This window comes from Heptranchias perlo, chromosome 11, assembly GCF_035084215.1.
Source record: "Heptranchias perlo isolate sHepPer1 chromosome 11, sHepPer1.hap1, whole genome shotgun sequence".
NCBI classification, from domain to species: Eukaryota; Metazoa; Chordata; class Chondrichthyes; order Hexanchiformes; family Hexanchidae; genus Heptranchias; species Heptranchias perlo.
In genome coordinates, this window is record NC_090335.1 from 69,076,667 (window position 1) to 69,220,845 (window position 144,179).

At 46.3% G+C, this 144,179-nt stretch overlaps 1 protein-coding gene across 1 annotated transcript; it reads left to right on the forward strand.

The window, feature by feature from the left end:
* Positions 1-35,640: 35,640 nt before the first annotated feature.
* Positions 35,641-88,992, forward strand: LOC137326861 (uncharacterized). Its single transcript, XM_067992243.1, is given in 10 exon segments — positions 35,641-36,034; positions 44,826-44,938; positions 45,732-45,951; positions 46,971-47,107; positions 47,109-47,274; positions 63,760-63,897; positions 76,746-76,826; positions 79,307-79,419; positions 87,306-87,501; positions 88,778-88,992. Coding segments are annotated over 10 exon segments (1,773 nt in total).
* The last annotated feature ends 55,187 nt before the right edge of the window (positions 88,993-144,179 follow it).

The following is a 144,179-nucleotide window of genomic DNA, read 5'->3' on the forward strand; positions in this document are numbered from 1 at the left end:
AGAGGTGTTCCATTGGGATGGAGAACACCGGAACCATGCTGGGACTAGAGTTCTAGTGAATCGAATAACTAGGGAGGTAGATAGGGCTTTAAACTAAATAAGGGGGGAAGGTCCCGGTGGAGAGAAATCTAGAATGCTAAAGAGAAAAGACAAGGAATCAGTGCAGGGAAGTGATTGGGGTAAGGATAACCAGATTGTGTCAGGAAGGGACAGAGCGTACAAACAAAAGACAACAAATACGGTCCGAGTAAGAAAAAATGGTAATGAAACAAATAGGGCCATAGGACAAAAAAATGTTAAGATGTCTAAAAATGTGAAAAAGACAAATCTAAAGGCACTGTATCTGAATGCATGAAGCATTCATAATAAGGTAGATGAATTAACAGTGCAAATAGATGTAAACAGATATGATATAATAGCAATTACAGAGACATGGCTGCAGGATGACCAAGGCTGGGAGCTGAATATCCAAGGATATTCGATATTTAGGAAGGACAGGCAAAAAGGAAAAGGAGGTGGGGTGGTGTTGTTAGTAAAGGATGAAATCAGAGCAATAGTGAGAAAGGATATTGGCTCAGAAAATCAAGATGTAGGATCAGTCAGGGTGGAGTTAAGAAGCACCAAGGGGTAGAAAGCACTGGCAGGAGTTGTCTATAGGCCTCCAAACAGTAGTGGTAATGTAGGGGATGGGATCAAACAGGAAATTAGAGATGCATATGACAAGGGTACTACAGTAATCATGGGTGACTTTAATCTGCGCATAGACTGGCCAAGCCAAATTAGCAACAATACTGTGGAGGATGAATTCATGGAGTTTGTACGAGATGGTTTTTTAGATCAGTATGTTGAGGAGCCAACCAGGAAACAGGCTATCCTAGATTGTGATTGTCCGATGAGAAGGGGTTAATTAATAATCTTCTTGTGCGGGGTCCTTTAGGGAAGAGTGACCATAACATGATAGAATTCTTCATTAAGATGGAAAGTGAAGTAGTCCAATCCAAAACTAGTATCCTAAATCTAAACAAAGGAAACTACGAAGGTATGAGGAGTGAGTTGGCGATGATAGATTGGGAAGCTTCATTAAAGACATGACGGTGGATAGACAATGGCTAACATTTAAGGAACGAATGCATGAATTGCAACAATTATACATTCCTTTCTGGCGCAAAAACACAAAAGGAAATGTAGCCCAACCAAGGCTAACAAAAGAAATTAAGGATAGTATTAGATCCAAAGAGGAGTCATATAAAGTTGCCAGAAAAAGTAGCAAGCCTGAGGATTGGGAGCAGTTTAGGATTCAGCAAAAAAGGACCAAGAGATTAATTAAGAAGGGAAAAATAGAGTATGAGAGTAAACTTGCAAGGAACATAAAAGTGGACTGCAAAAGCTTCTACAAGTATGTAAAAAGGAAAAGATTAGTGAAGACAAATGTAGGTCCCATACAGTCAGAAGCGGGAGAATTTATAATGGGGAACAGGGAAATGGCAGAGCAATTAAAAAAATACTTTGGTTCTGTCTTCATGGAAGAGGACACAAGTAACTTCCCAGAAATGCTAGGGAACCAAGGGACAAGTGAGAAGAAGGAATGAAAGGAAATTAGTATTAGTAAAAAAAATAGTGCTGGAGAAATTAATGGGACTGAAAGCCAATAAATCCCCAGGGCCTGATAATCTGAGTACTAAAAGAGGTAGCCATGGAAATAGTGGATGAATTAGTTGCCATCTTCCAAAATTCTATAGATTATGGAACAGTTCTTGCAGATTGGAGGGTGGAAAATGTAACCCCACTATTTAAAAAAGGAGGGAGAGAGAAAACAGGGAACTACAGACTGGTTAGTCTAACATCAGTAGATTTCTAGACACAAAAGGCATCAAGGGGTATGGGGAGAAAGCGGGAATATGGTATTGAGATAGAGGATCAGCCATGATCATAGTGAATGGCGGTGCAGGCTCGAAGGGCAGAATGGCCTACTCCTGCTCCTTGTTTCTATGTTTCCATATCCTTTGAGGGTGAATCCAATGCTATTGGATTTACGGTCAATGAGATTTCCCAATTTAATGGGATCTATCTGTAAGAAAGTAAGACTCACATTCCTGTAGCACCTTATCACATCTCTCATATGTGTCTTGAAGTTTTTTACATATGATGAATTACTTTGAAGTGCAGTAAACATTGTTTTGTATACAAACAGCAGTTATTCTGTGCACTGTAAGACTCCACAAGCAGCAATGAGACGAATGATACTTTACATTTTTTCAGTGATGTTGGTTGAGGGTGGAATGTTGATCAGGCCATCAGACAATCATAGAATCATAGAAAATTTACGGCACGGAGGAAGGCCATTCAGCCCATCGTATCCGTGCCGGACGAAAGTGAACCACCCAGCCTAATCCCACTTTCCAGCACTTGGTCCGTAGCCTTGTAGGCTATGGCACTTCAGGTGCACATCCAGGTACTTTCTAAATGAGTTGAGTGTTTCTGCATCTACCACCCTTTCAGGCAGTGAGTTCCAGACCCCTACCACCCTCAGGTTGAAAAATAATTTCCTCAGCTCCACTCTAATCTTTCTACCAATCACTTTAAATCTATGCCCCCTGGTTATTGACCTCCCTGCTAAGGGAAATAGGTTCTTCCCATCCACTGTATCTAGGCCCCTCATAATTTTGTACACTTCAATTAAATCACTCCTCAGCCTCCTCTGTTCCAAAGAGAACAACCCCAGCCTATCCAATCTTTCCTCAGAGCTAAAATTATCCAGTCCTGGCAATATCCTCGTAAATCTCCTCTGTACCCTCTCTAGTGCAAATGCATCCTTCCGGTAATATGGTGACCAGAACTGTGCACAGTACTCAAGCTGTGGCCGAACCAGTGTTTTATACAGTTCCAGCATAACTTCCCTGCTTTTATATTCTATGCCTTGGCTAATAAAGGAAAGTATTCCATATGCCTTCTTAAACTTGACCTCCTCTTGGGAAATAAGGAAGGGCAGGTGACAGAAGTGTTAGTGAGGGATCACTTTGGGACAAGTGATCATAATTCCATTAGTTTTAAGATAGCTATGGAGAAGGATAGGTCTGGCCCAAAAGTTAAAATTCTAAATTGGGGAAAGGCCAATTTTGATGGTATTAGACAGGAACTTTCAGAAGTTGATTGGGAGAGTCTGTTGGCAGGCAAAGGGACGTCTGGTAAGTGGGAGGCTTTCAAAAGTGTGTTAACCAGGGTTCAGGGTAAGCACATTCCTTATAAAGTGAAGGGCAAGGCTGGTAGAAGTAGGGAACCTTGGATGACTCGGGAGATTGAGGCCCTAGTCAAAAAGAAGAAGGAGGCATATGACATGCATAGGCAGCTGGGATCAAGTGGATCCCTTGAAGAGTATAGAGATTGCCGGAGTAGAGTTAAGAGAGAAATCAGGAGGGCAAAAAGGGGACATGAGATTGCTTTGGCAGATAAGGCAAAGGAGAATCCAAAGAGCTTCTACAAATACATAAAGGGCAAAAGAGTAACTAGGGAGAGAGTAGGGCCTCTTAAGGATCAACAAGGTCATCTATGTGCGGAACCACACGAGATGGGTGAGATCCTGAATGAATATTTCACATCGATATTTACGGTTGAGAAAGGCATGGATGTTAGGGAACTTGGGGAAATAAATAGTGATGTCTTGAGGAGTGTACATATTACAGAGAGGGAGGTGCTGGAAGTCTTAACGCGCATCAAGGTAGATAAATCTCCGGGACCTGAAGAAATGTATCCCAGGACGTTATGGGAGGTTAGGGAGGAAATTGCGGGTCCCCTAGCAGAGATATTTGAATCGTCGACAGCTACAGGTGAGGTGCCTGAAGATTGGAGGGTAGCAAATGTTGTGCCTTTGTTTAAGAAGGGCGGCAGGGAAAAGCCTGGAAACTACAGACCGGTGAGCCTGACATCTGTAGTGGGTAAGTTGTTAGAGGGTATTCTGAGAGACAGGATCTACAGGCATTTGGAGAGGCAGGGACTGATTAGGAACAGTCAGCATGGTTTTGTGAGAGGAAAATCATGTCTCACGAATTTGATTGAGTTTTTTGAAGGGGTAACCAAGAAGATAGATGAGGGCTGTGCAGTAGACGTGGTCTACATGGACTTTAGCAAAGCCTTTGACAAGGTACCGCATGGTAGGTTGTTACATAAGGTTAAATCTCACGGAATCCAAGGTGAGGTAGCCAATTGGATACAAAATTGGATTGACGACAGAAGACAGAGGGTGGTTGTAGAGGGTTGTTTTTCAGACTGGAGGCCTGTGACCAGCGGTGTGCCTCAGGGATCGGTGCTGGGTCCGCTGTTGTTTGTTATTTATATTAATGATTTGGATGAGAATTTAGGAGGCATGGTTAGTAAGTTTGCAGATGACACCAAGATTGGTGGCATTGTGGACAGTGAAGAAGGTTATCTAGGATTGCAACGGGATCTTGATAAATTGGGCCAGTGGGCCGATGAATGGCAGATGGAGTTTAATTTAGATAAATGTGAGGTGATGCATTTTAGTAGATCGAATCGGACCAGGACCTATTCCGTTAATGGTAGGGCGTTGGGGAGAGTTATAGAACAAAGAGATCTCGGAGTACAGGTTCATAGCTCCTTGAAAGTGGAGTCACAGGTGGATAGGGTGGTGAAGAAGGCATTCGGCATGCTTGGTTTCATTGGTCAGAACATTGAATACAGGAGTTGGGATGTCTTGTTGAAGTTGTACAAGACATTAGTAAGGCCACACTTGGAATACTGTGTACAGTTCTGGTCACCCTATTATAGAAAGGATATTATTAAACTAGAAAGAGTGCAGAAAAGATTTACTAGGATGCTACCGGGACTTGATGGTTTGATTTATAGGGAGAGGTTAGATAGACTGGGACTTTTTTCCCTGGAGAGTAGGAGGTTAAGGGGTGATCTTATAGAAGTCTATAAAATAATAAGGGGCAGAGATAAGGTAGATAGTCAAAATCTTTTCCCAAAGGTAGGGGAGTCTATAACGAGGGGACATAGATTTAAGGTGAGAGGGGAGAGATACAAAAGGGTCCAGAGGGGCAATTTTTTCACTCAAAGGGTGGTGAGCGTCTGGAACGAGCTGCCAGAGGCAGTAGTAGAGGCGGGTACAATTTTGTCTTTTTAAAAGCATTTGGACAGTTACATGGGTAAGATGGGTATAGAGGGATATGGGCCAAGTGCAGGCAATTGGGACTAGCTTAGTGGTATAAACTGGGCGACATGGACATGTTGGGCCGAAGGGCCTGTTTCCATGTTGTAAACTTCTGTGATTCTATGATTCTATAACCACCTTATCTCGGTGTCCTACCTTCAGGGATCTGTGGACATGCACTCCAAGGTCTCTCACTTCCTCTACACCTTTCAGTATCCTCCCATTTATTGTGTACTCCCTTGCCTTGTTTGCCCTCCCCAAATGCGTTACCTCACACTTCTCTGGATTGAATTCCATTTGCCAATTTTCTTCCCACCTGACCTGTCCATTGTATCTTCCTGCAGTCCACAGCTTTCCTCCTCACTCTCAAGCACACGGCCAATTTTTGTATCTTCGGCAAACTTCTTAATCATGCCCCCTACATTTAAGTCCAAATCATTAATGCATACCACAAAAAGCAAGGGACCTAATACTGAGCCCTGCGGAACCCCACTGCAAACAGCATTCCAGTCACAAAAACATTCGTCGACCTTTGCTTCCTGCCAGTGAGCCAATTTTGGATCCAACTTGCCACTCTCCCTTGGATCCCATGGGCTTGTACTTTTTTGACCAGTCTGCCATGTGGGACCTTGTCAAAAGCCTTGCTAAAATCTATCTATGCACTTTTCATACTCCTTTAGGCTCTGTGTAGCATTGTGTTCTCGGTGTCTGACATAAGCTTTCCTTTTCTGTCTTATCTTACCCTGTATGCTACTTGACATCCAGGGGGCTCTAGATTTGGCAGCCCCACCCTTTTTCTTTGTGGGAACATGTTTAATCTGCACCCCTTGAATCTTCCCCTTGAATGCCTCCCACTGCTCTGACATTGATTTACCTTCAAGTAGCTGTTTCCAGTCCACTTTTGCTCAATCACTTCTTAGCTTAGTAAAATTGGCCTTTTCTCTGTTGAGAATTTTAACAACTTCCTGTTCTTCTTCAAATAGTGTTGTGGGATTTTTATCGTCCACCAGAACCACTGGACCAGGCAGTTAAATGTATGGTCTGAAGGATGGCACCTCCAACAATACAGGCTTCCCTCAGTATTTCACTCGAGTGTGAGCCCAGATTATGTGCTCAATTTCTGGAGCGAGAAGTGAGGGCTCTATTAATGGTAGAGCGTGAATGGCTTGACTTACCTTTGCCAACATTGTGAGGTCATTAAAACTTATTCAGCACTGTGTGGCAGCTCTTAGATAGTGAAGGTTGCCCTGACTGCCTCTGCCACGTCACTGCTGACCATCTTACCACCCTCTTATGGGGCTTCATGCCCTCAATTTCTGGAGCAGTGCTCAAATCCACCTGCTTTTGACTCCAAGACTATCAAGTGAACCAAGCTGCGACTTATAGGGGTGCTACAAATGAAATCAACATCCTTGGGTTAGGAAACGGAAAATCAGTCAGTACTGATCTCTCTCCAGTGACCCCTGGTTGAATGTGTGCACACTGGGTGAGGACAGGATTGGGCTGTGTGATGATTTCCCCTTCTGTTGAATAGCCCAAAGCATGAAGAATGGTTGCACCACAGAGTGACACCCATTGACCACAGGTGGGTGGGATTGTCACCCCTATTCCAGAATGGGTCAGCGTTTTCAGGAGAGAAGGGAGAACGTTGGAATAAACAAAACAGGAATTAGAGGCCTGGATTCTCCTCCCATTGGTGGATTAGTGGTGGGGTGGTCCTAACACCTGCTGCTCACCCGCTGCTACTTCCTCCCAGAACCCTCATTAGCCATGTAGGGTGGTTTGTAGGATGGAAAATGCCTTTCATTGGCTTACCACCTCAGGAGAGAGGGAAATACAGTTCTTGTGCAGCCTTCTAGTTACAGAGGGACCCGGCATTTACAGCTCCAGGAGTTTTGGGCATGGCAGCAGCAACAAGGACACCAAGGTTTTCAGATGTATTTGTAGAGGTGCTGCAGGCAGGGCAAGGAGGAACTGTCTCATGGGCACTGAGGGCATGAAGCCCCATAAGAGGGTGGTACAGATGGTCAGCAGTGATGTGGCAGAGGCAGTCAGGGCAACCTCCACTACCCCAAGAGCTGCCACACAGTGCTGAAAAAGGTTTAATGACCTCACAATGTTGGCAAAGGTAAGTCAAGGCATTCATGCTCTCCCATTAATAGAGCCCTCACTTACCCCATGACCTCTTATACCAGTTCTCTCAGCAACTGGATGTCAGGGGTACTCTCCAGTGCAAATGGTAATCTGGTGTCCTGGCCAATACTTAGACTGCAATTAACAGCATTAAAAACGATTATCTGGTTCGTATCTCATTGCTGTTTGAGGGATCATGCTGTGCACAAATTGGTTACCACATTTCAAACATTGCAATAGTCACTTAGCTTCAAACATACGTCAATCACTGTAAAGCGCTTTTAATATGTGAAAAACAATAAATAGGTGCAACTTCTTTCTTCCTTCCTTCCTACCTTCCTTCCTACCATTCTTTTGTTTTTTCTTGTTTTCTTTGTCTCTTTCTTTCTTTCATTAGGCTCTCCCTTGCTGGAGATGGTCATTGCCTGCCACTTGTGTGCTGTGAATGTTACTTTCCACTTATCAGTCCAGGTCTTGCTGCATGTGGGCATGGAATGCTTCACCATTTTTCACCATTATGACAGGAAAATTCACCACAGTGTATATTCTGAAACCCAACCCATTCATTGCTAAAGACACCATACAGTTATTCCTCTCCGATCCTTTCTCCCTGCAAACATCATGTAAAGGATGTCAATATTTTTAAAAGTGATCTGTTTAGGACGGCAATGATTAAGATTCTGATGCTTGATGATAAACAACATCATTTTCTTTTGCAGAACCACTGAAGTTCCTTCGTATTAATTTGATAAAGGTGGAAAGTGAAACAATTTCCATTACCTGGGACACTAACGATGCATTCAAACAGCCTCGTTTCAATGTCACTATCTTCGCAGAGAGTGTTGCAGTGAATAAAACTCAAACTGAGCAAAAAGCAGCAGAATTTAGGAATCTCCAGCCTGACATTGTATTTCAGATTTTAATATCCACAACGACTTGTGGTCAGCAGCAGACAATTACAAGGAAGGTCAGAACAGGTATGTTTGATGAATAAAACTTTACTTGCTCTTTACATAGAATGTACAGCACAAAACAGGCCATTCAGTCTAACTGGTCTGTGCCAGTGTTCATGCTCCATATGAGCCTCCTCCCACCCCTCTTCATCTAACTCTATCAACATAAGCTTCTATTCCTTTCTCCCACTTGTAGTTTTCAAGCTTCCCCTGAAATGCATCTATGCTATTTGCCTCAACTACTCCTTGTGGTAGCAACTTCCACATTCTAACCACTCTCTGGGCAAAGAAGCTTCTCCTGAATTCCCTGTTAGATTTACCAGTGACTGTCTTATATTTATGACCCTTAATTTTGGTCTCCCCAACAAATGAGTATATCTCTATGTCGACCCTATCAAACGCTTTCACAATCATAAAGACCTCTGTCACATTGCCTCTCAGCATTCTCTTTTCCAGAGAAAAGAATCCCAGCCTGTTCACTCTTTCCTGACAGGTATAAGCTCCCAGTTCTGATATCATCCTTGTAAATCTTTTTGCACCTTCTCCAGTGCCTCTATATCCTCATCACAGCACATCCTCCCTAAACATGAGCTGTGAAAATGGAGGAGTCAACAGGTAGCAAGCTTTAGGAACAACACCTCATCATTTCTCTGAAGCACTCTGGTCGCTCTCTGGTCTGATCATTGACTTTAGACACCAGACTTGAGCAAAATCCTCCACTTCCTTCACAGCAAGTGTGGTGGGAACTTGAGATTGGATCTGTCGGTGTTCAAGGAGGGTAAAAGACGGGCTGGCATTTTAGATAGGAGGGGTCAATGTTTTGAATGGGAGGAGAACCTCTGTCAGAACACAGGGCTGGGAGGGGGAAGGTTGAGCCCTCCCTGTTGACCTGTTCTTACCCTCTTCGGAGCTGGTGGACCCGCTGTACTTCATGATCACACCTGTTTTAATTTCATACCTGCCCTCAGGTTTTCCATCTCTCTCAATTTTTTCCCATTTAACGCAGGCCTCTCACTTCCTTATTTATTTTCATGTCCTTTATCTGTTATTTCTTTACTGATTCTATTACTTGATTGAGATGATACGTCATTCCATTGGCACTTCCACCCTGGGGTCGATTTTAACCTACACGACTGGCGGAAACGGGGAGGGTGGGCAGTTAAAAACCAGCAGGTTATTTACCCGCCTGGAACTCGAACCTTTCCCACCGTCTCTGATACTAATCTGCAGGGTTCTAACAGGCAGTGCTGACATCCAGCCTTCAAATGGTGGCGTCTGTATTTCCCTCATATCAATATGTTTTTCATGCACGTTATGGACAAACACATGTCACATTGCTGGGCCTTCCCTCTGGGAAAGGGAGGGAGGACAGGAGCACATCGGAGCACTTTTCCAACCCATCCGTTCAGATACGCCGGTAAACTGGTGAGAAGGTGCCAGAAAGTCCGAGCCTCAGTAACCCCGATATGAACTCAGGGCATGATTGCGGCGTCTGGGAGGGGGATAGCTGCACGCTCGCATGACAGTCCCAGCTTGATTCCCGAGCCGTTTAACCTCCCGGGCCTCATCTGTGAGTTAAACATGGGACTCCGACCCCAACCCGGTGAAAATTATTAGGTGGCTCGTGGGTGGGACCAGGATCTCAGAGGGCAGGAGACTCACAACCGAGGGAGGGAGGGTGGTAGGGGAAGCTATGTGTCTTCTTGTGGGGCCCCTGCTCCACAGAGCGGTGGGAGGGGGCACGGTGAGAACAGAGCGGTTGTTTTAAATCCCTACCCACCGCCTACTCCTTGGGAGCGGGAGGTTAACACCGGGAGTAAAGTCTCTCCATCCATTTCAAACTGGAACCTCATCAAATTTACGATTCAGGTTTTACTCAAGAAGTAACATTTTTTTCACTTTCCAAAGTTGCCGCGGTGGTGGAAGTGTCGACAAGAATTACAAATGTGGAATTCACATCGGATTTTGAAGATAAAAACAGCCAGAAATACAAAGATTTTGTAAAGAATTTCACAGCTGAAGTAAGTCATTCTTGCCTGTGGAGGGAAAAGAGTCAGGGGACAGATTGGATAGAAAAAAATAGACCGTACCATGAGTATGTTTTTGCAAATAAGTTTACATGAAAAGCTACTTTTTCTCCTTGTGAGATTTCAAAGTACCGCGTACTCACTGTAGATGGCGAGTGTTTGAATACTGACCAACTGTGCTCACAGACCATCGTTCTCCTCTACCTGATGCCTTTTTAAATTTCTGTTTGGAAAACAATCAATATACAGTGATAGCAATGGTTAAATCATGGGCATTCTGGAAGATCTTAACTTTCCCACCATAACCTACCCACAGAGCACATTTTGTTCAGTTAAAACGAGAAAATGAAAGAAAGGAAAATAGACACGACTAGACATAATTATGTAAGGAAAATGAATGATTAGATATTACAGTACTTGGCTGGTAAATATCTATTCAAAAACCAATTCATCTTGATTTATACTTTTCTTAAAAAAAGAGATTCCCTCTCAGTTGCTGACTATTGTACAGTATCAACAATGCATTCGTTAACATGTATGCCATTCCTCTGTTCATTTGAAATGAACCATGGAAGTGCTGACTCATTTACTCAAGCTTTCTGCTGTAATCTCATTTCCTTGCCCTTCCCTCTAATGTATTAATACCTTTGTTATAATAGAAGAATTTCATTTGAAAGTATTTTGTATGTTACCAGTATCGAGCAGCATGATTTCAGCTGATGGGATTCATTCAACCCCCAACTACTAAAAGTTCTTACATGAATAATCACCTTGAGCATCGACATCTCAAATGGGGTCCAGCCGTCAAATGAGTACCATCATTGTTGGGGAGACCACTGGCGTCCTGTGTGATTAACTGACTCCTGTGCGCTGAAATCCTGAGCCTGGAGAAGAAAAATATTTCCGTTTATATTGCACGTTATCACAACTTTCAAATACTTCACACACAATAAATTACGGTAACTCTTATTTTATGGCCAAACGCACTTTGCACAGAGTGAGATCAAGCAACAGACTTAATCCAGAGAAGCAGCATTGAGACGAATAACTATTAATCTGATTTTATTTGTTTGGCTACGAGAGGCAAGATTAGTGCCATTTGATCCCAGCTGGCTATTAAGAGAGCTGGCCCCCTCCTCACCCCCCCACCCCCGATATCCACAGATGGCCTTTGATTAAGGTTAGATGCGGGTAACCTTGCCTTATTGAAATGTGTAATATGAAGAGCATTTTAGCAGTGCTCATGTCCTGTGGGGAAAAAAATTAAACAAATCTCAGAAGAGGATTTCTGTTTCTTTCGTTTAAGCTGGAAAAAGGACTTACAGCAGATGTCCGGGATTTAATCAGGCGTGGGAAAGTGAGAATCATTGTCACATCTATTGAACAAGGTAGCCTGATTGTAAAGTTTGGTGTGGCGACATCAACAAACGTGAATGTCACTGTATCTGATATCAAAGAATCGCTTACGGAATCTTTAAACAACACGCAACAGTTCGCTGTAGACCTTCAAAACACAACCATTTCAGGTAAGGAATTCCACAACAAGCATTTCAACCACTGGCCTCAGAGGACTTGGTGAAATTCTAGAAGAATTGAGAAAGGCCAAAGATTATCCTGCAGGTGCCACTAAAGATTAAAAAGAACAGAAGGGAGACAAGGCTGAATCATGAAGTGGATAAGTGATTCCAAACTTGGGTTTTAAAAGCCTGAAGAGTTTAGGAAGAAAGGAAGACAGGGGAATGGAAGGAGTTCCACAGTTTTGGGAGCCTGGCAAAGAATGATCCAGAGTAGGTGATGATGGGATGAGGCTTGATTCCAATGGTTGGATTCACAGGGAGGCGGAAGAGCATGCAGGGCCTGACTAATGCTAGTTTGGTGGCTAACGTTGACAAGGTTAAGTTGAAAAAAAATGTTGATTCTGTGAGGCCTGGATTGATATTATCAGCAAGCAAAACATTTTGACTAGATCATACTGAGCGGTTACAGGATAACTTCAGAAACATAGAAAGTACGAGCAGGTGTAGACCATTCGGCCCATCGAGCCTGCTCTGCCATTCAATATGATCATTGCTGATGCTCTATCTCAATACCATATTCCCGCTCTCTCCCCATACCCCTTGATTCCTTTTGTGTCGAGAAATCTATCTCCTTTTTAAATACATTCAGTGACTTGGCCTCCATAGCCTTCTGTGGTAGAGAATTCCACATGTTCACCACCCTGAGTGAAGAAATTTCTCCTCATCTCAGTCCTAAATGTCCTGCCCCGTATCCTGATACTGTGAACCTCCATTCATGACCCCCCCCCCATCCTCCCTGCATCCAGTCTTTCTAGCCCTGGTTGAACTTTATATGTTTCAATGAGATCCCCTCTCATTCTTCTAAACTCGAGTGAAGACAGGCTGAGTCGACCCAATCTCTCCTCATATGACAGTCCTGCCATCCCAGGAGTCAGTCTGGTGAACCTTCGCTGCACTCCCTCTATGCTAAATATATCCTTTCTTAGGTAAGAATGAGCCTTAGATTGTGGTCTAGGCTCAGGAGCCCAGTGAAAAACATTAAAAAGTGTAAAATCTTAATTACTTTGTGCTTTAATTTTTGTGAGCAGACAGTGTTGTGCATGAGAAACTGATTAATTTGCAGTGTCTATAGATGCCACCTGCAGGAAAAATAACCTGATGGAATTAAATCACCTCGTAAAGTGACCTCATAAACAGAGCAGGAGGGTTTTTTCCGTTTTGCTGTGTTCTAAATCCCAACACTTATTTCCTTTTGGATTCTTGCAACTGGAAGAGAGTGCGGGCCATTTTTCTTTATGGCTGGTTCAAAACCCAAACCCAGAGGTAACAGAATAGTGTTCTGACTCACTGCACTATCCAACTCCTGTCACATGGGCCATCTGTCCATGCTGTTCACGGATCATTCTGTATTAATAATTTCCAACCATTGGGAGATGACATTTCCCTTGGAGTAATGTAAGAAAAGAGGAGTCTTCAAATACTTCTAAACTGGTAAAATTCAAATGAATCAATTTTCTAACCCCGATCTGCGCTCATCATTACAGACAGAGACAGCTGCCAACCAGGGCTGAATGACTGTTCAGGTAATGGAACGTGTATAAGATTAAATGCAACTTACACCTGTCAGTGTAATGCTGGGTTCACAGACACAAGCCCCAACACACCTGGAAGAACATGTGAAGGTAGGACATTGTCTGAGGTTAACACGGCTTTAGGCCATTGGGTTAAAGTAACTTTTGCTCCAACTGATTGTTTTTATCTAATTCTTGTTTCAGACGTTGACGAGTGTCAGACTGGGAACAACACATGCTCTGATTTTGCTGCCTGCACAAACACCCCAGGGAATTACTCATGTGGATGTTTCCAAGGAATTTTAGATACCAATCCGGCAAACCCAGGAACACAGTGCAGAGGTAAAGATCTGAAGTGTTGAAATGAGGAGTGTTGGGACAGTAAGGAAGATTAAAAGTGTACAGGTTTGAAATGATTCTTGGTGATATTAATACTAAAGTGCTTAATGTGTTTGTCTGACATTCCTCTCCCCAATATTTTAACAGAGGCATTGCCCATTTGATATAAATGGATTAACGACTTGGTTAAACTAACAGAGGAATGTCACAGAATCATTGGCCCCAATATTTACCGGGATGTGGGGAGGGAGTGGGGGCGTGTGTCAGCGGCCAGGAAACCCGGAAATACCGGGAAGGTGGAGGTTCTGTAGAATTTAATGGCGCAGAATTAAACGGCAGAACCTCATTAGTATTTTTTTGCTCAATTTTCCACCTGGCAGTCAGCCAAATTGATGGGCAGGCCGGCTACCGGGCGGGATAACCTCCTGTAGAAGGGAGAAGCTGTGGAGCAATGGCGACGGTCCCCGGCAATCGACTTGGGGGTCAAGTTTGAGCAGACTCAGTGTGCTAGCGAGGGGGAAAGATAGAGATCTTGGGGGAGAGATGGAGTTCACGGTGGAGAGATCACAGGGGAGAGATGGATATCGCGCGGGGGGGGGGGGGGGGCGGAATGAGAGAGATCGCGGTGGGGAGAGATACAGATCGCAGGGGGTAGAGATAGAAATCACGGAGGAGAGATCACAGAGGGAGTGAATACCCAGGGGAGGGTCGGCAGATTGCGGGGTGGGACTGAAGTTCGCGGGATGAGAGATTGCGATAGAAGATGTGCTTGGACAGCTCGGGGTAAGCACTCCTGCTCCTCCTGGCCCTCAAAATCTGAGGAATGGAGTCTCGTTTAAATATGATAATTACAGACCCGCCTCTCCAGAGTCCGCACACGGACCTGCCTCAGTAAAACTGGTAAGAGGTGTGTTCTCGACGGTTTGGAGTCGGGTATCACATTTTTAACAATATAAACTCCCCACCGGACCTCACCCACCCATTAGATTGGGGGGGTTGAAGGTTTTCGTAGGGTTCGGGGTCATTGGGGGGGTGTGGTGTCATCGGGGGGGGGGGGTGCCATCGAGGTGGGGAGTCTCAGTCTTCGGGGGTTCGGTGGTCAACGTGGACCTCGGTCATCGGGGGGTCACGGAGTGGGCTCAATAATCAGGGGTCATCGGGGAGGCACAGTCATCAGAGCTCAACGGGGGTGCTCATATTTGGGGGTCTTCAAGGGTTGGGTTTTTTTTATTCGTTCATGTGATGTCGGCAAGGCCAGCATTTATTACCCATCACTAATTGCCCCTGAGAAGGTGGTGGTGAGCCGCCTCCTTGAACCGCTGCAGTCCGTGTGGTGAAGGTTCTCCCACAGTGCTGTTAGGTAGGGAGTTCCAGGATTTTGACCCAGCGACGATGAAAGAACGGAGATATATTTCCAAGTCGTGATGGTGTGTGACTTGGAGGGGAACGTGCAAGTGGTGTTGTTCCCATGTGCCTGCTGCCCTTGTCCTTCTTGATGGTAGAGGTCGCAGGTTTGGGAGGTGCTGTCGTAGAAGCCTTGGCGAGTTGCTGCAGTGCATCCTGTGGATGGTACACACTGCAGCCACTGTGAGCCGGTGGTGAAGGGAGTGAATGTTTCGGGTGGTGGATGGGGTGCCAATCAAGCGGGCTGCTTTGTCCTGGATGGTGTCGAGCTTCTTGAGTGTTGTTGGAGCTGCACTTGACGATCTGGATTCTTTCCCCTCAGTCTGGTTCAGTAAAAACTGAAGTCGAATACATTTTAAAGTTCATCACAACTTTAATAGCAGGTCTTAGTCTGTAGCTTCAATTCAGATTCCTGAGAGAATCCGAACGATTCTAACAGAATAAGGAGACAAAGACAAAGACAAAAACTCATACCTTTATACAGATCGATAGGGGTTGGAACATCATTAACACAAGAGTCAACACCAATCATAAGCCGGGCACAGGTTGCCATGCGAGGTTACATTATTGCCGGCCAATCATAGATCGTCCATGTGCTGACCATGTTGCTGTTAGACATCAAAGGGGATACTTCCTCACCTTCCAACTTGGAATGTTCTTCCCTGTTCCTTCTGTTCCTTATCTCCCAACCTGGAATGTCTTTCAACTTTGGCTAAGCTCGTTACCTATATTGATCTGCCATAAACATGGAGACATTCAGACCAGTCCTTGAATCACATCAAAGACTCTACATTGATAAGACAATGCAAACCTGCTGACTACGCAAACATATGGCCCAGCAGGAGGCCAGGCCACCTGTACCAATCTCAGTCACTAACTAATTAACCCTTTCTAACCATTTTTCATTCTGCTTCTTTGCCACGTAGGCATTTTAATATTTTACCAAAAACTGACCACGTAGGGATTCTCACACTCATCCAGGCAAGTGGAGAGTATTCCATCACACTCCTGACTTGTGCCTTGCAGATGGTGGAAAGGCTTTGGTGAATCAGGAAGTGAGTCACTCGCCGCAGAATACCAACCTCTGACCTGCTCTTGCAGCCACAGTATTTATGTGGCTGGTCCAGTTAAGTTTCTGGTCAATGGTGACCCCCAGGATGTTGATGGTTGGGGGATTCGGCAATGGTAATGCCGTTGAGTGTCAAGGGGAGGTGGTTAGACTCTCTCTTGTTGGAGATGGTCATTGCCTGGCAATTGTCTGGCGCGAATGTTACTTGCCACTTATGAGCCCAAGCCTGGATGTTGTCCAGGTCTTACTGCATGCGGGCTCGGACTGCTTCATTATTTGAGGGGTTGCGAATGGAACTGAACACTGTGCAGTCATCAGCGAACATCCCCATTTCTGACCTTATGATGGAGGGAAGGTCATTGATGAAGCAGCTGAAGATGGTTGGGCCTAGGACACTGCCTTGAGGAACTCCTGCAGCAATGTCCTGGGGCTGAGATGATTGGCCTCAAACAACCACTACCATCTTCCTTTGTGCTGGGTATGACTCCAGCCATTGGAAAGTTTTCCCCCTGGTTCCCATTGACTTCAATTTTACGAGGGCTCCTCGGTGCCACACTCGGTCAAATGCTGCCTTGATGTTAAGGGCAGTCACTCTCACCTCACCTCTGGAATTCAGCTCTTTTGTCCATGTTTGGACCAAGGCTGTAATGAGGTTTGGAGCCGAGGGTCCTGGCAGAACCCAAACTGAGCATCGGTGAGCAGGTTATTGGTGAGTAAGTGCCGCTTGATAGCACTGTCGACGACACCTTCCATCACTTTGCTGATGATTGAGAGTAGACTGATGGCTGGATTGGATTTGTCCTGCTTTTTGTGGACAGGACATACCTGGGCAATTTTCCACATTGTTGGGTGGATGCCAGTGTTGTTGCTGCACTGGAACAGTTTGGCTAGAGTCGCAGCTAGTTCTGGAGCACAAGTCTTCAGCACTACAGCTGGGATGTTGTCGGGGCCCATAGCCTTTGTTGTATCCAGTGTACTCGGCTCTTTCTTGACATCACGTGGAGATAATCGAATTGGCTGAAGACTGGCTTCTGTGATGATGGGGATATCTGGAGGAGACCGAGATGGATCATCTACCCGGCACTTCTGGCTGAAGATGTTTGCAAACGCTTCAGCCTTGTCTTTTGCACTCACGTGCTGGACTCTGCCATCATTGGGGATGGAGATGTTTACAAAGCTTCCTCCTCCCGTTGGTGGTTTAACTGTCCACCACCATTCACGACCGGATGTGGCAGGACTGCAGAGCTTTGATCTGATCCGTGGTTATGGAATCGCTTAGCTCTGTCTATAGCATGTTGCTTCCGCTGTTTAGCATGCATGTCGTCCTGTGTTGTAGCTTCACCAGGTTGGCACCTCATTTTTAGATATGCCTGGTGCTGCTCCTGGCATGCTTTGCTACACTCCCCATTGAATCAGGGTTGATCCCCTGGCTTGTTGGTAATGGTAGAGTGAGGAATATGCCGGGCCATGAGGTTACAGATTGTGCTGGAATACAATTCTGCTGCTGCTGATGGCCACAGCGCCTCATGGATGCCCAGTTTTGAGCTGCTAGATCTGTTCTGAATCTATCCCATTTAGCACGGTGGCAGTGCCACACAAGACGTTGGATGGTGTCCTCTGTGCGAAGACGTGACTTCACCTCCACGAGGACTGTGCGGTGGTCACTCCTACCAATACTGTCATGGACAGATGCATCTGCGACAGGTAGATTGGTGAGGACGAGGTCAAGTAGGTTTTTCCCTCATGTTGGTTTGCTCACCACCTGCCGCAGGCCCAGTCTGGCAGCTATGTTCTTCAGGACTCGGCCAGCTCGGTCAGTAGTGGTGCTACCGAGCCACTCTTGGTGATGGACATTGAAGTCCCCCACCCAGAGTACATTCTGTGCCCTTGCTACCCTCAGTGCTTCCTCCAAGTGGTGCTCAACATGGAGGAGGACTGATTCATCAGCTGAGGGAGGGCAGTGGATGGTAATCAGCAGGAGGTTTCCTTGCCCATGTCTGACCTGATGCCATTAGATTTCATGGGGTCCAGAGTCAATGTTGAGGACTCCCAGGGCCACTCCCTCCTGACTGTATATCACTGTGCCATCACCTCTGGTGGTTCTGTCCTGCCGGTGGGACAGGACATACCCAGGGATGGTGATGGAAGAGTCTGGGACGTTGGCTGAAAGGTATGATTCTGTGAGTATGGCTATGTCAGGTTGTTGCTTGACTAGTCTGTGGGACGGCTCTCCCAATTTTGGCACAAGTCCCCAGATGTTAGTGAGGAGGACTTTGCAGCGTCGACTGGGCTTGGTTTGCCTTTGTCGTATCCAGTGCGTAGTGGTCCGATGCCGGGCGGTCCGTCCGGTTTTATTCTATTGTGACTTTTCATAGCGAGATTTTGAAACTGAGTGGCTTGCTAGGCCATTAGAGAGGGCAGTTTAGAATCAACTACATTGCTATGGGTCTGGAGTCACATATAGGCCAGACCGGGTGAGGACGGCAGGTTTCCTTCCCTAACTGGGGGTTATCAGGGGTGGATGGGTGTCAAGCATCGGGGGGGGGGGGGTTTCAGTCATTGGCGGGGGGGGCGTCAGTCATTGGGCGTCATCCGGGGGAGATGGACGCAGTCATCCGGTGATGGGGGGGGCTCAGTCATCGGGGGGGTGGGGGCTGGAAGTCATCTGGGGGGTGGGGGGGTCAGTCATCCGGAGGTCGGGGTTGGCGATTAACCTGAGAGTCGGAGATTGTCAGGGCGGTTCGGAGATCGTGGCAGGGTCGGAGATCGTGAGTTGGGTCAATCGCGTTTGTAGCGTTGCTGCAGGTAAGCTTGTTGTGCCTGGGGGAAGCACTCCTGCCCCTCAGGGCCCACAAGCTATACTGTCAAGGCACTTACCTGCAGTTTCGGGTCTTCTTGCCTCGTCTCACATGTAGTGAAGTAGAAGGTCTGGAAATCACGGCACCCACGGATTAAAAACAAAAAATCTGTTCAAATGGAGGCCTGCAGCCTCCTTGAAAGCTTTTACTGAGCGACCCACCTCCTAAGAGCGGGTTGGTCGCCCACACATCGTCCGCCTCCGTTAAAACCATAAGTGGGCGGATTGGAAGTGGGTTGGGGGTGGGTTTTAGACTTTTAACATTTTTACTACCCCCCTGCCCACAACCCACCTGTTTTTCCAAGTTAAAATCACGCCCGTGCACTTTCCAAAGGAGTCACAATATAGTGATCTGGAGCGAGAACCCTGGCTGATTTTTCTCTCTCTTGTTCAGGGGTGCTCTCCCAACTGAGATCAGATAACAACACGGACCAAGGATAGAAGACTGGGATCTTTAGCCCAAAATGCTTAGTAATGTACCAGGCGGTGCTTTTATCCATTGGGCCATAAGAAAGATTCAAGGGTCTCATTTGAATGACTTGTTTGTATTCCATTGACTCATCAAAGGAATTCAGGTTCAATATTGACTGAAATGTTCCATTTTTAACTTACAGACCCTAATACGTGTTTCGTAAATCTGACAAATATCTGTGCTTTGTCCGACTGCTTGACGATGACAGTCAGTGAATGCAACAGTAAGTACTTTACCTTCACTGATCTTTATCTGTGATGCAATCCAGGCTCTTTCCTACATCCATTCTAGTTGTCTCTGGCAAGTTTCCTGTGGCTACTTTAAATGCTTTAATTATTTTTATACTTTTACAAAATCATTATCACAATAACACTGGTGTAACACTTTGAATGTAACTTATTTCCCCTTCATTAACTCGAGCTCTTTATAAAGCCCAACTTGTCCATGACTTGAATATTCTTCTCATATCTGGAGAAGTTCTCCGAGCAACTCCTTGGATTCTGGGAACAAGGACTAGCTTGTAATCTGATCGGCCGTCCTTCTCTCACCACTAGCCTTTCTCTACATGACAGACTTTTCCTTTCTTTGTATCGTTGTTCCTCTGAACTTCCCACTCCTGTACCTCCCAATTTCCAAATATATTTCCTTCAGGCTGTTTCCTGTTTCCTTCCATTGACCTCAAACGTGCAGAACTCCTTCCCTTAAATTTCCCTTGTCGTCCGACCCGGCCACTCCAACTCGGGGACCCCAAGGCACTTTTAGAGCTGAAGAAATGCTGTTGGTTAGTTTGCTATTTTCTCCTAATGGAGCAATATGTAGACATTTCAAAGGTAATTGCTTCATTGTGGGCCTGATTACCTTTCTTTTTGGAGTCTAGGGGGTCTTTCCTGAGACCTCACCAGTACTATGCCAGCTCTCAACAGACATGAATATCACTGCGGCCTTTTAGGATGCAGTGAATGGAATTTCCTTGAGAAGCCCAGAAACTCCCCCAGATATGCCTCCATGATGAGGGGCGATGGGTGGAAGATCTAGTCCACAATCCCATCATTACTGGGTTCTGTCCCAAGTTAATGGCCCTCCGTAGGTGGTAATCATCCTGCCCACCCTCCCAGAATGCAGGCATCTCAGGGCTTTTAACTTTAGTGAGAACGATATTGTAAAGTGACATTGTATCTAATTATATATCACAGTATATAAATGCGATATATAATTAGACACAACATCACTTTCCAATAGAGGATGGGGTTCTGTCCGAGATCTGCCACCCGACTCCCCTCGTCAACTTTCTCCATCATAAATTCCTCTGCCCACATTTATTATGGGTATTGCCTATGTAAACTCTTCGCTCTGATTGCACAATCGGTCACATGTCCCTCAAAATGCCTTCTGAACTTTTATTTTCAGTATCCAGTTTCTTTCCTCCATAACTAACATTTCTTATGTTTTAAAAATAAGCCTTTTTACAAAGCAAAAATAAATCAAATATTATATATTTCACAGTAATATGATTGAATGCATCCATTGAATTATCTTTTGTGTCTTTTAATGCCTGCATTAAGGTTTTCACTTGAAGGCCTCAGGCTTTCCCGCAAAGACTGGGCTTGCAGTTGATATTTTTGGCCAGGCCTGTGACTCAGTTGGCTGAATGTGGAATATGCAGTCTGAGCATGTGCAGTGTAACTAATTACCCAGGATGTATCAGTACCATTCAGTCAGCTGTACTGATAAAATATTTTTCTTAAGATTCTTCAACTTTCTACTCAGTAGCTTTTCTTTGCAGAATTTTGGAAACCAAGCGCACAAATTTCAAAAGCTTAACTGAGATAAAATTTATATCGATTGTTATTTTTAAAAGAGATTGTGTCAATGTTTCACCCTGTCCCCATTCCAAAACACTGATGATAAATTACCAGTGCACTAATTACACACCTGTTGCAGCTTTTGTTTTGTGTCCTAAGAAATTGAGAAAAAGACAGTTAGATTCTTTCCTCATTCTAATTTGAATTCTTCGAAAGCGGTTGAACTTTGAAAGGAAACAAAGCCTCTATAAAGGAAATAGATAGGAAGGGAGGGTAGAAGGTGGAAGGAAACAGGGGCAAAGAGAGGGTTGAGAGAGGATTGTGTGAGGTCTGTGGGATTTGAGAGGTTGAGAGAGAAAGATGCAAATGTGCAAGCAGGTTGAGAGAAGGGGAGTTGTGAGTCATAACAAGGGTGAGTAGAGAGGAAGGGAAATTTTTGAGAGTGATAGATTATGAAACGTAGGCGTTGAGTGTGAGATGGGATTGAAAGAGAGAGGAGAGTGAGAGAAGGGGTATGTAAAGAGAAGGGTGATGTGATGACATGTTTACATAAACAATTTTCATTATAAACATGGAATCAGGAGTTTATAATGGAGATAAACAAGCCAGAATTTATGACTTTAAAATGGCAAGTGAATTAAAGAGAAGTACAAGGAGAGGGAAAAGAAGAGATTTTGTGACTTAAAAATGGGGACTGACTTACGTCTGCACGCCATGGTCTAATTATTCCCCCTGCCGTCTAATTCAGTTTCAGCTGAAGACTGCTCTTGGTGTTGACTCTCCTTGTGCAATGTCACAGGAGATCGACTCGTAATGGTGAGTAATGATTAGTTGATTATTGTTTCCACAGGCAAAAAAGCATTCAGAATGAAGGCAAGATTGAGATCCAGAGAATTCAGCAATGAGTTAAAAAATCCCAGCAGTGAAGCCTACAGGAACTTATCAGTCGAAATTACAAATGCAGTAAGTGAAATAACTTTTGAGTTTGTTCATGTTCTTAAAAGAAAAATCCCCATCACAATTGAAGTCGTAGATTCAGTGGGGGGTAATTTTGACTTTGGGGGGTAATGTAAAATGGGCAATAGTGGACTAGCCGCCCGTTATACATCTCTCCCCATTTTCTTTCCCAAGATACAAAATTGTAGCTTTTAAGAAAGACTTGCATTTATTATGTAGCGCCTTTCACAACCTCAGGATGTATCAAAGTACTTTACAGCCCATGAAATACTTTTGAAGCATAGTCACTGTCGTAATGTAGGAAATGCAGCAGCCAATTTGCGCACAACAAAGTCTCACAAAGAGCAATGTTGTAATCACCAGATAATTTCTGCTAAAATTATGTTTAACAGGTGTTGCAAAACTCAGAATCATAAAGAGGAAAGCACGGGGTTTCGGGCATGAGAACTAAAAAATGAGCTTCCTTAAAGATAGTTTATTGGTGACCCTCTGTCAGAACCGGAAATCAAAAGGGAGTGTGCTCCTTTGTAGGATTGATCCAAATAGGAGGAAAGGGGAGAACAGGAGGTTGGGGTCACAAGACAATAATGTTACCGACTTGTACAAAGTGCCAGCTCAAGGGTTTAAAAGCCGATGGACAGATTAAGGAAGAAGAAAAAGTAACAGCAAACTGGAGAATTGTAATTTATTTCATGGGTGTTGCTGGTGAGCTGATTCGTCCTGAGAAACTAGTGACAGTAGATTATGAACTGGCGGATGTGTTCTGAAGCTTTTATATTAATATTGTAATAGATACACAGTTATTAACTGCAGAGAAACAAAAGTATTGGAATAGTCAGCTGGTGTTCAATTTTCACCCTGTGTTGTGTTGCACAACAGATTTAAAATGGAACTCACTAATAAATACTTAATTTAAGAATTTATTTTTCAGCCATGTGAATGGATTGTGCAAAGGTTAACAATCACAAACAGTTCCTCGTCAAGGATCAAATGGGCCCCAAGCTCAAATTCTTGGTCTGAACCTGATTGGAGTAGAAACTAGGTGGAGTGGAGGAGGTTGTTCTCGTGGGGGGAAGGGTGGAGAAGGGAGGGGGAGGGGTGGATTTCACTTTTGAACAACGTTGATGTGACAAAATTGCGATTTGTGCCTTTATTCCATTTAATTTATGTAATAATGCTGAAGATGATGACTGCTCCTTCATTTAAATGGAAGACAGGAAACACTCTGGGTGTGATTTTGATGTGTGTGTGGTGGACCCGGGTGTGTGCTGCGCCTGCCTGAAGGGGTCGGCTTGAGGCCTGTGCCATTTACATTGATTTGGCAAGTTGCTGGCATAAAATGCGCTTCCCATAGGCTGCTCGCTGATCTGGGGACGGGAAATCTGGTGGGGCAGCTGATTTTGTAGGGCCGGCAGCCGAACCTTAAAGGGGAAGGGTGGAAGTGTCAGGCGTGAAAGATAGCACCAGTTTTGAGCAGCAGGAAAATGTTTGCAGCATCGACAACAGCGAAGGTGTTAATTGTGGAAGCCCTAAATCAACAAAACCCACAAGGGAGTGGCATAAAAACGTCAGCCAAACTTCTGTCCATCTTTCCATGACTGCAGCTGAGGATCCCTTTTAATATATGCTCAGAATGGCTGCCTTCCTACTTCTACTGCCCTTGCTTGTTGAGCAGAAGCAGGAACTGGCAGTAATCTGGTGGGCAGGGACAAAAATGGCTTTGGGGATCATAACTACATCATCTGACCGTGATTAACGTACATTCATGAGGCTCCCTCCTGCTTCTAGTCGGACTTCCAGCCGCCTAGTTTGGGGTTTGACAGAAAATTGGAATGGGCGGGAACCAAGCAGTGAGTTAATGCTTCAACCACTCGTGCTACTTTGGTCCCGTCATTGCCCCATTTTGAAGCGCAAATGGGAGGGTAAAGACATGAAAATCACCACCACTGTTCTGTAAACCAAGCAAGCTTGATTGATCAGGAAATCTGTTATGTTAAAGGAGCTTTGTTTTTGGTATAAATTGTGTTGTAGATTGTAAGAACTTCAGAAGGTGCTGGTGACACAGATGAAATGTGATTAATTACTTATTGGCATTCCATTTCATCATCTAACAAACTGTACCTTTGATCACAAGTGATTGACAGCATTGTCTTCAAAGGTCACAAGACGACAAATGTCAGGGTTCTTCTTCAGTAGTCTTTAGTTCCGGTGTAAAGCAATAAACTTCTATGGGTCTTCGTAACTCACACCATCCACGTGTAACATCTCATCCCAAGATCTACAAAAGAGAAACCTGTCTGTTTCTTGCTAGAAGTCTGGAAGAAGCCACTAACTGAAAAAGGGTGTATTAATCCCTTCATGGACTGGTTCTAATTCTCTCACTAATATTGGCTCAAATGGTATCTCTTGAACTTACTGCTTCTGTATATTATTTTAAATCACAACAAGTGATTTTATACTATATCCTGTGGTCTGGTAGCAGGATATGTAAATGGCTTCTAAGATGGTGTTCTCCAGTAAGCAACTTACTGTGATTGAGTCAATTGTTAAATCTGGGCTATGCCAATCTAATCACAACAGAGAACTATGATGGAGGTTTCAGTTCTTGAGATACTTGTACGCTTTGTGAACATGAGAATGGTGCTCGAATTGTAACAGTTGGGTGGGCCCAGCATTGCCAGTCTGAACATACTCAACATCACTAATGAGATGGGTGAGTGGATGAGTGGAGGTAGAAGACATTCTTAATGATGGTGACTGATGCCTTCATTATTATTGGAATAAAAATAATTGTGTTTATTCTTTTCAGGTTGTACAAACTGTACAAAGTAAACTGAACGATAACAGTTTTAATATCACCATCATTGGTTTTCAAAATGGAAGTGTGGTGGTAAATTTCCTGGCTTTCCTGAGCAACGACTCAAATGTCACCACTGCCACCCTGCAAAGTGCTATTGGTGATGCAATCGAAGCAGTTGATAAGGAAAGCTCTGTCACCGCAACAGGTAGGCATTCTTCGAAGCAAAGAACTTGCATTTATATGGTGTCTTTCACAACCTTAGGATATCCCAAGGCGCTGGACAGCCAATGAAATAATTTTGGTGTAGTCACTATTGTAATGTAGGGAATCGCGGCAGCGATTTTGCGCACATTTTATTTAAAGATCTCACAAACAGCATTGGGTTAATAACCAGATCATCTGTTTTAGTGATGTTGATTGAGGAATAAATATTGGCCAGGACGCTGGGGAGAACTCCCCTGCTCTTCTTCAAAATACATAGAAATACATAGAATTTACAGCACAGTAAGAGGCCACTCGGCCCACCGGGTCCAAGCCTCCTCCCACCCTTCTTCATCTAACCCCATCAACGTAGCCTTCTATTCCTTTCTCCCTCATGAACTTATCTAGCTTCCCCTTAAATGCATCTATGCTAGTTGCTCCTGATTGTCCTATTGGATTTATTAGTTACTGTCTTATATTTATTTCCCCAGTTCTGGTCTCCCCCGCAAGTGGAAACATCTTCTCTCCGTCCACCTTATCAAATTTGTGCCGTTTAATGTTGTTTGGTTCCCAGCTTCAGGGACTGAAAAGTAACAGTGCTGGATATGGAGCTCCATGTGCTCTCATTCCAGGATCAGTTTTTTTTTTGACGACATTCCGTCCAAAGAATTGCTTGATCTCTGCGCTAGAATGGGTAGGCCCGAGTCTCACTCAATATTGGGCCTCGCGTCTCATTTGCATCAGACCAGCGAGCTGCAGACGCCTGCTGGGCATCCCCAGGCAGCTCGCCGGCAAAAATCATTTGAATTTAGGGCCGCTGTCGACAATGCAGGTAGGTTTTGCAAGAGAGGGCTGATCGAGAGGGAGGATAGCGTCCGGGAGAGTGGGTCTAAGCAAAGATCAGGAGGGGGCTCAAAGCAGCAATCGGGAAGGGAGGCGAGTGGTGGCTGGCAGTTGCCCGTGGTATTAATGTGGAGCCTGGAGCAGCACTCACGGCTCCTTATTCAGGTAAGTATTTTTGAAAAACATACCTTTCTGGTGGCGGCCTGCAGCGGTTCCTTTAAGGACAGCTGGTTAGGCTGCACCTGGGCCTGGATTACCTGAACGAGCCAGCCTGGCACTGGCTGTGTTAAAGGCAAATCAATTTGATAAAGGAGGCATCAAACAGATGTTAGGCCCCTTATTGCTTATACAAAGAACCTAACCCGTTTCAGGGGTGGGCCTTGGATGCCTCATTTGATGCCTATACCAATATGGTGGGCAGTGCACTGCTGGCTAAAAATGAGTGTGGGTATACTGCCCACCATGTTGGACACTTTGGCACACATTTTACTGGCATCATCGAATTTCTAGGCCAACTGAGGGTTGCTGATCCATTTCTCTGAATTTTGGCATTTTCATACAGTAATAGAATGAATGGGCGCCATAGTTTATTTTTATCACTTCATTTAACTGTCTGGTGCTAACTGTGCCTTTCGTTATTTTGCCATTATGTACCTCAAGGTAGCAATGCATCAGTGGGTTGTGGCCAGGGTTTACTGGCGTGTGATTATCAGCCCGGTGATTTTCCTGTCCATTAAAATAACTGGGGGGGCATCACAGGCAGATGAGTGAACCCACAGAAAACACAATAATGTGGGAATTAATTCAATTGGAAAAGTAATGGACATTGGCATTCATTCATTACTATTCTGCCAACTTTCGTCTGGTACTCACTCATTCCCAAAGCATTTGTTGCCCTCGTGCCATACTCTATTTTCCTGAAACCATCTAATGTCTGCCCTCTTGCCTCATGACTTTAATACACTAATATCCTTTGCACTCGTTTTCACCACAGCTGAACTTTTCTTTAGTCGAATGGCAAGTGATAACCTGCAGTGCTGCCACTATTTGATGTAAGGAATCTTACAACACCAGGTTATAGTCCAACTATTTTATTTTAAAATCACAAGCTTTCGGAGATTATCTCTAATCTCCGAAAGCTTGTGATTTTAAAATAAAATTGTTGGACTATAACCTGGTGTTGTAAGATTCCTTACATTTGTCCACCCCAGTCCATCATCGGCATCTCCACATCATGGCTACTATTTGATGCAGTAAGTGGACACACATAGTGACTGGGTTATGGGTAGACTTTGAAATAAAAACTTCTGAGCAATTACACAAATGTGCTTGTTAAAATTTTACGTCTTTCATTTTCACTGCAGGTTCCACCACTTCCACTGTGACTCCTACCACCATTTCCTCAACCAGTGCGATTCCTACCACCATTTCCTCAACCAGTGCGATTCCTACCACCATTTCCTCAACCAGTGCGATTCCTACCACCATTTCCTCAACCAGTGCGATTCCTACCACCATTTCCTCAACCAGTGCGATTCCTACCACCATTTCCTCAACCAGTGCGATTCCTACCACCATTTCCTCAACCAGTGCGATTCCTACCACCATTTCCTCAACCAGTGTGACTCCTACCACCATTTCCTCAACCAGTGCGATTCCTACCACCATTTCCTCAACCAGTGCGATTCCTACCACCATTTCCTCAACCAGTGCGTTTCCTACCAACATTTCCTCAACCAGTGCGATTCCTACCACCATTTCCTCAACCAGTGCGATTCCTACCACCATTTCCTCAACCAGTGCGATTCCTACCACCATTTCCTCAACCAGTGCGATTCCTACCACCATTTCCTCAACCAGTGCGATTCCTACCACCATTTCCTCAACCAGTGCGATTCCTACCACCATTTCCTCAACCAGTGCGTTTCCTACCAACATTTCCTCAACCAGTGCGATTCCTACCACCATTTCCTCAACCAGTACGACTCCTACCACCATTTCCTCAACCTGTCCGACTCCTACCACCATTTCCTCAACCAGTACGATTCCTACCACCATTTCCTCAACCAGTGCGATTCCTACCAACATTTCCCCAACCAGTGCGATTCCTACCACCATTTCGTCAACCAGTGCGTTTCCTACCACCATTTCCTCAACCAGTGCGACTCCTACCACCATTTCCTCAACCAGTGCGATTCCTACCACCATTTCCTCAACCAGTACGACTCCTACCAACATTTCCTCAACCAGTACGACTCCTACCAACATTTCCTCAACCAGTGTGACTCCTACCACCATTTCCTCAACCAGTGCGACTCCTACCACCATTTCCTCAACCAGTGCGATTCCTACCACCATTTCCTCAACCAGTACGACTCCTACCAACATTTCCTCAACCAGTACGACTCCTACCACCATTTCCTCAACCAGTGCGATTCCTACCACCATTTCCTCAACCAGTACGACTCCTACCAACATTTCCTCAACCAGTGCGACTCCTACCACCATTTCCTCAACCAGTACGACTCCTACCACCATTTCCTCAACCAGTGCGACTCCTACCGCCATTTCCTCAACCAGTACACTAAGCACCACGAATGCTTCTGCCACAATCACCACCACAACTATTACAACAACAATCACTACACCTAGCAAAACTCCTATCACACTTACCACCACTACCCCAACCACACTGCCTCCCTCCACTACACCTAATACAACAACACCTACCAGCATCCCAACCACGATACCTACCAACACCAATCCTACCACCGCTACAACTCGTGGTGCATCCTGTGGTAAGTTGAATATTACGTGCTATAACAAAGCCAGTATATAATCACTCTCCATGAATTACAGAAGAGACTTTCTATGTTAAAGAAGTTTATTCATTTGCTAACATTCTTGTTACTATGGATCATAGGACACCTGTAACTCAATTGTAGGTCATTGTTATATGGGAGGAGTTCAGATGAATCTATGAAAATAAAATGTGATTTTATTTTCCATCTTCCTACATTTCTTTATTTCTTTTGTTTTTTCTTTCTTTTTCTCTTTTTTACAATCACTTGGCGCTCTCTTGCTGGAGATGGTCATCAATGACTATGTACCGACATAGGTAGGACTAAGAAAAAGGTTCTACTGAGAGAGTATTGAGCAGCTAGGGACTAAATTAAAAAGCAGAACCACAAAGGTGGTAATCCCTGGATTATTACCTGAGCCACGAGCAAATTGGCACAGGGTCAATAGGATCAGGGAGATGAATGCGTGGCTCAAAGATTGGTGTGGGAGAAGTGGGTTTTGATTCGTGGGGCACCGGCACCAGTACTGGGGAAAGAGAGAGCTGTTCCATTGGGACGGAGAACACCTGAACCATGCTGGGACTAGAGTTCTAGTGAATCGAATAACTAGGGAGGTAGATAGGGCTTTAAACTAAATAAGGGGGGAAGGTCCCGCTGGAGAGAAATCCAGAATGCTGAAGAGAAAAGACAAGGAATCAGTGCAAGGAAGTGATTGGGGTAAGGATAACCAGATTGTGTCAGGAAGGGACAGAGCGTACAAATAAAAGAGTGCACAAACAAATAGGGTCCAGGTAAGAAAAAAAATGGTAATAAGACAAACAGGGCCATAGTACAAAAAAATGTTAAGATGTCTAAAAATGTTAACAAGACCAATCTAAAGGCTCTGTATCTGAATGCATGAAGCATTCGGAATAAGGTAGATGAATTAACAGTGCAAATAGATGTAAACGGATATGATATAATAGCAATTACAGAGACATGGCTGCAGGGTGACCAAGGTTGGGAGCTGAATATCCAAGGGTATTCGATATTTAGGAAGGACAGGCAAAAAGGAAAAGGAGGTGGGGTGGTGTTGTTAGTAAAGGATGAAATCAGAGCAATAGTGAGAAAGGATATTGGCTCAGAAAATCAAGATATGGAATCAGTCTGTGTTGAGTTAAGAATCACCAAGGGGCAGAAAACACTGGTGGGAGCTGTCTATAGGCCTCCAAACAGTAGTGGTAATGTAGGGGATGGGATCAAACCGGAAATTAGAAATGCATGTAACAAGGGTACTACAGTAATCATGGGTGACTTTAATCTGCATATAGACTGGCCAAACCAAATTAGCAATAATACTATGGAGGATGAATTCCTGGAAATGTGTACGAGATGGTTTTTTAGACCAGTACGTTGAGCCAACTAGGAAACAGGCTATCCTGGATTGGGTATTGAACAACGAGTAGGGGTTAATTAATAATCTTGTTGTGCGGGGTCCTTTAGGGAAGAGTGACCATAACATGATAGAATTCTTCATTAAGATGGAAAGCGAAGTAATCCAATCCGAAACTAGGGTCCTAAATCTAAACAAAGGAAACTACGAAGGTATGAGGAGTGAGTTGGCGATGATAGATTGGGAAGCTTCATTAAATGGCATGACAGTGGATAGACAATGGCTAACATTTAAGGAACGAATGCATGAATTTCAACAATTATACATTCCTTTCTGGCGCAAAAACACAAAAGGAAATGTGGCCCAACCATGGCTAACAAAAGAAATTAAGGATAGTATTAGATCCAAAGAGGAGTAGTATAAAGTTGCCAGAAAAAGTAGCAAGCCTGAGGATTGGGAGCAGTTTAGAATTCAGCAAAAAAAGGACCAAGAGATTGATTAAGAGGGGAAAAATAGAGTATGAGAGTAAACTTGCAAGGAACATAAAAGTGGATTGGAAAAGTTTTTACAAGTATGTAAAAAGAAAAAGATTAGTGAAGACAAATGTCGGTCCCTTAGTCAGAAACGGCAGAATTTATAATGGGGAACAGGGAAATGGCAGAGCAATTAAAAAAATACTTTGGTTCTGTCTTCACAGAAGAGGACACAAATAACTTCCCAGAAATGCTAGGGAATCAAGGGACGAGTGAGAAGGAGGAATTAAAGGAAGTTAGTATTAGTAAAAAAAAATAGTGCGGGAGAAATTAATGGGACTGAAAGCCGATAAATCCCCAGGACCTGATAATCTGCATCCCAGAGGACTAAAAGAGGTAGCCATGGAAATAATGGATGCATTAGTTGCTATCTTCCAAAATTCTATAGATTATGGAACAGTTCCTGCAGATTGGAGGGTGGCAAATGTAACCCCACTATTTAAAAAAGGAGGGAGAGAGAAAACAGGGAACTACAGACCGGTTAGCCTAACATCAGTCGTAGGGAAAATGCTAAAGTCTATTATAAAGGATTTGATAACAGGACAATTAGAAAATATCAACGGGATTAGACAAAGTCAACATGGATTTATGAAAGGGAAATTAAGTTTGACAAATGTACTGGAGTTTTTTGAGGATGTAACTGCTAGAATAGATAAGGGAGAACCAGTAGATGTGGTTTATTTGGATTTTCAGAAGGCCTTTGATAAAGTCCCACATAAGGGGTTAGTGTGTAAAATTAAAGAACATGGGATTGGTGGTAAGATACTGGCATGGATTGAAAATTGGTTAACAGACAGGAAACAGAGAGTAGGAATAAATGGATCTTTTTCGGGGTGGCAGGCAGTGACTAGTGGGGTACTGCAGGGATCAGTGCTTGGGCCCCAGCTATTCACAATATATATCAATGATTTGGATGAGGGAATCAAATGTAATATTTCCAAATTTGCTGACCTCACAATCCCACCTAGTTTTGTGTTTTGTGAGGAGGATGTAAAGAGGCTTCAAGGCAACTTAAACAAGTTGAGTGAGTGGGCAAATACATGGCAGATGCAGTATAATGTGGATAAATGTGAAGTTATCCACTTCGGAAAGAAAAACAGAAGGGCAGAGTATTATTTAAATGGTGATAGATTGGGAAATGTTGATGCACAAAGGGACCTGGGTGTCCTTGTACACCAGTCACTGAAAGCAAACATGCAGGTGCAGCAAGCAGTTAGGAAGGCAAATGGTATGTTGGCCTTCATTGCAAGAGGATTTGAGTATAAGAGCAAGGATGTCTTACTGCAGTTGTACAGGGCCTTGGTGAGACCACACCTGTAGTAGTGTGTGCAATTTTGGTCTCCTTACCAAAGAAAGGATATACTTGCCATAGAGCGAGCGCAGCGAAGGTCACCAGACTGATCCCTGGGATGGCAGGACTGTCGTATGAGGAGAGATTGGGTCGACTTGGCTTGTATGCACTCGAGTTTAGAAGAATGAGAGGGGATCTCATTGAAACATATAAAATTCTGACAGGGCTAGACAGACTGGATGCAGGGAGGATGTTTCCCCTGGCTGGGGAGTCCGGAACGAGGGGTCACAGTCTCAGGATACGGGGTAGGACATTTAGGACTGACATGAGGAGAAATTTCTTCACTCAGAGGGTAGTGAACCTGTGGAATTATCTACCTCAGAAGACTGTGGAGGTTAAGTCACTGAAGATATTTAAGAAGGAGCGAGATAGATTTCTAGACACAAAAGGCATCAAGGGGTATGGGAAGAGAGCGGGAATATGGTTTTGAGATAGAGGATCAGCCATTATCATATTGAATAGCGGAGCAGGCTCAAAGGGCCGAATGGCCTACTCCTGCTCCTAGTTTCTATGTTTCCATATCCTTTGAGGGTGAATCCAATGCTATTGGATTTACGGTCAATGAGATGTCCCAATTTAATGGGACCTATCAGTAAGAAAGTAAGACTCACATTCCTGTAGCACCTTATCACATCTCTCGTATGTGTCTTGAAGTTCTTTACATATGATGAATTACTTTGAAGTGCAGTAAACATTGTTTTGTAGACAAACAGCAGTTATTCTGTGCAGTGAGACGAATGATACTTTACATTTTTTCAATGATGTTGGTTGAGGGTGGAATGTTGATCAGACCATCAGACAATCATAGAATCATAGAAAATTTACAGCACAGGAGGAGGTCATTCAGCCCATCGTATCCACGCCGGAATGCTTCAACATTTTTCACCATTATGACAGGAAAATTCACCACAGTGTATATTCTGAAACCCAACCTATTTATTGCTAAAGACACCATACAGTTATTCCTCTCCAATCCTTTCTCCCAGCAAATATCATGTAAAAGATGTCAATATTTTTAAGAGATCTGTTTAGGACGGCAATGATTAAGATTCTGATGCTTGATAATAAACAACATCATTTTCTTTTGCAGAACCACTGAAGTTCCTTCGTATTAATTTGATAAAGGTGGAAAGTGAAGCAATTTCCATTACCTGGGATACTAACGATGCATTCAATCAGCCTAGTTTCAATGTCACAATCGTCGCAGAGAGTGTTGCAGTGAATAAAACTCAAACTGAGCAAAAAGCAGCAGAATTTAGGAATCTCCAGCCTGACGTTGTATTTCAGATTTTAATATCCACAACTACTTGTGGTCAGCAGCAGACAATTACAAGGAAGGTCAGAACAGGTATGTTTGATGAATAAAACTTTGCTTGCTCTTTACATAGAATGAACAGCACAAAACAGGCCATTCAGTCTAACTGGTCTGTGTCGGTGTTTATGCTCCACACGAGCCTCCTCCCACCCCTCTTCATCTAACTTTATGAACAATTCCTTCGATTTCTTTCTCCCTCATGTACTTTTCTAGCTTCCCCTTAAATGCATCTATGCTATTCGCCTCAACTACTCCTTGTGGTAGCGAGTTCCACAATATACCCACTCTCTGGGGAAAGAAGTTTCTCCTGAATTCCCTATTAGATTTATTGGTGACTATCTTAAATTTATGGTCCCTCGTTTTGGTCTGCCCCACAAGTGAAAACACCGTGGGCGCTAAATTGGGCCATGTAACGCCCACTGTTTCGGCGCTACGCGGTCTCTCGAACATCCAAGATGGCGACTTGGCTGCGCACGCATGTTTCCAGCGCGAGCTGCGCCGGATGCCATCTTGGTATAGGAGTTCATGCATGTGCAAATACCGAACACTGGAATCATGAAAAGTAGGGAGAAAATGCGTGCAATCAGTGTGCAATGCTGATTTAAAGTGAGTGACACTATTTTGGACCTTAATGCTCAACTCAACGCACAGTCTTAATCACTCAAACCTGAACGTATCTTAGAGTGCCTGGAGGACCCCCCCACAGCTCCCTATACTTACTGAGAGCTCCTAGATTACATTTGAGAGTGGTTCGGCAGGTACTGCCTTATGGTTCAGAAAGTTGCAAGCATGGTTGAATAACATTCCTGGCAACCATGGGTAGTCTGCTAGGGCTCCCGCTGGGCATCGAGCACGACTGGGAGCATGCAGAAAGGCCACGCACAGCAGGTTAAGCTGTGAGGAGAGGGAGGATGAGGAGGCGCAGGCACTGAGCAGGAGGCCGTATCCAATGAGGGCCTTCAGGGACCAATTCTCTTACCTCAACATGACAGAGGAGGATTGCATCCGATGCCCGAGGTTCAGCGAGGAAGCCATGACTGAGATCTGTCAACTGGTCGGCCACAACTGCAGGGCAAAGACAGCATTGCCTGTGGCTGTGAAGGTCACCGTACGAGATGAGGAATAGTTTTATCACCTTCCCTCTTGACAGAAAAGCAGAACGAGTGAGCATGGGGTTTCGCTCAAATTGCTGGCTTCCCCATGATGCAGGATGCCATTGGCTGCACGCACATTGTTCTGCGTGCCCCGCATATCAACTTGGCCGTCTTCCTCTCCCTGAACATGCAGCTGGTGTGCGACCCCATGCATCGAATCATGGAGGTCGATGCCTGCTACGCTGGGAGCAGTCACGACGCCTTTGTCATGCGGCAGTCCAGTGTGCCAGCTATCTTTCACCCGCCTTGGCAAGTCAAAGGCTGAGCAACAAGGGCTATCGCCACACGCCGTGGCTCTTGACTCCGGTCAGGACCCCAGGCACACGTGCACAACAGGCCTATAATGAGAGCCATGCTGCCACACGCAACATGGTGGAGCACACCATAGGCTTTCTCAAACAACGCTTCGAGTGCCTGGACCAGTCTGGAGGAGCCCTGCAGTGCTCTGCTGAGCGTGTGGACAGATTGTGCATGCTGCACAACCTCGCCATCATGAGGGACCAGCCTTTGCCGCCAATGATCGGAGAAGATCCTGAGCCGGAGGAGGAGGAGTAGCAAAAGGCTGAAGAGGAAGAGGGGGAGGAGTGGAAGAAGAAGTGGAGGAAGATGCAAGGGTGCAACAGGGACCACACGCTTTGTCTGCAAGGGCTCTGTGTGCTCGCCTGATCTGTGCCGCTATCAATAATGTCAGCTACAACCCCCAACTCCCCAACAGTCCTACATTCCTCACTTTCTGCTCCGAAAAGACAATCAAATCACCCTCCACCTGATTGCACATTGGTTTCCCCCTCCGCTCATCGCACAAATAAAAAGCACCACCAAATGCAAATTCCAAGTCACATTTATCAATGAGTAAATGAAATTACGAAAACAGAACAGAACTATTCACCCTTGTGCATTCCCTTAGTGCCTGTTGTTCGTGTGCCTTTACCTATCCTAGTGGTCCTACAAGGTGCTTCCTCAGTGGCTGGAGCATGGGTGGTGGGAGGCTGCTGGCCTTCAATGGAGGAGTGTGCAGACAGTCTTGGACGACGACCTCGAGCAGCTCTGGGCCAGGAGGGCCCGGCTTCATACTGCACCATCTCAGCATGGGCTACAGCAGTCTGGCCTGGCTGGTCGATAGGCAACAACAAGGGCACGAGTATCAGAGTTTGGAGCATGAATGCTGTTGTCCTGAGAGAGGACAGCAGGTCCGACTGCCATGGCGCCACTGCCACTCTCCTGGGGCGGCGTCTCAGCAATCCTGGTGGTCAGCTGGAGAACAGATTACTGGAGTGCCGTGGCGCCCTGGAAGCCCCGTTCCACAGTGGTCCCCAGAGACATGATTGCAGCAGTCTGAGCTTCCATTGCAGCAGTCTGAGCAGCAACCGTAGCTTGCAGACCTTTGATGACATCGGTTTGTGCTGCAATGGAAGGTGTGATATCGGTCATTAGATGCTGCATCATAGTGGTTTCCACAGGTGGGCTGATGAAGGTGACCACCTATTCCATGTTGGAAAGGATGGGCTCCAAGCTCCGCGCAAAGCCCTTGCTAAGTTGGAGCTGGACTCCTCCTTGCCCCTTCTCGTTGTGCGCAGGCTTACTGGCAGGCTTTCCAGTGCCCCAAGCATTTGGTTGTGTACGCCCATCGCCGTCTTCTGTCGCCTGGCCCATCGAAGTCCTCATCTGACTCCTCTGCAGCAGAACCAGTGAGCGACCTGGCCCTCCGGCAAGCTGGCACCTGCAGTAGCCAGTCCCCCCGCCCCGGCTCCTGTGCACTAGTGCCCAGTGTCTCACCACGTGCAGATCCCTCCTGTAACCTAGCCTCTAAACGACACGCAGTGTCAGTCTCTGAGCTGGTGGAAGCGAGTGTCAGATCGAGTGACGTTGTGGCTTCAGTGTCTCCCTCCTCCTCCTCCTCAGACGGTACCGCCATGTGTTCTTGGGTATCTGCAATGACATAGGGAAACAGGTTGAGTTGTGGCAGAGGACAGTGTGTCGGTGAGTATCCTGCAAGTTGGGCTCAATTTTCAAAGTAAAAAACGGGTGGGTTGGGGGCGGGGGAGCATTAAAAATTGCCACAATTTCAGACCTGCTTCCAACCCGCCAATTTCACGGGAGTGGGATGAGGGGTGGGAGGCCAGGAGGCGGGACGGGCCTTAAAACCTTTCATTTTTAGCTAATTCCCCATTTCAACTCCGGGGGCCCGGGATTCCCGGGCCTTCTGTTTTATGCCTCGTGAAAGGAGGCGAGAAGGCCCGAGACTGCAGGTAAGTGCCTAGAAAGGCACAGCTTGTGGGCCCGAAGGAGCAGGAGTGCTTCCCCCAGGCCCAACAAGCTGACCTGCACCGACTACCCCCGCACCCCAATCGCGGAGCACCGATCCCAATCATCCCATTCCGATCCCGATCCTCCGACCCCGGCCCCCAACTCCGATCGCAATTCTCCGACGTCCCACTCTCCCCCACCCCCACCCCCCCCTGTTAAAAATAGCGGCCCCCTGTGATTACCCCGCCCCGTGACTGATCCCCGATCCCATCCCCCATGACTCGTGACCCCTGTGCCCACCTATGCCACCCATGCCCACCTATGCTGACAAGCGATCCTTGCCCACCCATGCCTCTTGCCCACCCATTGCCATGTGCCAACCTGTGCCCACCCATGTGCCCCCCCCCCCCCCACCCCATCCATGCAAACAAAGACTTACCTGAAGACGTCCTCTCCCTGGCTGGTCTTTTGTCCGACTGAGACTAGCCTGTCAATGAGCCAGTCAGTCGGATGGAAAACCAAAAAAAAAATAAGAGGTCCTTACGTCAAAAGCGTAAGGACGTCTGGGAAACCCATATTGACCCGCCCGCCCCCTTCGCGGCTCCATTTCAAAGTTGAGCCTGATGTGTGACTCGTGCCTGTCGGGATCGAATAGCTGCCAGTGTTTGTGACCTGTGAGTGGTTGGGTTTGTGTGGCCAGTAAGTGTGGTACTATGTATGGGTGAGATGCAGCATGCCAAGTGCGGCATTGCGTTTGGATGGGCAGTGTTTGTTGGTGGGAGGGTGATGGTGGGTATAATGCAGTTGGTAGGATGTGCCACTTAGCATTCACTCACCTTGTCCACTCGTGTCAAATCATTGAACTTCTTTCGGCACTCAAGAGTAAAGAGTCCCAGCCTGTTCATTCTTTCCTGACAGGGAAAAGCTCTCAGTTCTGGTATCATCCTTGCAAATCTTTTTTCACCTTCTCCAGTACCTCTATATCCTCATCACAGCACATCCTCCCTCAACATGAGCTGTGAAAATGGAGGAGTCAACAGGTAGCAAGCTTTAGGAACAACACCTCATCATTTCTCTGAAGCACTCTGGTCGCTCTCTGGTCTGATCATTGACTTTAGACACCAGACTTTAGCAAAATCTGTCACTTCTTTCACAGCGAGGATGGTGGGAACTTGAGAGTGGATCTGTTGGTGCTCAAGGATTGGACAAGATGGGCTGGCATTTTAGAGAGGAGGGGTCAGTGTTTTGAATGGGAGGAGAACCTCTGTCAGAACACAGGGCTGGGAGGGGGAAGGTTGAGCCCTCCCTGTTGACCTGTTCTTACCCTCTTCGGAGCTGGTGGACCCGCTGTACTTCATGATCACACCTGTTTTAATTTCAAACCTGGTCCTCAGGTTTTCCATCTCTCTCAATTTTTTTCCCATTAACGCAGGCCTCTCACTTCCTTATTTATTTGCACGTCATTTATCTGTTACTTCTTTAATGATTCCATTACTTGGCACTTCCTCCCTGGGGTCGATTTTAACCTGCATGACTGGCGGAAACAGGGAGGGTGGGCAATTAAAAACCAGCAGGTTAATTACCCGCCCGGAATTCGAACCTTTCCCACCGTCTCTGATATATTAACCTGCAGGGTTCTAACGGGCAGTGCTGACATCCAGCCTTCTAATGCAAGAGGCTGTATTTCCCTCATATCAATATGTTTTGCATGCACGTTATGGGCAAACACATGTCACATTGCTGGGCCTGCCCTCGGGAAAGGGAGGGAGGACAGGAGCACATCGGAGCACTTTTCCAACCCATCGGCTCAGATACGCCGGTAAACTGAAGCAGTCCGAGCCCGCATGCAGCAAGACCTGGACAACATCCAGGCTTGGGTTCATAAGAACATAAGAACATAAGAAATAGGAGCAGCAGTAGGCCAATCGGCCCATCGAACCTGCGCCGCCATTCAATAAGATCATGGCTGATCTGATCCCAACCACAAATCTAAAGAACACAAGAAGTAGGAGCAGGACCCGGCCACTCAGCCCCTGGGCCCTCTCCGCCACCCACAGGGCATTGACCGATCCGAGCTCAGCTTCATGTCCAATTTCCTGCCCGCTCCCCATAACCCCTAATTCCCTTTCCTTTTAGGAAACTGTCTATTTCTGTTTTAAATTTATCTAATGATGTAGCTTCCACAGCTTCCTGGGGCAGCAAATTCCACAGATCTACCACCCTCTGAGTGAAGAAGTTTCTCCTCATCTCAGTTTTGAAGGAGCAGCCCCTTATTCTAAGGTTATGCCCCCTAGTTCTAGTTTCACCCGTCTTTGGGAACATCCTTACTGCATCCACCCGATCAAGCCCCTTCACAATCTTATATGTTTCAATAAGATCGCCTCTCATTCTTCTGAACTCCAATGAGTAGAGTCCCAATCTACTCAACCTCTCCTCATATGTCCACCCCGTCATCCCCGGGATTAACCGAGTGAACCTTCTTTGTACTGCCTCGAGAGCAAGTATGTCTTTTCTTAAGTGTGGACACCAAAACTGTATGCAGTATTCCAGGTGCAGTCTCACCAATACCTTATATAACTGCAGCAATACCTCCCTGTTTTTATATTCTATCCCCCTAGCAATAAAAGCCAACATTCCGTTGGCTTTCTTGATCACCTGCTGCACCTGCATACTAACTTTTTGATTTTCTTGCACTGGGACCCCCAGATCCCTTTGTACTGCAGTACTTTCCAGTTTCTCGCCATTAAGATAATAACTTGCGCTCTGATTTTTCCTGCCAAAGTGCATAACCTCACATTTTCCAATATTATATTGCATCTGCCAAATCTCTGCCCACTCACCCAGCCTGTCTATATCCCCTTGCAGGTTTTTTATGCCCTCCTCACTCTCTACTTTCCCTCCCATCTTTGTATCATCTGCAAATTTTGATATGTTGCACTTGGTCCCCTCCTCCAAATCGTTAATATAGATTGTAAAGAGTTGGGGACCCAGCACCGACCCCTGTGGAACACCACTGGTTACTGGTTGCCAGTCCGAGAATGAACCATTTATCCCAACTCTCTGCCTCCTGTTCGATAACCAATCCTCCACCCATGCCAGAATATTACCCCCAATCCCGTGATTTTTTATCTTAAGCAATAATCTTTTATGTGGCACCTTGTCGAATGCCTTCTGGAAGTCTAAATACACTATGTCCACTGGTTCCCCTTTATCCACCCTGTACGTTATATCCTCAAAGAACTCAAGCAAATTTGTCAGACATGACTTCCCCTTCATAAAGCAATGCTGACTTTGTCCTATTAAATTATGCTTATCTAAATGTTCCGTTACTGTCTCCTTAATAATAGACTCCAAAATTTTACCCACCACTGATGTTAGGCTAACTGGCCTATAATTTCCAGCCTTCTGCCTACTACCCTTTTTAAACAACGGTGTTACATTAGCAGTTTTCCAATCTGCCGGGACCTCTCCTGAGTCCAGGGAATTTTGGAAAACTGTCACCAAAGCATCCACAATCCCTACTGCCACTTCCCTCAAGACCCTAGGATGGAAGCCATCAGGTCCAGGGGATTTATCCGCTTTGAGTCCCATTATTTTACTGAGTACCATCTCCTGAGTGATTTTAATCGTATTTAGCTCCTCCCCCCGTAGAGCGCCCTGTTTGTCCAGTGTTGGGATATTCTTAGTGTCCTCTACCGTAAAGACTGAAACAAAATATTTGTTCAGCATTTTTGCCATCTCCATGTTTCCCACCATTAATTTCCCGGTCTCATCCTCTAAGGGACCTACGTTTGCCTTAGCCACCCTTTTTCTTTTTATATAACTATAGAAACTCTTGCTATCTGATTTTATATTTTTTGCTAATTTCTTTTCATAATCTAACTTCCCTTTCTTAATCAATCCTTTAGTTACTTTTTGCTGTCTTTTGAAGAATTCCCAATCTTCTATCCTCCCACTAAGTTTGGCTACCTTATATGTCCTTGTTTTTAGTCGGATACTATCCTTGATTTCTTTACTTAGCCATGGATGGCTGTCATTTCTTTTACACCCTTTTTTCCTCAGTGGAATATATTTATTTTGAAAGTTGTAAAATAAATCCTTAAATGAACACCACTGCTGATGTACCGTCTTACCCTTTAATCTATTTTCCCAGTCCACTTTAATCAATTCCGCTCTCATACCATCATAGTCTCCTTTATTCAAGCTCAGTACGCTTGTTTGAGAACCAACCTTCTCACCCTCTAATTGGATATGGAATTCAACCATGTTGTGGTCACTCATTCCAAGGGGATCCTTAACTAGGACATTATTAATTAATCCTGACTCATCACACAGGACCAGGTCCAAGGTTGCCTGTCCCCTTGTAGGATCAGTTACATACTGCTCAAGAAATCCATCCCTGATGCACTCAATGAACTCTTCCTCAAGGCTGCTCTGCCCAATTTGATTTGTCCAGTTAATATGATAGTTAAAATCCCCCATAATTATAGCTGCTCCCTTATGACATGCCCCGACTATTTCCTGATTAATACTTCTTCCAGCAGAGTTGCAACTATTAGGAGGCCTATATACTACGCCCACTAATGTTTTTTTCCCCTTATTATTCTTTATCTCTACCCAAACTGTTTCATTATCTTGATGCTCTGTCCCAATATCATTTATCTGTATTACAGTGATTCCTTCCCTTATTAACATAGCCACCCCACCTCCCCTTCCTTCCTGCCTGTCCTTCCTGATTGTTAAATACCCTGGCATATTTAATTCCCAGTCATTGTCACCCTGCAGCCATGTTTCTGTAATGGCCACAAGATCATACCCATACGTAGTTATTTGTGCCGTTAACTCGTCCATTTTGTTACGAATGCTACGTGCATTCAGATAAAGAACTTTCAAATACAATTTGTGACACTTAGTTCCTGCTTTTTCCTTTTTTAACACTTTACCTATTACTCCATACCTTCTGTCCCTTCCTGATACGCTTTCCTCTGTCTCCCTGCTCAGGTTCCCAACCCCCTGCCACTTTAGTTTAAACCCTCCCCAACAGCACTAGCAAACACTCCTCCTAGGACAGCGGTCCCGGCCCTGCCCAGGTGCAGACCGTCCGGTTTGTACTGGTCCCACCTCCCCCAGAACCGTTTCCAGTGTCCCAGGAATTTGAATCCCTCCCCCTTGCACCATTCCTCTAGCCACGTATTCATTTGAAATATCCTCCTATTTCTACTCTGACTAGCACGTGGCACTGGCAGCAATCCTGAGATTACTACCTTTGAGGTCCTATTTTTTAATTTACCTCCTAACTCCCGATATTCTGCTTTTAGGACCTCATCCCCTTTTTTACCTATATCGTTGGTGCCTATGTGCACCACGACAGCTGGCTGTTCGCCCTCCCCCTCCAAAATGTTCTGTAGCCTCTCCGAGACGTCCTTGATCCTTGCACCAGGGAGGCAACACACCATCCTGGAGTCTCGGTTGCGGCCGCAGAAACGCCTGTCTATTCCCCTAACAATTGAGTCCCCTATCACTATAGCTCTTCCACTCTTTTTCCTCCCAGCCTGTGCAGCAGAGCCACCCGTGGTGCCAGGAAGTTGGCTGCTGCTGCCTTCCCCTGATAAGTCATCCCCCCCAACAGCATCCAAAGTGGCATATCTGTTTGAGAGGGGGATGGCCACAGGGGACCCCTGCACTACCTGCCTGCACCTCTTACTCTTCCTGGTGGTCACCCATTCACTTCCTGCCTGTATACCCTTTACCTGCGGTGTGACCAACTCGCTAAACGTGCTATCCACGAGTTTCTCTGCATCGCGGATGCTCCACAGTGAATCCACCCGCAGCTCCAGCTCCGAGATACGATCGGTCAGTAGCTGCAGGTGGACACACTTCCTGCACATATGGACGGCAGGGACACTGGTAGTGTCCATGACTTCCCACATCTTGCAGGAGGGGCATATCACGGGTGCGAGGTCTGCTGCCATGACTTGCCTTAGCTTAGTTACCCCTTTTAAATTACGTTGAAATTAGAAAATGTTAACTATTACAAAATGTTAACTATACTAGGGACCTAGGTTCACTAAAAAAAAACACGACCTGCTATGAAACCTGCAGATCTTCCCTTTCTTATTACTTTACTTACAGTAAAACGGTAGAAGTACTCACCTGAAGCTACTCACCAATCAGCTGCCTCCCCTGTGCCGCGTCACTTTCTGACTGGTGACGTCACCTTGAACTGCCGCTGGTCTCAGAGTCTCGCTCTCAGAGTAAGCTCTGGTCTCGCTCTTTGCCGCCGCTCACCGACTGAACTCTCGCTCTCTCCGCGCTGTTTATATCCCCGCTCTGGTCTCGCTCTCTCCCGCCGCTCACCGACTGAACTCCCGCTCTCTCCGCTCTGTTTATGTCCCCGCTCTGGTCTCGCTCTTTGCCGCCGCTCACCGACTGAACTCTCGCTCTCTCCGCGCTGTTTATATCCCCGCTCTGGTCTCACTCTCTCCCGCCGCTCACTGACTGTATGTGGCAAGTAACATTCGTGCCAGACAAGTGCCAGGCAATGACCATCTCCAACAAGAGAGAGTCTAACCACCTCCCCTTGACATTCAACGGCATTACCATCGCCGAATCCCCCACCATCAACATCCTGGGGGTCACCATTGACCAGAAACTTAACTGGACCAGCCATATAAATACTGTGGCTACAAGAGCAGGTCAGAGGCTGGGTATTCTGTGGCGAGTGACTCACCTCCTGACTCCCCAAAGCCTTTCCACCATCTACAAGGCACAATTCAGGAGTGTGATGGAATACTCTCCACTTGCCTGGATGAGTGCAGCTCCAACAACACTCAAGAAGCTCGACACCATCCAGGACAAAGCAGCCCGCTTGATTGGCATCCCATCCAGCACCCTAAACATTCACTCCCTTCACCACCGGTGCACAGTGGCTGCAGTGTGTACCATCCACAGGATGCACTGCAGCAACTCGCTAAGGCTTCTTCGACAGCACCTCCCAAACCCGCGACCTCTACCACCTAGAAGGACAAGAGCAGCAGGTACATGGGAACAACACCACCTGCACGTTCCCCTCCAAGTCACACACCATCCCGACTTGGAAATATATCGCCGTTCCTTCATCGTCGCTGGGTCAAAATCCTGGAACTCCCTTCCTAACAGAATTGTTGGAGAACCTTCACCACACCGGACTGCAGCGGTTCAAGAAAGTGGCTCACCACCACCTTCTCAAGGGCAATGAGGGATAGGCAATAAATGCCGGCCTCGCCAGCGACGCCCACATCCCATGAACGAATAAAAAAAAAGCGCCAGAAAGTCCGAGCCGTAGGAACCCCAATAAGAACTCGGGAGAGGGTTAGCGGCATCTGGAAGGGGGAGGGGGATCGCTGCACGCTCGCATGACAGTCCCAGAGTGAGTCCCGGCCGTTTAACCTCCCGGGCCTCATCTGCATGTTAAACATGGGACTCCCGTCCCAACCCAGTGGAAATCACAAGGTGGCTGGCGGGTGGGATCGGGATCTCAGGTGACAGGTGGCCACCGCCCAGGACCCGAGTTCACGGTCCCCTGCGTTAAGGTAGGTGGGAGGGCATCATGGTCAGGGGAGAATGGTGGAGCAGGGGAAGCCCTAGGTTTTCTTGTGGGGCTCCTGCTCCACATGACCCACAAAGAAAACCAAAAAATTAAAAGTGCTCACCTTTTCACTTCCCCACTTTTCCACCGCTTCCCAAAACCTGGCAGTTAAAATGGCGGTGGGAGGGGGCACGGTGAGAACAGAGCGGTAAGTACTTCACCGTTGTTTTAACTCCCCACACGCATTCTTCTCATTGGGAGCGGGAGGTTAATATCGGGACTAATGTCTCTATTTCCATTTCAAACTAGAACTGCGTCAAATTTACGATTCAGGTTTTACTCAAGAAGTAACATTTTTTTCTACTTTCCAAAGTTGCCGCGGTGGTGGAAGTGTCGACAAGAATTACAAATGTGGAATTTACATCGGATTTTGAAGATAAAAACAGCCAGAAATACAAAGACTTTGTAAAGAATTTCACAGCCGAAGTAAGTCACTCTTGCCTGTGGAGGGAAAAGAGTCAGGGGACAGATTGGATAGAAAAAAATAGACCATAGCATGTGTATATTTTTGCAAATAAGTTTACATGAAAAGCTACTTTTTCTACTTGTGAGATTTCAAAGTACCTTGTACTCACTGTAGATGGCGAGTGTTTGAATACTGACCAACTGTCCTCACAGACCATCGTTCTCCTCTACCTGATGCCTTTTTAAATTTCTGTTTGGTAAACAATCAATATACAGTGATAGCAATGGTTAAATCATGGGCATTCTGGAAGATCTTAACTTTCCCATCATAACCTACCCACAGAGCACATTTTGTTCAGTTACAATGAGAAATTGAAAGAAAGGAAAATAGACACAACTCGGCATAATTATACAAGGAAAATTAATAATTAGATATTACAGTACTTGGCTATGAATTACAGTAACTCTTATAGGCAAACACAGCAACAGCCACTTTGCGCATAGCAAGATTAAGCAACAGACTTAATCCAGGGAAGCAGCATTGAGACAGATAATGATTAATCTGATTTTATTTGTTTGGCTACGAGAGGCAAGACCAGTGCCATTTAATCCCAGCTGGCTATTAAGAGAGCTAACCCCCTCCTCACACCCCCCACCCCCGATATCCACAGATGGCCTTTGATCAAGGTTAGATGCGGGTAACCTTGCCTTATAGAAATGTGTAATATGAAGAGCATTTTAGCGATGCTCATGTTCTGTGGGGAAAAAAATTAAACAAATCTCAGAAGTGGATTTCTGTTTCTTTCCGTTTCAGTTGGAAAAAGGACTTACAGCAGATATTCGGGATTTAATCAGGCGTGGGAAAGTGAGAATCATTGTCACATCTATTGAACAAGGTAGCTTGATTGTAAAGTTTGCTGTGACGACATCAACAAACGTGAATGTCACTGTATCTGATATCAAAGAATCGCTTACGGAATCTTTAAACAACACGCAACAGTTTGCTGTAGACCTTCAAAACACAACCATTTCAGGTAAGGAATTCCACAACAAGCATTTCAACCACTGGCCTCAGAGGACTTGGTAAAATTCTAGAAGAATTGAGAAAGGCCAAAGATTATCCTGCAGGTGCCACTAAAGATTAAAAAGAACAGAAGGGAGACAAGGCTGAATCATGAAGTGGATAAGTGATTCCAAACTTGGGTTTTAAAAGCCTGAAGAGTTTAGGAAGAAAGGAAGACTGGGGAATGGAAGGAGTTCCACAGTTTTGGGAGCCTGGCAAAGAATGATCCAGAGTAGGTGATGATGGGATGAGGCTTGATTCGAACAGTTGAATTCACAGGGAGGAGGAAGAGCATGCAGGGCCTGACTAATGTTAGTTTGGTGGCTAACGTTGACAAGGTTAAGTTGAAAAAAAATGTTGATTCTGTGAGGCCTGGATTGATATTATCAGCAAGCAAAATGCTTTCAGCATTTACAGGCTTGTAGCTGGCTACTTCTGAATGAGCCTTAGATTGTGGTCTAGGCTCAGGAGCCCAGTGAAAAACATTAAAAAGTGTAAAATCTTAATTACTTTTTGCTTTAATTTTTGTGAGCAGACAGTGTTGTGTCCAAGAAACTGATTAATTTGCAGTGTCTCGATGCCACCTGCAGGATAAATAACCTGATGGAATTAAATCACCTCGTAAAGTGGCCTCATAAACAGAGCAGGAGGGTTTTTTCCGTTTTGCTGTGTTCTAAATCCCAACACTTATTTCCTTTTGGATTCTTGCAACTGGAAGAGAGTGCAGACCATTATTCTTTATGGCTGGTTCAAAACCCAAGCCCAGAGGTAACAGAATAGTGTTCTGACTCACTGCACTATCCAACTCCTGTCACATGGGCCATCTGCCCATACTGTTCACGGACCATTCTGTATTAATAATTTCCAACTTTTAGGTGATAACATTTACATTGGAATAAAGTAAGGAAAGAGGAGTCTTCAAATACTTCTAATCTAGTTAAATTCAAATTGAATCAATTTTCTAACTCCGATCTGCGCTTATCATTACAGACAGAGACAGCTGCCAACCAGGGCTGAATGACTGTTCAGGTAATGGAACGTGTATAAGATTGAATGCAACTTACACCTGTCAGTGTAACGCTGGGTTCACAGACACAAGCCCCAGTACACCTGGAAGAACATGTGAAGGTAGGACATTATCTAATTCTTGTTTCAGATGTTGACGAGTGTCAGACTGGGAACAACACATGCTCTGATTTTGCTGCCTGCACAAACACCCCAGGGAATTACTCATGTGGATGTTTTCAAGGAATTTTAGATACCAATCCGGCAAACCCAGGAACACAGTGCAGAGGTAAAGATCTGAAGTGTTTAAATGAGGAGTGTTGGTAAACTAAGGAATATTAAAAGTAAGGAGGTTCTGCAGAATTTAACGGCACAAGATTAAACGGCAGGACCTCATTAGAATTTCTTTACTCAATTTCCCATCTGTCAGTTGGCCAGATTGAGAGGCAGGCCGGCCACTGGGCGGGATAGCCTGCTGTAGATGGCAGCTGCCAGGGAGCAATGGCAATGGTCCCCGACAATCAAGAAGATCGGGGGTTGTGGGTGGTGTTGGGGGGACGACTCTTAGCGAGGGCAGAGAGATAGAGATCGCCGCGGGGGGGGGGAGAGATAGAGATCGCCACGGTGGGGGCGGAGAGATAGAGATCGTGGTGGGGGGAGAGATAGAGATCGTGGTGGGGGGAGAGATAGAGATCGTGGTGGGGGGAGAGATAGAGATCGTGGTGGGGGGAGAGATAGAGATCGTGGTGGGGGGAGAGATAGAGATCGTGGTGGGGGGAGAGATAGAGATCGTGGTGGGGGGAGAGATAGAGATCGTGGTGGGGGGAGAGATAGAGATCGTGGTGGGGGGAGAGATAGAGATCGTGGTGGGGGGAGAGATAGAGATCGTGGTGGGGGGAGAGATAGAGATCGTGGTGGGGGGAGAGATAGAGATCGTGGTGGGGGGAGAGATAGAGATCGTGGTGGGGGGAGAGATAGAGATCGTGGTGGGGGGAGAGATAGAGATCGTGGTGGGGGGAGAGATAGAGATCGTGGTGGGGGGAGAGATAGAGATCGTGGTGGGGGGAGAGATAGAGATCGTGGTGGGGGGAGAGATCGAGATCGCCGGGGCGGGGGAGAGATAGAGATCGCCGGGGGTGGGGGGAGAGAGGGGGATCGCCGTGGGTGGGGGGGAGAGAGGTGGATCGCCAGGGTGGGGAGGAGAGAGGTGGATCGCCGGGGTGGGTGGTGGTTGGGGGGAGAGATAGAGACCGCCACGGGAGGGAGAGATAGAGATCGTGGTGGGGGGAGAGAGGGGGATCGCCGGGGCGGGGGAGAGATAGAGATCGCCAGGGGCGGGGGGGGAGAGAGGGGGATTTCTGGTGGTGGGGGGGGGGGGGAGAGATAGAGATCGCCGGGGGGGGGGGGAAGAGAGGGGGATCGCTGGGGGGGAGGGGGATCTCTGGGGGGGGGTGGAGAGGGAGGGGGATCTCTGGGGGGGGGGGGGGGAGAGAGAGAGGGGGATCTCTGGGGGGGGGGGGGAGAGAGAGGGGGATCTCTGGGGGGGGGGGGAGAGAGAGGGGGATCTCCGGGGGGTGGGGGGAGAGAGAGGGGGATCTCCGGGGTGGGGGGGGGGGAGAGAGAGGGGGATCTCTGGGGGGGGGGGGAGAGAGAGGGGGATCTCCGGGGGGTGGGGGGAGAGAGAGGGGGATCTCCGGGGTGGGGGGGGGAGAGAGAGGGATCGCTGGGGGAGATCGCGCGGGTAGATGTAGATCGTAGTGGGGAGAGAGAAATCGCGGAGGAGAGATCACGGAGGGCCTGAATGTGATGGGGGGGGTCGTCAGATCACGGTCTCAAGGTCGTGGGAGGAGAGATTGCCGCAGAAGATGTGTTTGAGGGGCCTGGAGGAAGCATTCCTGACCCTCAGGGCCCACAAGCTATCCTATAAAGACACTTACCTGCAGTTTCAGGCCTTCTCGCCTCCTCTCATGTGGCGTGAAGTAGAAGTTCTGGGAATCCCAGCCCCCAGGGGTTAAAAGCAAAAAATCTGTTAAAATGGAGGCCCACAGCCTTCTTGAAAGCTTTTAGTGACCGAACCGCCTCTTGAGAGCGGATTGGTCGGCCACACATCGTCCTGCCTCCATTAAAACCATAAGTGGGCGGATTGGGGGCGGGTTTTAGATTTTTAAAACTTTTACTGCCTCCCCCCCCCACCCCGCCAACAACCCGCCCTTTTTTCCAAGTTAAAATCATGCCCGTGCACTTTCCGAAGAAGTCACTGTATATCCCAAGGCGCTGGACAGCCAATTAAATAAATCTGGTGCAATCACTATTGTAATGTAGGGAATCGCGGCAGCGACTTTGCGCACATTTTATTTAAAGGTCCCACAAACAGCATTGGGTTAATAACCAGATCATCTGTTTTAGTGATGTTGATTGAGGGATAAATATTGGCTAGGACACAGGGGAGAACTCCCCTGCTCTTCTTCGAAATACATAGAAAAACATAGAATTTACAGCACAGAAAGGTCACTCGGCCCACCAGGTCCAAGCCTTCTCTCGCCCTTCTTCATCTAACCCCATGAACATATCCTTCTATTCCTTTCTCCCTCATGTACCTATCTAGCTTCCCCTTAAATGCATCTGTGCTAGTTGCCTCAACTACTCCTTGTGGTACTAAGTTTCACATTCTAACCACTTTCTGGATAAAGGAGCCTCTCCTGAATTCCCTATTGGATTTATTAATGACCATCTTACATTTATGTCCCCAGCTCTGATCTCCCCCGCAAGTGGAAACACCTACTCTACATCTACCCTATCAAAAACTTTCATAATCTTAATGACCTCTATCAGGTCACCCCTCAGTCTTCTCTTTTCTAGAGAAAAGAGCCCCAGCCTGTTCAATCTTTCCAGATGGGTATAACCTCTCAGTTTTGGTGTCATCCCAGTAAATCTTTTTTGCACCTTCTCCAATGCCTCTATATCCTTTTTATAATATGGAGACTAGAACTGTTCTCAATAATCCAAGTACGGTCTAACCAAGGTTCTGCACAAGTTTAACATAATTCCCTGCTTTTCAATTCTATCCCTCTCGAAATGAACCCCAGTGTTTTGTTTGCTTTTTTTATGGCCTTATTAACCTGCGTCATTACTTTTAGTGATTTGTGTATCTGTACCCCCAGATCCCTCTGCTCCTCTACCCCATTTAAACTCTGATTTTCCAAGGAGTATGTGGCCTCTTTAAATTTCCTACCAAAATGTACTGCCTCACACTTATCAAAATGAAATTCATTTGCCAATTACATGTCCCTTCTGCAAGTTTATTAATCGCTTTCTGTATTTTGTCACAGTCCTCCACAGTATTAACTATATCCCCCAATTTGGTCCAGAAATTTTGAAATTGGACTTCCAATTCCTGAGTCTGAATCGTTAATGCAAATGGTGAACAACAGTGGTCCCAGCACCAATCCTTGTGGAACACCACTTCTCACCTTTTGTTAGTCTTTAACCCTTTCTCTCTGTTTTCTGTTTTGTAGCCAGCTTGCTATCCATTGTGCTACTTGACCCCTGACTCCAAATGCCCTGACATTAGTCATGAGTCTAATATGGTACTTTATCGAAGGCCTTTTGAAATATTTACTACATTTACTACATTACCCTTGTCTACACTTTCTGTTACATCTTCCAGGAATTCAGTGAGGTTGGTCAAACATGACCTTCCCTCTCGAAATTTGTGCTGACTATTCTTTATCAGATTTATGGTTTCTAGATATTTTCTATTACATCTCTGAGTAAGGATTCTAATATCTTTCTTACACCCAAGGGATTCCAATATCTTTCCTGCCAAGTGACCTTTTAGTCCACTAAAAGGGCAGACTGGGCCTCGGTTTAATGTCTCATGCGAAAGATGGCAGCTCCGACAGTGCAGCGCTCCCTCAGTACTGTACTGAAGTGTCAGCCTGGATTATGTGCTCAAGTGCTGGAATGGGGCTAGAACCCATAACCGTCTGACTCAGAGGCAAGAGTGCTACCACTGAACCACAGCAGTTTTATTCTATTTTTGCAATGTTGCTGTTTTATTTTTTTAACCACCCTAGAAATATTAAAAGAACATTAGCATGGAATGAATTGCCTTGATTTCATGAGTGGCTTTGGCTAAGACCTAAGTTAACTCCTGCATGAAGGAGGAGGTAGAGTTTGATCCGGCGAACTTCCTGCTCATTATTAGCGTGCGCTTTCTGTTTGCCATATTGGAGGCTTAGGAGGCCATTTAGCGACCGAGAAAAGGGCGCCAAACAGCCGAATTTCTAAGCTAATTTGTTATGGGACAGAGTCAATGTAGGCCAAAGGGGATGAGGGTGAGGGATGAGTTGGCCTTGGTGTAGGATTGGATATAGGCAGTTGTGTTTTAGGCAATTTAGAGTTTGTAGAGGTTGTAGGACAAGAAGTCAATAAGGAGGACAGACAAGTAATCTAGGAACAGAGGAACAGGAGTAGGCCATTCAGTCCCTCGAGCCTGTTTGGCCATTCAATCAGATCATGGCTGACCTGTACCTCAACTCCATTTACCTACTTTTGATCCATAATCCCGTGATACCATTACCCAACAAAAGTCTGTTGATCTCAGCCTTGAAAATTTCAACTGACCTAGCATCCATAACTAGAACATTGAAATATACCAATTTCTTGGTGGAAGTCTTGCCAAAAATAACCACACCTACCACCACAGCTCTTACCAGTTACTACCCCAGTGTGGCCATTTTTATATTTCACACACTGACTATCATGTGGTCTCTCTAAATTTGAGCCATTTGGTGTTATTTAGTTACCAGCTTCAGGGACTGAAAAGTAACAGTGCTGGATATGGAGCTCGATGTGCTCTCACACCAGGATCAGTTATTTTTGGCAACACTACGACCAAGAAATTCGTCGATTTCTGCGCTGGAATGGGTAGGCCCGAGGCTCACTCAATATTGGGCCTCGCGTCTCATTTGCATCAGACCAGCGAGCAGCAGACGCCTGCTGGACATCCTCAGGCAGCTCGCCGGCAAAGATCATTTGAATTGAGGGCCGCGGTTGACGATGCAGGTAGGTCTTGCAAGAGAAGGGTGATCAGGAGGGAGGGGAGCGTCCAGGTGAGGGGGTCAAAGCAAGGATCAGGAGGGGGCTCAAGGCAGCAATCGGGAAGGAAGGTGAGCGGTGCTGCCAGTTGCCCTTGGTTTTGATGTGGAGACGGGAGCAGCATTCACGGCTCCATATTCAGGTAAATATTTTTTTTAAACCGACCTTTCTGGTGACGGCCTGCTGCAGATCCTTTAAAGACTGCTGGTTAGGCCGCACCTAGACCTGGATTACCTGAATGTAGCCAGCCCGGCGCTGGCTGCGCACAAGTCAAATCAATTTGTTAATGGAGACATCAAACAGATGTTAGGCCCCTGACTTGCACAGGCAAAGGACCTAATACCCGTTTCAGGGGTGGGTCTCGGCCATCTCATTTGATGCCTAAACCATCATGGTGGGCATTGCATTTCTGGCTCAGAATGAGCCTGTGTGTGCCGCCCACCATATTGGACGCCTTGGCGCACGTTTTACTGGCATCATCGAATTTCTAGGCCATTTCTGGGTTGCTGATCCATTTCTCTGAATTTTGCAATTTTCTTACAATAATAGAATGAATGGGCGCCATAGTTTATTTTTATCACTTTATTTAATTGTCTGGTGCTAACTGTGCCTTTTGTTATTTTGCGACTATGTACCTCAAGTTGCACTGTATCAGTTGGTAGTGGCCAGGGTTTACTGTCGTGTGATTTTCCTGTCCATTAAAATAATTGGGAGGGATCACGGACAGAGAACCCATAGAAAACCCCATAATGTGGGATTTAATTCAATCGGAAAAGTAATGGACTTTGGCATTCATTCATTACTATTTCCTATTCTGCCAACTTACATCTGGTACTCATTCATTCCCAATGCATTTGATGCCCTGATAGGATACTATTTGATGCAGTAAGTGGGCACACGTAGTGACAGGGTTATGGGTAGACTTTGAAATAAAAACTTCTGAGCAATTTCAAAAATGTGCTTGTTTAAAATTGTTGTCTTTTATTTTCACTGCAGGTTCCACCACTTCCACTGTGACTCCTACCACCATTTCCTCAACCAGTACGATTCCTACCACCATTTCCTCAACCAGTACGACTCCTACCACCATTTCCTCAACCAGCACACCAACCATTCGTCCTGGCAGCACCACTCCCAGCACCACAACTCGTGGTGCATCCTGTGGTAAGTGGAATATTATGTGCTATAACAAAGCCAGTATATAATCACTCGACATGAATCACAGAGGAGACTTTATGTTGAAGAAGTTTATTCATTTGCTAACGTTCTTGTTAATATAGATCATAGGATACCTGTAACTCAATGGTACGTCAGTATTATAGGGGAGGAGTTCACGTGAATCCATGAGGATGAAGTGTGATTTTATTTTCCATCCGTTCCCTGAGACTTAATTAGTGCCTTAAATTCACTTATAGATAACTATTATCATTTGTCCCTTGGACCAGACAAGGATTTTTTCTTTAGCCTTAGTTTTGATACAGTTGTGATTGTGATTTGGAAATATCCTTCGAGGGTGAATCCAATGATATTGGATTTACGATCAATGAGATTTCCCAATTTAATGGGACCTATCAGTAAGAAAGTAAGACTCACATTCCTGTAGCACCTTATCACATCTCTCATATATGTCTTGAAGTTCTTTACGTGATGAATTACCTGTGAAGTGCAGTAAATGTTGTTTTGTAGACAAACAGTAATTATTCTGTGCACAGGAAGTCTCCACAAACAGCAATGAGACAAATGATAGTTTACATTTTTTTTGGTGATATTGATCAGGCCATCAGACAACTTCGTGTTCTTCTTAAAATAGTTTGGTGGGATCTTTAACGTCCACCAGAACCACTGGTCCAGGCAGTTTAATGTAGGGTCTGAAGGATGGCACCTCCAACAATACAGGCCTCCCTCAGTATTTCACTCGAGTGTGAGCCAACATTATGGGCTCAATTTCTGGAGTGGTGCTCGAATCCACCTGCTTTTGACTCCAAGACTATCAAGTGAACCAAGCTGCGACTTATAGGGGTGCTACAAATGAAATCAACATCCTTGGGTTAGGAAACGGAAAATCAGTCAGTACTGATCTCTCTCCAGTGACCCCTGGTTGAATGTGTGCACACTGGGTGAGGACAGGATTGGGCTGTGTGATGATTTCCCCTTCTGTTGAATAGCCCAAAGCATGATGAATGGCTGCACCACAGAGTGACACCCATTGACGACAGGTGGGTGGGATTGTAATCCCTATTCCAGAATGGATCAGCGTTTTCAGGAGAGAAGGGAGAACGTTGGAATAAACAAAACAGGAAGTACAGGCCTGGATTCTCCTCCCATTGGTGGATTAGTGGTGGGGTGGTCCTAACACCTGCTGCTGACCCGCTGCTACTTCCTCCCAGAACCCTCATTAGCCATGTAGGGTGGTTTGTAGGACAGAAAAATGCCTTTCATTGGCTTACCACCTCAGGGAGGGAAGGAAATACAGTTCTTGTGCAGCCTTCTAGTTACAGAGGGACCCGGCATTTACAGCCCCAGCAGTTTTGGGCATGGCAGCAGCAACAAGGACACCAAGGTTTTCAGATGTATTTGTGGAGGTGCTGCAGGCAGGGCAAGGAGGGACCGTCTCATGGGCACTGAGGGCATGAAGCCCCATAAGAGGGTGGTACAGATGGTCAGCAGTGACGTGGCAGAGGCAGTCAGGGCAGCCTCCACTACCCCAAGAGATGCCACACAGTGCTGAAAAAGGTTTAATGACCTCACAAAGTTGGCAAAGGTAAATGTAAGGAGTCTTACAACACCAGGTTATAGTCCAAGCGCTTTATTTGAAATCACAAGCTTTCGGAGCTTTCCTCCTTCATCAGGTGAGTGTAGGATTCCATAACGGTACAGCATATATAGTCAGAGAACAACGGCTGGTGATTACAGATAATCTTTCCAACTGCCCGTTATCACACCTCGGCAGAGATATAATCAAAGCAATCAAAGGAGTGGAATGGTGTTCAGACAGAGAAACGTTACATACAAGATTACTGAATACACAAACGGTCAGAACACAAAGACAGACAGAGAGAGAGAGAGAGACACACCCGAAAGGCAGAGAAAGAGAGAGAATGACCAGTTGTATTAAAAACAGATAACTTTTTTTCGCGGGTGGGGTTACATGTAGTGTGACACGAACCCAAGATCCCGGTTGAGGCCGTCCTCATGGATGCGGAACTTGGCTATCAATTTCTGCTCGACGATTTTGCGTTGTCGTGTGTCTCGAAGGCCGCCTTGGAGAACGCTTACCCGAAGATCGGAGGCTGAAGTCCTTGACTGCTGAAGTGTTCCCCGACTGGGAGGGAACCCTCCTGTCTGGCGATTGTTGCGCGGTGTCCGTTCATCCGTTGTCGCAGTGTCTGCATGGTCTCGCCAATGTACCATGCTCCGGGGCATCCTTTCCTGCAACGTATGAGGTAGACAACGTTGGCCGAGTCGCAGGAGTATGAACCATGTACCTGGTGGGTGGTGTCCTCTCGTGTGATGGTGGTATCTGTGTCGATGATCTTGCATGTCTTGCAGAGGTTGCTGTGGCAGGGTTGTGTGGTGTCGTGGACGCTGTTCTCCTGAAAGCTGGGTAATTTGCTGCGAACGATGGTCTGTTTGAGGTTGGGTGGCTGTTTGAAGGCGAGTACCGGAGGCGTCGGGACCAGTTGAACCAGGAACACTTCTCACCACAATGGATGTCTCGGCATTCTACACCAGTATCCCCCACGATGACGGCATCGCTGCAACAGCAACAACAGCCAATCTCCAGACGCCATCTTACAACTCATCCGCTTCATCCTGGATCACAATGTCTTCACCTTCGATAACCAGTTCTTTACCCAAACACATGGAACAGCCATGGGGACCAAATTTGCACCCCAATACGCCAACATTTTCATGCACAAGTTCGAGCAGGACTTCTTCACTGCACAGGACCTCTAACCAACGCTATACACCAGATACATCGACGACATTTTCTTCCTATGGACCCACGGCGAAGAATCACTGAAGAGACTACACGATAACATCAACAAGTTCCATCTCACCATCAAACTCAACATGGACTACTCCTCAGAATCGGTTTCATTCTTGGACACACGAATCTCCATCAAAGATGGGCACCTCAGCACCTCACTCTACCGCAAGCCCACGGACAACCTCACGATGCTCCACTTTTCCAGCTTCCACCCTAACCACGTCAAACAGGCCATCCCCTATGGACAGGCTCTGCGAATACACAGGATCTGCTCAGACGAGGAGGAACGTGATGGACACCTACAGACGCTGAAAAACGCCCTCGTAAGAACGGGATATGACGCTCAACTCATCGATCGACAGTTCCGACGGGCCACAGCGAAAAATCGCATAGACCTCCTCAGAAGACAAACACGGGACGCAACCAACAGAGTACCCTTCGTCGTCCAGTACTTCCCCGGAGCGGAGAAACTACGCCATGTTCTTCGCAGCCTTCAACATGTCATCGATGACAAAGAACACCTCGCTAAGGCCATCCCCACACCTCCACTACTCGCCTTCAAACAGCCACCTAACCTCAAACAGACCATCGTTTGCAGCAAATTACCCAGCTTTCAGGAGAACAGCGTCCACGACACCACACAACCCTGCCACAGCAACCTCTGCAAGACATGCCAGATCATCGACACAGATACCACCATCACACGAGAGGACACCACCCACCAGGTACATGGTTCATACTCCTGTGACTCGGCCAACGTTATCTACCTCATACGTTGCAGGAAAGGATCCCCCGGAGCATGGTACATTGGCGAGACCATGCAGGCACTGCGACAACGGATGAACGGACACTGCGCAACAATCGCCAGACAGAAGGGTTCCCTCCCAGTCGGGGAGCACTTCAGCAGTCAAGGACTTCAGCCTCTGATCTTCGGGTAAGCGTTCTCCAAGGCGGCCTTCGAGACACACGACAACGCAAAATCGTCGAGCAGAAATTGATAGCCAAGTTCCGCACCCATGAGGACGGCCTCAACCGGGATCGTGGGTTCATGTCACGCTACACGTAACCCCACCCGCGAAAAAAAGTTATCTGTTTTTAATACAACTGGTCATTCTCTCTCTTTCTCTGCCTTTCGGGTGTCTCTCTCTCTCTCTCTCGCTCTCTGTCTTTGTGTTCTGACCGTTTGTGTATTCAGTAATCTTGTATGTAATGTTTCTCTGTCTGAACACCATTCCACTCCTTTGATTGCTTTGATTATATCTCTGCCGAGGTGTGATAACGGGCAGTTGGAAAGATTATCTGTAATCACCAGGCATTGTTCTCTGACTATATATGGTGTAACTTTATGGAATCCTACACTCACCTGACGAAGGAGGAAAGCTCCGAAAGCTTGTGATTTCAAATAAAGCTGTTGGACTATAATCTGTGTTGTAAGACTCCTTACATTTGTCCACCCCAGTCCATCACCAGCATCTCCACATCTTGGCAAAGGTAAGTCAAGGCATTCATGCTCTCCCATTAATAGAGCCCTCACTTAACCCATGACCTCTCATACTAGTTCTCTCTCAGCACCTGGATGTCAGGGGTACTCTCTGGTTCAAAAGGCAATCTGGTGTCCTGGCCAATACTTATGCCGCAACTAACAGCATTAAAAAACAATTATCTGGTTGGTATCTCATTGCTGTTTGAGGGATCATGCTGTGCACAAATTGGTTACCACGTTTCAAACATTGCAATCGTCACTTGGCTTCAAACGTACTTCATTCACTGCAAAGTGCTTTTAACACGTGAAAAGCAATAAATAGATGCAATTTCTTTTCTTTCTTTCATTTTTTCTTACTTTCTTTGTCTCTTTGTCTCTTTCTTTCTTTCATTAGGCTCTCTCTTGCTCGAGATGGTCATTGCCTGCCACTTGTGTGCTGTGAATGTTACTTGCCACTTATTAGTCCAGGTCTTGCTGCATGTGGGCATGGAATGCTTCACCATTTTTCACCATTATGACAGGAAAATTCACCACAGTGAATATTCTGAAACCCAACCCATTCATTGCTAAAGACACCATACAGTTATTCCTCTCCAATCCTTTCTCCCTGCAAATGTCATGTAAAGGATGTGATTATTTTTAAGAGATCTGTTTAGGACGGCAATGATTAAGATTCTGATGTTTGATGATGAACAGCATCATTTTCTTTTGCAGAACCACTGAAGTTCCTTCGTATTAATTTGATAAAGGTGGAAAGTGAAACAATTTCCATTACCTGGGATACTAACGATGCATTCAAACAGCCTCGTTTCAATGTCACTATCTTCGCAGAGAGTGTTGCAGTGAATAAAACTCAAACTGAGCAAGAAGCAGCAGAATTTAGGAATCTCCAGCCTGACATTGTATTTCAGATTTTAATATCCACAACTACTTGTGGTCAGCAGCAGACAATTACAAGGAAGGTCAGAACAGGTATGTTTGATGGATAAAATTTTACTTGCTCTTTACATAGAATGTACAGCACAAAACAGGCCATTCAGTCTAACTGGTCTGTACCAGTGTTTATCCTCCACACGAGCCTCCTCCCACCCCTCTTCATCTAAGTCTATCAACATAAGCTTCTATTCCTTTCTCTCACTTGTACTTCTAACTTCCCATTAAATACATCTATGCTATTCGCCTCAACTACTCCTTGTGGTAGCGAATTCCACATTCTAACCACTCTCTGGGTAAAGAAGTTTCTCCTGAATTCCCCATTCGATTTACTAGTGACTGTCTAATATTTATGGCCCCTAGTTTTAGTCTCCCCAACAAGTGAGTACATCTCTATGTCGACCCTATCAAACTCTTTCATAATCATAAAGACCTCTATTACATTACGTCTCAGCATTCTCTTTTCTAGAGAAAAGAGCCCCAGCCTGTTCACTTTCCTGATAGGTATTAGCTCTCAGTTCTGGTATCATCCTTGTAAAACTTTGTTGCACCTTCTCCAGTACCTCTATATCCTCATCACAGCACATCCTCCCTAAACATGAGCTGTGAAAATGGAGGAGTCAACAGGTAGCAAGCTTTAGGAACAACACCTCATCATTTCTCTGAAGCACTCTGGTCGCTCTCTGGTCTGATCATTGACTTTAGACACCAGACTTTAGCAAAATCCTCCACTTCCTTCACAGCAAGGATGGAGGTAATTTGAGAGTGGATCTGTCGGTGCTCAAGGAGAGGAATAGACGGGCTGGCATTTCAGATAGGAGGGGTCAATGTTTTAAATGAGAGGAGATTTTCATCAGAACACAGGGCTGGGAGGGGGAAGGTTGAGCCCTCCCTGTTGACCTGTTCTTACCCTCTTCGGAGCTGGTGGACCCGCTGTACTTCATGATCACACCTGTTTTAATTTCATACCTGGTCCTCAGGTTTTCCATCTCTCTCAATTTTTTCCCATTTAACGCAGGCCTCTCACTTTCTTATTTATTTTCATGTCATTTATCTGTTATTTCTTTACTGATTCTATTACTCGACTGAGATGATACGTCATTCCATTGGCACTTCCACCCTGGGGTCGATTTTAACCTACACGGAAACGGGTAGGGTGGGCAGTTAAAAACCAGCAGCTTATTTACCCGCCTGGAACTCGAACCTTTCCCACCGTCTCTGATATTAACCTGCAGGGTTCTAACAGGCAGTGCTGACATCCAGCCTTCAAATCGTGGAGTCTGTATTTCCCTCATATCAATATGTTTTTCATGCACGTTATGGACAAACACATGTCACATTGCTGGGCCTGCCCTCTGGGAAAGGGAGGGAGGACAGGAGCACATCGGAGCACTTTTCCAACCCATCGGCTCAGATACGTCGGTAAACTGGTGGGAAGGTTCCAGAAAGTCCAAGCTGCAGTAACCCCGATATGAACTTGGCGAATGATTGCAGCGTCTGCGAGGGGGGTAGCGGCAGCTCGTGTTACAGTCCCAGCGTGAGTCCCGGGCCATTTAAACTCCCGGGCCTCATCTGTGTGTTAAACGTGGGACCCCCACCCCAAACCAGTGGAAATTACTTGGTGGCTGGTGGGTGGGACCGGGATCTCAGGGTGCAGGAGGCCACAGCCGAGGACCCGAGTTAACGGTGGGAGGGTTTAAGGGAGGGAGGGGGGTAGGGCAATCTATATGTCTTCTTGTGGGGCTCCTGCTCCACAGAGCGGTGGGAGGGGGCACGGTGAGAACAGAGCGGTAAGTACTTCACCGTTGTTTTAACTCCCCACACGCATTCTTCTCATTGGGAGCGGGAGGTTAATATCGGGACTAATGTCTCTATTTCCCTTTCAAACTGGAACTGCGTCAAATTTACGATTCAGGTTTTACTCAAGAAGTAACATTTTTTTCTACTTTCCAAAGTTGCCGCGGTGGTGGAAGTGTCGACAAGAATTACAAATGTGGAATTCACATCGGATTTTGAAGATAAAAACAGCCAGAAATACAAAGATTTTGTAAAGAATTTCACAGCCGAAGTAAGTCATTCTCGCGTGTGGAGGGAAAAGAGTCAGGGGACAGATTGGATAGAAAAAAATAGACCGTAGCATGTGTATGTTTTTGCAAATAAGGTTGCATGAAAAGCTACTTTTTCTCCTTGTGAGATTTCAAAGTACCTTGTACTCACTGTAGATGGCGAGTGTTTGAATACTGACCAACTGTCCTCACAGACCATCGTTCTCCTCTACCTGATGCCTTTTTAAATTTCTGTTTGGAAAACAATCAATATACAGTGATAGCAATGGTTAAATCATGGACATTCTGGAAGATCTTAACTTTCCCACCATAACCTACCCACAGAGCACATTTTGTTGAGTTAAAATGAGAAAATGAAAGGAAAGAAAATAGACACGACTGGACATAATTGTATAAGGAATGAGAATGATTAGATATTACAGTACTTGGCGAGTAAATATCTATTCAAAAAACAATGCATCTTTATACTTAAAAAAAAGTGATTCCCTCTCAGTTGCTGACTATTGTACAGTATCAACAATGCATTCGTTAACATGTATGCCATTCCTCTGTTCATTTAAAATGAACCATGGAAGTGCTGACTCATTTACTCAAGCTATCTGCTCTAATCTCATTTCCTTGCTCTTCCCTCCAATTAATTAATATCTTTGTTATAATAGAAGCATTTCATATGAAAGTATTTTGTATGTAAACAATTTGTACAGCATGATTTCAGCTGAGGGGATTCTTTCAACCCCTAACCACTAAAAGTTCTTACATGAATAATCACCTTGAGCACTGACATGTCAAATGGGGCTAGCTGTTAAATGGAATCCAGCTGACAAATGAGTATCATCATTGTTGGGTAGACCACTGGAGTCCTGTGTGATTAACTGACTCCTGTGTGCTGAAATCCTGAGCCTACGGAAGAAAAGTATTTCTGTTTATATTGCACATTATCACAACTCTCAAATACTTCACACACAATAAATTACAGTAACTCTTATTTTATAGGCAAACACAGCATCAGCCACTTTGCACAGAGTGAGATCCAGCAACAGACTTATAGAATCAAAGAATCATAGAAGTTACAACATGGAAACAGGCCCTTCGGCCCAACATGTCCATGTCGCCCAGTTTATACCACTAACCATTCCCAATTTCCTGCACTTGGCCCATATCCCTCTATACCCATCTTACCCATGTAACTGTCCAAATGCTTTTTAAAAGACAAAATTGTACCCGCCTCTACTACTGCCTCTGGCAGCTCGTTCCAGACACTCACCACCCTTTGAGTGAAAAAATTGCCCCTCTGGACCCTTTTGTATCTCTCCCCTCTCACCTTAAATCTATGCCCCCTCGTTATAGACTCCCCTACCTTTGGGAAAAGATTTTGACTATCTACCTTATCTATGCTGCTCATTATTTTATAGACTTTTATAAGATCACCCCTTAACCTCCTACTCTCCAGGGAAAAAAGTCCCAGACTTAATCCAGGGAAGCAACATTGAGCCGAATAACGATTAATCTGATTTTATTTGTTTGGCTAAGCGAGGCAAGACCAGTGCCATTTAATCCCAGCTGGCTATTAAGAGAGCTAGCCCCCTCCTCATCCCCCCCACCCCTGATATCCACAGATGGCCTTTGATTAAGGTTAGATGTGGGTAACCTTGCCTTATTGAAATGTGTAATATGAAGAGCATTTTAGCGATGCTCATGTTCTGTGGGGAAAAAAATTAAACAAATCTCAGAAGAGGATTTCTGTTTCTTTCGTTTAAGCTGGAAAAAGGACTTACAGCAGATGTCCGGGATTTAATCAGGCGTGGGAAAGTGAGAATCATTGTCACATCTATTGAACAAGGTAGCCTGATTGTAAACTTTGGTGTGGCGACATCAACAAACGTGAATGTCACTGTATCTGATATCAAAGAAACGCTTACGGAATCTTTAAAGAACACGCAACAGTTTGCTGTAGACCTTCAAAACACAACCATTTCAGGTAAGGAATTCCACAACAAGCATTTCAACCACTGGCCTCAGAGGACTTGGTGAAATTCTAGAAGAACTGGAAAAGGCCAAAGATTATCCTGCAGGTGCCACTAAAGATTAAAAAGAACAGAAGGGAGACAAGGCTGAATCATGAAGTGGATAAGTGATTCCAAACTTGGATTTTAAAAGCCTGAAGAGTTTAGGAAGAAAGGAAGACTGGGGATTGGAAGGAGTTCCACAGTTTTGGGAGCCTGGCAAAGAATGATCCAGAGTAGGTGATGATGGGATGAGGCTTGATTCTAATAGTTGGATTCACAGGGAGGAGGAAGAGCATGCAGGGCCTGACTAATGTTAGTTTGGTGGCTAATGTTGACAAGGTTAAGTTGGAAAAAAATGTTGATTCTCTGAGGTCTGGATTGATATTATCAGCAAGCAAAATTTTTTGACTGGATCATACTGAGCGGTTACAGGCTGGCAGCTGGCTACTTCTGAATGAGCCTTAGGTTGTGGTCTAGGCTCAGGAGCCCAGTGAAAAACATTAAAAAGTGTAAAATCTTAATTAATTTATACTTTAATTTTTGTGAGCAGACAGTGTTGTGTCCAAGAAACTGATTAATTTGCAGTGTCTATAGATGCCACCTGCAGGAAAAATAACCTGATGGAATTTTTTCCATTTTGCTGTGTTCTAAATCCCAACACTTATTTCCTTTTGGATTCTTGCAACTGGAAGAGAGTGCAGACCTTTATTCTTTATGGCTGGTTCAAAACCCAAGCCCAGAGGTAACAGAATAGTGTTCTGCCTCACTGCACTATCCAACTCCTGTCACATGGGCCATCTGCCCATGCTGTTCAGGGACCATTCCGAATTAATAATTTCCAACTATTAGGAGATGACATTTCTGTTGGAGTAAAGTGAGGAAAGAGGAATCTTCAAATACTTCTAAACTAGTTGAGTTCAAATTGAATCAATTTTCTAACCCCGATCTGCGCTCATCATTACAGACAGAGACAGCTGCCAACCAGGGCTGAATGACTGTTCAGGTAATGGAACGTGTATAAGATTAAATGCAACTTACACCTGTCAGTGTAATGCTGGGTTCACAGACACAAGCCCCAACACACCTGGAAGAACATGTGAAGGTAGGACATTGTCTGAGGTTAACACGGCTTTAGGTCATTGGGTTAAAGTAACTTTTGCTCCAACTGATTGTTTTTATCTAATTCTTGTTTCAGATGTTGACGAGTGTCAGACTGGGAACAACACATGCTCTGATTTTGCTGCCTGCACAAACACCCCAGGGAATTACTCATGTGGATGTTTCCAAGGAATTTTAGATACCAATCCGGCAAACCCAGGAACACAGTGCAGAGGTAAAGATCTGAACTGTTTAAACGAGGAGTGTTGGGACAGTAAGGAATATTAAAAGTGTACAGGCTTGAAATGATTCTTGGTGATATTAATACTAAAGTGCTTAATGTGTTTGTCTGACATTCCTCTCCCCACTATTTTAACAGAGGCATTGCCTATTTGAAATAAATGGATTAACGACTTGGTGAAACGAACAGAGGAATGTCACAGAATCATAGGCCCCGATATTTATGGGGAGGCAGGGAGGAAGCGGGGGCGTTTGTCAGCAGCCAGGGAACCCGGAAATACCGGGAAGGTGGTAGTTCTGCAGAATTTAATGGCACAGAATTTAATGGCAGAACCTCATTATAAATTATTTACTCAATTTCCCATCTGGCAGTCGGCCAGATGAAGAGGCAGGCCGGCTACTGGGCGGGATAGCCTGCAGTCGAAGGCAGAAGCTGGGGAGGAATGGCGACGGTCCCCGGCAATCGAGAAGATCGGGGTGGGGGTTAATTTCACAAACTGGATGGGGGGAGATCCAGAGAGAGAGATCTTTCGCGGGAGAGAGAGAGAGATGGCAAGAGGGGGAGAGAGAGATGGCAAGAGGGGGAGAGAGAGATGGCAAGAGGGGGAGAGAGAGATGGCAAGAGGGGGAGAGAGAGATGGCAAGAGGGGGAGAGAGAGATGGCAAGAGGGGGAGAGAGAGATGGCAAGAGGGGGAGAGAGAGATGGCAAGAGGGGGAGAGAGAGATGGCAAGAGGGGGAGAGAGAGATGGCAAGAGGGGGAGAGAGAGATGGCAAGAGGGGGAGAGAGAGATGGCAAGAGGGGGAGAGAGAGAGAGAGATGGCAAGAGGGGGAGAGAGAGAGAGATGGCAAGAGGGGGAGAGAGAGAGAGATGGCAAGAGGGGGAGAGAGAGAGAGATGGCAAGAGGGGGAGAGAGAGAGAGATGGCAAGAGGGGGAGAGAGAGAGAGATGGCAAGAGGGGAGAGAGAGAGAGAGATGGCAAGAGGGGGAGAGAGAGAGAGAGATGGCTAGAGGGGGAGAGAGAGAGAGATGGCAAGAGGGGGGGGAGAGAGAGAGAGATGGCAAGAGGGGGGGGAGAGAGAGAGAGAGATGGCAAGAGGGGGAGAGAGAGAGTGAGAGAGAGAGATGGCAAGAGGGGGGGAGAGAGAGTGAGAGAGAGAGATGGCAAGAGGGGGAGAGAGAGAGAGAGATGGCAAGAGGGGGAGAGAGAGAGATGGCAAGAGGGGGAGAGAGAGAGATGGCAAGAGGGGGAGAGAGAGAGATGGCAAGAGGGGGAGAGAGAGAGATGGCAAGAGGGGGAGAGAGAGAGATGGCAAGAGGGGGAGAGAGAGAGAGAGAAATGGCAAGAGGGGGAGAGAGAGAGAGATGGCAAGAGGGGGAGAGAGAGAGAGATGGCAAGAGGGGGAGAGAGAGAGAGATGGCAAGAGGGGGAGAGAGAGAGAGATGGCAAGAGGGGGAGAGAGAGAGAGATGGCAAGAGGGGAGAGAGAGAGAGAGATGGCAAGAGGGGGAGAGAGAGAGAGAGATGGCTAGAGGGGGAGAGAGAGAGAGAGAGCAAGAGGGGGAGAGAGAGAGAGAGATGGCAAGAGGGGGGGGAGAGAGAGAGAGAGATGGCAAGAGGGGGAGAGAGAGAGTGAGAGAGAGAGATGGCAAGAGGGGGGGAGAGAGTGAGAGAGAGAGATGGCAAGAGGGGGAGAGAGAGAGAGAGATGGCAAGAGGGGGAGAGAGAGAGATGGCAAGAGGGGGAGAGAGAGAGATGGCAAGAGGGGGAGAGAGAGAGATGGCAAGAGGGGGAGAGAGAGAGATGGCAAGAGGGGGAGAGAGAGAGATGGCAAGAGGGGGAGAGAGAGAGAGAGAAATGGCAAGAGGGGGAGAGAGAGAGAGAGAGATGGCAAGAGGGGGAGAGAGAGAGAGAGAGATGGCAAGAGGGGGAGAGAGAGAGAGAGAGATGGCAAGAGGGGGAGAGAGAGAGAGAGAGATGGCAAGAGGGGGAGAGAGAGAGAGAGATGGCAAGAGGGGGAGAGAGAGAGATGGCAAGAGGGGGAGAGAGAGAGAGAGAGATGGCAAGAGGGGGAGAGAGAGAGAGATGGCAAGAGGGGGAGAGAGAGAGAGAGATGGCAAGAGGGGGAGAGAGAGAGAGATGGCAAGAGGGGGAGAGAGAGAGATGGCAAGAGGGGGAGGGAGAGAGATGGCAAGAGGGGGAGAGAGAGAGAGAGATGGCAAGAGGGGGAGAGAGAGAGATGGCAAGAGGGGGAGAGAGAGAGATGGCAAGAGGGGGGGAGAGAGAGCTGGCAAGAGGGGGAGAGAGAGAGAGCTGGCAAGAGGGGGGGAGAGAGAGAGAGAGAGAGAGATGGCAAGAGGGGGAGAGAGAGAGAGAGATGGCAAGAGGGGGAGAGAGAGAGAGATGGCAAGAGGGGGAGTGAGAGAGAGAGATGGCAAGAGGGGGAGAGAGAGAGAGAGATGGCAAGAGGGGGAGAGAGAGAGAGAGATGGCAAGAGGGGGAGAGAGAGATGGCAAGAGGGAGAGAGAGAGAGAGATGGCAAGAGGGGGAGAGAGAGATGGCAAGAGGGGGAGAGAGAGAGATGGCAAGAGGGGGGGAGAGAGAGAGAGAGAGATGGCAAGAGGGAGAGAGAGAGAGAGAGAGATGGCAAGAGGGGGAGAGAGAGAGAGAGTGATGTCAAGAGGGGGAGAGAGAGAGAGAGATGGCAAGAGGGGGAGAGAGAGAGAGATGGCAAGAGGGGGAGAGAGAGAGAGAGAGAGATGGCAAGAGGGGGAGGGGGAGAGAGAGAGAGAGAGATGGCAAGAGGGGGAGAGAGAGAGAGAGAGATGGCAAGAGGGGGAGAGAGAGATGGCAAGAGGGGGAGAGAGAGAGATGGCAAGAGGGGGAGAGAGAGAGATGGCAAGAGGGGGAGAGAGAGAGAGAGAGCTGGCAAGAGTGGGAGAGAGAGAGCTGGCAAGAGGGGGAGAGAGAGAGCTGGCAAGAGGGGGAGAGAGAGAGCTGGCAAGAGGGGGAGAGAGAGAGCTGGCAAGAGGGGGAGAGAGAGAGATGGCAAGAGGGGGAGAGAAGAGATGGCAAGCGGGGGAGAGAGAGAGAGAGAGAGATGGCAAGAGGGGGAGAGAGAGAGAGATGGCAAGAGGGGGAGAGAGAGAGAGATGGCAAGAGGGGGAGAGAGAGAGAGATGGCAAGAGGGGGAGAGAGAGAGAGATGGCAAGAGGGGGAGAGAGAGAGATGGCAAGAGGGGGAGAGAGAGAGAGAGAGAGAGATGGCAAGAGGGGGAGAGAGAGAGAGAGAGATGGTAAGAGGGAGAGAGAGAGAGAGATAGAGATGGCAAGAGGGGGAGAGAGAGAGAGAGAGATGGCAAGAGGAGGAGAGAGAGAGAGATGGCAAGAGGGGGGAGAGAGAGAGAGATAGATGGCAAGAGGGGGAGAGAGAGAGAGAGAGAGAGAGATGGCAAGAGGGGGAGAGAGAGAGAGAGAGAGAGATGGCAAGAGGGGGAGAGAGAGAGAGAGAGAGAGATGGCAAGAGGGGGAGAGAGAGAGAGAGATGGCAAGAGGGGGAGAGAGAGAGATGGCAAGAGGGGGAGAGAGAGAGAGATGGCAAGAGGGGGAGAGAGAGAGAGAGATGGCAAGAGGGGGAGAGAGAGAGAGAGATGGCAAGAGGGGGAGAGAGAGAGAGAGATGGCAAGAGGGGGAGAGAGAGAGAGAGATGGCAAGAGGGAGAGAGAGAGATGGCAAGAGGGGGAGAGAGAGAGATGGCAAGAGGGGGAGAGAGAGAGATGGCAAGAGGGGGAGAGAGAGAGATGGCAAGAGGGGGAGAGAGAGAGATGGCAAGAGGGGGTGAGATAGAGAGAGAGATGGCAAGAGGGGGAGAGAGAGAGAGAGAGATGGCAAGAGGGAGAGAGAGAGAGAGAGAGATGGCAAGAGGGGGAGAGAGAGAGAGAGATGGCAAGAGGGGGAGAGAGAGAGATGGCAAGAGGGGGAGAGAGAGAGATGGCAAGAGGGGGAGAGAGAGAGAGAGAGAGAGATGGCAAGAGGGGGAGAGAGAGAGAGAGATGGCAAGAGGGGGAGAGAGAGAGAGAGATGGCAAGAGGGGGAGAGAGAGAGATGGCAAGAGGGGGAGAGAGAGAGATGGCAAGAGGGGGAGAGAGAGAGATGGCAAGAGGGGGAGAGAGAGAGAGAGATGGCAAGAGGGGGAGAGAGAGAGATGGCAAGAGGGGGAGAGAGAGAGATGGCAAGAGGGGGAGAGAGAGAGCTGGCAAGAGGGGGAGAGAGAGAGAGCTGGCAAGAGGGGGGGAGAGAGAGAGAGAGAGAGAGAGATGGCAAGAGGGGGAGAGAGAGAGAGATGGCAAGAGGGGGAGAGAGAGAGAGATGGCAAGAGGGGGAGAGAGAGAGAGAGATGGCAAGAGGGGGAGAGAGAGAGAGAGATGGCAAGAGGGGGAGAGAGAGAGAGAGATGGCAAGAGGGGGAGAGAGAGATGGCAAGAGGGAGAGAGAGAGAGATGGCAAGAGGGGGAGAGAGAGATGGCAAGAGGGGGAGAGAGAGAGATGGCAAGAGGGGGGGAGAGAGAGAGAGAGATGGCAAGAGGGAGAGAGAGAGAGAGAGAGATGGCAAGAGGGGGAGAGAGAGAGAGAGAGATGGCAAGAGGGGGAGAGAGAGAGAGAGATGGCAAGAGGGGGAGAGAGAGAGAGATGGCAAGAGGGGGAGAGAGAGAGAGAGAGAGAGAGAGATGGCAAGAGGGGGAGGGGGAGAGAGAGAGAGAGAGATGGCAAGAGGGGGAGAGAGAGAGAGAGAGATGGCAAGAGGTGGAGAGAGAGATGGCAAGAGGGGGAGAGAGAGAGATGGCAAGAGGGGGAGAGAGAGAGAGAGAGCTGGCAAGAGTGGGAGAGAGAGAGCTGGCAAGAGGGGGAGAGAGAGAGCTGGCAAGAGGGGGAGAGAGAGAGCTGGCAAGAGGGGGAGAGAGAGAGCTGGCAAGAGGGGGAGAGAGAGAGCTGGCAAGAGGGGGAGAGAGAGAGCTGGCAAGAGGGGGAGAGAGAGAGCTGGCAAGAGGGGGAGAGAGAGAGCTGGCAAGAGGGGGAGAGAGAGAGAGATGGCAAGAGGGGGAGAGAGAGAGAGATGGCAAGAGGGGGAGAGAGAGAGATGGCAAGAGGGGGAGAGAGAGAGAGAGAGAGAGATGGCAAGAGGGGGAGAGAGAGAGAGAGATGGTAAGAGGGAGAGAGAGAGAGAGATAGAGATGGCAAGAGGGGGAGAGAGAGAGAGAGAGATGGCAAGAGGGGGAGAGAGAGAGAGATGGCAAGAGGGGGGAGAGAGAGAGAGATAGATGGCAAGAGGGGGAGAGAGAGAGAGAGAGAGAGAGATGGCAAGAGGGGGAGAGAGAGAGAGAGAGAGAGATGGCAAGAGGGGGAGAGAGAGAGAGAGAGAGAGATGGCAAGAGGGGGAGAGAGAGAGAGAGATGGCAAGAGGGGGAGAGAGAGAGAGATGGCAAGAGGGGGAGAGAGAGAGAGATGGCAACAGGGGGAGAGAGAGAGAGATGGCAAGAGGGGGAGAGAGAGAGATGGCAAGAGGGGGAGAGAGAGAGAGAGAGATGGCAAGAGGGGGAGAGAGAGAGAGATGGCAAGAGGGGGAGAGAGAGAGAGAGAGAGAGAGAGAATGCAAGAGGGGGAGAGAGAGAGAGAGATGGCAAGAGGGGGAGACAGAGAGAGATGGCAAGAGGGGGAGAGAGAGAGAGATGGCAAGAGGGGGAGAGAGAGAGAGAGAGATGGCAAGAGGGGGAGAGAGAGAGAGAGAGAGATGGCAAGAGGGGGAGAGAGAGAGAGATGGCAAGAGGGGGAGAGAGAGAGAGATGGCAAGAGGGGGAGAGAGAGAGAGATGGCAAGAGGGGGAGAGAGAGAGAGATGGCAAGAGGGGGAGAGAGAGAGAGAGAGATGGCAAGAGGGGGAGAGAGAGAGAGAGAGATGGCAAGAGGGGGAGAGAGAGAGAGAGAGAGAGAGATTGCAAGAGGGGGAGAGAGAGAGATGGCAAGAGGGGGAGAGAGAGAGAGAGATGGCAAGAGGGGGAGAGAGAGAGAGAGATGGCAAGAGGGGGAGAGAGAGAGAGATGGCAAGAGGGGGAGTGAGAGAGAGATGGCAAGAGGTGGAGAGAGAGAGAGATGGCAAGAGGGGGAGAGAGAGAGAGATGGCAAGAGGGGCGGAGAGAGAGAGAGATGGCAAGAGGGGGAAAGAGAGAGAGAGATGGCAAGAGGGGGAGAGAGAGAGAGAGAGATGGCAAGAGGGGGAGAGAGAGAGAGAGAGATGGCAAGAGGGGGAGAGAGAGAGAGAGAGATGGCAAGAGGGGGAGAGAGAGAGAGAGAGAGAGAGATTGCAAGAGGGGGAGAGAGAGAGATGGCAAGAGGGGGAGAGAGAGAGAGAGATGGCAAGAGGGGGAGAGAGAGAGAGAGATGGCAAGAGGGGGAGAGAGAGAGAGATGGCAAGAGGGGGAGTGAGAGAGAGATGGCAAGAGGGGGAGAGAGAGAGAGATGGCAAGAGGGGGAGAGAGAGAGAGATGGCAAGAGGGGGAGAGAGAGAGAGATGGCAAGAGGGGGAGAGAGAGAGAGATGGCAAGAGGTGGAGAGAGAGAGAGATGGCAAGAGGGGGAGAGAGAGAGAGATGGCAAGAGGGGCGGAGAGAGAGAGAGATGGCAAGAGGGGGAAAGAGAGAGAGAGATGGCAAGAGGGGGAGAGAGAGAGAGAGAGATGGCAAGAGGGGGAGAGAGAGAGAGAGAGATGGCAAGAGGGGGAGAGAGAGAGAGAGAGATGGCAAGAGGGGGAGAGAGAGAGAGAGGGAGAGAGATGGCAAGAGGGGGAGAGAGAGAGAGAGAGATGGCAAGAGGGGGAGAGAGAGAGAGAGAGAGATGGCAAGAGGGAGAGAGAGAGAGAGATGGCAAGAGGGGGAGAGAGAGAGAGATGGCAAGAGGGGGAGAGAGAGAGAGATGGCAAGAGGGGGATAGAGAGAGAGATGGCAAGAGGGGGAGAGAGGGAGAGATGGCAAGAGGGGGAGAGAGATAGAGAGAGATGGCAAGAGGGGGATAGAGAGAGAGATGGCAAGAGGGGGAGAGAGGGAGAGATGGCAAGAGGGGGAGAGAGAGAGAGAGAGATGGCAAGAGGGAGAGAGAGAGAGAGAGAGAGAGAGAGAGATGGCAAGAGGGGGAGAGAGAGAGAGAGAGAGATGGCAAGAGGTGGAGAGAGAGAGAGATGGCAAGAGGGGGAGAGAGAGAGAGATGGCAAGAGGGGCGGAGAGAGAGAGAGATGGCAAGAGGGGGAGAGAGAGAGAGAGATGGCAAGAGGGGGAGAGAGAGAGAGAGAGATGGCAAGAGGGGGAGAGAGAGAGAGAGAGATGGCAAGAGGGGGAGAGAGAGAGAGAGGGAGAGAGATGGCAAGAGGGGGAGAGAGAGAGAGAGAGAGAGAGATGGCAAGAGGGGGAGAGAGAGAGAGAGAGATGGCAAGAGGGGGAGAGAGAGAGAGAGAGAGATGGCAAGAGGGAGAGAGAGAGAGAGATGGCAAGAGGGGGAGAGAGAGAGAGATGGCAAGAGGGGGAGAGAGAGAGAGATGGCAAGAGGGGGAGAGAGAGAGAGAGAGAGAGAGAATGCAAGAGGGGGAGAGAGAGAGAGAGATGGCAAGAGGGGGAGACAGAGAGAGATGGCAAGAGGGGGAGAGAGAGAGAGATGGCAAGAGGGGGAGAGAGAGAGAGAGAGATGGCAAGAGGGGGAGAGAGAGAGAGAGAGAGATGGCAAGAGGGGGAGAGAGAGAGAGATGGCAAGAGGGGGAGAGAGAGAGAGATGGCAAGAGGGGGAGAGAGAGAGAGATGGCAAGAGGGGGAGAGAGAGAGAGATGGCAAGAGGGGGAGAGAGAGAGAGAGAGATGGCAAGAGGGGGAGAGAGAGAGAGAGAGATGGCAAGAGGGGGAGAGAGAGAGAGAGAGAGAGAGATTGCAAGAGGGGGAGAGAGAGAGATGGCAAGAGGGGGAGAGAGAGAGAGAGATGGCAAGAGGGGGAGAGAGAGAGAGAGATGGCAAGAGGGGGAGAGAGAGAGAGATGGCAAGAGGGGGAGTGAGAGAGAGATGGCAAGAGGTGGAGAGAGAGAGAGATGGCAAGAGGGGGAGAGAGAGAGAGATGGCAAGAGGGGCGGAGAGAGAGAGAGATGGCAAGAGGGGGAAAGAGAGAGAGAGATGGCAAGAGGGGGAGAGAGAGAGAGAGAGATGGCAAGAGGGGGAGAGAGAGAGAGAGAGATGGCAAGAGGGGGAGAGAGAGAGAGAGAGATGGCAAGAGGGGGAGAGAGAGAGAGAGAGAGAGAGATTGCAAGAGGGGGAGAGAGAGAGATGGCAAGAGGGGGAGAGAGAGAGAGAGATGGCAAGAGGGGGAGAGAGAGAGAGAGATGGCAAGAGGGGGAGAGAGAGAGAGATGGCAAGAGGGGGAGTGAGAGAGAGATGGCAAGAGGGGGAGAGAGAGAGAGATGGCAAGAGGGGGGAGAGAGAGAGAGATGGCAAGAGGGGGAGAGAGAGAGAGATGGCAAGAGGGGGAGAGAGAGAGAGATGGCAAGAGGTGGGAGAGAGAGAGAGATGGCAAGAGGGGGAGAGAGAGAGAGATGGCAAGAGGGGCGGAGAGAGAGAGAGATGGCAAGAGGGGGAAAGAGAGAGAGAGATGGCAAGAGGGGGAGAGAGAGAGAGAGAGATGGCAAGAGGGGGAGAGAGAGAGAGAGAGATGGCAAGAGGGGGAGAGAGAGAGAGAGAGATGGCAAGAGGGGGAGAGAGAGAGAGAGGGAGAGAGATGGCAAGAGGGGGAGAGAGAGAGAGAGAGATGGCAAGAGGGGGAGAGAGAGAGAGAGAGAGATGGCAAGAGGGAGAGAGAGAGAGAGATGGCAAGAGGGGGAGAGAGAGAGAGAGATGGCAAGAGGGGGAGAGAGAGAGAGAGATGGCAAGAGGGGGATAGAGAGAGAGATGGCAAGAGGGGGAGAGAGGAGAGAGATGGCAAGAGGGGGAGAGAGAGAGAGAGAGATGGCAAGAGGGGGATAGAGAGAGAGATGGCAAGAGGGGGAGAGAGGGAGAGATGGCAAGAGGGGAGAGAGAGAGAGAGAGATGGCAAGAGGGAGAGAGAGAGAGAGAGAGAGAGAGAGAGATGGCAAGAGGGGGAGAGAGAGAGAGAGAGAGATGGCAAGAGGTGGAGAGAGAGAGAGATGGCAAGAGGGGGAGAGAGAGAGAGATGGCAAGAGGGGCGAGAGAGAGAGAGATGGCAAGAGGGGGAGAGAGAGAGAGAGATGGCAAGAGGGGGAGAGAGAGAGAGAGAGATGGCAAGAGGGGGAGAGAGAGAGAGAGAGATGGCAAGAGGGGGAGAGAGAGAGAGAGGGAGAGAGATGGCAAGAGGGGGAGAGAGAGAGAGAGAGAGAGAGATGGCAAGAGGGGGAGAGAGAGAGAGAGAGATGGCAAGAGGGGGAGAGAGAGAGAGAGAGAGATGGCAAGAGGGAGAGAGAGAGAGAGATGGCAAGAGGGGGAGAGAGAGAGAGATGGCAAGAGGGGGAGAGAGAGAGAGATGGCAAGAGGGGGATAGAGAGAGAGATGGCAAGAGGGGGAGAGAGAGAGAGATGGCAAGAGGGGGAGAGAGAGAGAGAGAGATGGCAAGAGGGAGAGAGAGAGAGAGAGAGATGGCAAGAGGGGAGAGAGAGAGAGAGAGAGATGGCAAGAGGGAGAGAGAGAGAGAGAGATGGCAAGAGGGGGAGAGAGAGAGATGGCAAGATGGCAAGAGGGGGAGAGAGAGCGATGGCAAGAGGGGGAGAGAGAGCGATGGCAAGAGGGGGAGAGAGAGCGATGGCAAGAGGGGGAGAGAGAGCGATGGCAAGAGGGGGAGAGAGAACGATGGCAAGAGGGGGAGAGAGAGCGATGGCAAGAGGGGGAGAGAGAGCGATGGCAAGAGGGGGAGAGAGAGCGATGGCAAGAGGGGGAGAGAGAGCGATGGCAAGAGGGGGAGAGAGAGCGATGGCAAGAGGGGGAGAGAGAGCGATGGCAAGAGGGGGAGAGAGAGAGATGGCAAGAGGGGGAGAGAGAGAGATGGCAAGAGATGGCAAGAGGGGAAGGGAGATCGCGGGAGGGGGAGATCGCGGGATGGGGAGGGAGGGGGAGATGCTGAATATCACGAGGGGAGGGGGGTCGTCAGATTGCGGGGGGCGGGATCTGAAGGTCGCAGGAGGCGAGATCGCAGCAGAAGATGTGCTTGAGTGGCCCGGAGGAAGCACTCCTTCTCCTCCTGGCCCACAAGCAGTGCTGGAAATGCATTTCCTTGATGGATTCGTCAACCCCCCACCTCGCTTCAGCTGTCGGATTTCCCGAGCTGTGGGAAACCCGGCCTGCAACGGTTAACTTTAAATGGCTGCCAAAATCTGAGGAACGGAGTCTCATTTAAATATTATAATTATGGATCCGCCTCTCCAGAGGCCGTCCACTACCCTGCTGCAGAAATCTGGGAAGAGGTGTTGGGTTTCACATTTTTATCAATTTAAATCCCCCCCTCCCCACCCCACCCCCTGAACTTCGGCCACCCGTCGTCCAGGAGTAAAACTCCCCCCATAGAATCGTACAGCACAGAGGGAGGCCATTCGGCCCATTGTGCCTGTGCTGACTCTCTGAAAGAGCTGTCTGATTAGTCCCACTGCCCTGCTCTTTTCCCAGAACCCTGCAAATTTTTCCTTTTCAAGTATATATTCCAATCCATTTTGAAAGTTACCATTGAATTTTCTTCCATCGCTCTCTCAGGCAGAGAATTCCAGATTATAACAATTCGAGCTGAGGCCGAACCGGTGATTTAGAAATGTTTAGCATATCTTCCTTGCTTTTGTACTCTATGCCTCTATTTATAAAGCCAAGGATCGTTTATACTTTTTTAACAGCCTTCTGAACTTCTCCTGCAAGCTTCAAATATTTGTGTATGTGAGCAGCCAGATCTATCAGTTCCTGCCACACCCTTTAAAATTGTACCATCTGTATCCTTTGGTTCCTGACCCACCACTGGAAACAATTTCTCCTTATTTACTCTATCAAAACCCCTCATAATTTTGGACACCTCTATTAAATTTCCCCTTAACCTTCTCTGCTCTAAGGAGAACAATCCCAGCATCTCTAGTCTCTCCACATAACTGAGGTCCTGCATCCCTGGTATCATTCGGGTAAATCTCTCCTGCACCCTCTCCAAGACCTCGTCATCATGGCCTAATATCACCAAATGTTCATTCCCAGCCTTACATCTCTTGGTGATTAATGGATGCCGACATGATAAAAAACTATTTGTTACACAATAGATTTAAAGGGACATCCTCATCCCAGAAATGTCTCGGGCAAGCATTTCTTGCAGCCTTTCACAAAAATGCAAAATGTGATGTGAATGTGGAATGCAATGATGCCACCTAACTTCAGCATCGCTTGTAAATTATATCAAGTGGATAATTGTACCTGTGGATGAAAGGCTTTAATTGTTTATTTTTCAAGTTTTCTCTGTTCTTCTTTCTTGATTTGTTCAGTCCACTTTGTACAGTCCCACAGGTGCTGGTAGCTGTCTGGTATCTCACCTAAGAGGCAATATTTCACATGAGCTTAGACAACAAAGGAGGAAACTTGCATGGCTCTGTAGCAGTGCAAACATGGGCTGCAAAATGAGGGCTACATAGTTGTCGCCGTGTCTCCATTGCCATGCCTGTTGCTCGCAAGCTGGGAGTGGAGCCTCACCAAATTACCCCACAAATGCCAATGGGCCATTTAATAGGAACAATATCACAGTCAAGCCGGCTCCTGTCTCACACATGGGACATGATTTTATTGGGGAGCCGGGAAAAGGGCGGTGGGTGGAGTGGATTTTCTGTCGGGAAGTATGGGTTTCCCGGTCAGCCTTACGATTTTGACGAAAGGAAGTGTTTTTTTTTCTACTTTTCCTGCCCGACAGGCCAGCCTGATTGACGGGCTGGTTCTCAGTTGGACTGGGGAGCAGCCAGGCAGAGGATGTGAACAGGTAAGTGTTCGATTGGGGGCGGGGGGTGGAACGAGGCATCGGGCGGGGGGGCGGAGTCGGGGGGCATCACGGGGGGGGCTCAGTCATCAGGAAGGTCGATGGTCATCCGTGGGGCTCAGTTATCGGGGGTCATAGGGGTGGTCGGGTGTCACCGGGGGGCGGGGGGGGCGCGGGCCACTGTCATTGGGGGAGGCTCAGCCATCGGGGAGAGGCTCAGCCATCGGGAGCTCTGTCACTATAGTGGTGGGGGGGGGGTGAGTCATCGGGGGGCTCATTCACTCGGGGGGGGGGGGTCAGTTATCGAGGGTCATCGGGGGGGGCTCAGTCGTCATGGAGGGGTTGGAGATCGTGTGGGGATTGTGAAAGTTTTTACTGACCAACCCTCCTCCTAAGAGCGGGTTGGTCGCCCGCGCAGCATCCCGCCTCCGTTAAAACCATAAATGGGTGGGTTGGGGGCAGGTTTTAGATTTTTAAAATTTTACTACCACCCTGCCCCCAACCCACCCTTTTTTCCAAGTTAAAATCCCGCCCGTGCACTTTCAGAAGGAGTCACTATATAGTGATCAGGAGCGAGAACCCTGGCTGATTTTCCTCTCTCTAGTTCAGGGGTGCTCTCCCAACTGAGATCAGATAACAACACGGACCAAGGGTAGAAGACTGGGATCTTTACCCCAAAATGCTTAGTAATGTACCAGGCAGTGCTTTTATCCATTGGGCCATAAGAAAGATTCAAGGGTCTCATTTGAATGACGTGTTTGTATTCTATTGACTCATCAAAGGAATTCAGGTTCAATATTGACTGAAATGTTCCATTTTTAACTTACAGACCCTAATACGTGTTTCGTAAATCAGACAAATATCTGTGCTTTGTCTGACTGCTTGACAATGACAGTCAGTGAATGCAACAGTAAGTACTTTACCTTCACTGATCTTTATCTGTGATGCAATCCAGGCTCTTTCCTACATCCATTCCAGTTGTCTTTGGCAAGTTTACTATGGCTACTTTAAATGCTTAAATTATATTTATATTATTACAGAATCATTATCACAACAACACTGGTGTAACACTTTGAATGTAACTTATTTCCCCTTCATTAACTCGAGCTCTTTATAAAGCCCAACTTGTCCATGACTTGAATATTCTTCTCATATCTGGAGAAGTTCTTCCAGCAACTCCTAGGATTCTGGGAACAAGGAATAGCTTGTAATCTGATCGGCCGTCCTTCTCTCACCACTAGCCTTTCTCTACATGACAGACTTTTCCTTTCTTTGTATCGTTGTTCCTCTGAACTTCCCACTCCTGTACCTCCCAATTTCCAAATATATTTCCTTCAGGCTGTTTCCTGTTTCCTTCCATTGACCTCAAACGTGCAGAACTCCTTCCCTTAAACTTCCCTTGTCGTCCTACCCGGCCACTCCAACCCTGGGACCCCAAGACACTTTTAGAGCTGAAGAAATGCGGTTGGTTAGTTTGCGATTTACTCCTAATGGAGCAATATGTAGACATTTCAAAGGTAATTGCTTCATTGTGGGCCTGATTACCTTTCTTTTCGGAGTCTAGGGGGTCTTTCCTGGGACCTCACCAGTACTCATGCCAGCTCTCAACAGACATGAATATCACTGAGGCCTTTTTAGGGTGCAGTCAATGGAATTTCCTGGAGAAGCCCAGAAACTCCCCCAGATATGCCTCCATGATGAGGGGCGATGGGTGGAAGATCTAGTCCACAATCCCATCATTACTGGGTTCTGTCCCAAGTTAATGGCTCTCCGTAGGTGGAAATCATCCTGCCCCCCCCCCCCACCCCCTCCCAGAGTGCAGGCATTTCAGGGCTCTTACCGCAGTGAAAACTATATTGTGAAAGTGACATTGTATCTAATTATATATCACCGTATACAAATGTGATATATAATTAGACACAACATGACTCTACAATAGAGGATGGGGTTCTGTCCTAGATCTGCCCCCCGGACTCCCCTCGTCAACTTTCTTCATCATAAATTCCTCTGCCCACATTTATTATGGGTATTGCCTATGTAAACTCTTCGCTCTGATTGCACAATCTGGTCACATTTCCCTCAAAATGCCTTCTGAACTTTTTTTAGTATACAGTTTCTTTCCTCCATAACCAACATTTCTTATGCAGAAAAATAAGGCTTTATACAAAGCAAAAATAAATCAAATATTATATATTTCACAGTAACATGATTGAATGCATCCATTGAATTATCTTTTGTGTCTTTTAATGCCTTCATTAAGGTTTCCACTTGAAGGCCTCAGGCTTTCCCGAAAGACTGGGCTTACAGTTGATATTTTTGGCCAGGCCTGTGACTCAGTTGGCTGAATGTGGAATATGCAGTCTGAGCATGTGCAGTGTAACTAATTACCCAGGATGTATCAGTACCATTCAGTCAGCTGTACTGATAAAATATTTTTCTTCAGATTCTTCAACTTTCTGCTCAGTAGCTTTTCTTTACAGAATTTTGACGAACAAGGGGACAAATTTCAAAAGCGGAATTGAGATAAAATTTATATTAAGTGTTTTTTTTGAAGAGATTGTGTCACTGGTTCTCCCTGGCTCCATTTCATAACACTGGTGATAAATTAGCAGAACTCAAATGGAATTACAGGGTCGGTGTGTTTGTGTGAGACGGTGAGAAAAATGACAGTGCACTAATTACACACCTGTTGTAGCTTTTGTTTGTGTTCTTTGAACTTCAGAAAAAAAGCAGTTAGATTCTTTCCTCATTCTAATTAGATTTTTTAGAAAGCGGTTAAATTTTGAAAGAAAACAAAGCCTTTTTAAGGAAAATAGACAGGAAGGGAGGGTGGAAGGGGGAAGGAAACGGGCATAGAGAGAAGAGAGAGTGTGTGAGGATGGGGAACTGAGGGAAAGGATTTGAGAGAGCAAGGAGATTAAAATGAACAAGCGAGTTGAGAGAGAAGGTTGAGGGAGGAAGAGAAGGTTGTGAGAGAGTGATACGTTGTGAAAGGTGGGAGTTAAGTGAGAGATGGTGTTGAAACAAAGAGAGGAGAGTGAGAGAAGGGGATTGAGAAGGAGTGTGTAGAGAGAAGGGTGATGTGATTACACTATGGCATGTTTACGTAATTACTTTTCATTATAAAGGTGGAATCAGGGATTTATAGTGAAAATAAAAAAGGTCATAATTTATTACTTTAAAATGGGGCCTGAATTAAAGAGGACAAGAGGAGGGAAAGGAATAGATTTTGCGATTTTAAAATGGGGACTTACTTACGTCTGCACGCCATTGTCAAGTTATCTCCCCACCCTCTAATTCCATTTCAGCTGAAGACTATACTTGGTGTTGACTCCCCATGTGTAATGGCACAGGAGATCGACTAATAACAGTGAATTATTGTTTCCACAGACAAAAAAGCATTCAGAATGAAGGCAAGATTGAGATCCAGAGAATTCAGCAATGAGTTAAAAAATCCCAGCAGTGAAGCCTACAGGAACTTATCAGCCAAAATTACAAATGCAGTAAGTGAAATTACTTTTGAGTTTGTTCCTGTTCTTAAAGAAAAATCCCCGTCACAATTGAAGTCATAGACTCAGTGGAGAGTAATTTTGACTTTGGGCGGTAGTGTAAAATGGGCAATAGTGAATCAGCCGCCCGTTCTCCATCTCTCCCCATTTTCATTCCTGTTGTCTTAAGGGGGTTAGGGATCCAGCCACTGGGGGCGGTTGTTTAAAGATATGTTTATATTTCATACAAATGGCCCCTAACTGGGCGGATAACTGTGCTCTTGACATTCCCACCAATTGGATTACTTTCACTCTGTTTCAAAAACTGAAGCAAACTATCAGTGTGATACTCAAATAGGCAGAAAAATGCTTCATGTAGTTTGTGATGGATAAATCTCACCAGCAGCTGCCTTGGACACTTTCCACCACATGTACACTTAGCCTGTGCTTGCTCCAAAATCACACAGCAAGGTCTCACAAACAGCATTGTGATAATGAACAGATAATTTCAAATAAATTACATTTAACAGATGTTGCAAAACTCAGAAGCATGGGGTTTCGGGCATGAAAAATAAAAAAATGAGTATCCGTGAAGATGCTTTATTGATGACCCTTCGTCAGAGCTGGAAATGAAAGGGGAGTGAACTCCGTTGTAGGATTGATCCAAATAAAGAGGAAAGGGGAGAACATCAGGTTGGGGTCACAAGACAATAATGTTACCTACTTGTACAAAGTGCCAGGTCAAGGGTTTAAAAGCCAATGGACAGATTAAGGAAGAAGAAAAAGTAACAGCAAACTGGAGAATTTTAATTTATTTAATGGGTGTTGCTGGTAAGCTTATTTGCACAGAGAAACTAGTGACAGTAGATTATGAACTGGCGGATGTGTTCTGAGGCTTTTGTAGTAATCTTGTAAAAGATATGCAGTAATTAACTGAAGGGAAACAAAAATAGTCAGCTGGTGGTCAATTTTCACCTTGCGATATGTTGCACGACAGGTGTAAAATGGAACTCACATAATAAATATTTAATCATTTTAAGTTACATAGTTTTTCACCCATGTAAATGGATTGCGTAAAGGATAAGGATCACAAACAGTTCGTAGACTAAGTTCAAATGGGCCGCAAGCTCAGATAATTGCTAATACAGATTGAATTAGAACCAGGTAGAGTGGAGGAGGTTGGCGAAGGGATGGGTGGGCGTCGGGGGGAGGATTTCACCTTTGTACAATGTTGCTGTGACAAAATTGCGATTTGTGCCTTTATTCCATTTTGTTTATGTAATAATGTTCAGGATGATGACTGCTCCTTCATTTAAATGGAAGACAGGAAACACTCTGGGTGTGATTTTGATGTGTGTGTGGTGGACCCGGGTGTGTGCTGCGCCTGCCTGAAGGGGTCGGCTTGAGGCCTGTGCCATTTACATTGATTTGGCAAGTTGCTGGCATAAAATGCGCTTCCCATAGGTTGCTCGCTGATCTGGGGACGGGAAATCTGGTGGGGCAGCTGATTTTGTAGGGCCGGCAGCAGCACCTTAAAGGGGAAGGGTGGAAGTGTCAGGCGTGAAAGATAGCACCAGTTTTGAGCAGCAGGCAAAATGTTTACAGCATCTACAACAGCGAGGGTGTTAATTGTGGAAGCCCTAAATCAACAAAACCCACAAGGGAGTGGCATAAAAACGTCAGCCAAACTTCTGTCCATCTTTCCCTGACTGCAGCTGAGGATCCCTTTAATATATGCTCAGAATGGCTGCCTTCCTACCTCTGCTGCCCTTGTTTGTTGAGCAGGAGCAGGAACTGGCAGTAATCTGGTGGGCAGGGACAAAAATGGCTTTGGGGATCATAACTACATCATCTGACCGTGATTAACGCACATTCATGAGGCTCCCTCCTGCTTCCAGTCGAACTTCCAGCCGCCTAGATTGAGGTCTGCCAGAAAATTGGAATGGGCGGGAACCAAGCAGTGAGTTAGAGCTTCAACCACTCGTGCTACTTTGGTCCCGTCATTGCCCCATTTTGAAGCGCAAATGGGAGGGTAAAGACATGAAAATCACCAAGCAACCAAGTAAACCAAGCAAGCTTGATTGATCAGGAAATCTGTTATGTTAAAGGAGCTTTGTTTCTGGTATAAATTGTATTGTAGATTGTAAGAATTTCAGAAGATGCTGGTGACACAGATAACGTGATTAATTCCAATTAACGATCTAACAAACTGTGCCTTTGGTCATGACTGATTGACAGCATTGTCTTCAAAGGTCACAAAACTATTTTAAACAATTTTACAACACCAAGTTATAGTCCAACAATTTTATTTTAAAATCCACAAGCTTTCGGAGGCTTCCTCCTTCCTCAGGTGAATGTGGAACTGAAATCCTCGAACCTATCGCATTTATAAATCACAGAACAATGCCTGGTGATTACAGAGTCTTTTCAACTGCCCGTTGCCAAGGCAACCAAAGTGTTCAGACAGATAGGTGTGACCGACAGGCCCACCGAATATACAAACGGCCAGAACTAAAAAAACAGATGATGTGGAGATGCCAATTAAAAAAACAGAGCGAGAGAGGTAGAAACATAGAAACATCCGGAAGGAAAAGACAGCAATTGACCCGTTATATTAAAAACAGATAACATTTGTTCGCTGGTGGGGTAACGTGTAGCGTGACATGAACCCAAGATCCCGGTTGAGGCCATCCTCATGGGTGTGGAACTTGGCTATCAATTTCTGCTCGACGATTTTGCGTTGTCGAGTGTCTCGAAGGCCGCCTTGGAGTACGCTTACCCGAAGGTCGGTGGCTGAATGTCCTTGACTGCTGAAGTGTTCCCCGACTGGGAGGGAACCCTCCTGTCTGGCGATTGTTGCGCGGTGTCCGTTCATCCGTTGTCGCAGCGTTTGCATGGTCTCGCCAATGTACCATGCTCTGGGGCATCCTTTCCTGCAACGTATGAGGTAGACAACGTTGGCCGAGTCACAGGAGTATGAACCATGCACCTGGTGGGTGGTGTCCTCTCGTGTGATGGTGGTATCTGTGTCGATGATCTGGCATGTCTTGCAGAGGTTACCGTGGCAGGGTTGTGTGGTGTCGTGGACGCTGTTCTCCTGAAAGCTGGGTAATTTGCTGCGAACGATGGTTTGTTTGAGGTTGGGTGACTGTTTAAAGGCGAGTAGTGGAGGTGTGGGGATGGCCATAGTGAGGTGTTCGTCATCATTGATGACATGTTGAAGGCTGCGGAGAACATGGCGTAGTTTCTCCGCTCCGGGGAAGTACTGGACGACGAAGGGTACTCTGTTGGTTGTGTCCCGTGTATCAGGCAACGGAACCCTGTGTGAGAACCTCTCTGGATACATTGAGGGCATCCTGAAACCCATCGTACAGGGAACCCCCAGCTTCTGTCGCGACACTACAGACTTCCTACAAAAACTCAGTACCCACGGACCAGTTGAACCAGGAACACTTCTCACCACGATGGACGTCTCGGCACTATACACCAGTATCCCCCACGATGACGGCATCGCTGCGACAGCATCAATACTCAACAGCAACAACAGCCAATCTCCAGACGCCATCCTACAACTCATCCGCTTCATCCTGGATCACAATGTCTTCACCTTCGATAACCAGTTCTTTACCCAAACACACGGAACAGCCATGGGGACCAAATTCGCACCCCAATACGCCAACATTTTCATGCACAAGTTTGAGCAGGACTTCTTCACTGCACAGGACCTCCAACCAACGCTATACACCAGATACATCGACGACATTTTCTTTCTATGGACCCACGGCGAAGAATCACTAAAGAGACTACACGATAACATTAACAAGTTCCATCCCACCATCAAGCTCACCATGGACTACTCCTCAGAATCAGTTTCTTTCTTGGACACACGAATCTCCGTCAAAGACAGGCACCTCAGCACCTCACTCTAACGCAAGCCCACGGACAACCTCACGATGCTCCACTTTTCCAGCTTCCACCCTAACCACGTCAAAGAGGCCATCCCCTATGGACAGGCCCTGCGAATACACAGGGTCTGCTCAGACGAGGAGGAACGCGATGGACACCTACAGACGCTGAAAGACGCCCTAGTAAGAACGGGATATGACGCTCGACTCATCGATTGACAGTTCCGACGGGCCACAGCGAAAAATCGCATAGACCTCCTCAGAAGACTAACACGGGACACAACCAACAGAGTACCCTTCGTCGTCCAGTACTTCCCCGGAGCGGAGAAACTACGCCATGTTCTCCGCAGCCTTCAACATGTCATCAATGACGACGAACACCTCGCTATGGCCATCCCCACACCTCCACTACTCGCCTTTAAACAGCCACCCAACCTCAAACAGACCATCGTTCACAGCAAATTACCCAGCTTTCAGGAGAACAGCGTCCACGACACCACACAACCCTGCCATGGTAACCTCTGCAAGACATGCCAGATCATCGACACAGATACCACCATCACACGAGAGGACACCACCCACCAGGTGCATGGTTCATACTCCTGTGACTCGGCCAACGTTGTCTACCTCATACGTTGCAGGAAAGGATGCCCCAGAGCATGGTACATTGGCGAGACCATGCAAACGCTGCAACAACGGATGAACGGACACCGCGCAACAATCACCAAACAGGAGGGTTCCCACCGACCTTCGGGTAAGCGTACTCCAAGGTGGCCTTCGAGACACTCGACAACGCAAAATCGTCGAGCAGAAATTGATAGCCAAGTTCCGCACCCATGAGGACGGCCTCAACCGGGATCTTGGGTTCATGTCACGCTACACGTTACCCCACCAGCGAACAAATGTTATCTGTTTTTAATATAACGGGTCAATTGCTGTCTTTTCCTTCCGGATGTTTCTATGTTTCTACCTCTCTCGCTCTTTTTTTAATTGGCATCTCCACATCATCTGTTTTTTTAGTTCTGGCCGTTTGTATATTCGGTGGGCCTGTCGGTAACACCTATCTGTCTGAACACTTTGGTTGCCTTGGCAACGGGCAGTTGAAAAGACTCTCTGTAATCACCAGGCATTGTTCTGTGATTTATAAATGCGATAGGTTCGAGGATTTCAGTTCCACATTCACCTGAGGAAGGAGGAAGCCTCCGAAAGCTTGTGGATTTTAAAATAAAATTGTTGGACTATAACTTGGTGTTGTAAAATTGTTTACAATTGTCAACCCCAGTCCATCACCGGCATCTCCATAACAAAACTATTTGTTTATTGCCAGAAGTCTGGAAGAAACAACTTACTGGAAAAGGGTGTATTAATCCCTACATGGACTGGTTCTAATTCTGACACGAATATTGCATCAAATGGTATCAAATGGTATCTCTTGAATTTACTGCTTCTGTATATTATTTTAAATCAGGACAAGTAATTTTACACTATATATGCAGGATATGTAAATGGATTCTGAGATGGTTTTCTGCAGTAAGCAACTTACTGTGATTGAGTCAATTGTTAAATCTGGGCTACGCCAATCTAATCACAGCAGAGAACTATGATTGAGGTTTCAGTTCTTGAGATACTTGTACGCTTTGTGAACATGAGAATGGTGCTAGAATTGTAACAGTTGGGTGGGCCCAGCATTGCCAGTCTGAACATACTCAACATCACTAACGACATGGGTGAGTGGATGAGTAGAGCTCGAAGATATTCTTAATAATGGTTGTAAACAATTTTACAACACCAAGTTATAGTCCAGCAATTTTATTTTAAATTCACAAGCTTTCGGAGATTTTCTCCTTCCTCAGGCAAATGTTTCAAGAGCTCCTTGAAGCCTACGCATTTATACATATAGAACAATACATGGTGTTTACAGACTGCCCCTGCAACTGCCCGTTGCCAAGGCAATCACCGTGTTCAGACAGAGAGGTGTCACCTGCAGAACCCCCGAATACACATTCAACAAAAAAACAAACAGGGAAAAAAAAACAGAGAAAAAAAAACAGAGAGAGGCAGAAACATCCGGAAGGCAGAGAGAGCCAGCAAATGACCCATTATATTAAAAACAGATAACATTTGTTCGCTGGTGGGGTAACGTGTAGCGTGACATGAACCCAAGATCCCGGTTGAGGCCGTCCTCATGGGTGCGGAACTTGGCTATCAATTTCTGCTCGACGATTTTGCGTTGTCGTGTGTCTCGAAGGCCGCCTTGGAGTACGCTTACCCGAAGGTCGGTGGATGAATGTCCATGACTGCTGAAGTGTTCCCCGACTGGGAGGGAACCCTCCTGTTTGGCGATTGTTGCGCGGTGTCCGTTCATCCGTTGTCGCAGCGTCTGCATGGTCTCGCCAATGTACCATGCTCTGGGGCATCCTTTCCTGCAACGTATGAGGTAGACAACGTTGGCCGAGTCACAGGAGTATGAACCATGCACCTGGTGGGTGGTGTCCTCTCGTGTGATGGTGGTATCTGTGTCGATGATCTGGCATGTCTTGCAGAGGTTACCGTGGCAGGGTTGTGTGGCGTCGTGGACGCTGTTCTCTTGAAAGCTAGGTAGTTTGCTGCGAACGATGGTCTGTTTGAGGTTGGGTGGCTGTTTAAAGGCGAGTAGTGGAGGTGTGGGGATGGCCATAGCGAGGTGTTTGTCCTCATTGATGACATGTTGAAGGCTGCGGAGAACATGGCGTAGTTTCTCCGCTCCGGGGAAGTACTGGACGACAAAGGGTACTCTGTTGGTTGCGTCCCGTGTTAGTCTCCTGAGGAGGTCTATGCGATTTTTTGCTGTGGCCCGTCGGAACTGTCGATCGATGAGTCGAGCGTCATATCCCGTTCTTACTAGGGCGTCTTTCAGCGTCTGTAGGTGTCCATCGCGTTCCTCCTCGTCTGAGCAGACCCTGTGTATTCGCAGGGCCTGTCCATAGGGGATGGCCTCTTTGACGTGGTTAGGGTGGAAGCTGGAAAAGTGGAGCATCTTAAACAGCCACCCAACCTCAAACAGACCATCGTTCGCAGCAAACTACCCAGCTTTCAAGAGAACAGCGTCCACGACGCCACACAACCCTGCCACGGTAACCTCTGCAAGACATGCCAGATCATCGACACAGATACCACCATCACACGAGAGGACACCACCCACCAGGTGCATGGTTCATACTCCTGTGACTCGGCCAACGTTGTCTACCTCATACGTTGCAGGAAAGGATGCCCCAGAGCATGGTACATTGGCGAGACCATGCAGACGCTGCGACAACGGATGAACGGACACCGCGCAACAATCGCCAAACAGGAGGGTTCCCTCCCAGTCGGGGAACACTTCAGCAGTCATGGACATTCATCCACCGACCTTCGGGTAAGCGTACTCCAAGGCGGCCTTCGAGACACACGACAACGCAAAATCGTCGAGCAGAAATTGATAGCCAAGTTCCGCACCCATGAGGACGGCCTCAACCGGGATCTTGGGTTCATGTCACGCTACACGTTACCCCACCAGCGAACAAATGTTATCTGTTTTTAATATAATGGGTCATTTGCTGGCTCTCTCTGCCTTCCGGATGTTTCTGCCTCTCTCTGTTTTTTTTTCTCTGTTTTTTTTTCCCTGTTTGTTTTTTTGTTGAATGTGTATTCGGGGGTTCTGCAGGTGACACCTCTCTGTCTGAACACAGTGATTGCCTTGGCAACGGGCAGTTGCAGGGGCAGTCTGTAAACACCATGTATTGTTCTATATGTATAAATGCGTAGGCTTCAAGGAGCTCTTGAAACATTTGCCTGAGGAAGGAGAAAATCTCCGAAAGCTTGTGAATTTAAAATAAAATTGCTGGACTATAACTTGGTGTTGTAAAATTGTTTACACCCCAGACCATCACCGGCATCTCCACATCTTAATAATGGTGACTGATGCCTTCATTGGTGTGATTGAAATAAAAATACAATTTTCGTATTTATTCTTTTCAGGTTTTACAAATTGTACAAAGTAAACTGAACGATAACAGTTTTAATATCACCATCATTGGTTTTCAAAAAGGAAGTGTGGTGGTAAATTTCCTGGCTTTCCTGAGCAGCAACTCAAATGTCACCACTGCCACCCTGCAAAGTGCTATTGGTGATGCAATCAAAGCAGTTGATAAGGAAAGCACTGTCACTGTAACAGGTAGGCATTCTTCGAAAGAACTTGCATTGTAATGTAGGGAAACGCGACAGCCAATTTGCACACAGCAAGGTCCAACAAACAGTATTGAGATAATGACCAGATCATCTGTTTTAGTGATGTTGATTGAGGGATAAATTTTGGCCAAGACTCTGGGGAGAACTCTCCTGCTCTTCTTCAAAATAGTGCCATGGGATCTTTTACATCCACCTGAGAGGGCGGACGTCTCATGCAGAAGACGGCAGCTCCGACAGGGCAGTGCTCACTCAGTACTGCACTGAAGTGTCAGCCTGGATTATGTGCTCAAGTCCTGGAGTTGGGCTTGAACCCACAACCTTCTGACTCAGAGGGAAGTGTGCTGCCACTGAACCACGGTATTTTTATTATATTTTTGAAATGGTGCTGTTTTATTTTTTTAACCGCCCAGAAATATTAAAAGAACATTAGCAAGGAATGAATTGCCTTGTTTTCGTTAGTGGCTTTTTGTTAAGACCTAAGTTAACTCTTGCATGAAGAAGGGGGTAGAGTATGATGGCTTTTTATTCACACAATGATGCCTTGATCTTTATACTGTGGTGGCTTGATCTCAGCCAGGACACTGGGAAGGTAGGAAAACCGAACAGAGGAAAGTCATCCCGGGCTGGCCTCACTCAACTTGTAGTGGTGATTGACAGAAGTTTGGAAAGAGCATTCTTGCCTGCAATGTTAAATAAAGGGAGACAGACTACACCAATGCATGTACAAGGAAACTAAAAAAAAATTAAGCTTCCCTTATCAGGCCTCTTCTGGCCCTCGATCCAACTCCCAGTAGATTTTTCCTCGTGGAGAAATGCACCACTGCTCGTCTGCTCCTCTCCTCAGGCCCCCGGTTATAACAGCAGATCCGACCCTGATGATGTCATCACAGCCCAATTAGCATATATAAAGAGGACCCTGCTGGCTTGGGGTAGGCGTCCTTGCCGCCTGCAATTTAAAATTGTAGATGGTCAGATCGGGGCGAGAAAGGAGTGGATAAGCCCCCCACTGCATATTAACTGTTCTCCCGCCTGCTTTCCACCAGGCCGGTGGGGGGCATTAAAATTGGGGCCAATCTGTAGGTAACATACTGCTGGCTGTGTGTTATCCTGTGGGTAACACACTGTGATCTTCTGTGGTCCAGACATCTTGTTGTTTTCCATTATTTTTGGTAATACCGTCCCTCCCCCCCAACACACATACTTTGAGGAGTGTTATTGAATCCCTACAGTTTTTAATGATTTCCCATCTTATCCTGTTCCAGGTACAACCCAGTCACCGGCTGTTCCCACGGTGCAGACCCAACCAGAAAACCCCGGATGGAGAGTGGCTGTAATAGTGTTGGGAGTTCTGATATGTTTGGCTCTGCTAATTATCCTGGCATTAATAGTGGGAATGCTCTATTCAAGGCAAAATTCTGGGACGTATTACGTACGTAGATCAGACATGCTCCAAAATTTCCGGCGTTCTGACGTATAGTTTGTTGTAGGAAACTTCACAATGGACATATTTATTTGCTGAGGGTTTATGCAGTTTTTAAAACCAATCTTTTGAAACATGAGAAATTCAGGTAAGAAAAATAATGCTGTAAAGAAATACAACATACATGTCAATGCAGAGAAGTTTAAGAATAGCGATATCTTATTCAATTTGGTATTTTTTTTAATAAATTGTTTGCTCTGGGAGACTGTATCAAGTAATATTCATGTAACCTGATTAATAAATAATAGGGGTGATTCCGTGATTGGGTGGTCACAGGGAGCATTGGTCAGGGAATTGTGGGCCCGCCACTTGTGATGTTTGACCCATTAAACATAGTGGAATAGCCATTAATATCCATTGGCTCATTCCAGTCCTCAAGAACTATGCCTGATTATTTAATTCTCCCATATTCCCGCAGTCCCCCACGCCCTCCCCCCCCCCCACTCCCCCGCCAATCTATCTCTTGAACAGCTAAGAATTCTTTCCGAATGGGATTTGTGATATTAAGGAACAAAGTTATATTTATAAACAGCGTTGAGAAAAGCGTGTATAGCCCAGTGTAACAAGGACTTTAAGTAGGTTTTAGATTTATCTATATGTTACAATTTTTAATATGTCTTGGCATGTTTGAAGGAAGATTTTAAACCTGATGTAAATGAAGCAGTAGATTATGGGAACTATATTTTAGGGAGGGGGCATTCTGTTACTTTGGACCTGTTATCTGTTATTTTTACTTTTGAAGCCATACAATTTAATCCATTCCATACGTTACTATTGTGAGGGACTGGGAGGTGCTGTCCATGAGGACATGGGATGCTGTGTGCTTGTGCTCATTACAGAAGGTACATTATAAGCATCGCATTTATGGCTTAACTGAGTATTTGCAACTGTCAGTCGTATAAATACTTCTAGGTAAAAGGAAACAGTCAGGGAATTTTCAACACTTGACTATGAATGGTGAGTTACAACAATATTTGCTGTACTTGCCATTATACATCAAACACTGTCCACAACTAACATTGTAATAAAGCAACTATTGGTCTTTATCTTTCACCTTTAACGTACAAAAATGTTCTAAGGCGCTTCACAAAAATGTAATAAAAAAATGGACACTGAGCCAAAGAAGGAGGGGTGACCAAATAACACATGAAGTTGATAATGACGTTCTGAAGATGCAGCGACTGGTCAAAATAGACACAAGGGTCTTCAAAATGTTTAAATTCAAGCATATTTCATGCATCTGTATGTATAGCTAAGGCTTAACAAACACTCCATATATTTTCCAATGCATGATGCCAGAAAACACTTTTTCCAAGTGAGGAATGCATCGATACGATTGTAACTTCGTTAACCATCTGCATCAATTTGTTCCAACATTATTTGATGATACTGCTATTCTTCATGACCAGCTGTAGAAAGAAGTTGATTTTGCAGGTGACTGTTTCTGGATTAGGTCAAGAAGATCTCCCACAAAGGAATTTGACATCCGTAAGGATTTAGGTCCAAGCTGAAAAAGAGGACTAGGAGCATGTCTCCTGCAAGAATTGGAGATGCCGGTGATGGACGGGGGTTGACAATTGTAAACAATTTTACAACACCAAGTTATAGTCCAACAAATTTATTTTAAATTTCACAAGCTTTCGGAGGCTTCCTCCTTCCTCAGGTGAATTCACCTGAGGAAGGAGGAAGCCTCCGAAAGCTTGTGAAATTTAAAATAAATTTGTTGGACTATAACTTGGTCTTGCAGGATTGTAAACAATTTTACAACAAGGTCAGTTTATGATTTCTACCTCAAGAATTCCAACTGAGACAGAGGCAAATTATTCTCAGACCCAGAGAGAACTCTTAGCCATTGTTTTACTTTAGGGAAGTTCAGACAGCAAATTACCGTGGAAACTAATTTCGAGTCACTTGAAGCCACTTTGTAAAACAGTCTATTTAGTGCACTGAAATGTTACATCTTCAAAATACAAAAATAAACTTATGGTGAAAGCTCATTTTAGATGCCATTGTATCCCAAATGAGTTATCTCAGACAATGGACTGCCATTTAACTAAAGGAAATTCCAACAGTTTGTGTAAAGTATGTATTTTGTTACGTCACCCACTGACCAAAATATCAACAGCCAAATGGCAAAGTAGAGAATGCAAATTGCAAAGACAGTCACAGAAGAAGTACACAAATCCAATACAGACTCTTACTCACTCTTCTCAGTTGGTCATTACAGCAAACGAAACACTGAACAGTCCACTAGCTTCAAGACTATTTGGCAGATGAATCAATATACTCCTCCTTGCCAGCAAGCCAGCTTCTGATACCAAGGTTAGTAAATGATGTACAAGAGAAGCTAGATCTCAGTAAAGCCAAACAGGTCCAGTTCTACAATAAAGGTACCAAAAAGATGCTTTAAGTTTAGAGAAAGGGATGTTGTCTGCATTCAGCCAACAGAAAAAGGGCCGCAATGTAAGATGGAAGGATTTTCTGGAGAAATTAGATACCTGCAGAAAATAGATCTTTTGAAGAGATACATGAAAGTCCAGCTGCGCACTCTGTAACAGAAGTAGAGCCACCCAGCCAGTCCACAGTGAACAAAGACAGTCACATTAACAGAGCACAACACAAGACTGTGGCAGATAGTCAACTGAACAATGAGACAGCACAATACAGCAGCTGGAACCTCTGTTACTCCCATCAACACCATGAATAACAAGCACTAAAACAACAAGAAGTGGTAGAATACTGTGAAAACCGTTTATCAACAATTTTATCTCTCAGTTAATTTGGACAAACTGTTAATGCCGGAACTATTTGGGGTGAGTTTCCGCGGGGTTCTCCCGATTGTCCTCCGCGACTTTGGCAGAAGAGCCACGGACATGCTGGAATTTGTTGTTGAGTGATTACTCATTCTGAAAAACTTTTTTTATTTGAGGAGGGAAATATATTGTAACTTGTATCCGCAGTCAAGTACAGGAAGTTCCCCGACTGTTCCTTCTGATCTGGGGGTGTTTATATGATTAACAGTTGCATGTAGTTAGTAAAATTAACATGTTTTAAGCTCTGGAGTCTTTTCGAGTTTAGCGATTTCAGCTTCCCACCGACTTTAAATTTGTGTAATGTAAATCAGGTGTGAAGGCCTGAAGTGACTCTGAAGTGCAGATTGAGAGTTCCTCCCTCCCACTTCTCCAGGGTGTCTCACTCCAACAAAATGTGTTGCTATAACCTTCCTGTTGTAATATAACTAGAATAAGAATCCCCTTTGCCAGTGTCTACAAGTTGGTAGTAACAAGTTTCAACGTACATATTACAACACTGGGATTAATATGAAGATATGTACTGTACTGATGTTCTTTACACTTGGTAAAAAGGTGCTGGGTATTTACTGTTTAATGGGCGTGGTGAAATGATTTTAATCTTCTGTTCTATAAATAAAATCATATTTCTCGTAAAGCTGTGTGAAATTTGTATTTCAGATTCAGTCTGCATGGATTATTATAATATACCAGTGGATGTTCCCTGGTGTTGTTCACAGTGAGACACAGTAACAACATCTTGCATTTATATAGCGAATTTAACGTAGTAAAACGTCCCAAGGTGCTTCAGAGGAGCGTTATCAGGCAAAATTTGACACACAATGAAATTTTGGGGAAAAAAAGAGAAAATGCTGATAATACTCAGGTCAGGCAGCATTTGTGGAGAGAGAATCAGAGTTGATGTTTCAGGTCGATGACCTTTCATCAGAACTGAAAGAAGTTTGAGATTTAACAGTTTTTAAGCAAGTTTCGAGCCCGGAAAAGGGGTGGGGGGAGGCGGAGGAAAGAACAAAAGGGAAGGTCGGTGAAACGGTGGAGGGCAGGCATGATTAAATGACAAGAGGAATGATGGTGCAAGGGAAATAAGGGTGGAAATTGTGGAGGTTCGGGCCACAATCTTCCAATCCCACTTAGATATTGGGACGGTGCCAGAGGACTGGAGGATTGCAAATATTACACCCCTGTTCAAAAAAGGGTAAAGGGATAAACCTGGCAATTGCAGGCCAGCCAGCCTAACATGGGTGGTGTGGAAACTTTTAGAGACAATAATCTGGGACAAGATTAATTGGCACTTGGAAAAGTATAGGCAATTAAATGAAAGCCTGGATTTGTTAAAGGAAAATTGTGCTTAACTGACTTGATTAAGTTCTTTGATGAAGTAATGGAAAGGGTTGATGAGGGTAGTTTTTTTTTATTCGTTCATGGGATGTGGACGTTGCTGGCGAGGCCGGCATTTATCGCCCATCCCTAATTACCCTTGAGAAGGTGGTGGTGAGCCACCTTCTTGAACCGCTGCAGTCCGTGTGGTGACAGTTCTCCCACAGTGCTGTTAGGAAGGGAGTTCCAGGATATTGACCCAGCGACGATGAAGGAATGGCGATATATTTCCAAGTTGGGATGATGTGTGACTTGGAGGGGAACGTGCAGGTGGTGTTGTTCCCATGTGCCTGCTGCTCTTGTCCTTCTAGGTGGTAGAGGTCGCGGGTTTGGGAGGTGCTGTCGAAGAAGCCTTGGCGAGTTGCTGCAGTGCATCCTGTGGATGGTGTACACTGCAGCCACAGTGCGCCGGTGGTGAAGGGAGTGAATGTTTAGGGTGGTGGATGGGGTGCCAATCAAGCGGGTTGCTTTGTCCTGGATGGTGTCGAGCTTCTTGAGTGTTGTTGGAGCTGCACTCATCCAAGCAAGTGGAGAGTATTCCATCACACTCTGACTTGTGTCTTGTAGATGATGGAAAGGCTTTGGGGAGTCTGGAGGTGAGTCACTCGCCACAGAATACCCAGCCTCTGACCTGCTCTCGTAGCCATAGTATTTATGTGGCTGGTCCAGTTTAGTTTCTGGTCAATGGTGACCCCCAGGATGTTGATGGTGGGGGATTCGACGATGGTAATGCTGTTGAATGTCATGGGGAGGTGGTTAGACTCTCTCTTGTTGGAGATGGTCATTGTCTGGCGCGAATGTTACTTGCCATTTATGAGCCCAAGCCTGGATGTTGTCCAGGTCTTGCTGCATGCGGGCTCGGACTGCTTCATTATCTGAGGGGTTGCGAATGGAACTGAACACTGTGCAATCATCAGCGAACATCCCCATTTCTGACCTTATGATGGAGGGAAGGTCATTGATGAAGCAGCCGAAGATGGTTGGGCCTAGGACACTGCCTTGAGGAACTCCTGCAGCAATGTCCTGGGGCTGAGATGATTGGCCTCCAACAACCACTACCATCTTCCTTTGTGCTCGGAATGATTCCAGCCACAGGAGAGTTTTCCCCCTGATTCTCATTGATTTCAATTTTACTAGGGCTCCTTGGTGCCACACTCGGTCAAATGCTGCCTTAAGTCAAGGGCAGTCACTCTCACCTCACCTCTGGAATTCAGCTCTTTTGTCCATGTTTGGACCAAGGCTGTAATGACAAAAATCTTGTCCTGCCTGCGCAGGGACCATTGGGTGCGGGGTAATAGCGGATCGTGCTGCTCCCACCCAAAAACAGGCCCTATCCAATTTTTCCCCCTGACTGTCCTGTGAAATCGTGACTGCTGTCTTATATACACATATTATCACCCTGGGTCTCTTGGCATAATTGTGCATGTTGGTTCACTAATGGTCCATGTTTTGGGACTATGGTATGGGACGGGAGGTATGGGTTGTGGGGTTAGCTGGGCAATTATGTGCAAAAGTTGTCTGTATTTTGTCTAGGAATATATTGTATTGGGTCACGACTCTCACGGTGCCTCGAACAGGTTGTGGTAGATTCCGATCTCTTTTCCCCCCCCCCCCCACCTGTATTAGCCTCTTCCTCCCAATCAGGGGCTGATGAGAGGTCTCGTTGTAGCAGCAATGGGTTGCTCTACCCATGCCCATCAGTCACTTTTCTTGATACTTTAAAGACTTCCCTGTTTTCTCTGTCTCTAATTAGCTTAAAACTGGTCCCAATAACACTCTTTTCAGCCAATTGAGGCCTAGATTAGATGAATGCTATCGCATGATCACAACGCTGGTGGCGTAATGCATCCCAGTGAGATAACTCATTCATTCCATTCAAAGGATTAATAGATCAGTGTGGCAAGAAAAGCAGGTACATTGCATCACATAACCACCTGAAAAAATCCAGGAAAACTAGTTACACAGAATGAGATCAATTAATCCTACATTGACTATAGAAAAATTAAACTTGAGTTCTAAAACTGAGAACCAACAGAGAGTTGAAAAGACTCTCTTCAACAGATTTAAAATACAATGGGGACTGGTGAGACGATGGACTATCAGTATGACCTTTCACCCCTCACTGTGATCTGATTGGCGATGAAACTGTTGATGTGTATAAAATGTTTACACGGGATATGACTGAGGATGAAAAGAAAATACGGAGAAGTTTGCCAACGCTCCAGAATAGAACTTCCGATTGGCAAGGTTCATGTCCAAGCATTTAATGCACCTGTGTTACACTCCTTTTACACTTTTTATTTAAATAGGTCAATGCCTGTGTGAGAATGGCTCACATGGGAATGTAGCAAGAGCATACTTAGTGCTTGGACATAAGTTCACCGATCAGAGGTTTTATCTTCTCATATATGAGATACATTTCCTTCAACAAATTGAGAGAGTAGGGAGCTGATTGATTGCGATGTTCCAGTGATCAAGAACCTTGCAGAAACTTGTGACTGTGTTGAATTGAAGGATTCACAGGGGTAAATGTTATGTTTTGGTGCTTTCAGCACTGAGCTTCATGCACCAGGACAACATATCAGGGACTCTGGTACATCGGTCAGCATGCCCAAAATGATTTCACCACTGATGATCCATCACTGTTTTATGTTAGAATTGCATTTGAAGTTAGAAACAGCCATGTGAGAGACTGCTGGGAAAACCAGATTCAACCTTTGAATAGCTGTAGAAATGGGGCTGATAATGCAGCCAAGCACTGTACCACTAGTGCCTGCACTACTTGTGCCCATGCACAAATGGGCTGGCCTCAATGGATAATGCGAAGGCCAAGTCATTTGGATAACATACTGGCAACTTTCATAATGCATCAAAAGCTCTAGGGCTGCATTATTGGGCACCAGTCAGGGAAGGACTGCTTCTTTCCAGTTTGGGGGGTGGGTGATGTAGAGGCAGTGGGCACAAGGCAGCGGGGAAAGATCAAGGGAGCATGGAGGACCATAGTGCTAGAGGGCTCCACAAGGAAAGCCTGGGCCTCTGCCAGTCCAGGCTTCCCCATAATTTCCCACATGCTGAGCCCAGCCCGCCCCCACCCCCCAAATTCCCCCACTCCCCGCGACTTATCTGATTGTGGCCTCCAGGCAGCCCAATCTTCGCCTGCTGGACAGATTTTGACCATTAAAATCGGTCGGGCCTCCCACCGAGATTCCCAGTCAGGAAGTTCAACGGCCGGCCCCCGGCTTTCTGCCCGGGAATGAAAATCCACATAATCATAACCATATTCTTTAGTAACCTTTCTTTCTTCCTGTGGACACATCAGAATTAGAGTTAAAAGTGGTAGAGAACGCACAACAACAATGAAGCAACATCTAAGGATCTCTCCACGTCAAGGAATTGAGATGTTATTAGTTCCTCAAACTGAAAACAAAAGCACCTTCATCAGTGAAGTAACTTCTAAAACAAACCCGAAAAATACAAGCTTATGACCCAATCAGAAGAACTGCATTGTTTCACTTTAACCACAAATGTGCACGTTACACGACATAACAAACTTTGCCTATTGAAAATTTAATGGTTGCGATTACAGAGATCAGGTGACAAATGTTAAGTACATCTCAAAGTGAACAATTAAAGTAACAGCACTAGATCTGAAGTGATACATTTTGGCAGGAAGAATGAGGAGAGGCAATATAAACTAAATGGTACAATTCTAAAGGGGGTGCAGGAACAGAGGGACCGAGGGGTATGTGTGCACAAATCTTTGAACATGGCAGGACAAATTGAGAAAGCAGTTAAAAAAGCATACGGGATCCTGGGCTTTATAAATAGAGGCATAGAGTACAAAAGCAAGGAAGTCATGATGAACCTTTATAAAACACTGGTTCGGCCACAACTGGAGTATTGTGTCCAATTCCGGGCACCGCACTTTAGGAAGGGTGTGAAGGCCTTAGAGAGGGTGCAGAAAAGATTTACTAGAATGGTTCCAGGGATGAGGGAATTCAGTTACATGGAGAAGCTGGGATTGTTCTCCTTAGAGCAGAGAAGGTTGAGAGGAGATTTGATAGAAGTGTTCAAAATCAAAACTGGTTCAGATAAAGTAAATAAAGAGAAACTGTTCCCATTGGTGGAAGGGTTGAGAACCAGAGGACACAGATTTAAGGTGATTGGCTAAAGAACCAAAGGCAACGTGAGGAAAAGCATTTTTACGCAGCGAGTAGTTATGATCTGGAATGCGCTGCCTGAAAGGGTGGTGGAAGCAGATTCAATCGTGGCTTTCAAAAAGGAATTGGACAAATATTTGAAGAGAAAAATTTGCAGGGCTACAGGGAAAGAGTGGGGTAATGGGACTAACTGGATTGCTCTTACAAAGAGCCAGCACAGGCTTGATGGGCCGAATGGCCTCCTTCTGTACTGTAACAATTCTATGATTCTATGTCTGGTTATCACTGATCATTGGTAGGATATTGATAATGTTTGCATACCATGGGAAGGCAAGGCATTGATAAGGCACAAGCGCTCCTCAATTGAGATCTTCTTCTCCAACGTCACTTTGAGACTGGAATTCGTTTCTCACCCCATTTGTTTCTTTTTCCACTTATGGTGAAGTGATGTAAAGGATGGGGCAGTGATTCATGACTATGTCATTCCATCAAAACAGCTCCGTACAAAAAAAAACAAGAACTGGTTTTCGCTCAGATAATCATAACAATGGTCTAGACTTTGCTGGAGCAGGGTGTGCCCAATTAGTTTGACTTTTTCCTCACTCTTCAGCTCAAAAAATGTTTGCCCTGTAAGTTGCTGGAAGTGCGAGCTGATAGCAGTGTGGTGAGGGCAACGGGGCATCCAGGACCTTGATGAACAATGGGACCAACACTCTATCTCCTTAAAGAAACAGAGGAACGTCAGAGAAGGATAAAGGCTGAATTAGAGTCAAATATAGTACAGAAAGAGAAATAAAGAGAGGGAAAGAAAGATTGGATTAAGAGAGCGGGAAAAAAGAGACAGAAAAGTAAGAAAAAAATTTAAAATGTTAAATTAAAAATTTTAAAAATCTCTAACAATAATTTACTACCGTAGGAATGAGCCTCCAGTTTAAATTGTTCCCTTTCTGGGCCGGAGAGGTAGATTGGCATTGCAGGAACATAAATTTCCTCATTTAAAATGGTACTTACATTGTTAAGTAGCAGCCCTAACTTTCTGCGACAACTTTAATTGACAATTAATGCACAAATGCAGCAATTTCATGAAACTCACGGGGAGGTTGAGGGTGAGCTGTTGTTTTTGTGAGGCTAACGGCGGAGCGGCGCAAATCTTCCAGCAACTTGTGGCGATTCGCAATTCACGGCGTATCTCTTCCTCGCCACAAGTTGCTGGACAATTTACACATTAACAACAGCGAGCGCCATTAAACTCGCTGTTAATTTTGGCAGCAAATCGGGACCATTAAAACGAGAAGGCTAGGTAGACAAATGCACCATCTGGGGTATTACATCACAGGAAAATCTGAGGTTTGATCCCTGTTCTGTGTTATGTTAACTAATCTCAGCTGAGGCAGCAGCAAGTGCACTACAATTGTCCTTAATGTTTGTAAGTTAGGATGGAGAACGATAAAACCACCCAGGCTGCCTGCACCTGACTGCTATCCATTGACTCCTGCTGAATATGCGCATCTGTGGATGTTAGAGATACCGACCTAAACTCACCCCACCCCAACCCCCCCCCCCCCCCCCCCACTCCACACCCCGCCCCCCCCAACCCCCGTCAGTGAAATAACCTGCGGAGGTTAATTGAATTGAAACTGAGTCAATCACAACATTTAAAGAGGGAATTAGATAAGCAGCTGAAGGAGAAAAGTATTAAAAGTTTGAGGACGAAGCAGGGAAATGGGTTCAGAGTTGAAAGTTCAAAACAATCTTAGCACTGGCACTAGTTCAATTGGCCAAATGGCTTCATCCTTTGCAGATATTTATAAGATTCTAAATTAATGGCAGCATTAGAATGCTCAGCCTTAATATTTCCTGACACAGGAACCATTTTTCAGCAACTTTATAAATATTTTTTTTAAATAAAAAATGTGTAGGTTACTATGGTGTGTTATGTGTAGTCTGATTGTTTGCAACCAAGTCCAAAATGGCTGTTTGACAATGTTAGAGATTGAACTACTGCAAGCAATTAAAAATTAACTTTTTTTTTTCAAATAGGAATGGGATATCAAGGGCCAAAACTGCTTGTGTTTGCTCATTTTAACAAGCAAGTAGACATGAGTAAAAGGTGGTGAGTTTAGATAGGTATCTCTAACACCCTAGTACACCTACATTGTTATTCTACTGTCATACTTGAGCACAAAATCTAGGCTGTCACTCTAGTGAGGTACTGAGGGAGTGCTGCACTGTCTGAGGCGCCGTCTTACGGATGAGACGTTAACCTGAGGCCCCGCCTGCCCTCTCAGGTGGATGTAAAAGATCCCATAGCACTATTCAAAGAAGAGAAAGAGAGTTCCCCTGGTGTCCTGGCCAATATTTATCTCTCAACCAACATCAAAAAACAGATCATCTGGTCATTACCTCGTTGCTGTTGGTGGAACTTGCTGTACGCAAAAAAGCAGAGAGGAATTTATTATATGGGTTTTGTTAGAGTAAATCGGGAGAAACTGTTTCCTCTAGCAAGAGGGTTGGTAACCAAAGGACACAGATTTAAGATAATTGGTAAAAGAACCAGGGAATGAGGAGAAATTTTTTTACACAGTGAGTTGTTATGATCTGGAATGCCACTGCCTGAAAGGATGGTGGAAGCAGATTCAATAATAACTTTCAAAGGGGAATTGGATAAATACTTGAAAAAGAAAAATCTGAAGGGCTATGGGGAAAGTGTAGGGAATTGGGACTAATTGGATTGCTCTTACAAAGAGCCGGCACAGGCATGATGGGCCGAATGACCTCCTTCTGTGCTGTATGCATCTATGATACTATATGAACGAGTTAAACATTTATACACTAATGTTGCATGGTGCAATTTCACCCCATTGGTTTGTCACCAGATGTAAAGTGAACATTGACTGCAGATAACAAGATCTGCTCCTTTTCCTACCCTTTATTCCTGTGGTTGAAACCACAGTTGTTATCCGGTTGCTCATAGCAATGGTGAGGGATTATCAGAGGTTACACAACATTTTTCTGTGTTTTACTTTGTATCCTCCTCACAGTTTACTTTCCCACCTACCTTTGTATTGTCAGCAAACTTGGATACATTACTCTCGGTCCCTTCTTCTAAGTCATTAATATAGATTGTAAATAGTTGATTAGCATTGTTAGCGTTGAACTCAGTTTTTTTGTAAAGACCTTTGGGAAATCCTGAGGTTGTGAAAGGCGCTATATAGATGAACATTCTTTCCAATTTTTTTTTAACTGCAATGTCGCCTTCTTCAGCAGCCTCCCACCCAATGCTTCCATACCCTACCACCACAGTGTTGCCACACCTCAAATCCACAATCCTGGAATTGTTATTGTGTTAACATTACCAAACTACCAGCCACAAGAACTGATTAACTATCACCATGCATGTTTAACAGGTTATTGCTGCTGGCTTTCAAAGATGAAGCTGTCAAAGATATTTAATGTGTTGACTAGAATTTTCCAATTTTTAAGGTGTGTTTACTTTATTTGGTGCCGATGATTGACTATTCTACAATTAACGCTTAATTGAGATATGCTCTGACATCAATGGTAGATATTAAAAATAAAGCAAAAGCTATAGATTAACCTATATTCCCTAAGGCACTGCTCCAATTAAAAAGAACCTGCTTTACTTCACTGCAACAGCAACAGCAACAGCAACAAGCAGCCCCAGGACGGTGGAACAGAGGGTTCCCACCATCAGCTGTGGGCTGGTGCTGAGTAGAGGCCAAGGAGTTCTCCACAGTGAGGTGGGATGCACTGACTGGGACGGTTACCCTGTCCCACTTCCCATTGGGTTTCTGGATGAAGCAATATCAGAGGTCACAGGGCAGGACATGTGGCTCTTCTTTCAGCTTCAATTATTAAATAGTTTCTGAACACCAAAGGACATATAATCCCCACCATTTAAAGCGGGCGTGTTTGTGCGAATACGATTTGCCCAGTATACACTGTGGCCAGTATAACGTATGAACTTATTTCTCTTCACATAGTCAATTCTTAAAAATAAAACAAAATTCATTCTTCCCCTTCAACAAGCACCAGTCCCACACAGACTGTCCGAAATTGAACCACTACCAGAACAGCAGCGCCTGTGCTAAAGAACCTTGGCATCAGCTGTTTCAACAATTACAACTCCTCCCAGGATGTCATTATTTACCAAAGGCTCTCAGAACTTTAAAGTTCAGACACAGCCCATCCTTTACAGTATGGCATACCCAGTCAGTATGTCATGACACAGTACAATTCCTTTAATTTGCTGTATGTAGATTCAATTGTTCCTAGGTTTCCTAATTAAATATTCCTCAGCTATGTTGTGACGGCCGTAAGTGTACATGAGGATTCACCAACAACCTTGTTGCGGCACTAGCCCTTCATTACACTTGCACTTGCCCATGGACTTTCTATGGGGTTTTGCACGCTAAGTTCCTGTAAATTAGAGATCCATTCAGCACGGCGCCCTCTACAGGGCATCTGGGACCTGTGTGAACAGGGAAAGCAACTGTGCGTCTCCTTAAACAATCAGATTGAAGCATCGTTAATGAGCAACGCAGAATCTGAGCCAGGAAGTGTAAATTAGAATAGTGAATTCAATGTCAAATCAGGTATAGTAAGTGAAATAAAGAGAGGGAAAGAAAGATTGGATTAAGAGACAGATATAAAAGAGACAGAAAGAAAAAGTAAAAAAAAACGTCATTTACATTTTAAAAAAATGTCTAACAATAATTAAAAGCTGAAGGAATGAGACTCCACATTTGTAAAAGCTAACTTTCAGTGCCGGAGAGGTTGTTCGGCAGTAATGACTTACCATGCCATTAATAGGGTACTTACAATGGAATGGACAAGCCCTAACTTTCTGTGGCGCATTTAGTCCGTATCTATGAGGTAAATACAGGAACACATTTGAATGGTGAGACAAACAGCGAGATGCCACTTTCGCACAGCGTTTGGAGGAGCAGGGCATCTCGGTCAGCAGATATCTGCGTTTAACTGCGCATGTGCAGTCGCCAGAAGCTGTTTTCCGATTTGCACATAAATAACAGTGAGCACTGTTGGCCTCACTGTTATTTTTGCAGCAAAAATCTGGCCCAATAAGGAATTGTTAGGCTCCAGAATTTGAAACAGCACATGGGATGATAAGTCAGCTATATCACAATTTTAAAAAAATAGATTAAACACCTGGATCCGTTTAAGAGGGGGGGCTGTCATATTGGGCCAGATTTTGCTGAAAAGATAATGGCGTCTGAATGACACACGCATTATGAATTGTAAATCGGCCAGCAACTTGTAGCAAGGAAGACATACCCCATGAATTGCGAATCACCACAAGTTGCTGTCCGATTTGTGTTGCTCCGCTGTTAGCTTCAAAAAAACAGCATCTTGCACTTAACCTCCCCATGATTTTCATGAAGCTGTTGCATTTGCACATTAACTGCCCATTAAACTCGCCACAGAAAGTTTAAGTCTGGTAATTAACAGCACAAGAACTCTTTTAACGATGTGATTATTATTGCTGACTGCCAATCAACCTCACTTGACCAGAAAGTAAACAATTATAAGTGTGGAATCTCATTCCTTCAGTTTATGAATTGTTTTAGGAGATTTTAAAAATGTCAAATTTTAAAATTTTTACATTTTATTTCTTACTTTTCCTTTGTCTCTTTTTTTTCTCTCTCTCTTAATCCAATCTTTCCTTCCCTCTCTTTATTCTCTTTCTGTACCTGATTTGACATTGAATTCACCCACTCTAATTCACCCTCCTTCTCAGTCCTTCCTCTGGTAATTTTTCAATCCTTAAATCTCATTGGTAAAGGAGATACACTGTAGCGGGGCTCACAGCAGTGGCAGGAGTTCAAGAGGCGACGGAGGGTTAGAACTTAATGACAGGTAATCGCACTTTGACAAGGTGCGCATCGCTGCTTAACTGCCCAAAATAGCCAGCCCTCTTAATGTGGTATAAACGGCAACTTTGTAATTGACACCTATGGTAATGGCAAATCGTCAGCACCATCTGCCCGATATAGGCGGCTGATTGGGATAAATGGGGATGGTGTTAGAGGTGGGGCTTGTACTCTCAAAACAAATCCTGATATCTGAAAGAGAGTCAGTTTTGCAATGGCACTGTCTGCTTTTGTCCCTCTGTATACACAGCTGAACCGAGACAGAAATTTGTAAAATCTTAACTGCATAGCTGAAATCTGGGGAAACAAGTGTTGAAGCGCGGGCAACAATTATATTGGTATTCAATCTGGGGCAGTGCATAAAGTGAAAAGTTTTCTAAGTACTAGACAATCCCCTCCCCTTGGCTGTGTAGAATTAAACAGGTTCTGCTTCTTGTCAATATTATTTGCATATCCAGAACACAATGCCTCATCATTATTCTTAAAAATTAATTTAACAATCTATGTAAAACAGGAGCTTTAAATAGGACGTTGTGCCCCAAGAACTCAGTTGGTGCGAGAAGTCAGTGATTGTAGGTGTTTCAGTCTCAATATGGAGCCAAGAGGGATTTTCCACTTAATTTTAATAGCTACAATTTTAGGTAAGTCTGCTGATATCTATTTAATTTGTTTAAAAGAAAGACTTGCATTTATACAGTATTTTCACAACCTCAGGATGTCCCAAAGCACTTTACAGCCGATGATGTATTTTTGAAGTATAGTTACTGCTGTAATGTAGGAAACACGACAGCCAATTTGTGCACATCAAGCTCCCACAATCAGCAATTTGATAATGACCAAATAATCTGTTTTAATGATGTTGGTTGAGAGATAAATATTGGCCAGGACACCAGGGATAAGTGCCCTGCTCCTCTTCGAAATAGCGCCGAGGGATCTTTTACGTCCACCTGAGAGGGCAGACGGAGCCTCGGTTCAACGTCTCATCCGAAAGACGGCACCTCCAACAATGCAGCACTCCCTCAGTACTGCACTGCAGTGTCAGCCTAGATTTTGTGCTGAAGTCTCCGCAGTGGGACTTGAACCCACGATCTTCTGACTCAGAGGCGAGAGTGCTCCCAACACGTTACATTGAGCTCCCAATTGGTAATATATTCTTTGAAAATTATATTCATGTAATATTTTGTGGGTGAGATGCCAAACAGGAGAGTGTGAAGCAGGAGATAAATGAGCCCCTTTACAGGGCTGAACAAAAGAGAGAGAGGGAGCTGAGAGTCAGGTGTCATGGAGAAGCTGTTACCGGGTTTAATAGTCTATGAACGGGTTTCATAAAATCTTGGAATGATGTGAAAAAGTACTGGATAATATCCAAACATTAATATAAAGAAAAGAGGAAAGCTACAAAAAGAAGAAATGTGAAAGGCTGAGAGGGGATGGGAAACTTAGGAGAAACATAAAAGAGAATAAAATGATTTTCTGTCAGCACAGTAGTAAGAGAATAGTCAAGGGAGGATAGTCAAGGGACAGGTAGGACCTCTAAGAGAAGGTGGCAAGCTTGTGGTGGAGAATGAGGGAATGGCAGAGATAATAAATGAGGGCTTTTGCCTCAGTTTTCACAGAAGAGGTGGTTATTGGGATTATAGAATTACTTGAGATAAGCATAGAACAGTCAGTGAAGGTTATTATCCAAGAGAGATGGTCACTAGGAAGTCACTAAAACATAAGGTAGACCAATCACTTGGAGCTGATGGATTGCATCAGAAAATCTCGAGGGAGGCTAAAGGAAAGAAAATTGTCTCCTAGGATTGAAATGCAATAAAAGTGAGAACCCCCCAGAGCCCCCTCCTTTGAAAATGGTGGCAGATATAAACTAGGAAATTATAGGTCTGACAGTCTTACTTCAGTTGTTCCTAAACTACTAGTCTATAACACAGGCTAACATTACATGGCACTTCGAAAAAGATGAATTAATCAAAGCTTAGTCAGCAACGATTTCTAAAAGGCAGGACGTGTTTGATCAACTGTATAGTAATCTTTGAAGAAATAACTATGAGGAGATATAGGAAATGTGGATGTGGTTTGTGTGGCTTTTATAAAAGCATTTCAGAAGGTACCATGTAAGATATTTATGACAAAGATAATAGCACATAGAATTAAGAGGGATATGGCCACAAAGATAGGGTGATGTTGGAGGGCAGAAAGTGTAGGGTCAACATAAAAGGAAGCTTCTTGGACTGGAAAGATATGTAAACAATTTTACAACACCAAGTTATAGTCCAGCAATTTTATTTTAAATTCACAAGCTTTCGGAGGCTACCTCCTTCCTCAGGTGAACGATGTGAAAATCACCGGCATCTCCACATCATGGAAAGATATGGTGAATGGTGTTCCACAGGGGTTCATGTTAGGGTTGGTCTTATTTAAAACACATGTAAATGACCTGGACTAGGAATTCATAACAAATTTGTATTGCAAATTGTCATGAGGGTGTAGACAGGCCAGCTGGATGGGCAGATAGTAGCAGATACAGCTCAATGTAGAAAATGTGAAGTAATACAATTTGGAAATAAGAATAGAAAAGGAGACAGCCCATAATGGTAAGATTTTAAATAGTATGTAAGGATATAAAAAAGGCAAACCGATTTCTTGGTTTTTCAACGTAGAGACAGAGAGTAATTTTCAACTTCAGCGAGGCGAAAAACGGGTGGTGGTGGATTGGCCGCCCATTATACACGCCCTCCCCCCCCATTTTCCTTCCCATTGTAGTGAATGGAAAGTAAAATTGGACGGGGGGGTGGGGGGGGCATAACAAGCAGCCAATCTGCTAGCACCTGTTTTGCACCCCATTGAGGTTGAAAATTACCCCCATAGAGTACAAAAACCAAGGAGGTAATGTTAACATTGTAAAAGACTTTTTTGTTCAGCTGCTGATGTTGTATCGTGTGCAGTTTTGGGCACCTTATTACAGGAAGGATATAAAAGTAATGGGAAAGTTGCAATGTTGACTTACTAGGGAGTTACTAGAAATTAGGGATTGTTGTTATCAAGAGAGATATAAAAAGTGAAGATTTCTTTTCACTAGAGCTGAAAAGGTGAAGCAGTGACCTGTTAAACATCTACAAGATTCTGAAGGATTATGATCAGGTGAATAGTGATAGATTGTTTCTGCTGTGTGGTGAGGTGGGAATGAGAAGGCACAAGTTTAAGATATTCAGCAAAAGAGAATGTGATTAGACTTCATGCTTATGTGGAGAAATTCAGCATCAGATTGGTGGGTCAAATTGGCTTGTTTCTACTCTGTATCATTCTATCTTAGTCAACCAATGAGACGGTATTAGAAAGACAAAAGTGAAACAGCTTCTAATAGAGGGATAAAGGTTGAAACATGCATGTAAACAGGGGCATGATTTTGACCTGGAGCCAGGAACTGAGCAGGTGGGTAGATATCCGTGTGAGAAACCTGGAATTGAGATGAGTGCTTCGGAATCTGCGATTGAAACGGGCATCAGGGAGGGTTCAGACATCGGCGGGGGGGGGGGGGGGGCTCAGACATCGGGTGGGGGGGGTTCAGACATTGGGGAGAGTTTGGACATCGGAGGGGGTTCAGACATCGGGGAGGGTTCAGACATCGGCGGGGGGGGGGGGGGGCTCGGACATCGGGTGGGGGGGGTTCAGACATCGGGTGGGGGGGGTTCAGACATCGGGGAGGGTTCAGACATCGGCGGGGGGAGGGGCTCGGACATCGGGTGGGGGGGGGTTCAGACATCGGGGAGGGTTCAGACATCGGGGAGGGTTCAGACATCGGGGGGTAGGTTTCGGACATTGGGGTTTCAGGCATCGGGGGGTGATCGCCCAACTGCGGGGTCCGATCGAGGCAGGTAAGCTTGTTGGGCCTGGAGGGACCAATCCTGCTCCTCCTGGTCCACAAGCAGTGAAATAAAGACACTCATCTCATGGATCCAGCCCTTCTCTCCTCCTTTTCACTGGCGAGATTGTGAAGCCATGGGAAACCCATGCAGGTAAGGTAAAATTAATTTCAGGTTCAGAATCCACAAAAAATGACCTACCTTAAGTATTTCAAGTGGGTAAATTGCCCCATTAACAATTCGCCCGCTGGCTTTAATAGTGATCGAGACATCTGGGTTTCAGCTGCACCCGGGCTTCCAAACGTGCCCGGGTTAAACCCAGATGGGCGCGCGTTGGAGCCTGGTTGCGGTTCTGCTGCTAAAATCTACAACTTTGACTACCCACCTGCCCCCAGTCCACCCATTCTTTGGGGTTAAAATGATCTCCCTGGGGAGAGTTCAAACAATTGAATGGGAAAAATACATAGCAATGATGTACTAAATAGAAATACTTGAGAATAAATTAGACGGTATATTAATAAGGCAATATAATTACTGTCAGAGACTTTTAATATTAATTTTAAATTCTGAAATCGGGGTATTTTGTCCCTTTTTGGCTCACACTGGGCCATGAACCTCCTGGAACAATGGGTGGGTCACCTACTCCCAGCACTTCTGCCAATGACTCTCTTCAGCGAAGTGCTGGGAAGTGTTTCACATACACCAAGAAACGAGTTGCCCTCTAGTTTTACTTCCCCATAATAACGTGTCTGGGATCAGGAAGTCAGTGGGAGGATTGAAACCTCCATGTGCTATACCCGGATACACAGTTCCATTGCATTTAGTGATTTTTTTTGTTGTTGAGGATGTTTAATAGAATAAATAAAAGTAGATTACTTTGGCAAAACCAAATGTACAGCCTGAATTTTCAAACATTTTCTAACAGTGTTTTAACAATGTGTTTTTTCTTTAGAAATCCTTTAAGTCCCCTCTTGGTCATCATGGAGAATTGTTCTAATATTGCAAAGCCAGCTCCTATAAATGTTTGTGTGGTATTCCCGGAGCTTAGCGTTGATACACTGGGAGTGTTTCCAGCAGATACTGAGGGAGTTGTTCTAATTATATGGGAGCAATATCAGCCCCATAATGTGAACTAAAGATGACAAATTCACTGTATCCATGACACATTGGGCGGGGGGGGGGGGGGGAGCAAAAAAAATTGGATAGCGCCTATTATTGGGTGGGGGTAGCGCGATCTGCTATTACCCTGCACCCAATGGCTCCTGCACAGGCAGGACAAGACTTTCGTGAGGCCTGAGGACTAACCTTCATGCAGCGTTCCGAATCAGCGTTGACTGAGGATTCAATGCAATTCACACTTTCCACCAGCAGGGGGAGCCCCAATCTCTTAAAGGCGGGCTGTCTCTTAAAAATCTCTTAAAGGTAGCTGGTACTTGTTATTTGCTGAAAATAACAGTCTACTGTTTACACGGAGTCTGAACGGAGATCAGACATCGCACACGTAAAACACAGATGCAGCTCCCATCCCTATGTTTACAAACTGATGAGTTATGTTAAAACATTGAATAAAGGTTATGCACTACTAAATCCCATATCCTCCAATCTGCATGCCAGACCTCACCAATCTGCGATCTGCGTTTGTACCAGGCTTGCGAGAGTGCATGCACCAAGGTTCTCTGCTGATACACTAGAGGCCTTGGTGCAAGAGGTGGACAGAAGGAGGGACATCCTATATCCGCAGTGGGGGGGGGGGGCGGGGGGCGTAGCAAGATGCCCTCCAAACATATACTCAAAAGGCAGTGGGAGGCAGCGGGAGACGAAGTCAATGCCAGGCGCACAGCACCATGAACATGGATGGAGTTCAGGAAGAAGTTCAATGCTTTGACATGAGTGGTCAAGGTGAGTGAGGTCAACTGTCAAGTGGCATCTCCTACCAACTGCACCACTAGCCGCATCCACTGCTCCACACACTACACTCCCCCCCCATCACCCACATACCAACAAACTCTTTCCATCAGTACTCAACTCTTCCAATCAGATGCTTCCTCTCACCCTTACACATTATCACTGTTGCAAGCTGCCCATCCACAACTCACAGGCCACACACACTGGCAGTTATTCAACCATGACAGGCACATCACCCAGACTCACGTCCTGCTTTCTTGCAGGAGAAGGTGGTGCATATCAGAAAGCAGCAAGTGGCAGTGGCATTTAGCCCCACAAGCCTGTTCCACCATTCAACGAGATCATGGTGGACCTGTGACCTAACTTCATATACCTGCCTTAGCCCCATATCCCTTCATACCCTTTGTTCACAGAAATCTATCAATCTCAGATTTAGAATTCACAATTGAGCTAGCAACAACTGTCATTTGCAGAAGACCGTTCCAAACGTCACCCCCCTTTGCGTGTAGAAGCATTTCCTAACTTCAGTCCAGCACGTCCTGGCTCTAAATGTTAGGCTATGTCCCCTAGTTCTAGTATTCAAATATAGGAGATCTCCAAAACCAGTTACAAATGTCTCAGCAACCAAAAGCAATAATCCAGCCACTAACCTGTAAATCCTGCATGGTCCCTATAAGTAGCACTGATGGGGGTCCTCCAGGCACTCTAAGACACGTTCAGATGGTCGGGGTTAAGACTGTGAGTTGAGTTGAGCATTAAGTCCCAAAATGGTGTCCATCACTTTAAATCAGCGTTGCACACTGATTGTATCCATTTTCTCCTTACTTTTCATGCTTCCGGTGTTCGGTATTTGCGCCTGCGCCTAACTACTATACCAAGATGGCGTATGGCGCACTTCACGCTGGAAACGTGCGTGCGCAGCCAAGACGTCATCTTGGATGTTGGAGAGGCCATTTAGTGCCGAAAGAATGAGCGCTACACGGCCCAATTTAGTGCCCTATATCAACCAGTAAGATATTTTTGTTTTGTCAGCCTTACCTTATCTTTCATTAGTCGACAGCACTTTGCTGTTGCTTCTAATCCAACCAGTGCACACACTTTTCTAACTGTCAATGAAACAGGTGAGGCAATCAGCTGGCAAAAAAATGGAAATGGTGTTCATTTTTGTAAAATGGAGTAACATTAAATGAGGAAAGTTACTCGCTCTTTCTCTGACCCTAGTCTCGGTCTCATCCGTTCCCCCTGTCTGACCCTTCAGTTTAATAGTTTTGAAAGTTTATACAACATAAAATCAAAGCTATAGCAGGTGTGCAATCAGAGCACTGTCATTTCATTCTCTCCCTCGCACACACACCTGGACATCATCTGGAGTACTGTGTAAAGTTTAGGTCTCCTTACCTAAGGAAAGATATACTTGCCTTAGAGGCGGTGCAACGAAGGTTCACTAGATTGGTTCCTGGGATGAGAGGGTTGTCCTATGAGGAAAGGTTGAGTAGAATGGGCCTATCCTCTCTGGAATTTAGAAGAATGAGAGGTGATCTCATTGAAACATACAAGATTCTGAGTGAGCTTGACAGGGTAGAGGATGAGAGGCTGTTTCCCCTGGCTGGAGAGTCTAGCAGTAGGGGGCATAGTCACAGGATAAGGGGTCGGCCATTTAAGACTGAGATGAGGAGGAATTTCTTCACTCAGAGGGTTATGAATCTTTGGAATTCTCTACCCGAGGGCTGTGGATGCTGAGTCGTTAAATATGTTCAAGGCTAAGTTAGATAGATTTTTGGACTTTTGGGGAATCAAGGGATATGGGAATCAGGCGGGAAAGTGAAGATCAGCTATGATCTTATTGAATGGCGGAGCAGACTCGAGGGGCCACTGGGCCTACTCCTGCTCCTATTTCTTATGTTCTTATGTTCAGACACAGACATGCACACTCACGCATACCCACACACCCACACACACACATGCACAGTGAGCAGAGTTGAGGTCACAAACAGAGATATAGATATTCCAGTTGAAGGGAATACTAAAATAACTAAAGTAGTTACTGCAGGAGCCACAAATACGAAACATATTGGGGCCGGTTTTCGGGTGACGGAGCGGGTGCGTTGGGGGCGGGAGGGGCTCTCAAAATTGCTAAAATGCCGAGCGGGCTCGGAGTGCGGCTCCAACCCGCTGACTTCCGGGTTCCCCAGTGACGCGTCCAGGTGCGCGCACACCTCCCGAATTCGGGAGTCCCACTGGCTATTAAAGCCGTCGGGATGATAATTTGCATAATTTGTCCGATAGTTGAGGTACTTGAACTATTTGATTGACTAGATATTTTGGCAGGGATACAATTCTGAAGTATCTTCCACGTGTTTCCCATGCTGAGGGAAACACTCCCTGTTGGAGCAAACGTGTTTCAGCCAGCAGCCAGTGGGAGATGCAAAGGATTATTTGACAGGTGGGGAGAAAACGTCATTTATTGCAGCAGGGCACTCTGTCACTGCAGACAAAGTTTTGGCTGCAAGACCTTTGTGTTTCCACTCAAAATTCTTACTTTCCACTCAAAGCTCTGCTGTGCAAACATATTTAATTATTTTGTGGACCCCCTGAATTCACACCAGGATGGGGGGGGTGCCATGGCTGCATTCACCACTACATCTGAGGACGAGCAACATCACCAGCCTCGCTAGGGTCCATCTCCACCACGTGGAGCTCCACAACACAGTGCTGCGCCACAGGCACCTGCACAAGGGCACGGAGGGCAACAACAGAGAGAGCGACGTCACAGGAGGCACTACCCTCGCCACAGGGTCTACAGACCGGGACTCAGCTTCCTGGATCTCTCTGAGGAGCAGTGCATACGGAGGCTCAGAGGTCAGTCGCTGGGTAGTCGCAGACATCTGCAGCCTCCTTCGTGCTGAGCTGCTCCCGGCTGGGCCAAGCAGCATCTCCTTACCTGTTGCTGTCAAAGTCACCACTGTCAACTTCTTCACCTCCGGATCGTTCTAGGGTGCCACCGGGAACATCGCCGGAGTCGCTCAGTCGTCTGCACACAAGTGCATAAGGCAGGTCACCGACGGCTTGTTTCGCAGGGCCTCGCGCTACGTCAACTTCCCCATGGACAACCTCAGCCAGACGGAGAGGGCAGTGGGATTCCACGCTGTGGCTGGCTTCCCATGGGTGCAGGGTGTAATCGATTGCACCCATATAGCAACAAGAGCACCTCCACACAAGCCAGGACTGCTCATCAACAGGAAGGGCCATCACTCCATCAACACTCAGCTCGTTTGTGACCACTGCAAGAGATTCCTTCATGTGTGCGCCAGATTCCCTGGCAGCTGCCACGATTCCTTCATCCTCCGGAGTCCAACATCCCGCCCCTCTTCCACGCACCGAACACCCGTAAGAGCTGTCTCCTCGGGGACAAGGGATACCCCCTGCACACGTGGTTCATGACACCTCTGAGAAACCCCACCACCGAGCAACAGCGTCGATATAATGACAGCCACATTACTACCAAGTCTACAATTGAGCATGCCATAGGGCTGCTCAAGATGCAACAGGGCACAACAGAGAGGGGTGCCGCTTGAGGAGGCCCCATCCAAATCTGCCACTCACATTGAGGAGGAGGAGGAGGAGGTGGAGGAGGAGGAGGAGCAACCCATGGGTGGAACAGCGGCTCACCTGGCTGCTCATGAGGCCAGGGAGTCACTGATATGTGAACGGTTCTCCTAACATCAGACAGTGTGGAGAGTCCAGTCCTCACACCACTTGGATAGACCAGCGTGCACTCCAGGCCACCCACCCCTCCTTACACAAAACAGTCCTGCAACGGCACATACACCCACTGTAGAGTGACCCAATGGGTGGCATCAAGTGTGGGCTTTCATGGTGAACCTCATGAAAGGGCCTTATTACACAAGCCAGTCAAGAATGGCCAAGATGTGGCAGTAGCGGTGCCAATAATAATATTTAATGTGAGTTTAACAAAAAGCAAATATAAATAAAAAACATGACCAACTGTCAAACACCCTTGTGCATACCCTTCGTGCTTACAAAACCTTTGCATTTTGCTTCCGACTACTTCTACGTGGTGCATCCCCTGTGGCTGCAGCAGAGGTAGTGGCAGGTTGCTTTTGGTCATGCCCTGACCGATTAGATGCTTTGGGCCTACGCCCTCTGGGTTTTGGTGTCTGTGAGGGCCCCTCCAAAGACTGCTCCACCTGCACCTGTGCAGAGGCAGACTCGGCCTCCTGGTGTCCTGTTTGAGAGGGGAGCAACGGGTGAGACGTGGGGGGCACTTTGAATGGTGTCCCCACTTCCATGTCCCCTTTCGCCATCATCCCTCCCCTGGGCCAGGCCCACGCCACTCCTACCACTCTGCTGAACGACGGTTTGGAAGACATATGTGAAGCCTTGTAAGGCCAGTGCTAGTGTATCTGCCTGCCTGTTTAAGACTCCAGAATGTTGTTCACCCTGATTCTGAATGGCCGTTGTCAGATCCTGAATGGACTCATTTGTGAGCTGTGCTTGAAGCTCCATGGAGGCTAGCCCTCCCTCCATCGCAGACATTTCCGCACTTACCCACGACACTATCTCAGAGATGTCCTCATGTCCCTGTGACAGTATCTCAGAGATTTCCTCCTGTACCTGTGGCACCATTCCACTCATGCATAAGTTGGACTCCTCCATCCTCTGCGCGACTGTGCAGAGTGTGCGTGGCACCTGTTCCAGCACCTCGCAAATGTGCTGCTGCCCTTCCATCATTCTCCTTTTAAACGTTGGCCCCCAGGGTTCAGCACCTGTGTCCAGGTGAGCAGAGACTAGAGAAGAGTGCTCCCACCGACGCGGACTCTCCACAGCTGCCCCTGCCACCATTGTCTGCTCGTGCTCACATGTGTGTGGTAACTCACCATGTGCGACCCCAACTAACTGTGGACTGGGACCCACCGAGGTGTGTGTATCTGCGCTGGTGGATGGCTCACTCAGATGTGACGGGCACCCTCAGAGGCCAGCAGGTTCTCTGAGGAATCGTCCTCTGCCGTCACAGCGGTCACTGAAGGCCCTGTAAGAGAACAGAAGGCAATATTAAGCATGATCACAGATGTGTCATGTTGCGACGAGCATACTGAGGTGCTGAAGATGGCAAGGCATGTTAACATCAATTCATATTGTGTGCGCTGAATGTTAAAGTTCTGTCACCAGACGTTTGTCGGGTGCCAGTCTTGGCATCCCCGATGCACAGGCACTCGAGGGTACGGCTCAGCTCCAGCACCTCCTGCTCCGCGTCTGTGAGGACGACGATCTGTTGCGGCCCCCCGCCGGTCCTTGCACTCTCCCGTGCATTTTGGGCTCTTTTCTCCTATAAGGGGAGAAAGTACAGTCACGTGAGTGATTGTGGTGAGGTGAGTAATGGGGAGGTGAGGAAGTGCTGGGGAAGTGCAGGTAAGTTGAGGATGAGCTTTAAGTGGGTGTGAGGAGTGATGTGATAGAGTAGTGTTGGCAGTGCAGAATGAGTTGGGGGGTGGGGGCAGTGATGTGGAAGACGGAATGTAGGAGAATGAGTAAGTGTACTCACTTTGGCTGATCGAGTTAGGCCATTGAAGTGCTTCCTGCACTGGATCCACGTGCGGGAGATGTTGCTGCTGCTGATGACCTCCTCTGCCACCTCGAGCCAGGCCTTCTTGGTGGCAGAGGCAGGCCACTTCCTCTTGTCCGCCGGGTAGAAGACATTCCTCCTCCTCCTCCTCACCCCATCCAGTAGCATCTGGAGTGAGGCATCACTGAATCTTGGTGCAGCCTTTCCTCTGTGCTGCTTCATTGTGCTGTGTGGGTGTTTGATCCAGGAGCAGCCATCGGAGGACGGCCCCTTTAAGTAGAGCTCCTCCAGCTGACAGCCTGTGATACGGGTGCGCAGTTCGCCCACTGCGCAACCTTCGGACGGCAAACCCAGAAGCCACGTTAAGTGGCTCCAATTGACCCGCGACCGCGTGGGGAACGGACAGATTTTATTGGGCTAATATCGGGGTCATTAAGTTAAATGGTGTGAAAAAGGCAGCATCAGTGCAAAAGGACAGGTTAGGGTCTCGTGCCCAAATAAGCGTTTTATATCATGTTGCACATGGTATAAGAAATAAATTGAGTAAATTAGAGGCTCAAATACAGCTTAGGGGGTGTGACATGGTTTTTTTTTTTTATTCGTTCACGGGATGTGGGCAGCACTGGCGAGGCCGGCATTTATTGCCCATCCCTAATTGCCCTTGAGAAGGTGGTGGTGAGCCGCCTTCTTGAACCGCTGCAGTCCGTGTGGTGAAGGTTCTCCCACAGTGCTGTTAGGAAGGGAGTTCCAGGATTTTGACCCAGCGACAATGAAGGAACGGTGATATATTTCCAAGTCGGGATGGTGTGTGACTTTGAGGGGAACATGCAGGTGGTGTTGTTCCCATGTGCCTGCTGCCCTTGTCCTTCTAGGTGGTAGAGGTCGCGGGTTTGGGAGGTGCTGTCGAAGAAGCCTTGGCGAGTTGCTGCAGTGCATCCTGTGCATGGTGCACACTGCAGCCACAGTGCGCTGGTGGTGAAGGGAGTGAATGTTTAGGGTGGTGGATGGGCTGCCAATCAAGCGGACTGCTTTGTCCTGGATGGTGTCGAGCTTCTTGAGTGTTGTTGGAGCTGCACTCATCCAGGCAAGTGGAGAGTATTCCATCACACTCCTGACTTGTGCCTTATAGATGGTGGAAAGGCTTTGGGGAGTCAGGAGGTGAGTCACTCATCGCAGAATACCCAGCCTCTGGCCTGCTCTTGTAGCCACAGTATTTATATGGCTGGTCCAGTTAAGTTTCTGGTCAATGGTGACCCCCAGGATGTTGATGGAGGGGATTCAGCGATGATAATGCCGTTGAATGTCAAGAGGAGGTGGTTAGACTCTCTCTTGTTGGAGATGGTCATTGCCTGGCGCGAATGTTACTTGCCACTTATGAGCCCAAGCCTGGATGTTGTCCAGGTCTTGCTGCATGCGGGCACGGACTGCTTCATTATCTGAGGGGTTGCGAATGGAACTGAACACTGTGCAATCATCAGCGAACATCCCCATTTCTGACCTTATGATGGAGGGAAGGTCATTGATGAAGCAGCTGAAGATGGTTAGGCCTAGGACACTGCCCCGAGGAACTCCTGCAGCAATGCCCTGGGGCTGAGATGATTGGCCTCCAACAACCACTACCATCTTCCTTTGTGCTAGGTATGACTCCAGCCACTGCAGAGTTTTCCCCCTAATTCCCATTGACTTCAATTTTACTAGGGCTCCTTGGTGCCACACTCGGTCAAATACTGCCTTGATGTCAAGGGCAGTCACTCTCATCTCACCTTTGCAATTCAGCTCTTTTGTCCATGTTTGGACCAAGGCTGTAATGAGGTCTGGAGCCGAGTTGTCCTGGCAGAACCCAAACTGAGCATCGGTGAGCAGGTTATTGGAGAGTGAGTGTCGCTTGATAGCACTGTCGACGACACCTTCCATCCCTTTGCTGATGATTGAGAGTAGACTGATGGGGCGGTAATTGGCCGGATTGGATTTGTCCTGCTTTTTGTGGACAGGACATACCTGGGCAATTTTCCACATTGTCGGGTAGATGCCAGTGTTGTAACTGTACTGGAACAGTTTGGCTAGAGGCGCGGCTAGTTCTGGAGCACAAGTCTTCAGCACTACAGCTGGGATGTTGTCGAGGCCCATAGCCTTTGCTGTATCCAGTGCACTCAGCCATTTCTTGATATCACGTGGAGTGAATCGAATTGGCTGAAGACTGGCTTCTGTGATGGGGATGTTGACAGAGCTTCCTCCTCCCATTAGTTGTTTAATTATCCACCACCATTCACGACTGGATGTGGCAGGACTGTAGAGCTTTGATCTGATCCGTTGGTTGTGGAATCGCTTAGCTCTGTCCACAGCATGTTGCTTCCGCTGTTTAGCATGCATGTAGTCCTGAGTTGTAGCTTCACCAGGTTGGCACTTCATTTTTAGGTACGCCTGGTGCTGCTCCTGGCATGCTCTTCTACACTACTCATTGAACCAGGGTTGATCCCCTGGCTTGTTGGTAATGGTGGAGTGAGGAATATGCTGGGCCATGAAGTTACAGATTGTGCTGGAATACAATTCTGCTGCTGCTGATGGCCACAGCGCCTCATGGATGCCCAGTTTTGAGTTACTCGATCTGTTCTGAATCTATCCCATTTAGCACAGTGGTAATGCCACACAACACGTTGGATGGTGTCCTCAGTGCGAAGACAGGACGTCGTCTCCACGAGGACTGTGCGGTGGTCACTCCTACCAATACTGTCATGGACAGATGCATCTGACTGAGACATCATTACTGAGACATGGCTGCAAGCTGGTCATGATTGGGAGTTAAATATTCCAGGTTATAAGTTCTTTAGAAAGAATAGGGAAACTAGAAGGGGTGGAGGGGCAGCCTTATTGAATGAAGATACTATTACAACATAAGTTAGAGAGGATGTTGGTAAGGGAAAGCAATCAGCGGAGACGCTATGGTTTGAATTGAGGAATAAGAGAGGATTTAAAAAACTGTAATGGGAGTTGTCTACAGGCCTCTTGATTGCAGCAAGGAGGCATATTAACTTAGAGATTAGAGAGGCTTATAGCAAAAGCAGAGCTATTTTAATGGGAGACTTATATTTTCATATAGATTGGGAAGAGCAGAGTTGCTCAAGTTAGAACGGTAGTGAATTTCTTGAGTACATTGAAGATCAGTTTCTGGAGCAATATGTTGTAGAACCAACAAAAGGGCAGGCCATACTAGATTTAGAAATGAGTAATAAGCCAGACTTAGTTAATAATCTAACAGTAAGTGAACATTTATCTTACAGTGATCATAATATGATTGAATTCAATGTTAGGTAGCTCAAGTCAGAAAGGTAGTGAATTAAGGAGCAAGAGCTCTACTTACCAAATAAAACAGCCATGGTCAACAAAGGAGGTGAGAGGTAACATAAAACTAAAGGAAAGAGCATACAAAATTGCAAAGAATAGTGAAAATCCAGGAGACTGAGAGAGATATAAAGAACAGTAAAGGAAGGCAAAATAGATAGTAAGAGCTGCAAAAAAGGGAATTTGCAAAGATACTTCTGAGGGATAGCAAGATTAACACAAAAAATTTTCATAATTATATTAGAAGAAAAATGGTAGACAAGGGTAATGTATGTCCTTTAAAAACAGATGCGGAGAATATTGCAAATGAAAATAAGAAAATGGCAGACTTGTTGAATAATTACTTTGTGTCAGTCTTCACAGTACAGGAAGAGGATAATACACATGACATTCCAGGGAAACTATTAATTAAAACAGGACTGGAACTCACTAACATTAAAGTAAGCAAGAAAACAGTATTAGAAAAAATAATGGCACTAAAGACTGACAAATCCCCAGGACCTAATGGTTTCCAGTCCATGGTTATAAAGGAAGCAGGTGAGGAAACTGCAGATGTTTTAGCCATAATCTTCCAAAGCTCCCTTGATTCAGGAATTGTCCATTTAGATTGGAAAATTGCAAATGTAACTCCATTATTTAAGAAAGATGTGAAAGAGAAACCAGGAAATTACAGACCTGTTGGTTTAATATCTGTTGCGGGGAAGTTATTGGAATCTATAATTAAGGACAGAGTGACTGAGCACTTAGAGAAATTTGAGCTGATTAGGGAGAGCCAACATGGATTTGTAAAGGGTAGGATGTGTCTATCGAAGCTAATTGAATTTTTTGAGAAAGTAACTAAAGTAGTAGACAGGGAAATGTCTATGGATATAGTTTATATGGACTTCCAGAAGGCATTCGATAATGTTCCACATAAGAGACTGTTAGCTAAAACTAAAGCTTATGGAATTGAAGGCAAATATTAATCTTGATGTGGAGATGCCGGTGATGGACTGGGGTGGACAAATGTAAGGAATCTTACAACACCAGGTTATAGTCCAACAAATTTATTTTAAAATCACAAGCTTTCGGAGATTATCCCCTTCGTCAGATGAATGACGAAGGGGATAATCTCCGAAAGCTTGTGATTTTAAAATAAATTTGTTGGACTATAACCTGGTGTTGTAAGATTCCTTACAAATATTAACCTAGTTAGGAGATTGGTTAGGCGGTAGAAGACAGAGAGTACAGATAATGGGCATATACTCGAATTGGAAGGAAGTGACTAGTAGTGTCCCACAAGGATCGATACTGCGACCTCAACTATTCACTATATTTATTAATGACTTAGTTAACACAATAGACAGCCATAAATCCAAGTTTGCCGATGACACAAAGATTGGTGGCATAGTAAGTAGTGTAGTCGGGAGCATAAAATTACAAAGCGAGTGGGAAAAACTGGCAGGTGGGTTTCAAAGCAGGTATGTGTTAGGTCATCCATGTTGGACCAAAAAAGGATAGATATGAGTATTTTTAAAAATGGTGACAAGCTAGGAACAGTGGAGGTCCAAAGAGATTTAGCAGTCCATGTATAACAAAAATCAAAACAAAAATCAAAAAGGCTAATGGAATATTAGCCTTTATAACTAGCAGGCTAGAATATAAAGGGGAGGAAGTTTGCTATAGCTATACAAAGTCCTGATTAGATCACATCTGGAGTACTGTGTACAGTTCTGGGCACTGTACCTTAGAAAGGATATATTGGCCTCGGAAGGAGTGCAGCGCAGATTCAACAGAATGTTACCAGGGCTCCGAGGGTTAAATTATTAGGAGAGATTACATAAAAAAAGGCTTGTATTCCCTAGAACATAAAAGGTTTAGAGGTGATTTGATTGAGGTTTTTGGGATTTTGAAAGGAATTGATGGGGTAGATAGAGAGAAACTTTTTCTGCTGGTGAGGGAGTCTAGGACAAGGGGCATAACTTTAAAATCAGAGCCAGGCCATTCAGGAGAGAAGTTAGGAAACACTTACGAATTGTGGAACTCTCTCCCACAAAAAGCAGAAGATGCTAGCTCAATTAATAATTTTAAATCTGAGATCGATAGATTTTTGCTAGCCAAGGGTATCAAGGGATATGGAGCCAAGGCGGGTGGATGGAGTTAGGATACAGATCAGCCATGATCTCACTGAATGGCGGAATAGGTTCGAGGGGCTGAGCGGTGTACTCTTGTTCCTATGTTCCACACACACACAAACACATACACAGACTCTGCTTTATACTCAATATAAAGTGGCACCTCAACCAAACTTTTAAAACTTGTCCTCTTGTTTTTCAAAATTATTTAAAGAAAAGCTACTGAGCAGAAGGTGCTAGGATACATCCTGGTAAATTAGGTAGATTGCACTTGCTCAGACTGTATAATCCAACTTCAGCTCACAGAGTCGTGGCTCTGGACAAAATAGCAGCTCCAGGCCCTGGGTTTTGACAGAGGCGGAGGCCTTCAAATGAAAACTTCAATGAAGACATTAAAAGATACAAAAGAAAATTCAATGGATACATGTAATCACATTATTGTGAAATATGTCATTTTTGAATGTTTCATGTTATTTAAACCTATATTTTGGATAGTGGAAATTCAAATGATTGAGAAAAAAATGGTGGATGAAAAAAAAGATAATTTTGAGCAATCTGTGGGAACCCAGGAGGCTAAATTCGATAACCCCCGAATCCGGGCATGGGGGTTGTGGTGCACGATTAACCCGCGCCTAGTATTTCCGATGCAGGCAGCACTTGAGTTTCGTGCTGCCGGCTTATTTCCATAATTTGTACGCGTAGCAAGCGCTACCCGCGTTGTTGAGTGGCTGCATGCACTAGCAGGAGTCCTGATATGGGGCGTGGCCAGCACTAGTTAAAGGCAGCCTGCACCTCTTAAAGGGGAGGTGCACTGTCAAAGCAAGCAGTGCAGGATGACAAGTAGAACGGCTGGATCGGCAAGTGGACGTACCCCGAGGTTCTCGCACAAAGCTCTGGAGGTCTTAGTGGAGGGAGTGGATGAACGGAGAGCCATCGTGTACCCGCAGGGTGGCAGGAGACCCTCCAGACCCCAGCTGTGGAGGCAGTGGGAGGAAGGGGCCATGGAGGTGAATGCTAGGAGCTTTGCACCACATACGTGAGTGCAAGGCATGAAAAGGTTCAGTGATTTGACACGAGTGGCCAAGGTGAGTGAATGCAAGTGTCAAGTGGCACATCCTACCAACCGTAACACTACTCCATGCATGACAACCACCGACAAACACTGTCCATCCGCACACAACGCTGCACTTCAGATGCTGCATCTCACCCTCACATAGTAGCACAGTTGCAATCCACACACCCACAACTCATAAGTCATACACACTGGCAGTTATTCGATCATGACAGCCACATCACCCAAACATCTTGCAGGATACTCACTGGCACGCTTCCCTCGGTCTTGCAGGAGAAAGTGGCGCATAGCAGCCGGCAACAGGAGAGACCCGAGGGAGGACTGGCACGCCTACATGTCCTCACCCCCCTAGAGGAGACGTGCTGCGCATCGTTGGGCGGGCCGTCGCTGTGGCCTTGGCCACTGGCGACGCTGCAGGTCCCGACGAATGTTTAATCCTCCTTCTTGTTTCCCACATTTCCCTCATCCTACAATCTTTTCTGACTCACGTGCTGCAGATGGTGCCAACACGCCTTCTTACTTTCTCCTCTCCCCGCTCCACAACTCAACCCGTCTCCCTTTGTCATTGCAGATACCCAAGAACTGGAGCCGTCCGAGGTGGAAGACACTGACCATGAAGACGCACCATCACTTGATCTGACACTTGCATCCAACAGCTCAGATACTGACACTGCACATCCTTTAGTGGCTAGGTTAGAGGAGGGATCTGCACATGGCGAGACACCGGGCACAAATGAGCAGGAGCTGGGGCGGAGGGAATGTACACCACAGGTGCTGGAGCTTGATGTCACACAGTGGTTATGCTGCCGAGGAGTCAGATGATGACTTCGATGGGCCAAGCTACAGAAGACGGCTGATGGGCGTACACTACCAAATGCTTGGTGCACTGGAAAGCCTGCCAGAAAGCCTGCACACAATTTTAAGGGGCACGGAGGAGTTTACCTGGAACTTGGCTTGGGGTTTGCGCAGAGCTTAGAGCCCATCCTTTCCAACATGGAATGGGTGGTCAGCTCCATCAGCACACCTGAGGAACCCAGCATGATGCAGCGTCTGATGACCGATGTCATGGCTTCCATTGCAGCACAAATCGGTGTCATCAAAGGTCTTCATGCTTCAGTTGAAGCTCAGACTGCTGCTATGGCAGCTCAGACTGCTGCTTTGGAAGCGCAGATTGCTTTGTGTACCACCGTGGAATGGTGCTTCCAGCAATCTGTTCTCCAGCTGATCACCAGGATTGCTGAGGCGCCACCCCGGGAGAATGGCAGTGGCGCCATGGCAGTTGAACCTGCTGTCCTCTCTCCGGAAAACAACATTCATGCTCCCACCCCTGCCTCTCTGCCAGTGCCCTTGCTGTTCCCTGTCAGCCAGTCAGGCCAGACTGCTGCAGCCATGCCGAGATGGTGCAGTCTGAAGCTGAACCCTCGCAGCCCAGAGCTGCTCGAGGTCGTCCTCCAAGGCCACCTGCATGCTCCTCAAATGACGGTCAGCAGCCTTCCACCACTCATGCTCCAGCCACTGGGGATGCACCTCGTCGGAGCACAAGGATAGGCAAAGGAACACAAACGACAGCCACTGAGGGAATTCACAAGGGTGAATAGTCTAATGTTTTATACTTGACTTAATGTGTAATGTTATAAATTTGTATTTGAAGTCGCAGTTGATGGTAGTTTTTATTTATGCGAGCTGTGGGAGGAAACAATGTGTAATCATACTGAGGGCGATTTGATGGTCATGTGGAAGAGGACAGGTGGGGAGTGTAGGACTGTTAGTGACTTGGGAGGTGTCGTTGAGGTTAGTGATATCGCTCATGAATAAGGTGAGCACACAGAGCCCTGGCAGACAGGGCCTGTGCACCTTGTTGCCTCACTGCGTGTTAATTGTATCATTTATATCAGCTAGTGTTAATTGTATTCAGGTGGTGGGTGTCAACTGGGGACTATCTTGTATCCTTTTTATAGGAGAGCTGATCTAGGGTGTGGTGCGGTGCAAGGGGAATCTCTGTGAATAAAGGCTTGGAAACAACTAAAGACCAGGCTCTAGTATTCTATCCTTCACCACGTGGCTATCCAATTTTAACATTGTGCCTTCCTTCACTTCCTCCTCCATCTCCTCCTCCTCAGCCTCTTTCTCCTCATCCTCCTCTTCCTCTGGCTCAGGGTCTTGCTGGATAGGCAGTGGCAAGGGCTGTTCCCTCATAAGGGCAAGGTTGTGCATCATGCAGTATACCATGACGAATCTTGATACCAGCTCAGCGAAGTATTGCAGGGCTCCACCAGAATGGTCCATGCAGCGGAAGCTTTGCTTTAGGAGGCCTATGATGTGCTCCACGACGTTCCGTGTAGCCACGTGTCTCTCGTTGTATGCCTGCTCTGCACGTGTGCGTGCGTGCCTGACCAGAGTCATGAGCCACCTCATGAGGGGATAGCCCTAGTCACCCAGTAGCCAACCTTCCACTTGCCGAGCTAGTTCAAAGGTAGTTGGGATGTTGGACTGCTGCTTAATGAAGGCGTCATGACTGCTGCTAGGGTAACGGGCATTGACCTGCATGATGCGCTGTGTGTAGTCGCACACCTGTTGCACATTGAGGGAATGGAATCCCTTTCTGTGCATAATGATGGCCGAGTTGAGATGTGGAGCATGCATGGCAATATGCGTTCAATCAATGGCACCCTGCACCATGGGGAAGACTGCAATGCGAGCAAATCTCATTGAAACAAACAAAATTCTTACAGGGCTCGACAGGGTTGATGCAGGGAGGATGTTTCCCCTGGCTGGGGAGTCTAGGACCAGGGGTCACAGTCTCAGTATAAGGGTAGGCCATTTAGGACTGAGATGAGGTGAAATTTCTTCACTCAGAGGGTGGTGAATCTTTGGAATTATCTACCCCAGAGGGCTGTGGAGGTTCAGTCACTGAGTACATTCAAAACAGAGATCAATAGATTTCTAATTATTAAAGGCATCAAGGGATATGGAGATAGTGCAGGAAAATGGCGTTGAGGTAGAAGATCAGCTATGATCTTGTTGAATGGCGGAGCAAGCTCAAGAGGCCAGATGGCCTACACCTGCTTCTCTCTGTGAAGAGGGAATTTGATGAACCTGTTACGCAGCTCGTACAGTGCCTGCTTGACCTCCCTTATGCAGCAGTACACTGCAAACTGCGAGATGTTGCACATATTACCAGCAGAGGCCTGAAAGGATCCACAGCCATTAAAGTTCAGCGCCATGGTTACTTAGACAGCCACAGTCTATGCTGTCCTTGCCCTGCTCTGAGGCTGCAGTTGTCACTGCAGCAGTTGACATATCTCCATCACGACCTCTTTGGTGAACCGCAGCTGTCGGATGCACTGATCTTCGCTCATGTTGAGGTAAGAGTATTGTTCCCTGAAGGCCCTCATGGGATATGGCCTCCTGCTCAGTGCCCTGCACCTCCTCCTCCTCCTCCCTCTCCTCGCAGCTTGACCTGCTCTGCATGGCCTCTCTGCATGCTCCCAGTCGTGTTCTATGCCCAGCAGGAGTCCCAGCGGGCCACCCATGGTTGCCAGGAATCTGGTGTAGCACACTGTTGTAAATGACACCAACAGTAATGCAGGACCTGCCAAACTACTCTTTATATACAATAGCAACTCTCTTCAAGTATAGGAAGCTTTAACAAATTTGTCCTATTGTAACAGAAGGCAGGAGCAATAATCCAGCAACTATCCTGCAACACCTGCATGATCCCTTTAAATAGCACTGGTGGGGGGTCCTCCAGGCCATCTAAGGCATGTTCAGCTGTTTGTGGTTAAGACAATGCAGTGGCTGGAACGTTGAGTACCAAAATGATATCTAACCCTTTAAATAAGCATTGCACACTGATCTAACGCATATTCTCCTTACTTTACATGATGCCGGTGCTCGTTGTCTGCCTGTGCGCAAACAGAAGCATGCACATGCTTTCCAGACACCATTTTGGGACCTTATGAGTCCGCATAGCACCTGAAAAACGATTACTACATGGCCCAATTTCTGGCCCACGGTGTCCAGATTACACAATTACAAGGTGATACAGTCTCACCATAACATAGCTGCTAAAGTGTGTCACACACTGTGACACTTGAGATATAAAGAAAAGCCTGTCACAGTGCCACCTACAGTGCTGCAGGTATTTACAATGGGGTTATAACTGGTGAGCATTGTGCCCTTTTCTTTCGGGTGTAAAACAGAACCAAAGCTTACCAATTTAGCAGTGGGACAGCCTGCGCCCAATCTGTACAAGTTCTGGTCCCGCTGCTAAATTCGTGGGCCCTTTATTTAGGTATCTCGGGCGGACGTCTAAAATAGGCGTTATGCCCTTTAAATATGTAAATTAGGGGCGAAACATCTGCTGAAGGATCCCCACCCAGAAATTATGTCGGCGATGAGTGGGGCAGGTGTTGGGCCTGCCCCATTCAGGATTCTTCAGCTGGCCCTGTGGCCTCTAACATGAGTTAAGTTAATTTTCTTTTTCTTAATAAAAAGTTCCTATGGAACTAGGAGGAGCAAGAGTGCTCCTCCGACTCCACAGGAGTCACGAATGTTCCCCCCCCAATCTGCGTGGTCTGTTCCAATCCCCCTTCCCAGATGACCTGACATTGATCTCCTCGCTTGGCCTGCTTCCGTGGAGGTGCGACGAGCGCCGGCATCTCACCCCTGAGTATGCTGATGAGGCATGAGGAACAATTTCCAATGATCCTCGGGCCTTTTGGTTCAGGCACGTGCTGGTTGGGCCCAGACCAGAATCCACCCCAATGTGTTTTCAATGACATGTGCACCCCACGTACTGAATTAAATATATAAAATATTGATGTAATTACTATTGTTGCAGACTATTCATCTTTAAATGATTTTCCTGTCATCAGTAATTGCATAACGTGATACCTTATTTTGTTTATCTCTCATTAATGATTAATGGATTGCAAGTGACCAGAGATCTAAATATATTGTTTAAAGCTGAGAGTAGCTCTTTATACCTTGTAATATGTGCCTGTTCCCTGGGTTCTGAATCTGCCCTATTTGCATTATAGGCAGATTCGGCAAAATGGGGCCAACTGTGCAATCGTGAATTTGCATGGTTAATCAGTTGACTCGAGGAAATGCAAAGTGGACAACATGCTAATTTATCAGCATCTCAAATAGAATGAATAAATCTATTGCCTATGTTTGAGGGTAGGTAGGGCTGAGACTATGATAGATCAAAATTGAGTTTCATTAGCAGTATAAAAAGATGGTGTTGAACCTAAATTCCCTCCTAATTGCAACATACAAACATAGAACCTTAAAATTTTGTTTTCCACACATGAAATGGGACCAACTTGTGAAAATCTACATTTTAATTTCTAGTTGCAGGTTTCAACAATCAGACGAGAGCTGAAACTACATCTAATGCTTCAACATTGAGTCTGGCAAACATTACAAGTACAGATGGGTCATCAACGTCCACTATTACAGCAGATAATTCAACAACCACACCAGGAAATTCATTAACATCAACAATGTCAAGTACATCAGCTGCAAGTACATCAAGTATGCCCACTTCTACATCACCTGCACCTATATCTAGTACATCAAGTGTGCCCAATTATACATCACCTGCACCTACATTCCAGTACATCTAGTGTGTCCGCTTCTATATCACCTGTACCTACATCCGGTACATCAAGTATGTCCACATCTACATCACCTACACCTATCACTAGTACATCGTGTGCCTATTTCTACATCAGCTGCACCTACATCTAGTACATCAAGTGTGCCCACTTCTGTATGTTTAATACCAGACTCCAAGCTCAAGAAGAAAGCATTGATCAATAGAGAATCACAGACTGATACAGCTCAGAAGGAGGCCATGCGGCCCATCGTGCCTGTGCCGGCTCTTTGAAAGTGCTATCCAATTAGTCCCATTCTCCTGCTCTTTCCCCATAGTCCTGCAATTTTTTTCCCCTTCAAGTATTTATCAAACTCCCTTTCGGAAATTATTATTGAATTTGCTTTCACCACCCTTTCAGGCAGTGCATTCCAGATCATACTAAATTGTCGCATAAAAACATGTCTCCTCAAATAGCCTCTGGTTCTTTTGTCAATTACCTTAAATCTGTGTCCTCCGGTTACCGACCCTTCTGCCACTGGAAACTGTTCCTTCTTATTTACTCCATCAAAACCCTTCATGATTTTGAACACCTCTATTAAATCTCCCCTTAACATTCTCTGCTCTAAGGAGAACAACCCCAGTTTCTCCAGTCTCTCCACGTAATTGATGTCCCTCATCCCTGGTACCATTCTAGTAAATCGCCTCTGCATCCTCTCCAAACATCCGTCCTAAAGTGTAGTGCCCAGAATTGGATACAATACTCTAGAGCTGGGGCCTAACTAATGATTTATGAAGTTTTTCCAAAGATCCCAAATGCTTTTTTAACAGCTTTCTCAACTTGTCCTGCAACCTTCAACGATTTGTGTACATACACCCCTAGGTCTCCTTGTTCCTGCGCCCCCTTTAAAATTGTACCATTTAGTTGATATTGCCTCTCCTCAGTCTTTCTTCTAAAAGGCATCACTTCATACTTCTCTGCGTTAAATTGCATCTGCCATGTGTCTGCCCATTTGCAAGCGATTTATGTTTCAGACGCGAGCCTTGAAAGCCTCTTTTGATGCCTTTACCAGTCTCTGCGTTAAATTGCATCTGCCATGTGTCTGCCCATTTGCAAGCGATTTATGTTTCAGACGCGAGCCTTGAAAGCCTCTTTTGATGCCTTTACCAGTGGACTGTGCACTTCTGGATCAGAATGCACGTGCGTATGCCACCCGCTATATTGGACACTTTGGCTCAAGCTTTACTGACATCATTGAATTTCTAGGCCTACATATTTTGCTTCAGGTGCTTCCAACAGTTGTTCTTAAACATTTTCCAAAACGGAATGGGAACAATTAAATTGCTTTTCTGGTGGTGTTCTCGATTGTTTGCAATGCAGCAAAAGTCTAAATCCAGAATTATTCACCCTGTGCTTTATTTTCTCATTTTCTTTGTATCTCTTGGTTGCTGATCCATTTTTCTGAATTATGCCATTTTCAAACCTTAAATGAATGAATGGGCGACCTAGTTCATTAATTATCTGGTATTAACTGTGCCTTTCGTTATTTTGCCATTATGTACCTGAAGGTGATACTGTATCAGTGGGTAGTGGCCAGGGTTTACTGTCGTGTGATCATCAGCCCGATGATTTTCCTGACCATTAAAAAAATTGGGGGGACATCACAGGCAAGCGAGTGAACCCACAGGAAACCCCATAATGTGGGGTTTAATTCAATCAGAAAAGTAATGGACATTGGCATTCATTCATTACTACTTCCTACTCTGCCAACTTACGTCTGGTACTCACTCATTCCCAATGTCCTTTGTTGCCCTCATTCCAAACTCCATTTTCCTGGAACCATCTAATGTCTGCTCTCTTGTCTCGTGACTTTAATACACTAATAGCTTTTGCGCTGCTCTTCACCACAACTGACCTTTTCTTTAGTCAAATGGCAAGTGGTATCCTGCAATGCTGCCACTATTTGATGCAGTAAGTGGACACACATAGTGACTGGGTTATGGGTAGACTTTGAAATTAAAACTTCTGAGCAATTTCACAAATGTTGTTGTTTACACCTTTTTTGTCTTTTATTTTCATTGCAGATTCCACCAGTTCCGCTGTGATTCCTACCACCATTTCCTCAAACAGTACGATTCCTACCACCATTTCCTCAACCAGTACAACTCCTTCCACCATTTCCTCAACCAGTACGACTCCTACCACCATTTTCTCAACCAGTGCGACTCCTACCACCATTTCCTCAACCAGTGCGCCAAGCACAACAAATGCTTCTGCCACGACCACCACCACAACTATTACAACACCACCTAGCACCACCACACTTACCAACACCACCTCAAACACAATGCCTCCCACCACTACACCTAATACCACAACTCCTACCTGCATCACTATCATCACCACCCCTACCACAACTCCTACCATCACCACTTATACCAGCACCTCCAATTCTCCTACCATCAATATTACCACCACCAATCCTACCACCACCAATAATACCAATATCAATCCTTCCACCACCAATACTACCATCATCAATTTTTCTACCATCAATACTACCAACACAATTCCTTCTACCAATAATATTAGCACCACCAATCCTACCAACAATACTACCATCACCAACATTACCATTAATAATTCTACCACCACCAATCCTACCACCACCACCAATCCTTCTACTACCACTACTACCACCACCGAACCTTCTACCACCACTACTACCACCGCTAAACCTTCTACCACCAACACTACCACCACGAATTCTACCACCGTGTATACTACCCACACCAATACTACCACCACCAATCCATCTACCATTCCTTCTACCACCAATATTACGATCATGAATCATTCTACCACCAATACTAATATCACCAATCCTTCTACTACCAATGCAGCCACTACCAATCTTTCTATCAACAATACTATCACAACCGAACCTTCTACCACCAATATCACCACCACGAATTGTTCTACCACTAATAATACCACCAATACTACCACCCCTAATACTACCACTACCAATCCTACCACCACCAATATTACAACTACCAATACTTCTACCATGAATACTACCATCACGAATCTTCCTACCACCAACATTACCACCAGCAACAATACTACTACCACTAATCCTGCAACCACCAACACTACCACTACCAATACAACCATCGCTAACGCTACCACCACCAAAACCACCATCACTAACACTACCACCATCAATACGACCACCAACAATGCAACCAACATCAATACTACCACCACCAATGCTTCTACCAACAATCCTATCACCACCAATCATGCCACCACCAATATTACCATCACCAATCCTGCCACTACCATTCTGACCTCCACCAGTCCGAGCAGCACCACTCCTACCACCACCACTCTGATAACCACCATTCCTAACACCACCGCTCTTACCCCCACCACTCCTAGCACCATCACTCCTACTGCCACCACTCCTAGTGTCACTGATCCTTCTACCACCAATACGTCCTCCATCAACATTACCATCGACAATCCTTCTGCCACCACTACTACCACCATCAGGCCTGGCACCAGCACTCTTACCACCACCAATGCGAGCACCAATCCTAACACCACTTCTATTACCACCATTCCCAGCACTACTCCGACCACCACCAGGCCTAGCACCACCACTCATACAACCACGGAACGTGGTGCATCCTGTGGTAAGTTGAATGTTACGTGCTATAACAAATCGAGTATATAATCACATTCCATTAATCACAGAGGAGACTTTATTTATTTCCTAACACTCTTGTTAATATTATAGGACATCTGTAAATTAATGGCAGGTCAGTATTACAGGGAAAGAGTTCGGGTGAATTCTTGAGAATTAAGTGTGATGTTATTTTCTATCTGAACCCCAAGACTGAATTAATGCCTTAGGTTCACTTACAGATAGCTATTATCATTTGCCCCTTAGACCAGACAGGGATTTTTTTCTTTAAACTTAGTTTTAATACAGCTGTTATTGTGTCTTAGAAATAGCCTTTGAGGGTGAATCGACTGCTGTTGAATTTTTGATCATTGAGATTTCCCAGAAAGTAAGACATTTCTGTATCGCCTTACCCTATCTCTCACATATATCTTGAAATTCTTTACATACGATGAATTACTGTGAAGTGCAGTAAATGTTGTTTTGTAGACAAACAGCAGTTATTCTGTGCACGGTGAGACTCCACAAACTGCAATGAGTCCAACAATAGTTTACATTTTTTTGGTGATGTTGGTTGAGGGAGGAATGTTGATCAGGCCATCAGACAACTGCCTGTTCTTCTTAAAATAGTGTCGTGGGATCTTTAACGTCCACCAGAACCGCTGGACCAGGCAGTTTATTGTATGGTCTAAAGAACGGCACCTCCAACAATACAGGCCTCCCTCAGTATTTCACTTGAGTGTGAGCCAACATTATGGGCTCAATTTCTGGAGTGGTGCTCGAATCCACCTGCTTTTGACTCCAAGACTATCAAGTGAACCAAGCTCCCACTTATAGGGGTGCCACAAATGACATCAACATCCTTGTGTTAGGAAATGGAAAATCAGTCAGTACTGATCTCTCTCCAGTGACCCCTGGTTGAATGTGTGCACACTGGGTGAGGACAGGATTGGGCTGTGTGATGATTTCCCCTTCTGTTGAATAGCCCAAAGCATGAAGAATGGCTGCACCACAGAGTGACACCCATTGACGACAGATGGGTGGGATTGTAACCCCTATTCCAGAATGGGTCAGCGTTTTCAGGAAAGAAGGGAGAACATTGGAATAAACAAAACAGGAATTAGAGGCCTGGATTCTCCTCCCATTGGTGGATTAGTGGTGGGGTGGTCCTAACACCTGCTGCTCACCCGCTGCTACTTCCTCCCAGAACCCTCATTAGCCATGTAGGGTGGTTTGTAGGACAGAAAAATGCCTTTCATTGGCTTACCACCTCAGGGAGGGAGGGAAATACAGTTCTTGTGCAGCCTTCTAGTTACAGAGGGACCCGGCATTTACAACTCCAGCAGTTTTGGGCATGGCAGCAGCAACAAGGACACCAAGGTTTTCGGATGCATTTGTAGAGGTGCTGCAGGCAGGGCAAGGAGGAACTGTCTCATGGTCACTGAGGGCATGAAGCCCCATAAGAGGGTGGTACAGATGGTTAGCAGTGACATGGCAGAGGCAGTCAGGACAACCTCCACTACCCCAAGAGCTGCCACACAGTGCTGAAAAAGGTTTAATGACCTCACAATGTTGGCAAAGAAAAGTCAAGGCATTCATGGTCTCCCATTAATAGAGCCCTCACTTATCCCATGACCTCGCATACTAGTTCTCTCTCAGCACCTGGATGTCAGGGGTACTCTCTAGTGCAAAAGGCAATCTGGTGTCCTGGCCAATACTTATGCCACAACTAACAGCATTAAAAACAGATTATCTGGTTAGTATCTCATTGCTGTTTGAGGGACCATGCTGTGCACAAATTGGTTACCACATTTCAAACATTGCAATAGTCACTTCGCTTCAAACATACGTCAATCACTGTAAAGTGCTTTTAATACAGAAAAAGCAATAAATAGATGCAACTTCTTTCTTCTTTTCTCTGTCTCTTTCTTTCTTTCATTAGGCTCTCCCTTGCTGGAGATGGTCATTGCCTGCTACTTGTGTGCTGTGAATGTTACTTGCCACTTATCAGTCCAGGTCTTGCTGCATGTGGGCATGGAATGCTTCACCATTTTTCACCATTATGACAGGAAAATTCACCACAGTGTATATTCTGAAACCCAACCCATTCATTGCTAAAGACACCATACAGTTATTCCTCTCCAATCCTTTCTCACTGCAAACATCATGTAAAGGATGTCAATATTTTTACAAGAGATCTGTTTAGGACGGCAATGATTAAGATTCTGATGCTTGATGATAAACAACATCATTTTCTTTCACAGAACCACTGAAGTTTCTTCGTATTAATTTGATAAAGGTGGAAAGTGAAGCAATTTCCATTACCTGGGATACTAACGATGCATTCAAACAGCCTCGTTTCAATGTCACAATCGTCGCAAAGAGTGTTGCAGTGAATAAAACTCAAACTGAGCAAAAAGCAGCAGAATTTAGGAATCTCCAGTCTGACGTTGTATTTCAGATTTTAATATCCACAACTACTTGTGGTCAGCAGCAGACAATTACAAGGAAGGTCAGAACAGGTATGTTTGATGAACAAAATTTTGCTTGCTCTTTACATAGTGTGAACAGCACGAAACAGGCCATTCAGTCTAACTGGTCTGTGCCAGTGTTTATACTCCACACAAGCTTCCACCCAACCCTCTTCAACATAAGCTTCTATTCCTTTCTCCCACTTGTACTTATCTAGCTTCTCCTGAAATGCTATTTGCTTCAACTACTATTTGTGGTAGTGAGTTCCATATTCTAACCACTCTCTGGGTAAAGAATTCCCTATTGGATTTACTAGTGACTATCTTATATTTATGGCCCCTAGTTTTGGTCTCCCCAACAAGTGAGTACATCTCTATGTCGACCCTATCAAACTCTTTGATAATCATAAAGACCTCTATCACATTACCTCTCAACCTTCTCTTTTCTAGAGAAAAGAATCCCAGCCTGTTCACTCTTTCCTGATAGGTATTAGCTCTCAGTTCTGGTATCATCCTTGCAAATCTTTTTTCACCTTCTCCAGTACCTCTATATCCTCACCACAGCACATCCTCCCTAAACATGAGCTGTGAAAATGGAGGAGTCAACAGGTAGCAAGCTTTAGGAACAACACCTCATCATTTCTCTGAAGCACTCTGGTAGCTCTCTGGTCTGATCATTGACTTTAGACACCAGACTTTAACAAAATCCTCCACTTCCTTCACAGCGAGGATGGTGGTAATTTGAGAGTGGATGCATCGGTGCTCAAGGAGGGGAAAAGACGTGCTGGCATTTTAGATAGGAGGGGGGTCAGTGATTTGAATTGGAGGGGATTCTCCAACAGAACACAGGGATGGGAGGGAGAAGGTTGCGCCCTCCCTGTTGACCTGTACTTACCCTCTTCGGAGCTGGTGGACCCGCTGTACTTCATGATCACACCTGTTTTAAGTTCATACCTGGTCCTCAGGTTTTCCATCTCTCTCAATTTTTTTCCTATTTAACACAGGCCTCTCACTTCCTTAATTATTTGCATGTCATTTATCTGGTGGGAGGGCATCGTGATCAGCAGAGAGTGGTGGAGCAGAGGAAGCCCGAGGTTTTCTTGTGTGGCTCCTGCTCCACATGGCCCACAAGGAAACCCAAAAAATTAAAAGTACTTACTTTTACTGATTATTTCTTTACTGATTCTATCACTTGACTGAGATGATACGTCATTCCATTGGCACTTCCTCCTTGGGGTCAATTTTAACCGACACGACTGGCGGAAACGGGGAGGGTGGGCAGTTAAAAACCAGCAGGTTATTTACCCGCCTGGAACTCAAACCTTTCCCACAGTCTCTAACAGGCAGTGCTGACATCCAGCGTTCAAATGGTGGAGGCTGTATTTCCCTCATATCAATATGTTTTTCATGCACGTTATGGACAAACACATGTCATATTGCTGGGCCTGCCCTCTGGGAAAGGGAGGGAGGACAGGAGCACATCGGAGCACTTTTCCAACCCATCCGCTCAGATACGTCGGTAAACTGGTGGGAAGGTTCCAGAAAGTTCGAGGGGAAGGGGGATAGCGGCACGCTCCCGTCACAGTCCCAGTGTGAGTCCCGGGCCACTTAACCTCCCGGACCTCAGCTGCGTGTTTAAAGTGGGACTCCCGCCCCAACCCGGTGGAAATCACAAGGTGAGAGGAGGTCACGGCCGAGGATCCGAGTTCACGGTCCCCGGCATTAAGGTGGGAGGGAGGGCATCGTGGTCAGGGGACAGTGGTGGAGCAGCGGAAGCCCTAGGTTTTCTTGTGGGGCTCCTGCTCCACATGGCCCACAAGGAAAACCAAAAAATTAGAAGTACTTACCTTTCCACTTCCCAAAACCCGGCAGTTAAAATGACGGTGGGAGGGGGCACGGTGAGAACAGAGCGGTAAGTACTTCACCGTTGTTTTAACTCCCCACACGCATTCTTCTCATTGGGAGTCGGAGGTTAATATCGGGACTAATGTCTCTATTTCCATTTCAAACGAGAACTGCGTCAAATTTACGATTCAGGTCTTACTCAAGAAGTAACATTTTTTTCCTACTTTCCAAAGTTGCCGCGGTGGTGGAAGTGTCGACAAGAATTACAAATGTGGAATTCACATCGGATTTTAAAGAGAAAAACAGCCAGAAATACAAAGATTTTGGAAAGAATTTCACAGCCGAAGTAAGTCATTCTTGCGTGTGGAGGGAAAAGAGTCAGGGGACAGATTGGAGAGAAAAAAATAGACCGTAGCATGTGTATGTTTTTGCAAATAAGGTTACATGAAAAGCTACTTTTTCTATTTGTGAGATTTCAAAGTACCGCGTACTCACTGTAGATGGCGAGTGTTTGAATACTGACCAACTGTCCTCACAGACCATCGTTCTCCTCTACCTGATGCCTTTTAAAATTTCTGTTTGGTAAACAATCAATATACAGTGATAGCAATGGTTAAATCATGGGCATTCTGGAAGATCTTAACTTTCCCATCATAACCTACCCACAGAGCACATTTTGTTCAGTTAAAATGGGAAATGGAAAGAAAGGAAAATAGACACAACTGGACATAATTATGTAAGGAAAATGAATGATTAGATATTACAGTACTTGGCTATGAATTACAGTAACTCTTATAGGCAAACACAGCAACAGCCACTTTGCACATAGCGAGATCAAGCAACAGACTTAATCCAGGGAAGCAGCATTGAGACGAATAACGATTAATCTGATTTTGTTTGTTTGGCTACGCGAGGCAAGACCAGTGCCATTTGATCCAAGCTGGCTATTAAGAGAGCTAACCCCCTCCTCACACCCCATCCCCGATATCCACAGATGGCCTTTGATTAAGGTTAGATGTGGGTAACCTTGCCTTATTGAAGTGTGTAATATGAAGAACATTTTAGTGATGCTCATGTTCTGTGGGTAAAAAATTAAACAAATCTCAGAAGTGGATTTCTGTTTCTTTCGTTTCAGTTGGAAAAAGGACTTACAGCAGATGTCCGGGATTTAATCAGGCGTGGGAAAATGAGAATCATTGTCACATCTATTGAACAAGGTAGCCTGATTGTAAAATTTGGTGTGACGACATCAACAAACGTGAATGTCACTGTCTCTGATATCAAAGAAACGCTTACGGAATCTTTAAACAACACGCAACAGTTCGCTGTAGACCTTCAAAACACAACCATTTCAGGTAAGGAATTCCACAACAAGCATTTCAACCACTGGCCTCAGAGGACTTGGTAAAATTCTAGAAGAACTGAGAAAGGCCAAAGATTATCCTGCAGGTGCCACTAAAGATTAAAAAGAACAGAAGGGAGACAAGGCTGAATCATGAAGTGGATAAGTGATTCCAAACTTGGGTTTTAAAAGCCTGAAGAGTTTAGGAAGAAAGGAAGACTGGGGATTGGAAGGAGTTCCAAAGCCCAGAGGTAACAGAATAGTGTTCTGACTCACTGCACTATCCAACTCCTGTCACATGAGCCATCTGCCCATGCTGTTCAGTGACCATTCTGTATTAATAATTTCCAACTTTTAGGAGATGACATTTACATTGGAGTAAAGTGAGGAAAGAGGAGTCTTCAAATACTTCTAAACTGGTGAAATTCAAATTGAATCAATTTTCTAACCCCGATCTGCGCTTATCATTACAGACAGAGACAGCTGCCAACCAGGGCTGAATGACTGTTCAGGTAATGGAACGTGTATAAGATTAAATGCAACTTACACCTGTCAGTGTAATGCTGGGTTCACAGACACAAGCCCCAACACACCTGGAAGAACATGTGAAGGTAGGACATTGTCTGAGGTTAACACGGCTTTAGGTCATTGGGTTAAAGTAACTTTTTCTCGAACTGATTGTTTTCATCTAATTGTTGTTTCAGACGTTGACGAGTGTCAGACTGGGAACAACACATGCTCTGATTTTGCTGCCTGCACAAACACCCCAGGGAATTACTCATGTGGATGTTTCCAAGGAATTTTAGATACCAATCTGGCAAACCCAGGAACACAGTGCAGAGGTAAAGATCTGAAGTGTTTAAACGAGGAGTGTTGGGACAGTAAGGAAGATTAAAAGTGTACAGGCTTGAAATGATTCTTGGTGATATTAATACTAGAGTGCTTAATGTGTTTGTCTGACATTCCTCTCTCCACTATTTTAACAGGCATTGCCCATTTGATATAAATGGATTAACGACTTGGTTAAACTAACAGAGAAATGTCACAGAATTATTGGCCCCAATATTTACCGGGTGGCGGGGAGGGAGCGGGGGCCGTGTGTCAGCGGCCAGGAAACCCGGAAATACCGGGAAGGTGGAGGTTCTGCAGAATTTAACGGCGCAGAATTAAAAGGCGGAATCTCATTAAAAAAATTTTATTCAATTTCCGACCAGGCAGTCGGCCAAATTGAGAGGCAGGCCGGCTACCGGGCGGGATAGCCTGCTGTAGAAGTCAGAAGCTGGGGAACAATAGCGACGGTCCCCGGCAATTGAGAAGATCGGGGGTCATGGATGGTGGTGGGGGGGGACTCGCAATGTGGTAGCGTGGGGAGGTGGGGCTTGAGATCGTGGGGAGGTGGGACGAGAGATCGTGGGGCGGGGTAAGCTAGAGATCACGGTGGGGGGGGAAGGGCTAGAGATCGCGGTGTGGAGATCACGGAAGGCCGGAGTATCATGGGCGGGTCGGCAGATCGCGGGGGTCGGTCTGAAGATCGCTGGATGAGAGATTGCAGTAGAAGAGGTTCTTGGACGGCCCGGGGGAAGGACTCCTGCTCCTCCTGGCGCATTCTCGATGGTTTGGCATCGGGTTGCACATTTTTAACAATTTAAACCCCACCACCGAACCTCTCCGATCCATTAGATTGGGGGGGGGGGCGGTGAAGGTATTTGGGGGTGGGTGGGGGAGGGGTCAGAATCACTGTGGAAGTGGGGTGTCATCGGGGGGGAGTCTCAGTCGTCGGGGGTTCGGTGATCATCCGGGACCTCGGTCACCAGGGGGTCATTGGGGAGGCTCAATTATCGGGGGTCATCGGGCGGCTCAGATATTTGGGTTCTTCCATGGTCGAGGGTTACCGGGGTGCTAGTTATTGGGGATGATCGGGGTGTGGGTGGGTGTCGTTCATTGGGGGGTGTCAGTCACTGGGCGTCACCCGGGTTGGGGAGGGGGCTCAGTCATCCTGGGGGCTCAGTCATTGCGCTCATCTGGGGGTCAGTCATCGGGAGGTCGGGGTTGGTGGTTATCATGAGGGTCGGAGATCGTGTAGGGGGGTCAATCACATTTCTAGGGTCGCTGCAGATAAACTTGTTTTGCCTGGGGGAAGCACTCCTGCCCCTCAGGGCCCACAAGCTATCCTATAAAGACACTTACCTGCAGTTTCGGGCCTTCTCGCCTCCTCTCATGTGGCGTGAAGTAGAAGGCCTGGGAATCCCAGTCCCCAAGGGTTAAAAACAAAAAATCTGTTAAATTGGAGGCCCACAGCCTCCTTGAAAGCTTTTTGTGACCGACCCACCTCCTAAGAGCGGGTTGGTCACCCACACATCGTCCCGCCTCTGTTAAAACCATAAGTGGGCGGATTTGAAGAGGGTTGGGTTGGGTTTTAGACTTTTAAAATTTTTACTACACCTGCCCCCAACCTATCCGTTTTTCCAAGTTAAAATCACGGCCGTGCAATTTCCAAAGGAGTCACAATATAGTGATCAGGAGCGAGAACCCTAGCTGATTTTCCTCTCTCTGGTTCAGGGGTGCTCTCCCAACTGAGATCAGATAATTCAACACGGACCAAGGATAGAAGACTGGGATCTTTAGCCCAAAATGCTTAGTAATGTACCAGGCAGTGCTTTTATCCATTGGGCCATAAGAAAGATTCAAGGGTCTCATTTGAATGACGTGTTTGTATTCCATTGACTCATCAAAGGAATTCAGGTTCAATAGTGACTGAAATGTTCCATTTTTAACTTACAGACCCTAATACGTGTTTCGTAAATCTGACAAATATCTGTGCTTTGTCTGACTGCTTGACGATGACAGTCAGTGAATGCAACAGTAAGTACTTTTACCTTCACTGATCTTTATCTGTGATGCAATCCAGGCTCTTTCCTACATCCATTCCAGTTGTCTCTGGCAAGTTTCCCGTGGCTACTTTAAATCCTTTAACTATTTTTATAACATTACAAAATCATTATCATAACAACACTGGTGTAACACTTTGAATGTAACTTATTTCCCCTTCATTAACTCGAGCTCTTTATAAAGCACAACTTGTCCATGACTTGAATATTGTTCTCATATCTGGAGAAGTTCTCCGAGCAACTCCTTGGATTCTGGGATCAGGGACTAGCTTGTAATCTGATAGGCCATCCTTCTCTCACCACTAGCCTTTCTCTACATGACAGACTTTTCCTTTCTTTGTATCGTTGTTCCTCTGAACTTCCCACTCCTGTTCCTCCCAATTTCCAAATATATTTCCTTCAGGCTGTTTCCTGTTTCCTTCCATTGACCTCAAACGTGCAGAACTCCTTCCCTTAAACTTCCCTTGTCGTCCTACCCGGCCACTCCAACCCGGGGACCCCAAGACACTTTTAGAGCTGAAGAAATGCTGTTGGTTAGTTTGCTATTTGCTCCTAATGGAGCAATATGTAGACATTTCAAAGGTAATTGCTTCACTGTGGGCCTGATTACCTTTCTCTTCGGAGTCTAGGGGGTCTTTCCTGGGACCTCACCAGTACTCATGCGAGCCCTCAACAGACATGAATACCACTGAGGCCTTTTAGGGTGCAGTGAATGGAATTTCCTGGAGAAGCCCAGAAACTCCCCCAGATATGCCTCCATGATGAGGGGCGATGGGTGGAAGATCTAGGACACAATCCCATCATGACTGTGTTCTATCCCAAGTTAATGGCCCTCCGTATGTGGAAATCATTCTGCCCACCCTCCCAGAGTGCAGGCATTTCAGGGCTTTTAACTTGAGTAAAAACTATATTGTAAAGTGACATTGTATCTAATTATATATCACCGTATATAAATGTGATTTATAATTAGACACATCACTTTCCAATATAGGATGGGGTTCTGTCCTAGATCTGCCACCCGACTCCCCTCGTCAACTTTCTCCATCATACATTCCTCTGTCCACATTTATTATGGGTATTGCCGCTGTAAACTCTTCGCTCTGATTGCACAATCTGGTCACATTTCCCTCAAAATGCCTTCTGAACTTTTTTTAGTATACAGTTTCTTTCCTCCATAACCAACATTTCTTATGCAGAAAAATAAGGCTTTATACAAAGCAAAAATAAATCAATTATATATTTCACAGTAACATGATTGAATGCATCCATTGAATTATCTTTTGTGTCTTTTAATGCCTTCATTAAGGTTTCCACTTGAAGGCCTCAGGCTTTCCCGAAAGACTGGGCTTGCAGTTGATATTTTTGGCCAGGCCTGTGACTCAGTTGGCTGAATGTGGAATATGCAGTCTGAGCATGTGCAGTGTAACTAATTACCCAGGATGTATCAGTACCATTCAGTCGGCTGTACTGATAAAATATTTTTCTTCAGATTCTTCAACTTTCTGCTCAGTAGCTTTTCTTTACAGAATTTTGGAAAACAAGGGGACAAATTTCAAAAGCCTAATTCAGATAAAATTTATGTTGAGTGTTATTTTTAAAAGATATTGGGCCCGATTTTACCAGGGGTGCGGGTTCTCGGAGGGTCGGCCAGCGGGCGCGAAATTAGTGGGTTGCCCGCGCGATCGTAGCAGGCAACACACTAATTGGATCCACTTACCTGCTCCTCCGGGTTCCCCGATGCTGATCTGCGCGTCGGACGGGCTGTGCATGCGCAGTAAGATCTGTCAGCTGGAGGCGCTCTATTTAAAGGGGCAGTCCTCCACTGACAGATGCTGCCACAAACAGCAAAAATTACAGCATGGAGCAGCCCAGGGGGAAGGCTGTTCCCAGTTTAATGATGCCTCACCCCAGGTATCATTAGATGGGGTGAGGAGGAGGGGGAGGACAGAGATCTTCCCCCTGGCGGGCGGGAGGAAGCGGCCTGCCTCTGCCACCAAGAAGGCCTGGCTCGAGGTGGCAGAGGGGGTCACCTGCGCTACCAACATATCGCCCATCTGCATACAGTGCAGGAGGCGCTCCAATGACCTCAGTAGGTCAGCCACAGTGAGAACACGTAGTCTTTCCCCTACACTCCGTCTGCCACAACACTGCCCCCACCCCACATCTCCTTCGGCACTGCCAACACTACTCTGTCACATGACCCCTCATACCCACTCAAACCTCATCCTCATCTTACCTGCACCTACTCACCTCGCGAGTACTCACCCCGCCACTACCACGCAACCCAATCCTCATACAATCTCATGGCTCTATCCCATACTCACCCTCTCATGCATCTCTCTCACGGCCAGCCTCACTCAACCTGCCACCACCTGTGCTGCAGCCACAGGGCATGCATCACATATGTGCAGTAGGCAGCGTAAGGCAAACGTATCGTGAGCATGAAGGGGATGCACAAGGGTGTTTGAGGGTTTGTCATGGTTCTTACTTCTATTCAACTAAAGAACAACTCACATCACACATTATATTGGCTCCACTACTGCCATGTCTTCGCGAATCCTGTCCGGTTTGTGCAATAATGCCCGCTCCTGGGTATCCCTATGAGGACCCACCACTGATGCCACCCAGTGTGTCACTGCAGAGTGGGTGTAGGTGTATTTGCAGGGCTCTTCTGCACAGACGACTGAGAGACATCGGGGATGTCCCCGGTTTCAGCCTGGAAGGCTGTGGAGCAGAAGTTCGGGAGGGCAGTGGTGACTTTGACAGCGACAGGTAAGAAGATGGTGCTCGGGCCAGCCGGGAGCAGCTCGGCATGAAAGAGGCTGCAGATGTCCACGGCTACATGTCGACTGACTCTGAGCCTCCGTGTGCACTGCTGCTCAGAGAGGTCCAGGAGGCTGAGCCTCGGTCTGTGGACCCTGTGGCGAGGGTAGTGCCCTCTGCGACGCATCTCTCTCTGCGGTTGACCTCCCTCCTGCTGTACAGGTGGATGTGTCACAGCACTCTGTTGTGGAGCTCCACGTGTCAGAGGTGGACGGCGTGGATGGCGAGGCTGGTGATGCTGTTCGCCCTCCGAGGAGGTCATGACTGCAGCAACGGCGGCCCCCATTCGCAAGATGTACATCTGAGGGGGTCCGCAAGGTAGGTACTTGTCTCCGGACCCCGGGGTAAGTGTGCAGGTTGGTGACTTCGACCATCAGGAGGAGGGTGGTGGAGGCCAAACTTTGTCCCAAGTGACAGAGCGGCCTCCTGCTGAGGGTCTCCCCCCCACCCCCACCTGTCAAATGGACCTTTGCAGCTGCCACAGGCTGACGGCTGCAACACGTCCATTTCAACTGGGAGTGTTTCCCCCAGTGTGTGAAACAGTCCCATGTTTATCCAAAATCACACACAGTCCCTTAATCAGGTCGGTTAATGACCTGAACAAGCAAAGTAAATACACTCAAGTGGCATCCCGCTGGCTTTAATTGCCTGCGGGATTCCCACCAGCGGGGGCTGTGCACGCACCCCCACACGTCAGCGCGGAACCCGGAAGTGGGCAGGATCGAGGCGCGATCCGGTCCCGCACCTGGATTTCGGGATTTTCGGGGCCCCCCCGCCGAGAACGCACCCGGTAGCGGGTGCTAAAATCGGGCCCATTGTGTCAATGGTTCTCCCTGTCCCCATTCCATAACTCTGGTGATAAATTGGCAGAACCCAAGTGGAATTACAGGGTCGGTGTGTTTGTGTGAGACGGTGAGAAAAATGACAGTGCACTAATTACACACCTGTTGTAGCTTTTGTTTTGTGTTCTATGAACTTGAGAAAAAGGCAGTTGGATTCTTTCCTCATTCTAATTTGAATTCTTGGAAAGCGGTTGAATTTTGAAAGGACACAATTCCTCTATAAGGGAATTAGATTGAAGGGAGGGTAGTAGGGGGAAGAAAACAGGGGCATAGAGAGGGTTGAGAGAGTGTGTGAGGACTGTGGGAGTTGAGGGAGAGGGGTTGAGAGAGAAAGATGCAAATGTGCAAGCAGGTTGAGAGAAGGGGAGTTGAGAGTGATAGCGAGGGTGAGGAAGAGAAGGTTGTGAGAGTGATAGATTGTGAAATTAGGGAGTTGAGCGGGAGACAGCATTGAAACAAACAGAGAGGAGTGTGAGAAGCGGTATGTGGAGAGAAGGTTGATGTGATGACATGTTTACGTAAACACTTTTCATTGTAAACATGGAATCAGGAGTTTATAATGGAGATAAAAAAAGGCCATAATTTATGACTTTAAAATGGCAACTGAATTAATGAGAAGGACAAGGAGACGGAAAAGAAGAGATTTTGTGACTTAAAAATGGGGACTGACTTACGTCTGCACACCATGGTCTAATTATTCCCCCTGCCGTCGAATTCAGTTTCAGCTGAAGACTGCACTTGGTGTTGACTCTCCTTGTGTAATGCCACAGGGGATCGACTCGTAATGGTGAGTAATGATTAGTTGATTATTCTTTCCACAGACAAAACAGCATTCAGAATGAAGGCAAGATTGAGATCCAGAGAATTCAGCAATGAGTTAAAAAATCCCAGCAGTGAACCCTATCGGAACTTATCAGTCGAAATTACAAATGCAGTAAGTGAAATTACTTTTGAGCTTGTTCCTGTTCTTAATAGAAAAATCCCCGTCACAATTGAAGTCGTAGACTCAGTGGGGGGTAATTTTGACATCTTGACATTCCATTTAATGATCTAACAAACTGTGCCTTTGATCATGAGTGATTGACAGCATTGACTTCAAAAGTCACAAAACTGCAAATGTCTTTAGTTCTGGTGTAAAGCAACAAACTTCGATGGGTCTTCGTAACTCCCATCATCCACGTGTAACATCTCATCCCTAGATCTACAAAAGAGAAACCTGTCTGTTTCTTGCTAGAAGTCTGGAAGAAGCCACTGACTGAAAAAGGGTGTATTAATCCCTTCATGGACTGGTTCTAATTCTCTCACTAATATTGGCTCAAATGGTATCTCTTGAATTTACTGCTTCTGTATATTATTTTAAATCAGGACAAGTGATTTTACACTATATCCTGTGGTCTGGTAGCAGGATATGTAAATGGCTTCTGAGATGAAGTTCTTCAGGAAGCAACTCACTGTGATTCAGAGTCAATTTTTAAATCTGGCCTATGCCAATATAATCACAGCAGAGAACAATGGTGGAGGTTTCAGTTCTTGAGATACTTGT